Source organism: Littorina saxatilis, linkage group LG1, assembly GCF_037325665.1.
Source record: "Littorina saxatilis isolate snail1 linkage group LG1, US_GU_Lsax_2.0, whole genome shotgun sequence".
In the NCBI taxonomy this organism is placed as follows: domain Eukaryota; kingdom Metazoa; phylum Mollusca; class Gastropoda; order Littorinimorpha; family Littorinidae; genus Littorina; species Littorina saxatilis.
Genome location: NC_090245.1, coordinates 22,404,175 through 22,548,353, shown reverse-complemented (window position 1 = coordinate 22,548,353; position 144,179 = coordinate 22,404,175). Strand labels below are relative to the sequence as shown.

Below are 144,179 nucleotides of genomic sequence, written 5' to 3'. Positions count from 1 at the left end.
GAACAGGCAGATTGACGGACGGACGGACGGACAGGTAGACAGAAGGACGGACCGACAGACGGAGGGACGAAAAGAGAATAGACAGAGAGCACACGTTCTAACAGCTAGGTCCTAAAAGATGCTGACTAATCATTGAGCCTTTTATCTTATCGGTAATCGTGTGCATAATCATGTAGATATGTGACAACCACTGTGCTTTAACAGTCCGAAGCATAACTTTAAGTACACTGTGCATGTCTACAGGAGTGATAACTACTGTAGGCCGAGTATTGCTTATAAGTAGACCAAATAATCACCACAATCACATTGTTATGAAAGCACACAGAGCACGATTATTCAATGACCATTAGCAGTCCTAGTTGTCGCTTTTGCTGGGAATGGAACAAAATGGTATTCATGTGATTCACAAAGTGGTCTGAGTGGTAATGACCAGTCGGCTGGTCACTCACGACTGACAATCGGCTAAGTGCAGGCTGCAACAAAGTGGAGATGGCTATCGGTTTAGCTGCAGAGAGAGAGAGAGAGAGAGAGAGAGAGAGAGAGAGAGAGAGAGAGAGAGAGAGAGAGAGACATAGACAGACAGACAGAGACAGAGAGACAGAGACAGTGACAGTGACAGAGAGTGAGAGAGGCAGAGAGAGAGAGAGAGAGTGTGTGTGTCACAGTGTGTGTGTGCGCGCAGTGTGTGTGCCGTGTGTGTGTGTGTGTGTGTGAGTTTATCTGCCTGTGTGCCTGTCTGGCTTTATTCTGTCCGTCTGTAAACCAGTCAGTCACTCAGGCAGTCAGTGTTTGAAGTTAAAGATTCACATCTATGCGATCAATCCACAGACCGGCAACAAGCCTGCTTCTCCACACAATACACAATCCCTTGCTGATGTCTGTACCAAAACAGTCTGGTTTTCTCTTGTTTTCATCTTATGAACATTCTAAATGTTAGACTAACTTATTGTCTTGTACAGAATAACAACTGTGTGAATGGTGCTATACTGAATGAAAGAGTGTGACATGAAGTTCTTGTACATCATTGTAAAGAGTGTGAATGACGTTTTAGTTTAGATGTCAAGCGCTTAGAGCAAGCCTTTTTAACGAAAGTTTTTGATTTAGCGCTATATAAATGTTCTTATTCTTATTATTATTATTATTAAAACAGGTTGTCTTTAAAAAAAAATAATAATAAAAAAAAAATTAAAAAAGTACAAAAAAGCTTTCGTGGCAAACTCTCGTGACACTCGGAAACCCAAGCCATCAACTAAGCGTTTAGAAAACGGTGATAGAAATGTAATCGATCTTTTCTACTTTTTTGCAGAACTTAGCTTGATCCTCTGACTGATAGAGCCCGTGGGCAAACATCACACACTTTCAGGGCATAACAGGGCTCTCTGGAAGTTATCCGGTTTTGCTGGAGTTGATCTAGATTATTCTGATTATGCACGGCCTAGGGGGTACTTTGTTCGTGTGTGTTTGGGGGGAAGGGGAGGGGGGTATGTGATGTCTGAGACTGGCACATGACTTTTTCAAATGTTTGAATTGTTCTTTTTATGATTATTTTCCGTACACAATTCAAAGCAATGTTTTGGGTTGTAGGAATTAATTCATTCAGTGTCTTTTTGTGTTAGTTTTGGAAAGAAAAAAGAGAAGAATTTAGTGAATCCTTCAAGACAAATTTCATGTAAAATTGACACTTTTCGCAAATTTTTTTTATTGTTCTTTATGAAGCAAATCAATTTTCAGTTATGTGCATGTTCAACATACCAAACCAACTATATGACTTTTATATTGAACGTTACAGATTAACGACCAAGCAGCTGTCACTGCAGTATTCGTCAATGACGTCGTGTAGACCGCAATGTACACTACAGTGGAGCCCCTCTTTAAGACCACCGAATTAAGACTCCCTCCCTTTTAAGACCCCCGAATTAAGACTCCCTCCCTTTTAAGACCCCCAACTTAAGACTCCCTCCCTTTTAAGACCCCCGAATTAAAACTCCCTCCCTTTTAAGACCCCCGAATTAAGACTCACTCCCTTTTAAGACCCCAAATTAAGACTCCCTCCCTTTTAAGACCCCCGAATTAAGACTCCCTCCCTTTTAAGGCCCTATTTTCCCAGACTTTTTTCTGTTCAAAACCTCCGTAAATTAACCCCCATGTTCAAACCCCCTCCTTTTTTAGACGTAATTTTTCTCAAATTATGACTGAAAAGTCATATAAAGCACGGAGGTTCCACTACATATCTGAGGTAAAGATCGACCCAAAGCACCCTCAAGCCCACCTATGTCTAACCTAAATCGCTATCATTGATTCTGGCAGCGGCACTGATTGGTGCTCCTGACTGGGTCAGGTCAGCCAAGGTCACAACTTACGTGGACTGATGACGATGTCTTGTGCATTGAGAGTCCGGGCGCTGAGGGAAGCGCCATCTCTGTCTGGGTCATGGAATCAATGTAATCCTCCCACCCTTCCCCCTCCTCCGTTCCCCCTTTCCTCCTTCCTTTCCAACTTCTTCTTACTTCCTCTAGCATCCATAACACCACTTGCCTCACTATCCCCCTTATTCTGATCTCTCTCTCTTATTGCCGACCGCATCCCCCCCCCCTCCCCCCATTTCCCCTCCTCCGTTCCTCTTCTCTTTCCAGCTTCTTCTTACTCCCTCTGGTATCCATAAAGCACTTGCCTCACTTTCCCTTTTCTTCCGATCTTTCTCTTATTGCTGACCGCATCCACCGCAACCCCCCCCCCCCCCCCCCGCTCCCTCTTCCCTACCGTCATCTCATCCCTCACAACGACACCCCCCCCCCCTCCTTTTCACATTCCTCTTGCATCAAGCTATGTACACTTCTTGTCTCATTAACTCCCTTCTTCCGGGTTTTCTTTTCTTACTGCAAACCGTACCCCCATCGCCAACCCCTCCCCCCCCCCCCCAACCCATCCTTCACCCCCTTCCCTCCTTGTAACATTAATATTCCTCCTCCGACCAGCATCTTGCTTCCCTGTACTGACTATGACACCCTTCCTCGATCTGTCCCTTTCTGCCAATGCATTGCATCCACCAGAACATTCAACTCAAGTCCCCCTCCTCCTCTACCCTCCCCCCCCCCCCCCTGCCCATCCCCTCCCGTCTGTCATTTGTGCGTGTCTAGACAGCAAAACAAACCTTAGCACTCTCTGTATAGGAGTCCGCGACATCTTCCGGGTAGAAAGAAGAGGACGGAGGAGTGAGAACATTATTGATTATGGAGGGCTAGAGGTGAGGACAAACATGCAGAAATTCGCACGCACGTAAGCACTATAGCAAACACATACACGTAAAGACAGACGCACAGTCCACGCGAAGGCATATACACTCACGCACGCACTCACGCATGCACTCACGCAAGCAGACAGAAACAAACAAAGAAGTATCCCTGCTCGCGCGTGTGTGCGCACGTGCATACATACACACACACACACACACACACACACACACACAGATAGACTGGGGGAGGGAAACGCCGGACAGAGAGAGGGAGAGATAGAGAATACTACATGGCTTGCTGTGTCGTACCAGATTTACACGAGTTGGTTTTTTTAAATATTGAACTGCGAGCGAAAGCGAGCTGTTCACTATTTGAAAAAGCAACGAGTGTAAAAATTAATCTGCTACGACACAGCAAGCCATGTAGTATTCTGTTTATCCTACATACTGTACTTGCGTGTATTTTACTGAAAATGTCCTGCAGTCAAGGCAGCTAAATTGAAGACGCTTGTTTTGGAACCTCGATCTCTTCAAAAGCCTCGTGCAATCTATTACGTCAAAGCAAAGAAACGTCACTCTGAAAGTGTGGCGTGACGTGTTAGTTCTAAAGATTCATCGAGGGTAATTAGCGAGCGCAAGTTTTGTTTCTATAATGACGTTTGTCTCGGTTGACTTTGGCATCATCATAAGCAGTGGAAAAACAGGTCCCTGCCAGACTTGCTTGACATGACCTCATTTACATGATATACACACATGTGATTTGAACGATTATTATCTCACGGGTGTCTCTCTCACGTATGTAGGATAAAGGATGATACAACCTGGTTTGAACGATGCGGGGTCAACAAACGGGAAGAAAAACAATGGAAATCGCGTTGTAGTCAAGTTGATGGTGACGGTGGTGTCTTGTGTTATTCTATTACGCTAGCTCTTGTTGTTGTTGTTGTTGTTGTTGTGGTAGCGGTGGTCGTCGTTATGATTGTTTTTGTTTTGTCGTCGATGATGGTTATAATATAGGTATGGCGAGTTCATGTGATTGTGTGTGTGTGTGTGTGTGTGTGTGATATGTTTTGAAATGCCCCAATAGACGAATTGGGGAAATAACTGTGTCGGGATGTCATTGGTTGTAGAAGAGTTGCTTTCCATTGATTTTTCATAGAAACACGCTAAGGCAAACTACAAATAATATTGCAGGCTTTTGTTTTAGTCTTTCTATGGAAACATTGGGTGAAATCTACCCTTCAACAAACCTCAAGAACTTAAGAGAGGTATTTACGAACATCGTCTATTGATATTTCTAGGAAAGGAATGCACACTCAGCAACCAAGATAGAAATGTCCAGAAACTCGTCAAAACATATATCTTTTTGCTAGTTTTAGTCAGGTATTCCGATTACAACAGCAATTTCCTCAATTCCAATGAAAAATTGTTCGAAGCAAGGATCAGCTCTGATCAAATATTAAGATTACAACAGCTATTTCCTTCAGTGGCAGACTGGTGTAATAACTTGATATCGTATTGCAACGGCAGAGTCAGTTCAGCTGGAATCGAAGGACACATTGTGAACCCTAGCTGTTGTCTGCATTCAGTTTATGGAAGCAACAACAGGTAAGGATGGGAGCGTCTGCACTCAAGTCCATTCTATACAGTCTTGCCATTGTGTCTTACCTTATGTAGGGAGCGTGCAGACAGACAGGCTGACAGATAGACGACGACAACAACAACAACAACAGCAACAACAACAACAACAACAACAACCAACAACAACCAACAACAACAACAAACAACAACAAACAACAACAACAACAACAACAACAACAAAGCGCGCAGACAGACAGGCTGACAGACAGGCTGACAGACAGACGACGACTGACGACAACAAGAACAAGAACAACAAGAACAACAACAAAGCGCGCAGACAGACAGGCTGACAGACAGACGACGACAACAACAACAACAACAACAACAACAACAACAACAACAACAACAACAACAACAACAACAACAACAACAAGCTTTTGTGAAAGGCACTTGCTTTCAAGGCTGCGTTCGGGTACATGGTTGGTTAGACGTCAAGGGTTATGGCATCCTGAACTCAGGTCAAAATGAGTTCGGCGCAGAGAATGAGCCGAACTCATTTTGATTTGAGTTCAGGATGGGGTTATCGTGGAAAGTTCCGGTCGGCGCCGGAAAGAATGAATATAATCGAATTTAGACCCAAAGTGTGTGTGTGTGTGTGTGTGTGTGTGCCAGTCACATGCGTGTGTGTCTGCCTGTCTGTCTGCCATCTCACTCAGTGTCCGCTCCGTCCCGCGTGTGTATGTGTGTACGCCAGTGTGAGCGAGCGCGCACGCAGGCCGAGGGACACACAGCCGGTCAAACACACACCAAGAAGACAAACAAGATCGAACAAGGATGCGAATTCACAAGACTGATTGCTTAGAGAAGACCGTAATATTTACCATTCCTTAGGGACTTGACCTAATTCAACAACGCCAATGTCCACAATCAACACCTGTCACGCATAGTGTACTGTTATCTGCGATGGGCAGTGTACTCTGTAGACTGAGATTGGACCAGAGTACGTATAGGCTACAATGGAATATGGCACAGCTGTTCGCTCGCGTTCATGTCAGACAATGTTCTGAAGCAATTCCGACCGTTATCTCTGATGGTTGCTCCTGTTTCTTTCTTCTGCAGCAGGAATCTGATCTAAAAATAGACAAGAGATCGATATAGCTTTCCTTGCTAAAAAGCCCAGAATGTGTCTTTGTTTATGGTCTCCCTTCTGTTTTGTTCTTTTGTTCCCGGCAATTTCTCCCTTCTGTATTGTTTGTGCTTTTATTTCTTCTTATTCTTGTGCGCGGGCCTCTTTCAGCAGGTATTCATCTTCCCGCCGTGAGTGCGCTTCATGCAGAAGACGAAACAAGACGAACACACACGGCACACGGCATACACACACGGGCACACACACCACACACACACAAATCACACACACACACACATGCACACACACACACACACACACACACACACACACACACATTACTAGTACTTATTATTATTATTACACCAGTACTAGGAGAATTAGGAAGATTCCCAGTTGGCATTAAAATAATATGTAATATCATTGCGTACTGGTTACACATATTGGATCTTCCAAAAACATCTCATCTGAGCAAAGTATATAATCTTATGTACACCAAAGGCAGTGAAACATATCCAGTCATTGGATTAGATCATGTGTGGAAAAATCAGTCCACTTTTAATGTCAAAAGGTTAAAATATGTTATATGTCAAAAATTGAAACTCCAAACAAAAAGAGGGACAAAAAGAAACTGTAATAGTTTCTACAAATACAAGAATTTTCGCAAGATTTTTTTCACCAGATGTGGACAACATCTCAAATTTTTATTATACCAAAGCATTTCGAAATCGAAGAACATTTGGTTGCTCTTGTCAGTAATTGATGACATGTTCAATCCAGGCCCCGCGCCGCTGGATGACATGGGCCACAAAAAGAGGGACAAAATCAAACTCTCATATTTTCTAAGAAAATAATTGTTTCTTTCTGATTTTCAGGTGATATATCCAGAAAACCTGTAAGTTTTATCTGACAGAAGAATGGACCCCTACGATCACTTTTCCGTCGAAGAGAGGACCAAGATTGTGGAACTGTATTTCGCCTACTCTGGTTCAAAGACTGTTTCGACGCGAACACCCTGGAAAGAAAATACCACATCGTCATACTATCACACGCTTGGTTGATAAGTTCAGAAACACTGGTAGTGTGGTTAACAACAACAAAGGACATTCTGGTCAGAAAGAAACAATTATTTTCTTAGAAAATATGAGAGTTTGATTTTGTCCCTCTTTTTGTGGCCCACCCTGTATACAATTCTGGAAAGGTCAAATAAAAAGTTCACCAAAGTTAAATTTTTCATCAAAGAATAGTAACAAATTATAAAACGGAACCATATCTGTTATGCATAAAACAAAGAAAATATAAACAATTGTTGTGTAAACTAAGAATAAGTGCCCACGACCTGAAAATTGAAACTGAATAAGTGCCCACGGCCTGAAAATTGAAACTGGAAGATACAGCAATACACCTAGGGAAAATAGATTATGTGAAACATGTGGAGTAATAGAAGATGAAATACATTTTCTAGATAACTGCATAGAAAACAAACAATTACAAAAATCTTTCATGAGTGAAATTAATCGACCAAGTCAATTTTTGCAAGTAGAGAAAGTACAAACTAAATTGGGAGAATTTGTATATAATTGCTTAAAAAAAAGAAACAATGTAATCATTTGGTTATTTATCTTCCCGTGTCTTATAAACACTACGTTTCATGACAATAAAGTTTATTCGTATATATATTCGTATTGGTATTCACACACAAATACGTACTCACACAAATACTCTCACACACACACACACACACACACACACACACACACAAACACACACACACAAACACACCGGCACACACACACACACACACACACACACACACACACACACACACACACACACACACACACACACACACACAAACACACCGGCACACACACACACACACACACACTGACACACACACACACACTGACACACACACACACACACACACACACACACACACACACACACACACACACACACACACACACACACAACAATAGGTAAAGTGAAAAAAACAAGGAAGCTTCACCAAGTTAAGTTTCACTTCCTGATAAGCTTTTAGCAGATCAGTCTGGAAAGCTCCGGGCTAATGGGCTTCAGCCGCGGGCTTGTACTTCTAGTTTATACAACAACAGCACTTACTTATCCCGTGCATAGTTCGGACAAGAACCTTCAACTGAAGGTAACGATGCCCTACTTCTAGTATAAAGGATCCGATAACTCACTACAAGTCTGACCCGGATTTGACAAGAGATGAGAGCATCTTTTCACTTTGACACAATGTACAGTCTGGCTTCATTCTTTCTCTGAAATGCGGAAGGTTTTTGTTTTTGATTGGCGGTGGTGTTTTTTTTACATTTAGTCAAGTTTTGACTAAATTTTTTAACATAGAGGGGGAATCGAGACGAGGGTCGTGGTGTATGTGTGTCTGTGTGTGTGTGTGCGTGTGTGTGTGTAGAGCGATTCAAAGTAAACTACTGGACCGATCTTTATGAAATTTGACATGAGAGTTCCTGGGTATGATATCCCCGGACTTTTTTTTAAATTTTTTTCGATAAATGTCTTTGATGACGTCATATCCGGCTTTTTGTAAAAGTTGAGGCGGCACTGTCACACCCAATTTTTCAATCAAATTGATTGAAATTTTGGCCAAGCAATCTTCGACAAAGGCCGGACTTCGGTATTGCATTTCAGCTTGGTGGCTTAAAAATTAATTAATGACTTTGGTCATTAAAAATCTGAAAATTGTAAAAAAAATATTTTTTTTATAAAACGATCCAAATTTACGTTCATCTTATTTTTCATGATTTTCTGATTCAAAAAACATATAAATATGTTATATTTGGATTAAAAACAAGCTCTGAAAATTAAAAAAATTAAAAATCATGATCAAAATTAAATTTTCGAAATCAATTTAAAAACACTTTCATCTTATTCCTTGTCGGTTCCTGATTCCAAAAACATATAGAGATGATATGTTTGGATTAAAAACACGCTCAGAAAGTTAAAACGAAGAGAGGTACAGTAAAGCGTGCTATGAAGCACAGCGCAACCGCTACCGCGCCAAACAGGCTCGTCACTTTCACTGCCTTTTGCACTAGCGGCGGACTACGTTCAATTTCATTCTGTGAGTTCCACAGCTTGACTAAATGTAGTAATTTCGCCTTACGCGACTTGTTTAACGTTATCCTTGTATTGGCAAAAGGTGTGTGTGTGTGTGTGTGTGTGTGTGTGTGTGTGTGTGGTGTGTGTGTGTGTGTGTGTGTTTGTGTCAGTGTGTGTGTATGTGTGTGTGTGTGTGTGTCAGTGTGTGTGTGTGTGTGTGTGCGTGTGTATGTGAGAGAGAGAGAGAGACAGAGACAGAGACAGACAGACAGATACACACACACACACACACACACACACACACACACACACACACACACACACACACACACACACAGACAAACCCGACACACAGACACACACATGCACAGACAGACAGACCGAGTACTATTTGGTAAGATTTATTAGTTTTTCATTTTGCTTCCTGAATTATCTGCCTGTGAAACATGATTGCAGTTGCTATTTTTGTACTGAAACACTCCCTCATTGTTGAACGTTGGCTTCGTAATGAATAGGCTAGTACGTAAGCGCTTCATTCATGCCATTTTGTTTAATGTAAAGATGTAAAGACGTAACGTTGAATGCTTTTTGTTTCCAGGCTTGCTGTCTTCCTTTCATTTTCTTTAACGCTTGTCACGATCGGGTGACAGAGACCAAGAAAGTGTCACTCAGTGGAGTGCCTGTTCTTGGTCGATTATGATAGAAAGCGCCTGTACGTGATATTGGGCTACAGCAGAGTTTGCTGACAGTGCTCAATGAGCACGGATGTTTTGTAGCGCACGAGTTTCACAGTGGGTTTTTTCTGCTGTCATAGGGCTGACGGTTTTTCGCTGACAGCGCACACGGGATTTTCAGGGATTGAGTTTCTCGTGTCTTTTTTCTGCTTGGGGAGGCAGAATTGTGTATAGCTGGACTGGTTTTTTGACAAGGTCAGTCACGTGTTATTGGCTAGGTTGTCTGAGAGAGACACAAGGGCGGCGCACTTGACACCCAGCGGCAGAAGGGGAAGGATCTAATACACAGTTTCTAGAGTATGATGGTTTTTCACCGAGTATTATATTCGGCACTCTAAGGGAACTTCCACCAATTATTTCTTCTCTCTGCCACGTATTTTGCTGAGGACAAGTCGTCAACTTTCCTTCGTCGGCGATGGCTTTCGCATAAGGATTCGACAAGGGGTTCTGGAGGTTTTTGGTCACTGTTGACGAACAGAGGCTGTTCCAGGGAGGAGGCGGACTTTGCTTCCATTGAGAGTACAATCATAGGCTTTTGAGGTAATAAATCATTATTTAACGCTGTTGATGAGTCTGTGTTTGTGGAATGAAATACTCTCTGTTGTTCTTTCCAGGTTAGCGCATAATTTACTCTCTGTGACGCTAAAATACTAATCTGTATATGGTTTTTGCAGATAGGGAGAGAAGGACGGAAAATGACTGTTTTGTTGTTGTAAAAAGTCCGTTTTGTGCAGGCCCACGTGCTCGATGAGATATTTAAAGATGACATGTTTTAAGGTGGTGGGTGAGGGGTAGCTGACATGTTTAGTGCACCGATGCTTTCTGTTTGCAGCCTTCGTTCGTTTCTGTCGGTTTCCTGTAACCGCTGCACGGCTGCCTTTTGACGGGGCACTGCTAGCTGCAGACGTTGGAGCTGGGACCTGAGGAAGCTACGCTAACCGGCTAACCAGCAGACCGGCTAACCAGCAGACCGGCTAACCAGCGAACCGGCTAACCAGCGAACCGGCTAACCAGCAACCCGGCTAACCAGCAACCCGGCTAACCAGCATACCGGCTAACCAGCATACAGAAAGAAAGCTAAGTGCACCGTGTCTTACGCACCCCGTTGACCACCGTTGTCTTTTCTTATCTGTGATTTCATTGGAGTAGTGACAACGTGGGGTGTGTGACCCCTGCATGAACTAGAGCTTTTTGAACAGAACATTCTCATTTTGACTGTATTTACACGGGTTCAGCGTGTTACTATAATTTTCTATATACTACTGGCATTTTGTCAGTGATCACGGGTTTTTTACGTGTTGAGAACGTAAAAGGAACATATTTTGAGTGAAGGCTCGAGGGAGGTGGCGAGTTTATACATAAACAGGCGTCTGAAACTTATACTTTTGTTGACTCTATTTAATTGTATGACTGCGAGAGTGGATCGTGGTGTGGTTAGTTAATTAGTAGTAATTAACCGGTTCATAATCACCTTAAGTGATATATTGAAACGTGACACATGGGGGCCAAGCCGGGATTTACTCAGTTAATTTCCAACTGATAAAGACCCACCAATTAAGGATAACTAAGAGCAGATAATCTCGTCAGTGCTCGACTTATTTTCTGCTTGGTGCTACCCTTTTTTGTATAGTTTTGATCATATACCACACCTTAAGCGATTCACATCTTGCAGGAAATGTAAATTGTAATTTGTGAGTTATTGTATGCGCTAACTGTGATTACTTCCCTTTCCTTTGTTTGTGAATCTTTGTTGTTGTACGTTCAGAGTTTTCCGTTGCAGAGAGCTGAGCGGGGTTAGCGGATTTGTTATTCGTTTTACTCAGTTTTCTCTACATTGTTGTTTCGCATTCTGTAACAGGTTACATTTCTACCGTCTTGTTTTACTTGGATTTTTCTCCATATTTTGACTTTGTTGGAATTTTGGGGGGGAAGGGTCCGAGGACTTCTGTCCTAACCAAGGCTGTGGGAGACACTCTGTTTCACCGCAAAAAGCAGCCGATAAAGTAGGCCACGGCTGTGGGAAACACTTTGTTTCACCGCAAAAAGCAGCCATAAAGTAGGCTACGCGTTTTGTTCTACACCGTTTGGATTTTTCTTCTGCATTTTCCGGTTGCTGGATTTTTGTATCCATTTCATCACCGCGTGTTCTAGCTATAGCTGCGTTAGACTTACTTTGGTAATAAAGCTTTGCTAAAACTAACCATGGCCACAGGGGGATCTCCGACGAGGAGAATAACTTTCGAGACTCCTGGTAGTGAGCAACCGACTGAGCGAGACGCACGCGTTAGAGCCCGAAGCGTTCTAAAACGCTTAGAAGTGGAACGGAAGGAAGAATTTGAGCGACTGACAAGAAAAGAAGAACGTGACAGACAGGACAAGAAGGACGAACTTGACAGACAAGAAAGAGAACGACAGGCCGAACGACAGGCAGAACGAGACAGACAGGAAAGGAAAGACGAACGTGACAGACAGGACAAGAAAGAGAAAGACGAACTTGACAGACAAGAAAGAGAACGACAGGCCGAACGAGACAGACAGGAAAAGAAAGACGAACTTGACAGACAAGAAAGAGAACGACAGGCCGAACGTGACAGACAAGAAAAGAAAGACGAACGTGACAGACTAGACCGGAAGGAACAGGCGGATCGCGATCTCCAGCTAGAACTAGCTAGGCTACAGGCCGAGAAGGGTACGCTTACTCAGGCTAGCGCGCCGACGTTTGTTGCCGACCGTACGAGACTGCCGACGTTCGACGATGACAAGGACGAGCTCGACGATTTTTTACGCCGGTTTGAGCGCATTGCATCCGACCAGAAGTGGGACGAGGCCACGTGGGCTAGCCGCCTTAGCACCTGCTTAAAGGGACGCGCATTGCAGCTCTACAACGCTTTGGATGACGACGAGGCGAGAGACTATCAGGCACTAAAGAAGGCGTTACTCCAGCGCTTCAACCTGACTGCGGAAGCCTACAGACGACGTCTGCGTAACAGCAAGAGACTGAGCGGCGAGCTGAGCCATCAGTTTGTGGCACGCCTTAATCTCTACCTGCGGCGCTGGGTGGAGATGGCCGAAAAGGACTGGACCGTCAACGACCTTGCCGACCTCATTGTCATGGAGCAACTGATGTCCAGCCTGCGACCTGAGGTGGTGACCTTCGTGCAGGAACACCAGCCAAAGACTACTCAGGAGGCAGCCGACTGGATCAGAGTACACGAGGACGCCCAGGCGATCTCCGGCAAATCTTCAGGCTCACGGTCGGGAAAATCGGGAAATTCGGGTTCTTCAGGACCCAAGGACGGAAAGTTCCTCAGGGACAAGAAGTTGCTCTACCGGGAGTTCAGCAACCAAGAAGGTACATTCAAACAGGTTGTCGTGCCTCGCGAGTTTCGCGAGGGTGTCATGGCAACGGCACACGACTCGATTCTGGGAGGTCATCTTGGCACCAAGAAGACCACGGATCGTGTCTGGCGCCACTTTTACTGGCCAGGCATCTGCACGGATGTCCGACGTTTCTGCGCGTCCTGCGATAAGTGCCAGAAGGTGGTGGCCAAAGGAAGGGTGAGGAAGGTCCCCTTGGAGAAGATGCCGCTCATCGACGAACCCTTTCGTCGGGTGGCAGTGGACATCATCGGGCCCATCTTGCCTGCGTCTGAGGACGGAAACAGATACATTTTGACCATGGTGGACTACGCTACTCGATACCCAGAGGCGATCCCTCTGAAATCGATTGAAGCCACGCGAGTAGCTGAGGCTCTGGTTACTATGTGGTCCCGGCTGGGAATTCCATCAGAGGTACTCACCGACAGAGGCACGCAGTTCACGGGAGGAGTGATGGCGGAGGCAGCACGACTGCTATCACTGGAGCAGCACTTCACCACTCCTTACCATGCTCAGTGCAACGGACTGGTGGAAAGGTTCAATGGCACCTTGAAGACCATGCTGAGGAAACTAGCTCAGGAGAAACCACGCACGTGGGACAGGTACATCCCAGCATTGCTTTTTGCATACCGCGAGGTTCCTCAGGAGAGCTTGGGTTTTTCCCCATTTGAGTTGTTGTACGGCAGACAGGTACGCGGTCCCATGGCTATCCTGCGTCAGGCTTGGACGGACGAAGAAGCTGACGAGGAGGTGCAGACGACAGCGACCTACATCGTAGAACTCAGGAACAGGATTGAAGAGACCTGCAAACTGGCTCAAGAGAACCTGGGAAGAGCAGCACAGCGTTACGCGCGAGGATTCGACCGCAAGGCACGGCCGCGCAGCTTCAAGATTGGAGAACGGGTGTTGCTACTTCTACCTGTCAAACACAACAAGCTACAACTGCAGTGGCAAGGACCTTTTGAGGTGACAGCGAGGGTGGGCCAGAACGACTACAGGATCATGATGCACGGGAAAGCACGCCTGTACCACGCCAACCTGCTGCGCGCCTACATAGAGAGGACAGCCTACGGGGAGAAGAACAAAGACCAGAAGAACAAAGACAAGAAGACAGAGAAGGTTGCAGTCATCAGGGGTGAAACGAGGGGTTGCTCGTTCTTGAGGACGACCTTTCTGTCTGGAAACAGACCATCAACCTCTGCAATATCTTCAGGTTGCAAGGTTGGCAAACGCCAGACTTATGCGCTGGGCGTTGATTCTCCAACCGTACCAATTCACGGTACGCGTCATTCCGGGCGCCAACAATGTTGGAGCTGACTTTCTCTCTCGGGCTGGAGAGGAGAACATGACTGTGAGCGAAACCGAGGTTTCGTCTTGAAGAGGGGAGGTGTGTCACGATCGGGTGACAGAGACCAAGAAAGTGTCACTCAGTGGAGTGCCTGTTCTTGGTCGATTATGATAGAAAGCGCCTGTACGTGATATTGGGCTACAGCAGAGTTTGCTGACAGTGCTCAATGAACACGGATGTTTCGTAGCGCACGAGTTTCACAGTGGGTTTTTTCTGCTGTCATAGGGCTGACGGTTTTTCGCTGACAGCGCACACGGGATTTTCAGGGATTGAGTTTCTCGTGTCTTTTTTCTGCTTGGGGAGGCAGAATTGTGTATAGCTGGACTGGTTTTTTGACAAGGTCAGTCACGTGTTATTGGCTAGGTTGTCTGAGAGAGACACAAGGGCGGCGCACTTGACACCCAGCGGCAGAAGGGGAAGGATCTAATACACAGTTTCTAGAGTATGATGGTTTTTCACCGAGTATTATATTCGGCACTCTAAGGGAACTTCCACCAATTATTTCTTCTCTCTGCCACGTATTTTGCTGAGGACAAGTCGTCAACTTTCCTTCGTCGGCGATGGCTTTCGCATAAGGATTCGACAAGGGGTTCTGGAGGTTTTTGGTCACTGTTGACGAACAGAGGCTGTTCCAGGGAGGAGGCGGACTTTGCTTCCATTGAGAGTACAATCATAGGCTTTTGAGGTAATAAATCATTATTTAACGCTGTTGATGAGTCTGTGTTTGTGGAATGAAATACTCTCTGTTGTTCTTTCCAGGTTAGCGCATAATTTACTCTCTGTGACGCTAAAATACTAATCTGTATATGGTTTTTGCAGATAGGGAGAGAAGGACGGAAAATGACTGTTTTGTTGTTGTAAAAAGTCCGTTTTGTGCAGGCCCACGTGCTCGATGAGATATTTAAAGATGACATGTTTTAAGGTGGTGGGTGAGGGGTAGCTGACATGTTTAGTGCACCGATGCTTTCTGTTTGCAGCCTTCGTTCGTTTCTGTCGGTTTCCTGTAACCGCTGCACGGCTGCCTTTTGACGGGGCACTGCTAGCTGCAGACGTTGGAGCTGGGACCTGAGGAAGCTACGCTAACCGGCTAACCAGCAGACCGGCTAACCAGCAGACCGGCTAACCAGCGAACCGGCTAACCAGCAACCCGGCTAACCAGCAACCCGGCTAACCAGCATACCGGCTAACCAGCATACAGAAAGAAAGCTAAGTGCACCGTGTCTTACGCACCCCGTTGACCACCGTTGTCTTTTCTTATCTGTGATTTCATTGGAGTAGTGACAACGTGGGGTGTGTGACCCCTGCATGAACTAGAGCTTTTTGAACAGAACATTCTCATTTTGACTGTATTTACACGGGTTCAGCGTGTTACTATAATTTTCTATATACTACTGGCATTTTGTCAGTGATCACGGGTTTTTTACGTGTTGAGAACGTAAAAGGAACATATTTTGAGTGAAGGCTCGAGGGAGGTGGCGAGTTTATACATAAACAGGCGTCTGAAACTTATACTTTTGTTGACTCTATTTAATTGTATGACTGCGAGAGTGGATCGTGGTGTGGTTAGTTAATTAGTAGTAATTAACCGGTTCATAATCACCTTAAGTGATATATTGAAACGTGACAACGCTATATATTTAAACAAAACGTGAATCATGTTTTTTTCCCTTCCATAGTTTTTTTGGTTGAATTACAATTAACTATAATTAACTGACAATTTTGTCAATCTGCAAAACTGATTCAGCGAAAACAAATCCCACATCTGCTGCTGCTGATTTTCATTACGTGTCCAAGTCTCATCCACTGTTGACTTTGGTGTATCCAACTACCGCGCTTAGGCCCGGCGCTCACCTATGTAACTTCAGCAGGGCAGACGACGCACTACAGATGATCCAAGCCCGCTACACGTTGCGTGAAAGGAAAACAGGCCAAGTACTCGTCATAATCCCTATCGCAGCATCAACGATATGCAGTGCGTTGTCTGTGCCGCTGAAACTGCGCAGGTATATTCTGCCCTTTACGTGCCTTATTCCATTAAAATATACCTTGTGTGTGATAAGAAAACACCAGTAAATCACCTCATATTTATATTCTTTCAAGGGCAGAAACCGGTATCTACAGTGACCCTTTAAGTAAAAACCTGTATGCGAACATGCAAATAACAAGAAATTCCTCCGAGGTAGGAAAAACACCCCCGTCCTTACCATTCTCACTGCCACCAACTGAGAAGGTTATTTCCCTTTGACCATTAATATGTCCCTCTATAAGTCCTTGTAGAATCTTAATCCACCAATAACTCCCTAACTGTGTGTTTGACTGGTCCCAATTTTTGTAAGGACCGTCTCAGGAATGTATAGAACCTGTTCACCAAGTTTGGTGACGATCGGTCCGTTCATTCTTGAGATCTATATGCGAACACAAACAAACACATCGACCGAATCCTATACACACCCCTATACCGGGGGGGTAACTATACCGGGGGTGTAATAACTTTAAATTCTGAGCTATTTATTATTCTATGCATTAGGTTTAATCAGCCCTAAAGCTCCCTCCCGACCCCCACACATTCCCTCCCCCCCCCCTCTTCTCCCACCCCCTCTCCTTCCCCCCTCCCCCCCTCTCGATCTTTGCTTTCATTTTGCCAAAAGGTGATGTAAGGTGTAAGTTTGACACTAAATACTTGCCGACCCCACTCTGACCTTTTCTGTTCTATATGTTCGAATTCCAGCATCACTTTGCCACAATCATACAGGTGCGCAAATCTGTGTGTTGACATCACTTGAGAGCTTGTCTGTTTCACAGGAGCTTGTATCCAACCACCGGTCGATAATTATTTACTCCTGCATGCTTATTATTTACTGCTGCATGCTTACCCTTACTACTGCTATTTACTAAAAATGTAATAAATAGTAGTAGTAAGGCCGAGACTCTAGGGAATAAGGAGTAAATAATGATCGACCGGCGATTGGATACAAGCTCCTGTGGTCTGTTTCAAGGTTTCGGAGACTGATAAGCGAAAGTACCGAAGTAATTCGATGATGAGTATATTTACATTTCTTACCACTGGTCTTTGTACAAGGAGGGCAGTTGCGGCAGAAGTGATCAATGGTGTGATGCGTGTGCGTGTGTGTGTGTGTGTGTGTGTGTGTTCACAAAGATACACTGAGTCTGGTACACACACACACACGCACGCGCGCTCTCTCACTTTCTCTCTCTGCCCCCCCCCCCCCCCCCCCACACACACACACACACTTATCTCTCTCCCGAGGCTATCTCATAATTATATTCGTCAGTCGCCACCACACCAATTACACTGAGTAAAATGAACATCATGTCTGCCTTTCACCTCATCCAAATCACAAAGTATGATTAGATAGAAGCTTGGGCGGGTGTCACGACCAAAGAGAGCACAAGAAAAATGTTCATTCAAAATGAACAGCGTCGATGCAATGTCCACCAAAGATTTATTTTGGGAAGTGTTAAAGGTTAGGGTCAAAAGTTAATGAATTGCATGTTGTGCTGGATATATAAATTGTTTATTTCAGTCAATGCTTGATTCATAAGTACATTTTTCAGCATGGTGCATCTACAGGAGGGTGCTCCAACAATGATGCATAGTGCCAACATTTAGCGCAAACTTTTCACAACAGTGCATTATTACCACAAAGCGCATACAGCGATTATATAGTAGTAAGTTGCACTAAACATTTGAACAAAATGCATTTTGTTCAAATGTCAACAGCACAGCACCAAGTTTTGCATAAGTGCACAACAGCACTGACCATTTCACAAAAGTGCATTGACCATTTCAGGCAGATGGCAAACATGCAGATTTCGCTTTTGTCTGTCTTTCTTTGAAAAGTAGGCATGTTCAAGATCGATGAAGTCATGAGCAATTGGGTTAGATGACAGAAAAGATTCAAAAACGTCAGATTCAGTTAGATGACAGAAAAGATTCAAAAACGTCAGATTCAGTGTTTTGGGCACTGTTGAACAGGAACATTCTCTCCTGTTCAACAAATGTGGGTTCAATTCAAAAGCAACATTGTCACAGATAGGCTAGTGTTACATTTCTGTAAAGTTTCAAAAACATCTTCCATGTTTTGGTTACTGTTGATCAGAGGCATATTTTCCTGTTCAAAAAAGTCTGACACAAATTGTCGTAGTTGTGGGTTAAGGTTCGATCTATACTGTCCTTCAAACGAGTCGTAGAACCGTCATTGTCACAGATAGTGTTACATTTCTGTTTTACATTCAAACGAGTCGTAGAAGTAGTAGTACATTTGCGTTTGGTTGTTTTTGGCTCACGTAAGTGTAGCCTATGCGATCGTAACTTTGTCTGTCTGTGCGTGCGTGCGTGCGTGCGTGCGTCTGTGCGTGTGTATGTCTGTGGTAGAAACTCTAACATTTGAAGACGTCACATTACATTGACGTCACATTATGACGTAAGAGGGTTAGACGTCACGCGAAGGAAGTACTGACAGTCTCGGTCATTATTATTTTGAGCGCGCCGAGACTAGTTGGCAGTCGTGTCCTTGTAAGTAGGCTACATGCAGACAGACAGATCTAGATCTAGTGTCTCGCTTTCTTGCACAGTTTCACCTATGCTCTTTCTGTGTGTGTGTGTGTGTGTGTGTGTGTGTGTGTGTGTGTGTGTGTGTGTGTGTGTGTGTGTGTGTGTGTGTGTGTGTGTGTGTGTGACGGAGTGATTGAGTTTGTGTTACTGTTTGTCGATTTCTTACGTGAGCCTTGATGGCTTCGCCTCTTGTTTCTTTTAGATTCCTGTCACTCATACTAGCAGTATTGATTGAGGTACATAAATCTGTTGATGTACAGGGATGACTTGTTTGTAATGAATCCTTGTTTCCTCCACATTGAGTTTGCATTGCAGTTGGACAGAAATGAACAGGTGTTAATTGATAAACACATTGATAATGGCTTTTGAGAAAATCAATCAATTCTGCAAAGGAATTAACTTGATGACATCAAAACTGCAGCGCCATTTGAAGAATGGTTACCATTTCTGTTTCTTTGATGGGAATCAAACAAATAAAAACATTGACTATCCAAGTTACCATGAATGGCAATAGTTGACTCCTGAAAAGTAGCAAGGATATAATTTGAGACGATAAACGCCTGATGCAATCCCTCCTCAAGGTCAGTCAACTCAAAACCTTCATCATTCGCAACATCAGTAGGCAACACAGCGGGATTCATATGTCCAGAAATCATGTCGAAAAAATATTACATTTCAAAAGCATGTCCAACCACAGTTGTTGGCAAGTGTTCGTGTCCGAAGTAGCCTTCAGTGTGTGTATATGTATTCATGTGACAGAGAACGTGACCTCATTGTTCAATCCTCTCTCTCTCTTCTTTCTCATTCGAACGCACACACGCAAGAACGTAGCCTACGCACGCATGCACGCGCACGCACACACACACACACACACACACACACACCCCGCTGACGCACACGGCAAACCGGCCACGCACACACACACGGACTGTCGGCAAGCATCTCTTTTTGTTTTCTTTACCTTTGTTTATTGTGTTTTCGATATTTGTGTTTATTTTTTGCTTGACTTATCTGTTTTATTTTAATGTTTGCTATCCACATCGTGTGATAAATGTTTCTTCTCAGTCTCCGAGTCAGTTTAGTTCAGTTCTGCACGCCGCTTTGGTACTCCTTGTTTTTCTAACTGGTGTATTGTGCGCGACTGATTTGCGGATTTATTTTTATTCCTTTCATATGCAGTTGAAGTGTTGTGGGTGTTATTGTCTGTATATGCTATGTTGCGTCTGTGTATGCCTACAAGAATTTTGGGTGTAATGTGCCTGTGGTCTGCTCGCAGTCGAGCACAGAAAACATGGCGGCGCCCTGTGGCAAATTCGTGGAAAGTCTTCCCGACCGCAGATACCAGCGTCGTCCGCGACGCTGGAATTAAAACAGCCACCCTTGCTTTACTGGGTTTGCTGCGAGGGTCAATGACACTGGCAACAATTGTGCACACACGCAATTACGTGATATGCGCAGAATGTGATCGGCGAATGCCACATACATAATGAGAATGGGTGTACGTGCAGGTGTCGTGCTATTCCAGCAGGCGCAAGGTCGTCTTGTCACATCATGCTGTCAACAACACTTCATTTTATCTCCGTTGTTGCCGCTGAGTTGTATTTAAAGGACAAATCCGACGTAATTATGTCAGTCGATGAAATAGAGTCTCGTTTAAATGAGAGAAATGACGACGGTAGTCGTACACTAGTCGTTGAAATAGAAAAACAAATCCGCCCCAAATTTGTAAGTTGTTATAACAGAGTTTCATTTAAAATAGAGATTCGACCAAAAATAATGTGACTGCTGGTCGTCATAATTGCGTTTTATTTCATGGAAAGATTCGACATAATGTGGGTTGATTGTTGCGATTAGGTCTTATTCAATCGATGGATTTGGCGGGTTGTCTTCAACTGCAGTCTGATTCAAAGGAGAAATTCACCGTCGCGTTCACATGACAAAATTGCTGGTAAGATTAACCAGTTCGGATTCACCGCCAAAGAGCTGTTTTAACGTTTAGTAGAGTTTTGACTAAATGTTTACAGATAGACAAGAAATCAAGACGAGGACCTAATTTTGTAAGCAAACTGATTAATTGAAGCTTTGGGGGCATTCCTAGACTCAATACGGACTATGTGATCGCATTTCAGCTCGGAAGCTTAACAATTAATCAATTAATTTTTTTATTGGAGTTGTCATTGAAATCGAATTTTAACAAACAGGTTATAAAATGATTGTATTGTATTCCTGCATCACAAAAATAGATGGGATTTTTTTTACTCTGAAAGCGTATCGGTTTATGCAAATTAGGTCTTATGTGAGCATGGTTCACCGAGACCAGACGACTTGACGCGACTTATTTATTGTTGATGTTGTTGAAGTTGTGTGCTTGTTTTTTTAAACATAATTAATCATTAAAAAACATACTGTTGTCAGTACGGGATCTTACATGACCTTTTCGGCTATTAATGACAACGAGAAATTCAAGAACTTAATCATCGTCTGTCGGCAAAAGCAAACGTAATGGCTGTTGATTCCCTTGCGTATCAAAAACAAAACGTAACGTATTGCTGAAATGGTAAATGTGTTGAAATGTTTGAAATGAAACATTATATGTCATGCGATAAGAATAATTGCACAAAAATATGATGGTTTGTTCCAAGCAAAGTTTTTCCCCTGGGAGTAGCTTTAAATGGAAAAAAATACAATTTGAAAGAAAGAAAGAAAGAAGTATTAAATGAATGAATGAAGGAAGGAAGGACGGAAGAAAGGAAAGAAGGACGGAAGGAATAAAACAATTCATGAATTGTTTCTGTCACATTGTCGGCTGAAAGAATTAGTGCAGTATCAGCAAACGCAACAAAACCTATCCAAGCAGCTTCCGACCCCCCCCCCCCCCCCCCCCCCCCCAGACACAAACACCCACTCACTGGCCACTGAGATTCAAACAGGTATTGTGACCAAAAAATCTCTTTCTGACGGGTCTCATGTCCTTTCCTACCTACACAACCACCCACTCCACCCACTCCACCCACTCCACCCACACAACCACCCACTCCACCCACACAACCACCCACTCCACCCACACAACCACCCACACAACCACCCACTCCACCCACACAACCACCCACTCCACCCACACAACCACCCACTCCACCCACACAACCACCCACACAACCACCCACTCCACCCACACAACCACCCACACAACCACCCACTCCACCCACACAACCACCCACACAACCACCCACACAACCACCCACACAACCACCCACTCCACCCACACAACCACCCACACACTCCACCCACACAACCACCCACACAACCACCCACTCCACCCACACAACCACCCACACACTCCACCCACACAACCACCCACACAACCACCCACTCCACCCACACAACCACCCACACACTCCACCCACACAACCACCCACTCCACCCACACAACCACCCACACAACCACCCACTCCACCACCCACTCCACCCACACAACCACCCACTCCACCCACACAACTACCCACTCCACCCACTCCACCACCCACACAACCACCCACACAACCACCCACACAACCACCCACTCCACCCACACAACCACCCACTCCACCCACACAACCACCCACTCCACCCACACAACCACCCACTCCACCCACACAACCACCCACACAACCACCCACTCCACCCACACAACCACCCACTCCACCCACACAACCACCCACTCCACCCACACAACCACCCACACAACCACCCACTCCACCCACACAACCACCCACTCCACCCACACAACCACCCACTCCACCCACTCCACCCACACAACCACCCACTCCACCCACCCACTCCACCCACACAACCACCCACTCCACCCACACAACCACCCACTCCACCCACACAACCACCCACTCCACCCACACAACCACCCACACAACCACCCACACAACCACCCACTCCACCCACACAACCACCCACACAACCACCCACTCCACCACCCACTCCACCCACACAACCACCCACTCCACCCACACAACTACCCACTCCACCCACACAACCACCCACTCCACCCACACAACCACCCACACAACCACCCACTCCACCCACACAACCACCCACACAACCACCCACTCCACCCACACAACCACCCACACAACCACCCACTCCACCCACACAACCACCCACTCCACCCACGCGCATTGTCAATTCGAACAATTAGCATATTTTATTCAAGCTATTTATTTTAATGGATCCAATCGGAGCCAGTCAATTTAATGAAAGAAAACACGTCCAAGCTTATGTCGAATAGTAGTACCTCTCACTGCAGTGTTTTGTGAATATATTCGCAACACATAGGCCTATGTGCCTAAAACTGCCTTAGAATTACCATGTTATTTGGAAATGTGTACGATTACTCTTGACTAAAACGTGTGCGGGAATGTCTTCTCTCTTCGGTGCGAACTAAATCCACCTTCACTCACCTTTTATTTGTTCTCGAAACGGCACATACAATCCCGTTATTGCTTACCTACGATTTTGTATGGCAGTTTACTATGCTGAAATTTTACAGACAGAGACAATTTTGAAACAAATTAACGCATTCGTCTTCAGCGAAATCCATTTAACGCGTCGTTTAGGCTTGCATGACGTGGAGAGCTTAGCGGCAAACAGGGGAGGTAAAAGCTAGATTCGATTACGTCACACGTACAGGTTGCCGTACACGTTCTGAAGAAAAGCTGTTTCTAGACTTCTTTATTATGTACGTTATTGACGCGTCATGTCAGTCGCTTTTAATGCTAAGCCCCTAATTGTCTTCACGTTCTTTGTTTCCCAACTGAGCAAGCTGAGAACAACATCTAGTGTCTCACAGTGTTTTCTGACGTCGTAATCGAGTCAAGCAGACAGCAAACCAACGTAACACGCCAACGAGGCGTGAGTGATATATGATAGACTGTAGTTATGTTAGTTGCATTTCCTGTCAAAACGTCATGACTTTACTTGCGTGCATGAAATAGAAGATCATGTTGACTGCAACTGTCGAGAATGTCCGGAAGCCAGCAGAAAATTGCAGAGTTTAGCTGCATAAAGAGCAAGAGAAAAGAAGAGTATTCAGTTTTTGTTCATGCTGACGGATTGGAGATCTGGTTAAGAGCGTCTTTGCGCCATAAACAAGGTATTGCAACTTGATAATAGATAAGAATAATAAAAATAAACAGTCTGTGTGTGTGTGTGTGTGTGTGTGTGTGTGTGTGTGACAGTGTGTGTGTGTGTGTGCTTGCGTGCATGCGAGCGTTCATGTGTCCGTGTGTGTGTATGTGTGTGTGTGTGTGTGTGCGTGTGTGTGTGTGTGTGTGTGTGTTTGAGCGTGTCTGTCAGTGTGTTTGTGTCTGTTAGTCTTATGTGTGTCTGTATGTGTTCGTTTGTTTTGCTTAATTCATTTATGCCTTTTCTGTATAATCTATCGTCTTTTTCGGTATGCCAATCAGTTTTACAAATCCCAGTGAACACAATCCTATCTTATAATTCCTGGATTTTGGTCACGGTCCTTATCTGTGTCCAAAATGGTTTTGAGGATGATAACACAAAACGTTGAAACTATGATGTGCGTGCATGTCAATTTTGTTCTGTCTAGCAAGTCATTTAACATTCATAAAGATTTTTTTTCTCGAGTCTTTTTTAAATTATTATTTTTTTTCTTCTGCGTAATAAGAACATCTTCCTTCCATCCATCGCGCAAAAAAAGATCAATAACGTTCTTCACAAAAACTTGAAGAGGGCCAACAACCTCTGCTATTTCAGTTTGACAGCGTATGCATTAAAATCCACTTCTGGCGCTGTGCGCAGCTCTGTTTTGCTGTCAGTAAGCTAACATAAAGGTTGCGTAAAGTTGACGTCATTTTTCTCGTCTCGGACTGCTGGTGTAACACCCGTTTGACCCCCCGCAGACTGGCATCCAGGGTATGAATTGGTATATCACCAAACGGGATGTTACACCGGCAGTCTGACACGAGAAAAATAACATCATCTGTTGTCTCGATTCCGTACTTGGTAATCGGTCGTTCCCCTCACAACCTCTCTAATAATATTACATCGTGACAAGCGGCGACGCCGAGGGTGTGGTTTCAGGGGGCAAACCTTGTTCTGTTTGGTTTTGATAGTTAAGGCTTCTATTTTCAACGTGGTGTGTGTTTGTGCTGCCGGTAACACTGACGTAGATTGAAAGTAATTACATGCATGTACATATTAGTCGGGTGGCGGTGAATCAAGGGCGAGGTAGTTCGGTAACGTAACCATGAGAAAAATACCCACTGCAATAGCTTGAGGCTTGGCCTGTGCGTGTTTTTGTGTGAATCTGAAACTCCAGTCTTGCATGTCGTTTGGCGTCTCGGCAATAGATAGCAACAATAACTAGTCAAAATATCATATATATGTGTACGCTTTTTTCATGGACTGACTAGTGAAGATTTCTTCAGCGAAAAATTCTTAAAGCAAAATCTACGATATGAGGTTAGAAGCGTTCCTTGTTTGTTTTGGTTTTTAAAATGTACATCACTGACACTCTAAATGTTATTAATTGAATCGACTAGAAGAACAATTAAACCACACACACACACACATACACACACACACACACACACACCGCACACACACACACACACACACACACACACACACACACACACACACACACACACACCAAAAACATTTTCATGAACATATCGGTGAGTAGACATCTTACGGAGCGGTTCTAGAAAAATGAACCGAAGAAAACAAACTATACACACATATTCTCTTTTTTCTCTGTCATATGTACACACACACACACCGTGACATACTGGGACACACACACACACACATACTGGGACACACACACACACACACACACACACACACACACACACACACACACATACTGGGACACACACACACTGTGACACACACACATGCACGCACGCACGCACGCACGCACGCAGACAGACAGACAGGCAGACAGACATACACGTTGCATCTGCGTATACACTCTCGCGCTCTTTTTCAGTTTGTGGGCGGGGATATAGCTCAGTTGGTAGCGCGCTGGATTTGTGTTCAGCCGGTTGGCCGCTGTCAGCGTGAGTTCGATCCCAGGTTCGGCGGAAATTTATTTCACAGAGTCAACTTTGTGTGCAGACTCTCTTCGGTGTCCGAACCTCCCCCCGTGTACACTACATTGGGTGTGCACGTTAAAGATCCCACGATTGACAAAAGGGTCTTTCCTGGCAAAATTGCTAAGGCACAGTTAATAATTGTCTACCTATACCCGTGTGACTTGGAATAATGGGCCGTGAAAGGTAAATATGCGCCGAAATAGCTGCAATCTACTGGCCGTATAAAATTTCATCTCACACGGCATCACTGCAGAGCGCCTAGAACTGTACCCACGGAATATCAGTGCGCGATATAAGCCTCATTGATTGATTGATTGTGTAGCTTAGAATACCTCAATCCACACTCTCTTTACTGCCGAATTCCAACTTGACCCAAAGTTCAATTCTTGCCCTGCAACCTCAAACTACCCCGGTTCAATTTTTAACTTACCAGCCGATAGCAATAAAAAGTTAAGGCGGTACACACCTGCTGACACACACCGTCGTCGGCCTCAGTGAGGCCGGTCACGGACCTATGCTAATACCTGGTCAAATCAAGTAGTACCGATTATTTAAGGGAGAAAAGCATGTCAGTTTCTTGCAAGTGAAGGAAATTCCCAAAAAAACTCGCATGCTGATAAAACCTGGTCCAATAAAAGTAGTACAATTATGTAAGGAAGAAAAGCATGTCAGTTTCTTGCAAGTGAAGGAAATTCCCAAAAAAACTCGCATGCTGATAAAACCTGGTCCAATAAAAGTAGTACAATTATTTAAGGAAGAAAAGCATGTCAGTTTCTTGCAAGTGAAGGAAATTCACCCTAAATTCGATTTCTTCGTAAACATGCACCGAGTGGTTACGTCCCTTGAACGAGAAGGGAAGGAATGTTAGGAATGAAGCAAATTTCTAAGTTTAACAATTGGTTGAACGAATTTAAAGTACGTACGCTCGATCATCAGTACTATGGGAGGGAGGGGGGCTTTTCACGGGTGTGGAGTTCATGAAAATCAACGAGGCCGAATGATGAGAAAGCTGAATGCCTGAGAAATCTGAACGCCGCGTTCGTGACCGGCGGCCAAACTGAAAGACTGAACTGCGGCCGCTGCACTGACACCATAGTCAGTTATAGTTATACCATAGACCTGGTTATACACACAACGTGACCTGACTGAACTGACGACAACACTCACTGGGCCGCTTGACTGAACCGGCGTTGTGACTGCGACACTGATGCCGATTGACAAACAACTTTGAGCCACTGACATTCCGAGTGACCGTGAGTCAACCGGCGGCAAACACCGTGAAACGGCAAACACTGAAACACTAACTAACTAACCAACCAACAAACAAACACCGTGACCGGCGTGGCCACACTGACTGGCACATCAAAAAAAGTTGTTTGGCTAAACTTGACATTCATCATCTGGCTCCGTCACTGATTACCACAGAACTTAATATAATTTCTGTGGTCATTACCGCTGAAAAAAAAGACTTCATAACTCAGTGACTTGACTCAGTCACTGAGTCAGTGACTGACTTGAAGTGACTCCAGTGACGGGACTATACTGCCGCCATTTCTGACGTATTAAGTTGTTACTTATTCGAGTATGTCCCCAGTGATCAAAGTATCAGAATCAATAGTAATAACTGACGTCACAAATTTAAAACGGCAAGGATCTCTCTGAAACTAAATTACAGCTGTGACATACTTTTGACGTCACAGCCACACAGCGGAACAATCGATAACGGCACGAGGGGGGAGCATGTGCTCGTCGCTGCGCATGCGTGCCAACCTTTCACCCTGCGACTGAGGTTGCTTTAGCAGACGAGAATCCGTTTCAAACGTGGGAAGTGGAACGCCTCCACTCCTTGTGATCAAATGTATCTTGTCGCCTTCACAGATGGTCAAGGGTGGCAGTTGAGTATGGTCGGCCTCGTGGATTGCATACGTTGATGTTGTGGTGCCTAGGAATGGAGTATTTTAGCCTGAAAAGAGCCCCGGTGTCGACCGGTTCTCTCACAACTTTCCTCTGCCTTCTTTCCTTCTTCATTGCCACTCCCGTTCACAGTCACGGCGATGGAAGCAACGAGGCAAATAGCAACGAAACTGAACGTTATCAGCTAGTTGTGTGGGATTTTCAACATGTCGAAATACCATACGTTATCTGCTTGTGGATTCTGCTGGCCAGTGTGGCTAAAATAGGTGAGTGTGAGCATTTTCTCTCTCATCGAAACCGATATATGTAGCACTATGCGCTTAGCATTGGTAAACGGCTCCGACGCTGATCACAAAGACTGACTCGATCAACAGGGGGCCAAGGAAATAAGTGTTTCGTTTGTTTAATTTTCCGTTACAGTTTTGTTTTCAGTGTAAAAGTAGTAACACATTTTCCTGTTTATTTTTATGTTGTGATTTGGGGAGAATCGACTGGTTTTTACATAAACCATAGAGCTGGCTCGTTATCCGAACAAAGAGTTGACAAAGACTTCAGCAGTTCGCACTGTAACTTGACTAAGACCTCCACACAAAGCGCTCCAATGGGGGGAGTGCTGACTGGAGGTTCAAGTTCAATGCTCTGTATGCGTGAAGGGTCTCTCAACACCCACCCACTACTTGAACTTCTTTTATTTCCGTGTTTCATTTTACTGGTGTCGCAAGGCGGGACTAAGCTGTATGTTGTGAGAAACTGAATTGTATCAATTGGCAAGTGAAAAAGCGTTCAGGAATATATGTGTGTTATATATATTATATATTCAAACGTGGAAAGTGGTACATGCAAGTCCTTTAAAGTTTTTCTCAGAACTATTAGTAATTTGAGTCTTAGTTTTGTTGCTACTGTGAAAATGAACATGATGTGAAATGAATTGAAACTGAATGGATTTGGTCTACTCCAAGAATGGCTACCCTGTATAGTCCTTATTGCATGAATTGCCATTAATTGGCTTTCTCCCAAAATTTCTATCCACATCACAAATTGGGCAGAATATCTACTCTGTCTCACTACTGCTGAGTGTATTTTTCTCTGAATATATTTGTTTGCAAAAGTTTGTATGGACATTTGTGTGCATCTATATGTGGTTGTCTTTTCTTGTGTCTGTGTGTTGTACTGTATTCTTTGTTTCCATCACATTTCAGCAGGGATGTTGCCACAAATTCATACCTATAGGACAAATGTCCTGAGCTCTTCGGCATCAATAGGACAAATGTCCTGAGCTCTTCGGCATCAATAGGACAAATGTCCTGAGCTCTTCGGCATCAATAGGACAAATGTCCTGAGCTCTTCGGCATCAATAGGACAAATGTCCTGAGCTCTTCGGCATCAATAGGACATTTGACTGCTTTCAGACATTTTAATAGGACATTATATTTTTGTGCAAAACACAAAATCATGATCACACACACACACATATTAATATATATATATATATATGCACCAACATTGTGTGCGTATATTGTTTTATCACTTTTGTTTCAAACAGGACACACACACAAAAGAAACAAACAAACTAAAAAGCAACCAAAAACTTCAGCACTCTTACTTTGATTGGCTCACAGACTGCATGATTTCCTGATAGAGCTTTTTCTTGACATATTCGACAAAACAGTTTACCTATAGATGGTCTCTTTGCTGTCAAATTCTAACCAACTAGTACTAAACAGGGTCAACATGAATAGTTAACCTTATTAAAAGACCGTCTGTGCGAATGTCCTGTTGTTGTTGTACCGACACGTAGATCTTCAAGTCACAAAACTTTACTTTCCGTGATTGTGGAGGTTTCTGCGGCGACACTATCATTGGTGCTGTCATTTTCTTGAATTATGCTATATTGCTAGCCGTGTTTTCCCATGTTCTTCTTGGCCCTAATGTAGCACACGATGCCGTTGAAACGCCAAACGTGTTCAGCTCTTTTGTTTGTTTGGCAGGCTTTAGCTTTTTTCAGTGGCATAATTCAGTGCCGTGCGCTTCAACTCTAACCGAAAGCAAATTAAAGCATACGCGAGCCTTGGTCAGTTGAAGTTGTCTCCCGTACTCCTAACTTTAGTGTGCTGTCAGAAGACGGGTGTACGCAAACAGCTCATACCGCAAACGGTTCGGAAAACGCAAGATCTGCACTGCACAACTTCAGTGCACCTGTACGCAGGAGCGCTCGGTCACTTTTTGAAGATTTTTATTATGAAAGGAAAATTATCAAATAACGCGCTGTCCGAAGGAATGGAGTTCTTATCGGACAATGACCGCGCTCAGTTGAAAACGATAAGACATCTGACTGCTATGCGGCTAAGTGAATCGAACATTTGAGCCTTTTATTTTTAATCGGTCTATGTCCGATGTCCGACGCCTAACGACATCCCTGTTTCAGTTGCAGTTCATAGGTCGACAAAACATTAATTTAGACTGATATATTCGAATGCACAGAGAACATCCATCAGCACACCTGTGTGACGTGTGTCTATAAAATATAATATATAAATTAATAATATATGCAAGACATTACGTGGTTAAGATGAATATATATATATATATATATATATATATATATGTATAAAACTTCAAACTAAAATGTAACATTAACAATTATTGAAAATACAACAGAAAGTCCTCTTGGTTAATCAGATTCATAGCGTGCATTTCGGACTGTCGACATTACATTTTTGTGAATAACAAGAAGAATTAGATTCATCCCGCCACATCTGTGTGTGTGCGCAACAGCAAACATAACAATTAACATGGCCATGTATTCAAAGTATTATAAATTGATATGAACACTATCTTCCACAGGCAGATAAATCTTTTGGCACATTTCACAATATTGATAACAAATTTGCACCTAGACGACACATACTTTGCAAATGTAGGGAAAGACAGAGCCTGTTTGTGAGACTGAGACTGTGAGAGTCTCAGAGACCTACTAAGAGGGGGTCTGTGTTGTTTCCAGACAGTGAAGACAATAGGTCAGTTGGACCTGGATCCAAATTGAATACATATATATATATATATATATATATATATATATATAGAGAGAGAGAGAGAGGAAAAAAAATGAGATCTTAAAATTAAAATAAAAAAACCTACCAAAGCCATTTTGCTCAAACTGAACCATAGCAAATCCCTTCGTAACTTGGGATGAAGTGCAGCTAACTCGCCCCCCCCCCCCCCCCCCCGCCTCTGGCTGGCTCATTGTCCAGAAAGTCCAAAATCAGCTTATTTTTGTTTTATTTTGTAGAAAAATGTACCTTGAAACAATGATACTGAAAGATCATACTCAGGTAACACAACAAATAAGTAGTACACTTTCCAGATCAGATAAGAGGATTCTTAGAAACTGTGTTGTACTACCTAATTTAAATATCTTTTCACCACTGGTCACACACTCTTTCTGTACTGATTGACATAGGTGATCTGAGGGCAACACTTGCAAATTCCATCATCTTTCTTATCCCAAGCCCTGTGTCCCCCTTCTTCCTTTTGCCTCTTTTGTTTTCATCTTTTTACAGTTTGAACAGTACCTGAGTAAGTACCGTAAGTCTTAACTCAGTAAACTTTGAAGTTGAACATGTGTGAGGCGTGCATAAGTACTTTGGGTTGAACTTGACACAATAATGATTCCGTACTTACTTTGTTAACCTACTTCAGGTGCATCATGACGACATACAGACGGAAAGACTGTTTGTTATGGGGGCGAGGACGCCCCCATTCTATACGGATAGTTTCGAGGTTGACCATGGGCAGCGCCATTTTGTTGTGAAATACGTCATCAGTTTGTGTACACAGGAAGTTGTGACATCCGTCACCCTATGGGAGGGGTGACGTCAAAATTGTTCATCTGTAGAAAGTTGTGAAATCCGTCACCCTATGGGAGGGGTGACGTCAAAATTGGTCATCACAGAGTTTGTGTAACACAGGAAGTTGTGAAATACGTCACCCTATGGGAGGGGTGACGTCAAAATTGTTCAACAAAAACATGATATGTCGCATTGTGCAGGGTCAACTGCAACAAACTCAAACCGAGCCATTCATACCTAGCTGTATTTGAGTGACTTATATACCCGACATTTTTATTTCTTATTTTTAGCACAGGTGTAGGAAAAATCATGAACCAAAATGTTATTTATTTTCTAATTTAACATTTTTTTTACAAATATGACCATGGTCTTTTAAACATACAGTGACATTAAACATTGTTATGTTAAAAAAAAGAAAAAAGAAAAAAAGCTTTTGTGCACAAATCAGAAAATACATTGTACATTTTACCTACAGGCCAAACCGTGAGTGTCTGTGGCAAAGCCCGACCCAGGAAATTGCACTGATTTTATATTTAGATCAAAGGGAAATTGTCAAGAACAGGCGCTTGCATTTGGATGTGTCCAATGATAGTAGGTTTGGTTGTGATCAATCAGAATAATGTAGGAATAAAAATGTATGACAGTTTAGTATGATGACATGTAATTCACATATGCTGAAATATGATATTATACATCATGTAATATTATTATGGCTGTTGCCATGACCATGAAACCCAACAAAGGTTTAATGTAATGTAATTCAAAATACCAAAACCGAGCACCTATTAATCTCGTCTTTGCGCGTGAAGATTGAGGCCGTCTGCCAGTAGCGGTTAGGTCATACAGTGGAACCCCTCTCTAGCGACCTTTAAAATGTTGACAAAAATCGGTCCTTGTGGAGGGGGGTCCTTACAGAGGGAGGGGGGCGGAGTCAGGGGGCCACAAAGAAAGTCAGATTTATAAAAAAAAAGAAAACAGAGAAGTTTGAGTTGCTGACGACCGTTCCCTCTGAAAGCAAACTGCTTCGATTTCATGTTTGTCCTTGGTGTCCACCAGTTCTGGTGCATGTACTACCCTGGCCAAGTTTCCTCTCAAGACATCAAAGAGACCGCCCCAGTATACTCTACAGCCTCTGGGCGAACCACCTCTCATAGCTAAAACTGGGTCAATGACCCCTGGGAAGAAGGTCAGTGTCTATAAAATTTTACTCCTAGGCCTGCGGCCAGGGGGGGGGGGAGAGTATACCGGTACCATTTGAGAATCAGACCAAATGAGAATTGAACCATTTGAGAACATCCTTTTTTTTCAATCACTACATCGAAGGCCTGCGGCCCGGGGTTCACATGGGTTGGTTTGTTTGTTTGTTTCAAACCCACACCCATATACACACATTTCCCATTTAAACCATTTGTCGGCCCCCTGTCGATATTTATCGACTAAGTTCCTTGTCTCCCATACAGAGAGAAACGCTGAAGGCGCTAGTTTCCGGCCTATTTGACGACATGGGCAGTGGGTGATCTTGACCATACAACCCTTCCCCTTTTCCTCCACCACTCCCTTACAGCTCAGGTGTACGGACTGACACGGAAAGGTGTCCTGTGCAAAGGGATGCAAGTGTGACCGTGACATTTTCAAACACGCGACGACCTCCTTGTCACGGGCGGATGTGAAGGCCCCAGACAGTTTGTCCGGTAAATGCAACCCCCCCCCCCCCCCCCCCACTGAAAAAATAAGACAAAACTCAAGAAGCAGAAAGCCATCTGTCGCTGTCAGCATCAAAAGACTCAAGATCCAGATCCTGACAAGCTGTACTGTCTCCGGCCGCTGCCTTTGTTCACACATGTATGTACAATCTTTCAAAGCCTTTGTTTTGCAAACTAAAGGATTTTTAGTCGGCTGTCCTCGTCAAGTGTTAGCCACTCAGCTGCGTGGATTGTACCTTTCCGACAAACAAGACAAGAAAAGGAAAAGACTCTAAATCAACAGTATTTAAGCTATGAAAGCATCGTTTAAGTACCCTTTTTACGACGGTCAGAGCAAGAGTTCGACAGCAAACAACTGAACTGTAGACAAGGCCTAGCTTACAAACAGCCCAGCCCAGGGGGAAATCGGTTAAATGGTTTCTTTCAAACCCGTATGTGACGTACAGTTCACCTACGTGTGTGACTGACGTCGTTGTCAAGGCCCGTCGCTGGTAGGAGTTTGTTTGCCTTCCGTTTCACCGCTAAAACCAAGGACATGTATATATTTGGAGTCATTTGAAACTATTTGACTTTGATTTGTTTTTGACAGAAAATAAACTTGAAAGTTCAATTCGGTTTGAAGTCAGTAAAGTAATTTATTTCAACTAAACCAAGTTGAACCGCCACGTAAGTAAATAAGCATTGCAATATGCATATTACCAGTTGGCCTGCATTTGCATATTTTGAATCAGGAACGTTTTCTTCGTGATATTTTTTTTATAGAATGCCTAAGTAAGCATCGCAATACTGCCGCTTCGTTATCAGTCGATTTTGTGCCTGAAACGATGCAGTTGTGTGTGTCATTGTTATTGCTTTGACCGTTTTGCGCTGCGTAATTCATTGTTCAATGTCATCAATAGAGCCAGTTTTGCAATGGAGAAAAGATATTTTTTCCTGACTGACAATTGCGTGGTATGTCCTCTCCGGCCTCGAAACATATTAAGGTGATACGCTATCATATATATTTTCTTCGTTCATATCTTCGTTTAGAAGTTACTGTTTTATACCAGTTGTCCCTGGTGTGTAGTGTGTCACTACTTTGTTTTATTTTTATTTTATTCTTTTAATCAGTGAGGCGTTTTTGCCAGAGAATTTGACACAAGGTAGGTTCATGCACTTATAGTATTGCATTGTTGGGTTCGTTATAGTCTTTGAATTACTTTTGCAACATGGACCGTGATGGATTTACTCATGTACTCATCTCCTTTATCTTTTTTTCGTGATTAAAAATCACAAAGTCGACGTTTAACCGGCACGGTTGGCCTAGTGGTAAGGCGTCCGCCCCGTGATCGGGAGGTCGTGGGGGTTCGAACCCCGGCCGGGTCATATATAAGACCTTAAAAAATTGACAATCTAGTGGCTGCTCCGCCTGGCGTCTGGCATTATGGGGTTAGTGCTGAGACTGGTTGGTCCGGTGTCAGAATAATGTGACTGGGTGAGCCATGAAGCCTGTGCTGCGACTTCTGTCTTGTGTGTGGCGCACGTTATATGTCAAAGCAGCACCGCCCTGATGTTTACGTTCAACAGAAACAGGAAGGGTGTTTAAATTGGTTGGTCTGGCCCTGCTGGACTTCATGAAGTGAAGCCTGTTCTTGGCTGGGGGAAGTCGACTACAGCAAATTATACTTCGCGAAGCTGGCCACACGAAGCTTTTGCACTGAGTTTTCGGTTTGAAGACTTTGCGAAGTCGACTTTGTGCTCCATTAAGGACCGCCTTTAAAAGGAAGCACACTGCAGCGTGCAGTCTGCTCAAACATGACAGCATTTTCCCCGATGTGTCTTGTTTATATGCACGTTGTCAACCGTCATCGAGGTACCTGGAACCGTTTTTCGTTGTTTGCTCAGGACAAATAGACTTTGATTCCGCTCAATACGCCCTTCCTTCCAGACCTGACGGCAGAAGATGTAGCAGCGTTTAGCAGATCAATTTTTGCAATTGAGCACGGTACAGGGGCCCTATAATTTTCTTTCCCTGAAACATGCAGCCGTGTTGCTTGACCTTGCGAGTTCGGTGTGAGTCCCCTGAGGGCTCAGAACCTGAGTCTCAAACTCGCCACCAGCCTGCATCTATAGTGACGCACGCGGTGCCTAGTTCCAGTGAACTTCATAATGTCATTCGGATTAGGAGGAAGAGACATGCTGTTTTAGTTTACGCTCCAGACTGTTTTGTGCTGTCGCTGCACTGAGATTTTAAACTGGCGGGAAGAAAATTGTGTCTGTGGACGTCGGAAACAATATTTACAATGGCTGTTTATGTGTGTAAGTAACTGTATCAGTGTATGTAGTAATGTACGAATGTAAATGAAACTAATTATTGAATTCGGCTATTAAGTGTTCGAGTCCCGTGTTGGTAATTAATCATACGAGAACAGACAAGAACACGTCTGGTCACACAATTGGGTCAAACAGACAATCAGAAACCTTTCAGAAATAACGAGATGTTCTGGCAACCTCTGTGGCTTTGCGCTGTCTTTTCCTTGTTCTTTGTAATCGATATTATTCGATGATCTTTGTTCTTACTTTAACTTAGTGGTGCTAATGGATTATACACTGTCTGCAATCTTTGTCTTTCAGTCCACACACAACACCCCGCGTACAGGCGGTAAAGATAGAAAGCAAAACATCCTTTCACATATATATAATATGTGTATATTACCCATTACTTGCCCCTGGCCTACTGTGCCTTGTCTAAGAAAAGCACCCGTAGAATTCTTACTGTTGTGAAGCAAGGCAAGACAAGTTTCTTATCGATAGTCTCGGTTCGAGAACATAAACAAAACAAGTCGCGTAAGGCGAAATTACTACATTAGTCAAGCTGTGGAACTCACAGAATGAAACTGAACGCACTGCATTTTTTCACAATGACCGTAGTCCGCCCCTCGTGCAAAAGGCAGTGAAATTAACGAGCCTGTTTAGCGCGGAAGTGGTTGCGCTGTGCTGCATAGCACGCTTTTCTGTACCTCTCTTCGTTTTAACTTTCTGAGCGTGTTTTTAATCCAAACATATCATATCTATATGTTTTTGGAATCAGGAACCAACAAGGAATAAGATGAAATTGTTTTTAAATCGATTTCGGACATTTTATTTTAATCATAACTTTTATGTTTTTAATTTTGAGAGCTTGTTTTTAATCCGAATATAACATATTTATATGTTTTTGGAATCAGAAAATGGTGAAGAATAAGATGAACGTAATTTTAGATCGTTTTATAAAAAAAATAATTTTAATTACAATTTTCCGATTTTTAATGACCAAAGTCATTAATTAATTTTTAAGCCTCCAAGCTGAAATGCAATACCAAAGTCCGGCCTTCGTCGAAGATTGCTTAGCCAGGCGAGGCGAGGAGAAGGTGGATTACGAAACGCTGTCTTTGTTTTTGCGATCAGTGACATGATACACTTCTCAAGTCTTTTCCTCAGAAGACCCACTTTCGCGGTTGACATTGCCCGAGTTGCCAGTACAGAATAGCAACAAAGTCGGGAATTTGGTTTTTGGCTCAGACGCTTAGATCACAGAATGAGGTTGTTAAACTTTCCTCGCCTATCCCAGCCGGGTTTATTTTATTAATTTCTCTCTGGACGACTGGAGCAGCTGCTTCTTTCCGGATGAGATAACCCCAGAAACTGAGATTGTGATGCCAGCACTTTTTGTTGAATCTTTGAGTTTGCAAGCAAGGAAAGGATGGGGGGGGGGGGGGTAAATGGCACAAACCATCCTTTTTTCTTTACTTTCATTTTTCCCCCTCTCTTTCTCAAAGTTTTCCGTGGTCTACATCAGTACATGTTTATTTTTCATCCGTAAATGTACGGTGATATTTTCTTCCCAGTCATTCAAAACAGCATTTACTCACAACTATAGATATATTATGGGTGGCAGAACCCACGTTTGCAGCCTGGGTATTTATTTTATACCCGTATCTACATCCGGATGTATGCATTTAGTAAATTCTGCACCTTATCGCTCGATATTCCCGCTAATATATATATATGTCAGTTCACTACTTGTCGGTTCCTGCAGTGATTGTTCGCTGAGAAAGTAATAGAGACGAAATGTTTGCCATGCCACGTTGACGGGCCTGTGATTTGTCATCCGGTCTTTGCAGATAAGCTGGGTGCATTATTTGTCAGAAGTATAGCAAGAAATCACTGGAATAGAAATCGGAGAAGTTTTTTTTAATGTCACTACAGCTTGTAGGTTGAAGACGAATTTTAAAGATTTATAAATAAACTGAAAGAATAATAACGTGGGAGAGGAAAACTAAAAGAAAACGTGAAGCATTTTTACCGAGAAAGAAACTTGAGAAGCAAGTCTGTCTCTCTCTCTCTCTCTCTCTCTCTCTCTCTCTCTCTCTCTCTCTCTCTCTCACACACACACTCACACTCGCATATCTCACGCACGCACACACACACACACACACACACACACACACGAGAGAGGTTTTTATTTGATGTATCAACTTCTTTTTTTTCTTTTTTCTTTTTTTCCCCAAGCCTCGAACACTCGACGTGCAGAACAGCCAGGGTCATTGGTGTTTTCAAACATTGGGCACAGGGCCTTCTCAGGTGCCAAAACGTCACACAGGGTGAAAGCTAGAGGGTGGGGGGTGCAGGTATGACTGGTTGCCGTTTACGTCAGAGGCAGGTGTTGCCAATTTGCCACATGCCCGATCACTGGCTTAAATGTGGGTTTTTTATTATTCCCTTTCCCCCCTTTCTTTTAGTTACCTGCCAGGGACATTCTTGACTCCTACGATACCCGCGTGTCAATACCAAAGCTCATATTATTCGATCTCAATGTCACGGGAGTGGCTTGGTCCGGTCGTGCAATTCGGGAAGTATATATAGCAATATATATATATGCAAGCGTATGTGTGTTGAGTCGATTGAATTTGTGCAACCATTCCTCCTTCGTAAGGTAGACAGAGTAGTTGGTGTTGCCTTTTTTTTCTCTCACTCACACACACACACACACACACACACACACACACACACACACACACACACACACACACACATATATATATATATATATACACTTATGCATCTCTTTCTGTATCTGTCTGTCTCTCTTTATCCCAATGACACACACACACACACACACACACACACACACACACACACACACACACACACACACTAATACACGCTACCCCAGCCTAATTAATTAGCTAATGAGTGAAATGTTGGGACAGCGGGGGTCGCGTCGTGCGCGCTGTACCGTACGCCCTGTGCGGGGAGAGAGACACCGACCCCACACGGTTGATTCTATTTTGGCGACACACTGATAATTAATCAGGTCACGACACAGTGATATTTTCCCCGGCCGAGACACTTTATCAGCTGCTGCTGTTGAACTTCAAACAAAGTTAGTATCCGTTAATGATGACAGATTTGTCCCTGATAACCAATTTTTGAGCAGGCCACATAAACAATCGATCCATAAAGGTTTACTGTCGTGTCCTTGGTAGAAAATGTTTATTCTTGTTACAAGCACCATAATAAAGAATTGCAGTCAAACAAAATAACAAAATTATGTTGCATATAAATCGGTTTATGCGCCTGTGTTTGCTTTTGCCAAAATTACTGCTGTGAGCTGTACATTTTCTTTTTTCTTTTTTCGGGAATACCAAATTCGGATGAAGATCTGTGTGGCAGTTTTCGTTTGTTTGTCATCATCCTAGCTAGAATATTGTTTGAAGGTCGCCATTGTTACTACGGTAGACGTTTGGCTGGTCCATGATGCCAGAGCGTGAAAGTCAATGACAACATTACACTGGGTTGACTACAAACCGACGTAGGTTCTCTTCACAAAAGCCTTCAGCTTTTAAGGCTTGTGCAACAAACGTAATATATATATATGCTTTAACGTGAGGGTGGAGAAAGAGCGTGCGTCATTTCAGTCACCCAGGCAAAATGGCAATACCCGGTCGACGTACGTGGGTCTTCACTTTTTCAAGTGTAAATTAGATTTTTACCACGAAAAAAAAGGGTGGGAGGAAAAAAACCCGACCCCTTCTAACACTTGCAACTTTCAAACTTTCGAACTTTTTTCTCCGGTAAATTAAAATCGCGTAGAAAATAATGTCCATAGGTCTCGACATGACGTGGTTATTGAAAGTCGTAAAGTAATTATTCGGCTTGAGGGTATGATTGTTTGAAAGTAGATTATTTTCAGCCGCTGCGTCAAGTCAGCCTCAGCCCACGAACTGCGTGTCGGATTCTAATCTCATTTTCATTTTGTTTAAATAGTTTTCCAGATGTAAAACACGGCACACTTTTTTTTAAATTTTTTTATCGCGTATCCTGAGGGAAGAGGGATTGCGCGGCAGAGCTAAGAAACTGCACGTCTGTGGATGATACAGATCAGCATATAGGGCCTAGGGTTGTGTTATGTAAACTTAGGGGTAGAGTGTGAGAGGGAGGGAGAGACAGAGAGAGAGAGACAGAGAGAGATGTGTACTTGGTAGTGGTAATATTAGTGTTCTTTTTTCACCCGTCGAGCACTCGTACTATATACATGCATACGAACAAAGATGTGCACTGTACTTTTTCATTTTTGCCTCATTTCTGTACAGTTCTGGTAATTCAGTCACAGTCACCCATCCCCCCCCCCCCCCCCCCCACAACCTTCCATCGATGTACGGATACGTAGTACCTCATTATACCGTGTGAAACAGTGCTGATTTTCTTGCAGTAACAAATCCGCCTTCCAACCGTGCACAGATACGTAATACTTCATTGTGTGTACGCTCTCGTTACATTGTTGATTATTCTTGACAGCTTACGCTAAAGAGTTAAAGATATCTCATATTTGATCGTCTTTTTTTTCGTTTTGAATTGTTTTACCCCCCCCCCCCCCCCCCCCCCCCCCCCCCCCCACACACCCTTGAAATGAAGGCTTGCCGCACGTGTATGTGCTCGTGACACCCGGCGGCTGTTGTCGCTGACGTTAGTTCGCTGCCTACGCCAGTTTCAACCCCGCCGAGGCCTGCCTCGTACACTGACCTTCCTGACTGGCTAAAGATGCTGGCAAAATGTCACTCCTTATTTTGCTTTTGACGTAGGAAGAGTCCACTGCTGCTGCAGCGGCGATTTAGTTCCGAGGGTGCGGTGTTGTTAGTCAGTTGTTCTTTCCGCCAACGAAGGTGCGACCATCTAGGGAACTGGGTGTGTGTGCGTGCTTAAGTTTAACAGATAATTGTCTTAAAGGATTAAAGTGCCGTGTAAGCGGCGATGTCAGACTCTTTCTCTCGTCTCCTTTGGGTGCATGCACGCGCAAACACGTGGACATGCAAACATCAATGTTTTTCAAAACCGCAGCAACTGAAAAATTAAACTTAAGCCTTCATTCAATAATCATAAATCCTAATCGCCAGATGTTGAGCGATAGTGACAAGAATAATAATCATGCATTCAGAACAAGAGGTACAGACTTACTATCAATGAACATAACATGTATTGTAACAGAACAGCATTGAATTAAAGGGTTAAGTGTGGCTTTACATATATATCTCAAATAGTTAGAGGAACCTGAAAACCTGAGGCTGCCTTTGAACACAAGTCGCTGGTTCCTTGCTACTTTTTACACACGTTTTTTTTAGTACTAATGTGAGCCTCGGTAATGCCGCCAGATCGCCTTGAACTGCCTCTGAAGTGTGCTATTTTGGTACCTAAGTAGGGACTAAAATGTTGACGAACAGTATGACTCCATCACTGATGACGTCGAAACCTTGAAACGAGACAGATAGTATGGGAGGAAGCTTCATGAAGAGCAATCCACCCGGTAGGGAGTGCATTGTGTCTGCTGGGAAAATCGCGGTACGCTAACGACTCCATTCCGGCTCGCGGTGGGTATCATGTGAAGCTAATGCCAGGAATAACTGCAGCAGGGTGCCTTCTCGCTGCAAGAAAGCGTGCTATTCCGGTAGCCAAGTGTTGACAAAGAGCGAGCTATATCATGATATTGGTTACTTCACGTGCAACACGCTCGTCCCTTGAGTACCATACCCAGCTACGTCAGCCGTTTTCACGAGGTTATCCTTGCAATTGTCTGTTGATGCCACACAACGAGTGAATGGTAGGCCTGAGTGATAATGATGTCTGAGGACAGCAACGTCATTGTCACAGTCTGTTTCTTTGCCTTGGGCGTGACTGTACAAGAGTAGATTGACGTAAATCATAACGTCTGCAGGTCAGTTGAGGTCAGAAACGTGACCAGTGAAAGAGGACTAGATAAGGACACCTCTGTCCAATTCAGTACTGTGGTTCTAGGTACAGTAGAACCCCATTTTAAGACTTTTCAAAGTCTGATAAAATCAGGTCATAAAAAGGAGGGAGTCTTAAAATGAGGGTATTTGTACAGAGGTCACGGTTGTGAACCAAAAATGTGAGAAAACAGGGTCTTTAAAAGAGTCTTAAATCCGGGGTGGGGGGGGGGGGGGGGGGGGGTGGGGGTCTTGAAACGGGGGTCACACTGTGTATGTATCACATTTGATAGTAGGCCAAGGGAGAGAGGAAGGCAAACAAACAAACGAGAAAAAAGTTTCCGAAGTGACCAGCACTTGTGGATCCGGCATCCAGAACAGAAGACAGAAACCAGATTACGGCCTCGAGGCTGGCTGGCTGACGTAACTGCTCGCCTTTAGTTTACGTCTCTCTCTCTCTCTCTCTCTCTCTCTCTCTCTCTCTCTCTCTCTCTCTCTCTCTCCTCCCCCCTCTCTCTCCCCCCCCCCTCTCTCTCTCTCCCCTCCTCCCCTCCCCTCTCTCTCTCCCCTCCTCTCTCTCTCTCTCTCTCTCTCTCTCTCTCTCTCTCTCTCTCTCTCTCTCTCTCTCTTATACAATTGGATGGGCAGCAGTTTAAAAGGATTGAAACGATCAATTAAGGATAGTGCGATGGCATGAGGTCAATGATTGGAAAACAAGCTATATGACACCGAGGAAAAGTCGTGTTGTTTTGAAACTTTTGAAAGTCCTGAACTGAAGCAAAGCATGCACGGCTTACGTATTTGTCAAATCGTATGCATGCCGTTGGAAGTTGTGAGAAGTATTCCTCAGAACCTGACGCTACAGTTCGTTCATGATAAAAGTGTTGATATATCATATCTCTCTCTCTCTCTCTCTCTCTCTCTCTCTCTCTCTCTCTCTCTCTCTCTCTCTCTCTCTCTCTCTCTCTCATGCTCATCGCCCACGACCAACAGCCTGGCCCAGCTGCTATTATTGGTCTTGGTCCAGTAGCTTCTGGCATCGACTCACCTTGCTGAGATTTGGGTCGGGGCAAATGTCCAGAAGTAAGTCGTATTGGGAGTGACATTGATGCTCGCCTACTTAGGAAGTCCTGCAATGGTAGGTAATGTTACTCGTAAGCCTACTGTTTCAAGGTCAGACTGAGAGAGAGAGAGAGAGAGAGAGAGAGAGAGAGAGAGAGAGAGAGAGAGAGAGAGAGAGAGAGAGAGAGAGAGAGAGAGAGGTCAGTTTCGACCGAAGGATCTTAGCATAAGCACAACGTTTCTCTTTGCTTTTAAATCAAGACCCGCTCTCAAACAGGCACGAGAGAGAGAGAGAGAGAGAGAGAGAGAGAGAGAGAGAGAGAGAGAGAGAGAGTATTCTGACATTTTAAGCACCAGAGAAAGAGACTTTGCATTTAACTGCCAACCACTTTCTTTTACTGCTACCGGAGCTCCCAACAGACATAGGCAATTAGGCTCTGGAGGCAGTTTTTAAAACCAAATCCGTGACTGCTAGCAATTTGCTGGTAAAGCACCCAAGCTTTTGGCGTATCTCTCTGAATTGCCGGATGACGTCGTCTTCCTGTTTACGTACACTGATATTACAGCAAGATGTCACCCGGTGTTTGTGCATGCCAAGGAGGACACTAACCGGGCAACGTCAAGGCCTCTTGCCGCGCGTTGTGTGCCAGAGACAGTGCTGCAAAAGTGTGATTAGGGCAGTCACGTCATTACCTTGTTTCCCCAGGCCCCGAGTAGAGGAGGCGGCGGCACTTTGCAGCACTCAAGAGAGAAAGCTCGGTCCCTGCTTACATTCATCATCTCTCCGCCGCCAGTGACTGTGTGTGGGAGGGAGGCAGGTTCTACGGCCACGAGCCAATTAAGAGGATGTCTTATTTGATTCATGTCCTTAAATGCCCCCCCCACCCCCCTCAGTCTCATTGTCTATCAGTCACATGAAAGGAAGCGTAGGTCATACGTCGGCCTCAGATGTTTGTTATTTATTCTTGGCAGCGGATTGATTTGTTAGGTACCATATATATATATTCGTGGTTGCAGATGAGTCTTGGACAATTTACTCTTATGCTCAGAAGAGTTAGAGACAGACATTCGCATATGATGACAGTCTGACGGAAATAATAGTGGAAAGAACAAAGATGACTTCAATCAGTAAACAGTGAGAGCAACAATAACAAGAACATATTGATTAGAGAGAAAAAAGAAGAAATGTTTCAAAATGTATGTGTTGGAAAAAGGAGTAAAACTTTTTAATTCAAGTGAAGGCTGACCTTTCATCTTCAAGAGATAGTTGTGGAACTTTGAAGAAGTGGGTGGGTACCGTTTATTTGTCATTTAATGAATAGTACTACATGTATGTATGTATCAGGGGGCAGGGAGGGGTAACCTAAAAATGCTTTACAATTACAGAAACTCAAACTACAACAGCAGAATACAGCAACTAAAGACACTAAAACTACACTCGTGTGGCAGATTCACATAGTATCCACTGCAGTTTCGAGTGTTCTTGCACCTGATCGTCAAGCATTTAGATTCAGCAGTCACTGCGCTCTCATTGTTGTCACAAAGTATAGTGTTCGCCACAAGCACTCTGAAACATACACAACAGTTGAGCAGTGTGGCACTAAACATTTAATGATAGCAACACAATGATAAAATGGGTAGTTGAGTGTGGACCCAGCATCACAGCTGTGATTGTGACAGATGTCGGTCCAAGGTGGAGGATTGTTTGCATTCACCCACACGCTCCCAGTTTTGATGAGTGTGCAGTTTTGCATACAACTGATGTTCAGTTGGGCTGCTTTGCTGTGGATTCACATATCTGTGTGGGGCAAGGGGTGATTTGTGATTAGTGTGTTTTGCATCTGTTGTTGTGTTTAGCTTCATGCTTTTTCACGTTGTGTTTTTAATTTGTTTAAAATTGTTAGTTTCACTTTTAATATGTGTTTTTGTCTCTCCTCAAAAATCAAAACATTTTGCAGTGTGTGTGTGTGTGTGTGTAACAGATGGCATGCCAGACACTTTCGTTTGTTGTTGTTGTTGTTTTTGTTGTTGTTTTTTGTGGCTTTTTTTGTGGGAGGGGGGGGGGGGGGGGTAAAAAAAAAAAAGGACATTATTTTCAATTTTCAAACGCAAAGAAAACTCAAAGACAAGAAAAGAAAAAAAAACCATGCTGCACCAAATCCCGCAAGGAAGGCCTAAAGATGAAACTTTACAAAATGATATTTACGTTACCCCTTTTCTCTGTGTGTGTTTCAGGTTTTCATTTGTACGACCGCCTGTCTTCCATCCTGCCCGAGTCGTGCCTGCTGATTGTGATGGGGATTGTGGTGGGGGGTATCCTCCACTACACCCACACCGCCAACACCTCCCAGTATGTTCTGGACGCCAACACTTTCTTCCTTTTCCTCCTCCCCCCTATCATCTATGATGCAGGGTACCACATGCCGCTGCGTGCCTTCTTCAACAACCTCGGCACCATCCTGCTGCTGGCCGTTGTCAACACTCTGTGGAACACCGTGAGTAGCTTGCTTGCTTGCTTGTTTCATGGCTAGCAAGTCTGTGAGTTAGTTTGTGAGTTGGCCAAATAGCAAGTCTGTGAGTTAGTTAGTGAGTTGGCCTGATAGCAAGTCTGTGAGTTAGTTATAGTGAGTTGGCCTGATAGCAAGTCTGTGAGTTAGTTAGTAAGTTGGCCTGATAGCAAGTCTGTGAGTTAGTTTGTGAGTTGGCCTAATAGCAAGTCTGTGAGTTAGTTTGTGAGTTGGCCTAATTGCAAGTCTGTGAGTTAATTTGTGAGTTGGCCTGATAGCTTGTTCCCTGATTCTCCATATCATGATGGAGGAAGGGGTCAAAACCAAAAGAACGGCACTCAGATGGAGAGACAGACAGACATACAGATAGATACATGTAGATAGATAAACAGACAGACAGAGCGACAGATTGGATTGGATTGTTCAAATAGGCAAGAGACAAACAGACAGAGAGAGAGGGACAGAGTGTGTGTGTCTGTGTGTGCCGTGTGTGTGTGTGTACGTGCATGCGTGCATGTGTTTGTGTGTCCCTTCCATGTTAATTTAGAGTCTAAATCAATTAGGGACCTCTGTACCATCAAGCTGAGAGCTGTGGATATTTACACCCCCGGTATAGGGGTGTGTATAGGTTTCGCTCGATGTGTTTGTGTGTTTGTGTGTTTGTGTTCGCATATAGATCTCAAGAATGAACGGACCGATCGTCACCAAACTTGGTGAACAGGTTCTATACATTCCTGAGACGGTCCTTACAAAAATTGGGACCAGTCAAACACACGGTTAGGGAGTTATTGATGGATTAAGATTCTACAAGGACTTATAGAGAAACATATTCATGGTCAAAGGGAAATAACCTTCTCAGTTGGTGGCAGTGAGAATGGGTGCAGTGAGAATGGTTATTTCCCTTTGACCAACGGGGGTGTTTTTCCTACCTCGAAGGAATTTCTTGTTTTGTCAGTTTTCCACAACGTCCTTGGGAGAGGTGTTTTATTTTGAGAGGGTGCAATAATTAGTGCCTACTTGGACCGTTCTTTTTTTGTAGGCGTATGTTGAAAGGTAGTTTGTGGAATAGGCGAAACATAGTTAGCAGAGGGGTTGTCAGTTCAAAGGGCAGGGTCTAGATTAGAATCTGTGTTTGTTGGCACGTTTTGTGTGAGTGTTGATAGAAGCAGGTTTGCCTGTTTTGAGTTGGATTTTTTATGTTTACATGTTCATCGAAGTAGGATAGTTTTTTCGGTGTCACTGTGTGTGTGTCTGTGTGTGTGTGTGTGTGTGTGTGTGTGTGTGTGTGTGTGTGTGTGTGTGGATGCATGCGTGTGTGTGTTTGCATGCGCGCAAATGTCTTTCTGTCAAGTAAGAGAATGTGTATGTATTCCTGTGGAAGCATGTACATGTACACACATGCACTGCGCTCCCATGGTTTAGTAGTTAGCAGCAACTGCTCTTTGCTACTCTTCATATCACATCTCAATCCCAACTTCATCACCAAATATTTGTTCAGGTTGCAATCGGCCTGTCCCTTTGGGCTGTGAGCTACCTCGGGTGGATCTCCGCAAAGATTTCCATCCTGCACTGCCTCATGTTCAGTGCCCTCATCTCTGCAGTGGATCCTGTGGCTGTTCTTGCAGTGTTTGAAGACGTTCATGTCAATGAGATGCTCTACATCATCGTCTTTGGAGAGTCTTTGCTAAATGATGGAGTCACTGTGGTGAGTGCCTTTGACATTATTTTTCAAATTGTTTACGATTTGTAGAGAAAGAGTTAGGGACAAGGACAAGACAATGGTTTATTTCCTTATAGGCCATTGGCCCCTGGGAGAGAATAAGAATGGGACATGAGAGTTGCAACATTCCTTTTTTTATCAGTGAAAATATGGCTCTTTGCCTTGCACTTTTTGTGGATTCCATGGTCAAAAATCTGTTGTGTTCCTCGCAACAAGTGATACAATTTTCAAAATTTGTCAAGAGGGTAAAATCTGCATACATCATGCACCAACGAACTACAACTGCCCAACCTTTGTAATTTTATAAGCAGGACCATCGTGCATGTTTTTTTGGATTGATGAATACATTTCAGATCTTCCTACTTTCAGATGTTCAAACAGTAATGCATGTTTCATGTTTATTTTAGGTATTGTATCACATGATGGAGGGTTACACAGAAATCGGGGAGGCCAACATTCAAGCTGTGGACTATGCAGCCGGCATCGGCTCTTTCTTCATCATTGCTATGGGTGGCACGCTGATAGGTGTGATCTATGGGCTGATTGGCGGCTTCATCACCAAGTACACGGACCATGTCCGCATCATTGAGCCTCTCTTTGTCTTCACTCTGGGCTACCTGGCCTACCTGACTGCTGAGATGATGCATCTTTCTGGAATCTTGGCGTAAGTGCTTATTTTGGTTTTGCTTTGTTTGTGTTTTCTGTTTACTAGTTACTGCTTGACATTAAGGAAAGAAGTTTTACTTTAACTTTGACTCACTTCAACTTCTTTCTGAAAATATGTGCTGGTCATAGCATGCTTCAGATTTTCGACCCTTTTCAGTGTTGATGTAATCATCTGCTAGTTTCCATACAGAATGAACAAGAATGTGAACTTGACTGAATTTCAACGACTAAAATATTTTCTACTGGATCTGTACCGACGCGAAATTACAGAGTGAATCGAACTGGTAGGACAAATAACGCTATTGTGAAAGTCTATCAGAACTTCCAAAAGTCATAGTTTTTGGACCCTCTAAAGTTGCGCTGAGAGGGTCCAGGAAGTTCGATTAAATTGGAATTTTTACTGCATGAAGATGACAAATTACAGCAAAGATATGGGTTGATAGCTGGCAAAGTTAATGTATGAGAGGTTATTTTTAGAAACATTACAAGCATAAATGTGCAATTAAACTGCATTGCCTTTGGGTCTTAACACAAATTTTGGTAAGAGCCGACATAAATGTGTGATGACACTTCATAGCCTTATGGCAATTATTAACCCAGTTTTATATTAGAAATTGATGTGCAATATCTTCGGCTTTAATTAGTTTTAAACAGAAATAGAGAAAGAATTAAAGAATTATGTATTGTTTTTGTCAAGTGAGAGTATTTAGTGTTACAGTGGAACCACTTTTTTAAGACCCCCAATTTAAGACTCCCCTCTTTCAAGATGTTGTACGATTTTCTGTTCATAACAGCTGTAAATTAACCTCCATTTTGAAAAAAAAACAACTCCCCCTCCCCCTCCGCCTCACAAGACCTTATTTTCTCGGATTTTTCAGGTCTTAAAAGGGTGGTTCCACTTAACACTGTCTTACCAGAAACCCTCAAACTCCGGAACTCCCCTCAAACGTTAAGATGTGTGTCTCTTTCAGGCTGACCTTTGGTGGCATCACAATGCGGCACTATGTGGAGGCCAACATGAATGAGAAGTCGGTGACCACAACCAAATACACGCTCAAGATGATGGCCAACATCAGTGAGACGGTCATCTTCATGTTCCTGGGTCTCTCCACCATCACCGACACACTCGACTGGCAGTGGGACTTCATCTTTTTCTCCATCCTCTTCTGCATCGTTTATCGTGTTGTGGGTAAGTAGGCAGACCTGTGTGTTAGTGTGTGTGGGTGGGTGGGTAGGTCGGTGTGTATGTGTGTGTATTTCTGTGGCAAATATGCATGTGGTAAGTGCTGTGCTGCGATATGTGTGTGTGTGTGCTGTGATGCAGTGTGTGTGTGTGTGCTGTGCTGCAGTGTGTGTGTGTGTGTGTGTGTGTGTGTTTTATGGGGGATTTGTGTGTGTGTGTGTTTTATGGGGGATTTGTGTCTGTGTGTGTGTGTGTGTTTTATGGGGGATTTGTGTCTGTCTGTGTGTTAGGTCATTGCTGCTTCAAACAAGAAGAAGGAAATCTTATTTTCAAATCCGAAAATCTTTGACAGATGGTTTCAAATTATCATTTTTCTGCATTGCAGGAATCGTGTGCCTTTCTTTCCTGACCAATCGGAGACGAGTGATCCGGCTGAGCGGCATCGACCAGTTCATCATGTCTTATGGCGGTTTGCGTGGTGGCATTGCTTTCTGTCTCTCCCTGCTCATCGACGAAAAGCTGGTGCAGGAGAAAAACATGTTCGTCACCACTACCATCATTGTCGTCTTCTTCACAGTTTTTATTCAGGTAAGCTTTCAAGTTATCAAGTTTTGTTTGCTCATTTTGCTATGGGTTAATTCATACTTTGTTTTTGCATGCAAAAATAATCTGTATTCATGAGCAAAAGTACAAAATTTTCTATGATATATAGACCGATAGTTTCACTTCTTCATGATATTGTAAGGTATGATCTTAAAACATCACCAGCAGTAGCTGTAAACAGGATCCAGGATATAGGCAAAAAGAAGATTGCTTAGAAAAGTACAAATCCTCAGATAGTGCACATGCCGATCTTACTGTCTTTGTCCCAGAATTTGTTTTATCAAAATGAAATATTATGTGTGGTACATCTTTTTCCAAACAACACAATAGAGCACAAAGGCAAGACATGTGGATAAGAACAATTTCTTTGTTTTACAAATACTTCCTTAAGTTTACCAATAAAATTGTTCTTTCTTGAATCATGCATTGAAAACAAGTTTTGACTGTTGGCAGGGAATTACCATTAAGCCTGTTGTGAATGCACTGAAAGTGAAGAGAGCAGAGGAGAAGAATCCTACTATGAGTGAAATGCTGAACGAACGGGTGAGTCAGACGACTGTTCCACAGTGCTACAGCTTGCACCTTTACATGTAACAGAAAGTGCATTCACCTTATGCTTCTGACCTGGTTATTCTTGCTTGAACCGTTGTTGTTTTTCTTTAGTCTCTGGTACTTTTCTAGCTTACTTTGTTTTTGCCCTTCTTTTTGCCTTTCCTGTCTTCCTTCACCTCCCTCCTCCGAGATAGTGCATTCACCTTATGTTTTCTGACCTACTCATTCTTGCTTGAACCTTTGTTGTTGGCTCACGTAAGTGTAGCCTATGCGTTGGTAAACTTTGTCTGTCTGTGCGTGCGTGCGTGCGTATGTATGTATGTATGTATGTCTGTGGTAGAAACTTTAACATTTGAAGACGTCATATTACATTGACGTCACATTATGACGTACGAGGGTTAGACGTCACGCGATGGAATTACTGAAAGTCTCGGTGATTGTTATTTTGAGCGGGCCGAGACTATTTGGCAGTCGTGTCCATGTAAGTAGGCTACATGCAGACAGACAGATCTAGATCTAGTGTCTCGCTTTCTTGCACAGTTTCACCTATGCTCTTTCTGTGTGTGTGTGTGTGTGTGTGTGTGTGTGTGTGTACTGTGTGTGTGTATGTGTGATGGAGTGATTGAGTTTGTGTTACTGTTTGTCGATTTCTTACGTGAGCCTTGAAGGCTTCCGTTCGCCTCTTGTTTTTCTTTAGTCACTTTTCTAACATGCTTTGCTCTCTCCCTTCACCTCCCCCCTCCGCTTTCCCCCCTTCCTCTACTCTTCCTTTCTCTTCCCACTGCTGGCCTTGAGTTGACCTAGAGTTGTTTATTGTCTGTTCATCAGAGATTTACTGTCTTCTTCTCATACTTACAATGTTTCCTCTGCTTCTCCATTTCGATATGTCTCCTCCTCCGTCTGTCTCTAATATCTCTTGTATTTCTCTGTGTTGTAAGCCGTCTTCTTGAAGAAGGGCCTAGTTCCATTGAAGCTCATAAAGTCTTCCTTTAGCATGCTTGTGATGTTTGTACAGTGGAACCCCCCATTTAAGACCTCCACAAATCTGAAAAATCAGATCTTAAAAGGGAGTAAATTTACAGAGGTTACGAACAAGTCTGAAAAAACAGGGTCTTAAAAGGGGGGAAGTCTTAAATGTGGGGGTCTTATTAAAAGGGGGGTTCCACTGTATCTCTTGTGCTTCTCCGTGTTGTAAGCAGTCTTCTTGAGTAAGGGCCTAGTTCCATTGAAACCCATGAAGTCCTCCTTTAGCATGCTTCTTGTGATGTTAGTACTGTAAGGAGAAAGGCAGGTTCAGAGCATATCAAACCAGTAAGCTGTGTGTTGCTGCTTAGGTTCAAATGATGAAATATGCCCAAACTTTGGTTATATTTGGTGCTGTTTCTATGGAATAAGTAGAAAAGTGAACAACATTTTTTGTCAGATTCCTGCTATTCCTCGCATTCTTTTAGAGAATCGTGACAGAGATATCTGTGTCTGGTATCTGTCGTAACTGGTACGCAATCTTCCAACAGTAGCAGAAATGTTAAAACGGGGGCAGTATACTCACTGATCGTGCTATCCGTTCAGATAAGAGCACGATTTGCTGTTAAAGGCACAGACCTTCCTGTGTAAATCTCTACTGAATGATTCCACTCACCATCTTAAATCTGGCCACCCCCCCGCGGGTTAGGGGGAAGAATTTACCCGATGCTCCCCAGCATGTCGTAAGAGGCGACTAACGGATTCTGTTTCTCCTTTTACCCTTGTTAAGTGTTTCTTGTATAGAATATAGTCAATTTTTGTAAAGATTTTAGTCAAGCAGTATGTAAGAAATGTTAAGTCCTTTGTACTGGAAACTTGCATTCTTCCAGTAAGGTAATATATTGTACTACGTTGCAAGCCCCTGGAGCAAATTTTTGATTAGTGCTTTTGTGAACAAGAAACAATTGACAAGTGGCTCTATCCCATCTCCCCCCTTTCCCCGTCGCGATATAACCTTCGTGGTTGAAAATGACGTTAAACACCAAATAAAGAAAGAAATGTGTCCAGGCTGTGACATGGGATCAGACCATCGCTCCACTTGGACACATACCAAACACCAACAGCCTGACTGCTTCCTGTGCACAGTGGGAATTGGTTTTATGAACGAATTTCTTGAATGACACCAGTGTCAATCTGTGAAATTAATTCATACCAAAATCCTTTCACACAAGAAGTCATCAGGATGTTGATTTTTTTATATCTGTCCAAGTGGAGGGGTATTCTTACCCCATATAAAACCTGACTACACTTGAGAGATCGTGCCTTCAACTATTTGTCTCTGTTTCAAGGACATTTTTGAATAAATTGGATAACATGTGTACTTGTGTGACGGGGAGACTACCGTCGCCCTTCGCAGCAGACTCTGCAGAGTTGTTCGCCTTAGAAGTTGCGAGCTATTTATAGCTCGCAAGGCAACACCTGTGGACTGTAGAGTTCTGTTTGTGATGGGGTCTGGCGGCTTTTGTCTCTCTGTATGTTCATGGATTCCTTTGCGAATGCATAACAGTTTTTATAGGGCTTAGAAATACGCTCTAAAATTCTCAATCCTGTTTGATTGGACTTCACCTTCAAAGGTGATTGTGGTGTTTCGGCACTCGGTTACACTTGTATCATACTACAGTAAAACCTGCGAGCAAAGGACGCTCTTGGGGAGCCTTGCCACTGTCCTTTGTAGCAAGGTGTCCTTTCTTATGAATATGAATGCGCCAAAAAAAATTTTGCCACAGTGATGATTAAAACTGAAAGTTTTGAAGCCCGCAAGTTTTTTTGTTTTGTTTTTTTTGTTCAGAGAGAGAGAGAGAGAGAGAGAGAGAGAGAGAGAGAGAGAGAGAGAGAGAGAGAGAGAGAGAGAGAGAGAGAGAGAGAGAGAGAGAGAGAGAGAGAGAGAGAGAGAGAGAGAGAGAGAGAGAGAGAGAGAGAGAGAGAGAGAGAGAGAGAGAGAGAGAGAGAGAGAGAGAGAGAGAGAGAGAGAGAGAGAGAGAGAGAGAGAGAGAGAGAGAGAGAGAGAGAGAGAGAGAGAGAGAGAGAGAGAGAGAGAGAGAGAGAGAGAGAGAGAGAGAGAGAGAGAGAGAGAGAGAGAGAGAGAGAGAGAGAGAGAGAGAGAGAGAGAGAGAGAGAGAGAGAGAGAGAGAGAGAGAGAGAGAGAGATGCAATCGGTGTCGATCTGGCACCCACTGACTGAGAATTTGTGTTCGATCAGCTTTTATGTTGGAAATTTGATTTTTTCCGCAATTCAGCTCATCAGCATCTTTTCGAACGGTCTTTATGACATCGACTCTCTCTTCTAAAGTCAATTTTTTTCGTTTTGGCATGATGGGACGGAGACGAAGGATGAGACGAAGATGCATCACAGTACAGAAAGTAGAAACCCGAAATGTTTGTGAGTTCACGGCATCGACCAATGAGCGTGCACCATACAAAAATCAACTTCTTTCAAGTGCTGTCATTGGCTTACAAAATAAGCTTCTCGCGCGTTCACATCGCCAGCGAGATTGTATTTGCAGAACCAAGATGGCGGACCAGCGTCTGCTAAAAGCTGACTTAGCTGTCTGCTTCAAGGGTTTGTCCGTTGTTGACAAGTAACGAACCCAATCGGGACCAAAAAAGGGTGTCCGCGTCCGCGCCTTTGAGGTGTTCGCTCTTTTAAGGTGTTTTTGAGAGTAAAATACATCCGTCCTCACTTGAATTGTCCGTTATGCAAAGGTGTCCGCCGAAATAAGGGTCCGCTAGATGCAGGTTTTACTGTAAAGCATAATAACCATGAATTGGTCAGAAACTAGGACTCTTTGTACTGACTAACCAGGCTTTATCAGTGCTGTGTAAGATTACAAAGGTAATACAAAGGAATGCCCGGAATTGCATTCTTGAATAATCTTGTCTGTTAAACTTTGAGTTTGAACTTGGTGGACATATCTACTTACCTTTAAGTGTGAGTGCGTATGAGTGTGACTGAATCTATTATTTGTATGAACACATGATGCTGCCTTTTGCTGTCTGGTCTGTGCTTAATAACAGACAAAATATGACTTTAAATACAGCAATGTGTGTGTATACTTGTGATTCATTGTGTTTGCTTTGATTTATTTCAAAAGTTTTTTTCTGTGAACATATGTACAAGGATTCACAATGAAATGTGTTGCAAAGGAAAGCAAAGTACATTGTAGCATTATTGCAGTAAATGGAAAAGTGCAGCATTTGAACCTTTTTTATATGTTTTTTAAATTGTTCTTATGCTGATTGTCCATGAGAAAATTCCTAGAGGAAATTTTGCCTGTTGTCTCTGGGGAGAATGCGCAGCGACAGTCATGCCACCCAGTGAGTGTGTGTGTGTGTGTGTTCGTGTGTGTGTGTGTGTGTCTGTCTTTCTGTGTGTGTGTGTGTGTGTGTGTGTGTGTGTGTGTGTGTGTGTGTGTGTGTGTGTGTGTGTGTGTGTGTGTGTGTGTGTGTGAGAGAGAGAGAGTTTTCTTAGAGAGGGGGGGGGGGGGGAGGGAGAGAGAGAGAAAGTCATTTCACATTCACACGGAGGAAAACTATAACAATTCAGTCAACATTTATGGCAGTCATCATCAAGAGCTGTTACATTTTTATGATCCGGATGAAAAGGACACTGTTCCCTGCTTGACAGTGACAAGAACTCATCCTGTAAATCTGCAGTTCCCTGATCCTTGAGGTCACTAAACTATAAACAGGCCTTGTCTGTCCGTCTTGAAAGTAGGTCAACAAAAATAAGCCCAGTTGCACAAGCTCCTTGAGATTAAGACAATGCAAGACTGGAAAAAACAAGATGATGAGAGTTGACTACCTGAAAGGTGTCTGAGATATTAATGGTGAAGAATGGAAGATCCTTGTGGCAGGCAAGAGGACACGATTAGTCCTGTTTGGGTTGACTGCCTGAAGGGTGTATGTGAGATATGTGTGAAGCACACTGAAGGAGGTGAAGGCATAATGTTATTATGCTAGTCATGATTCATGACAAGAAGTTACACCACTTGACCTGACTGTGAAAGATATATATATAATTTATAACAGTGATGCCTGAAGTGTTATACATCATTCAGGCTCAAGTTCACTCAGCTAGCCCGAGGGAAAATAAAAGCTATCATATATTACTTTCACAGTCTAAATGTGGCTGAAACTGTAACACTTCACCGCACACCCAACACTAGCTCCTGTCTTGTTGTCGCCAGAATTAGAAACAGAGACTTATGGGAGATTCACAGCCGTGACCCGTAGGAGTGAATGACTAAATGGGTCTATATAAAGCCAGGCTGAGTTTCCCACACAGCTCAGTCACCCCCAGTAGAGCCAACATCAACAGTCAGCTGTTGGCTTGATAATGTAGGCAGCCTTATGTATCTTCACGTGGAACAAATTTGTCAGCTGTGTCGGACTTGAACGCATTAGTGTATCTTCGTGACATTTCTTTGATTTTGGGACTGTGAAAACTTCAGTGCTGTTGCCCTCAGCTTTTTAAGCTGTTGCTTTGTCAAATAAAAAGGTGTGTGACTTGTGTGAAGTGACAACTTGTATCAAGTGTGTGTGACATTTTGCTGTGCAGTTGATTGATCATTTGATGGCTGGTATGGAGGACATCATTGGAAGAACTAGTCACAACTCTATTAAAAACAGGTAAGCAGGACTGTTTATCATATAATCAGATACTTGCTAATTTGTTTCTCACTGTTGATAGAGTTTGATGAAATTACTGTCAGCTGTATTTTTCTGTCATCATATGTGTTTTATGGTCAGTTTTTGTGAATAATTTAATTGGTTTTAAATATCTTGGAAAACGATGTTCTTCTTAGTAGGCTGTTTAAGTAATTCTTTTAATGAACAATCAAGTGTTTGTTATTGTGTTTGTTATTTTTAAGGGGGGAAAATATGAAAGAAGGAATTGTACTTTTCTCAGTAATATTCTTTTTGCCATATCCTGGATCCTGTTTACAGCTAAAATGCTTTGGTGTGTTCTAAGTTCATATTTCACAATGTCAGGAGGAAGTGAAACTGTAGATCTATATATCATAGAACATTGTGTACTGTTCTCATGAATACAGATTAATTTTGGTATAATAAAATTTCAACTTCATATGTTGTCAGTGTCTTTTTTGGGGGTCTTTTTTTTTTTTAAAGAAAAGTTACCGTAATACCAATTTACCGATTTTACATAAAAAAACAACCTGAACAGCCAGTCTCGCAATCAACTAACCTACCTTCCAAACAGCGAACACCTCCTCCACCCTCAACCTCCATTTCAACCTCCACTCCAACCCCTACCCCCCATGCCCTGCCCCCCTCTAACCCCACAAAAAGATAAAAGGAAGGAACAAAGAAACTAAAAGTAGAAACATTTTTTAAAAAAACTTTGAAAAACGGACATTTCGTTGCTTTTTCAAATAGTGAACAGCTCGCTTTTGCTCGCAGTTCAATATTTAAAAAACAACTCGTGTAAATCTGGTACGACACAGCAAGCCATGTAGTATTCTCTATTTATTTGATTTGGCTTGAGACTTTACTGAAATCCTGCACAGAGATAATACAGTTTCTATGACTTGGCTTAAGACTTCACTGATTTTCTGCATGAGAGATAAGTGACTTTATTTGATTTGGCTTGAGACTTTACTGAAATACTGCATGAGAGGTAAGTGACTTTATTTGATTTGGCTTGAGACTTTACTGAAATTCTGCATGAAGATAATACAGTTTAGTTGACTTGGCTTGAGACTTTACTGATTTTCTTGATGCTGTGTTGCAGGTTTGAACACTTCAACACCAAGTTGGTCAAGCCTCTGTTGCTTAGGAACAAGCCCCAGACGCGTGAGACATCCATCCTGGCCGTGTTTTCCAGACTGAACGTGCGCGATGCCATGAACCATATCACCTCGCACGGCACATTCCTCGGTCCTCTTGTCGTCCCTGATTCCAAACTGCCCAATGGTCTGGGTGCTCGAAAATCATCTGCATCCCTCTCTGAGTAAGTTATACTTTGAGCGTGTGGCTAGGTTTTTGTGTGGTGTATGTGTGTGTTTGTAATTGAGTGTGAAAGTGTGTTTATCTGTTTGTCCGTCTGTCTATGCCTGCCTGTCTACTTATCTTTGACTCTCTGTCTTCTTGTTTGTACATCTGTGACTTTTTGTATGTCCAGCCATTTGTCTGTGTCTGTCTGTCTGTCTGCTTGTCTGTGACTTTCTGTCTTTCTGGTTGTACATCTGTGACTTTCTGTCTGTCTTTCTCTCTCTGCCTGTCTGTGACTTTCTGTCTGTTTATCTGTCTGTCTTTCTCTCTCTGCCTGTCTGTGACTTTCTGTCTGTTTATCTGTCTGTCTTTCTCTCTCTGCCTGTCTGTGACTTTCTGTCTGTTTATCTGTCTGTCTTTCTCTCTCTGCCTGTGTGATTTTCTGTCTGTTTATCTGCCTGTCTTTCTCTCTCTGCCTGTGTGATTTTCTGTCTGTTTATCTATCTGTCTTTCTCTCTCTGCCTGTCTGTGACTTTCTGTCTGTTTATCTGTCTGTCTTTCTCTGCCTGTGTGATGTTCTGTCTGTTTATCTGCCTGTCTTTCTCTCTCTGCCTGTGTGATTTTCTGTCTGTTTATCTGTCTGTCTTTCTCTCTCTGCCTGGGTGATTTTCTGTCTGTTTATCTGCCTGTCTTTCTCTCTCTGCCTGTGTGATTTTCTGTCTGTTTATCTGCCTGTCTTTCTCTCTCTGCCTGTGTGATTTTCTGTCTGTTTATCTGCCTGTCTTTCTCTCTCTGCCTGTGTGATTTTCTGTTTGTTTATCTGTCTTGTCTTTCTCTCTCTGCCTGTGTGATTTTCTGTCTGTTTATCTGTCTGTCTTTCTCTCTCTGCCTGTGTGATTTTCTGTTTGTTTATCTGCCTGTCTTTCTCTCTCTGCCTGTGTGATTTTCTGTCTGTTTATCTGTCTGTCTTTCTCTCTCTGCCTGTGTGATTTTCTGTTTGTTTATCTGTCTGTCTTTCTCTCTCTGCCTGTGTGATTTTCTGTCTGTTTATCTGTCTGTCTTTCTCTCTCTGCCTGTCTGTGACTTTCTGTCTGTTTATCTGTCTTGTCTTTCTCTCTCTGCCTGTCTGTGACGTAATGTCTGTCTGTCTTTAACTTTCTGTTAGCCTGTCTGTCTCTCTGTTTGTTGCTGTGCATGTAGAAGCAAGACAAGTGTGAAGCTTAAACACAGATCTATAATGGTATTAATGTTTCTGTCTTTTGCTTGTACATACATGTAAAATGGCTTTTGCCTGTATAGAAGACGGAGAAATACATGTCTTATACTGATACCTTTTTTCTATTTTTTTTTAACATTTTCAGCAGTACTGATGTGTACTACTCCCCTCCGCCCACTGTCACTGACATTCATTCCGTGGAGGCTGTATACTCAAAGAAAGATTACGATGACAGTCGTATGCATCACATGCTGGAAGATGCCATGTTCAGACCTCGCAGAACAGTAAGCACAACATTTATTCTTATTCCAGCGTGAGCGGCCACCTGACATGCACGGACAGAAAATCGGCACGGGGTGTTTTCCTTCTATATTTGCCCCCTCCCCCCCAAATAGTGGGTAGCATAGACTCAAACAGTTTGTTTGTGGATCTCTGTGTGAATGTATGGGGGAGGGGGGGTCACCCCTCCCGTGACCGGCCACCTGCAATGTACAGACAGGTTTGCTATGGCCCAAGGGCGCCCGTTCATGAGAAGGACTAAGCATACTTGAATTTTTGTGTGCAGTTTGTGGTTGAAAAGAAGCACACGCTGGATGAACATGAGAAGAGACCTGAGCTGTCTCACCATGAGATGCACCAGCACCTGAGACGTCTCATCGACATCTCAATGCAGGAGCAGTACGATCACTATGACGATGTGTCACCCACTAAGGTGCACGTCCTCACCTCCTCGGACACAGCTGTCACTGCCGATGAAACCAAAGTACCCCCTAAAGGTAGGTTTCACGCATGTCATTATTCAGAATGATTTTTCTCATTATTTTGGAATCAGAGAGAGAGAATGTGGTCGGGTCTGGAACATTGGCCGCAATACTGAAATATCTGCTGCAGGTATATCCTGCTGCTTGTTTTATTTTGTTGTTGAATGTTAGCTTGCTTTATTCTCAAATGCAGTGATAATTCAGTGGAGCTTGGTGTTGTGTTCAGTCAAGGTTATTCAGGATGCAGGTTTCTTGCAGTTGGTCCTGGTTATTGATTTTGATTACTATGCTTCAGCTAAGCGAAAGTGAATCCAGTACTCCGTGTTTAGTTTTGTGTTGTGGTGATGAGATGCCTTATCCAAGCTTAGTATACTGAATTCAAAAGAAGTTTAGGAAGGAGACACAGTTACTGTAAAAATCAAAATCTGTTGTGTGTATAAACGTGGCACTAGCTTTGAAACATCTACTAGTAACGAGAATGTGAATTTGCTTGTAATGAGAAACAAACACTTATTTTTGCAGAGGATCCATTATCCAAAGCAAAGGAAGAGAAGGAGGAGGAAGAGAATAAAGAGGAGGAGGGAGAGAATAAAGAGGAGGAGGGAGAGAAGAAAGAGGAGGAGGCAGAGGAGGAGAAAGTGAAGTTTACGCTGGGTGCAGGTGCTGTAGAGCGTCCGCACGGTTCACATGGTGCGTATTTGGCTTTGAACAGAATCACTGTCGTCAATGGTTTTACCTTTTTGAACACCTACAGACAAAATTTTGACAAATGATTTATTGGTGTAAAGTAGTTAGTGTGGATGACTGTACAGTGGAACCCCCCTTTTAAGACCTCCAAAAATCTGAGAAAATCGGGTCTTTAAAATGAGGGAGTCTTAAAATGGGGGTAATTTTACAGAGGTCATGAACAGAAAGTCTGAGAATACCAGGTCTTAAAAAGGATCTAGGAGTGAGTCTTAAATTTGGGGGTCTTAAAAGGGGGGTTCCGCTGTTGTTGTTTTCTTGTCATGATCCAATGCAGACACTATTTTCTCTTGTCAAAACACAGTTAAAATTCAGGAAGTTACTACTGGTAACACTAATTTGACAGACAACAGATTTTTATGTTCAAATGACTTGTACTAAGAATGAGCAAAGGAAACTTTCATGACTTTTAGGTTGTGCATAAGTTTGATGCATAATGTCCGTGGTGCAAAAGTCTTTTTCATTGAGACGGTTTAGTTTACCCAGAGCTGTAAATGACGAATTGATCCATAAAATGGAAAGAGAGAGACGGAGACAAACAGACGGACAGACCTAGAGACAGAGAGAGAGAGAGACAGACAGACAGACAGAGAAAGAGAGAGAGAAGGCCATGATGATAAAGGCTGACTGGATGTTGTTGTTTTCAGACTCGGGCATGTCGGACTCTGACGAGGGTGGAGCCACGTCTGTGCAGTCAGAGGAGACAGAGGCCCAGCGAGTGTTACCATGGAAGAGAACCACTCGGCTCCCCCCCATCAGGTCGTCGGTGTCACTGAGCATGCCGGACGATGACCACCCCCTCATGTCCCAGGCCCCGTCATGGGCAGACAACCTGGCCTACAACCACCTCACCGAGTCAGGGTCACCGTACGTGTCCCCGCAAAACACTATAGGAGCGCCCGCCCCTAGCTCCAGTCACAGGCCAGTGTTTGACATATTCCCCCCGTCCCCCGATCATGCCGCCCCTGCCGAGGATTCTAGTCCCACCACCAGCCAGGAAAAAGTGGACTCGGGCCATGACCCCCTGCCCCCTCCCTGGTCCTCCCCCCAGGGCAGTCTGCCTGCCCCCTGGGCTTCACAGAGCAGCGAGGATCCCCCCCTCACCTCCCCCGAGTCGCACGACATGCGGTGCGGGGAGAAGGCCTCAACGTACCTGCAGTCATCCTCTCACAACTACTTACCCCCGTCCCACCACAGCTGTCTGGCGGAGGTGGTGCAAGCCCCGCAGCCCTCCAGCGCGTCCGTGCGCCTGCGTCCCTCCAACTCCCCGAAACACTTCCAGCCCATTCAGATGGAGGAGATGTGCTCCCAGCGAGGCATTGAGGCCGAGGTCATCGCCGACGAGGCAGACTATCAGGAGAGGCTTGTGACCCGCGTCCAGAGCTGGCTGGACACCAGTGAGCCGTCAGATTGTGACGACATCCAGGACCCTGAGGAGATGACCTCTAACAAAGCTGACGATGATCATGTGCACCACAATGACACAGACGATGACCTTGATCTCGATGACTCGCACTTAGATACCTATTTATAATAGCTGAGGTACTTATCATCTGGTCAGTACGGTATAGCATAGAAACTGGGATGTTCTGTTCACACACGTGCCCAGTTTTGCCTTGGGCACACAGTCATTTGGCATGGAGGATATTGGGCGTCTGGTAGAATTGAACGAATGATTTTGGATGAAATGTACCCCTTTCCGGGTATAATTTCTTGGATGAAAGGGTGTGTGCGCCATCATCTAATGCAACATTGTTTTGTGCATGTGATGCACTTAGATTTTCCTTCTTTGTGCTGAGTGAAGATTACCCTGTTTGCTTAAAAACAGTGCTTGAAAAATGCAAGAATCACAGTGTCGAAATGTTCATTCAGCCAAAAGTATGCTGACTACATGAGGTGAACAGTGTTCTTGTTTTATGCAAAAACAAAAAATGATCAAAAGGGTTCCCTGCTAAAAGGTGTCAGCATGGGAGTCCAGTTCTCTCCCTTGATACACAAAAATGCTTGAATGTTGTGTTGTTGACAGTGTGCTTGCAGACGATTCCTGCATATTCCAAAGACTTTCATGCCAAAGTATGGCAGTGCCTTGCTTCATACTGCTCAGTGACTGTTGCGGATTTACAAGCACAAATGTTTCATTGTCATACCTGAATTGGATTTTGTGAAAGGAAGCGTTTCAGGTTGCAAGTGTGTGTGTGTATGTGAGAGAGAGAGAGAGAGGTGTGAGAGAGAGAGAGAGAGCGAGCGAGATGTTTTGATGTAATGGTTAATAGTAAATATTTCCAACAAAGTTTATGTTGTGCAACTACCTTGCTTTCAGACATTTCTTGCATATTGACAGGGATGTGGCTACTTGAACTTTAAGAAAACAATCAAAGTTGAATATAAATTATAACAGAGAGAAGTAATAAGCCATTCAGAATTTGGGTTTAAAAGATATAGGAGAGGAAGAAGGAGAGACAGTTGCTTTTGTCTTGAACAATAGTTCTACATCTATAAGCTGACCTTCCTTGGTGTTTTTTTTAATGGTTATACCAGTAGACACTGCCTGCTTAATTGCTGAGACTTTTACCCATCACTATCGAGTTTTTTATTTGTTCTGCCCAGCTGTCACAATGTTGTAGTTGTGAACTTCAACACATTGGCTGCTTCTTTCTTTCTATGAATAGTGTGAACAAGTTTACCTCAACAGACTGACTGCATGGTTACAACTATTGAATTTGGAGTTGTTGTTGTTTTTTGTCAGGCATATCTAGGTTCCATAAGAGCTTTCTCTTCTAATTTTTTTTCTTCTTCTGGTCAGATCCTTAATCCTAAATTCTCAGCAATTAAGCAGGCAGTGTCTACTTGTATAACCATACACAAATTAAAGGGGAAGGGAGTTACTGAAGGCTGATGTTCTGTTATTTGCATACACAGGTTTTTTTTAGTGTGTGTACATGAATTTATTTATTTATTTATTAAGGAGATTTCTATAGCGCATAACTAAAAGCACTATGCGCTTTACAATATCACTAGGTATTGTTGAATTCAGGTGTTAAAACACCTGTGTCCACAGGGACAAACACGTTCCTTTCTTCTGATGCATAAACTTCTGATATGTACACATACTGTGCACACTTTGCAACTCGATCATAGAGAGATAGAAATGGACACTAAAACATGCAACAACTGTAGGGCTACACCTCACCATAAAAGTCCTCTCTCTCTTTCTCATAGATAGACCGTTGACTTACCTCTAAATGGCTTTGAATGATTGATTTTGCTGCATTTTGTCTTTATTTGTCCATTACTAAAAATATTATTTTTATTATTTAAAATGAAATTGGCAATTCACAAGAACCCATTCCTTGCTTGATGAAGCAAACCAAAATATCTTTCCTTTGTGTCAAAGGATTCTCAATGATATTTGCATGAATATCATGCTATGTTGATGAAATGTTGTTCATATAGTCAAAAAACACTTTTGCCATAGGATAAGAGTGAAGACACTAGACATTATTGTGATTTGATGAGAATTTGATGAAGTTTTGTGTACTTGTGTGTAATGTGTAGAGTATTTGATCCAGTGTTGATATGTTTTGCAATCTGTTGATATTCAATGTTTGAGGAAAACAGATGTGTGAGAAAGAAGCACGTAGTTCTGTCCTAATATTTATCCCCAACTTGAGATAGTGGCATCATACACTTAATTATAGTTCACATGTATCGTGAACATGAACCGCAAGTCAGAATTCTGAAACAAAATAGTGAAGCACAAAGAGAACTACGCATATAGCACATGTATGTGAAAGGCAGTTCCATCTGTGATATACCGCAGAATAGTTTATTACCTCATTGTTCCAGAGCTAATGGATTCCTGTAACTCCGAGGCATGTACTGGTAAAACTATAGTGTACAGTGTGCCGGTACATGTATCGTACTGATAAAACGGTGTTCCTCGAACAAGAGTATTTTTCAACTGCTGTGATAAAGTTAAAAACCACATCCTATAACATCTCAGTTGACGGGAATTGCTGATATGACAACCCTTTATTACATACATGACTGACAAAAACACTTGCTGAACACAGGGAAGAAGTAACAAAATAAACTGATGCCTAATTGTTTTTTCTTTCTTTATTTGGTGTTTAACGTCGTTTTCAACTGTTCAAGGTTATATCGCGACGGAGAAAGGGGGGGGGGGGGGGGGGGGGGCATGGGATAGAGCCACTTGTTAATTGTTTCTTGTTAACAAAAGCACTAATCAAAAAATTGCTCCAGGGGCTTGCAACGTAGTACAATATATGACCTTACTGGGAAAATGCAAGTTTCCAGTACAAAGGACTTAACATTTCTTACATACTGCTTGACTAAAATCTTTACAAACATTGACTATATTCTATACAAGAAACACTTAACAAGGGTAAAAGGAGAAACAGAATCCGTTAGTCGCCTCTTACGACATGCTGGGGAGCATCGGGTAAATTCTTCTCCCTAACCCACGGGGGGTGCCTAATTGTTACCGTGTGACACATTTTGAGATCTCTGTGAAGCATGCACCATGATTAATCAATCGCTTGTGTTTTGCAAATAATGTTTAATGTGAGTTGTGCAATAACACTGCCAGACGTGATCAAAGATTCGGAAACGATGTTGTTTTAAGCAGAATGATAGTCATTATCATCAGTTTATTTTCAGCGCTGTCGTATTGATTGAGAGTAGGTGGATTGTGACATTAATTTGAACTGGCAGGAAAGTTTGGGTTTTTCAGTGCACACTTGTGGATTGGATACATTTACTATGTGTTTGTGATTTTAATCTTTTGAGGATGTGTTTTAGCAGTGGCAATTTTTAAGTGACAAGTAAGTGGACTATACAAGAACTCGCTGTGTTTACATTTTTCCTTCCGGTGTTTTTTTCCCCAGTGATTTTGAGGTGAAAACCATATACTATAGTACTTTATGTGGCTGCAGATTACCTCAACCTGATTATGGTATGACATTCAATATTTGGTCAAACATCCAATATTTGGTCAAAGTGATGCATTCTTAATCACGACTTTTTGTTTTGGGCTTTTTGTTGTTGTCTTTTGTTTGTCTCAAATGTTACTGAGGCAGTATGTAGAGGTAAAGACTTGGAACAACATTTATGGAACTGCTAAAAATTAGTTTACACTTTCTTCCCATTTTAGTTGATTGCATATTCATGTAATGCTGCATGACATTGTATTTGGCAATTTTTGCATTTATTTCTTAAATTCATTTTTGACTTTTATAATAAACAGAATGACGTTAACTTGCTTTCAGTTTTACAGAATTTTTTTGTTGAGAACTGGAGAACTAGGTGATAATACTTGATATAATTTGAATTCAGGCATTGTACTACAACTTTTTATAATACTGAGATACTGTATTGTGTATTCATTTATCACACAGATGTTTTATTTAGATTTGGTTGTACAGTTATGACAACACTAATTAATTTAGGATATTAGTACTGGCCTGTTTCCATCTGTGTGTTTAATACAGGTTTTTATCTGCCTTTGTGTTTACATTTACAGTAGATTAATTAAGGATGTTCTGCTGCAGCCCTGATTTGGATGATGTGTCTTTGTGCTGTAAGAAAAGTGTGTGTAAAAATATGTCAGGTTGAGGTAAATATGCTGAAGGCTTGCAGCTGTGTGAGAGAGAATCCTGAAGGATGTAGCTGATGTAGTAAGTTTTTGTGGATGCTGACGTCAAATGTGAGTCTTTTAGTAAAATAAACAAACAAATAAAACGACATTTGTTTACATTATTTTGTACATGCTTTTCTGGTTGGTATCTGCTCGTGTTATACTTAAGTGTTACTTACAGATTTCTTAAGTTTGAAGTCATCCCTCTCTCTCTTTCTTTATCTCTCTCTCTCCATGGGTGGGATTCTTCCGGTATATGCCGAAAATCCGTATTCGATTATTGCCTCTTTTTTTTTCTTCTCTTTTTTTTCTTTCTTTGGCGGCCTCCAGACCCCCCTTTTAGGATTCATGACATTTTTCAGTCCCACCCATCTCTCTCTCTCTCTCTCTCTCTCTCTCTCTCTCTCTCTCTCTCTCTCTCTCTCTCTCTCTCTCTCTCTCTCTCTCTCTCTCTCTCTCTCTCTCTCTCTCTCTCTCTCTCTCTCTCTCTCTCTCTCTCTCTCTCTCTCTCTCTCTCTCTCTCTCTCTCTCTCTCTCTCTCTCTCTCTCTCTCTCTCTCTCTCTCTCTCTCTCTCTCTCTCTCTCTCTCTCTCTCTCTCTCTCTCTCTCTCTCTCTCTCTCTCTCTCTCTCTCTCGTTCATTAGTATCAATACTGGAGGCAACCCTAGCCTGTGGTGCATGAAAATGATACACACACTCACACACACAAACACAAATTTGCAAGGCTTTGTTCACAATTTCTTATTCTTCAGTGTGAGACAAGTAATGCTGCTCTGAACGAACATGATCCAATGTAGTAACCGGTCAGTCAGCACAATTGGTAACACTCCATTCACAAATGACGGAGCCATTCAAATGCTTTATAAGGTGTCTGAAAAAACTTCTCCATTAAAACAAATAAAACATACAGATAGTAGATATCTCAGTGCTTTTCAAAAGGCACACTAGACATAATGTATGGATACATAGTAATGCTTCACATCCGATTAGTAGAGACTGCTGCAAAATGCTGATTTGGTTAAAAAAACAACATAATTTTGAAAAAGATTGTTCAAAAGGAGAGAGTAAATTGATGAATAAAAAGCCCTTGGAAAAGATAAGTTTACTGTACAAGATAGAGTAAAAAAACTATAAATGTACAGATATGTACACAAAACTGTATGTACAGTAAAAATTAAAATAGTTTTGTAAATTTTATGAAGAGATTATCATTCTCCTCAGTACAAATTTGAGACAAACTTATCCTTTTTATTGCGGTACTCCTATGGTCACTTAAACAATCATCTTGTTTTTACATTTAGTCAAGTTATGACTAAATGTTTTAACATAGAGGGGGGAATCGAGACGAGGGTCGTGGTGTATGTGTGTGTGTGTGTGTGTGTGCGTGCGTGCGTGTAGAGCGATTCAGACCAAACTACTGGACCGATCTTTATGAAATTTGACATGAGAGTTCCTGGGTATGATATCCCCATACATTTTTTTCATTTTTTTGATAAATGTCTTTGATGACGTCATATCCGGCTTTTCGTGAAAGTTGAGGCGGCACTGTCACGCCCTCATTTTTTAACCAAATTGGTTGAAATTTTGGTCAAGTAATGTTCGACGAAGCCCGGACTTCGGTATTGCATTTCAGCTTGGTGGCTTAAAAACTAATGAGTGAGTTTGGTCATTAAAAATCGGAAACTTGTAATTAAAATTATTTTTTTATTAAACGATCCAAAAACAATTTCATCTTATTCCTCGTCATTTTCTGATTCCAAAAACATATACATATGTTATATTTGGATTAAAAACAAGCTCTGAAAATTAAAAATATAAAAATTATGATCAAAATTAAATTTCCGAAATCGATTCAAAAACTATTTCATCTTATTCCTTGTCGGTTCCTGATTAAAAAAACATATAGATATGATATGTTTGGATTAAAAACATGCTCAGAAAGTTAAAACGAAGAGAGGTACAGTAACTTGAAGCGTGCTATGAAGCACAGCGCAACTGCTGCCGCGCCAAACAGGCTCGTCACTTTCACTGCCTTTTGCACTAGCGGCGGACTACGTTCAGTTTCATTCTGTGAGTTCCACAGCTTGACGAAATGTAGTAATTTCGCCTTACGCGACTTGTTCCATGATTCCAACAATCAAATTGATAAAGAAAAATTCTTACCAGTATTCAATTCAAACAAGATTTGACGTGGCACTGAACAGATTGCATGGCTTCTGGTTAAAAGTGAATTCAATCAGCACAGTGACAATACTTGTTGTATGCTCTATTGGGGTCACGTCAGAGGAAGTAAGCAATGAGGGATCTTGCTACAGACATGTTCATGTGACAAAACAACACACACACAAACAAGATAGAGAGAGCACAGGTTCACACGGGATGGGGGGGAGGGGGGGCAGGCAGGACACAGTAGCTTTGCCTGCAGGTACAAAAGCGACACTAACACACAAACAAGAAGGGCAAAGCCCATACGACTCACATGCTTGACCTTGACCTTTACATGACCTTGACCTTCAAATAACTAAACCTAGCAATGACATCATACACTAAGAACTGCTTTACACATTTTTCCTACCAAAATACATGTGACCTTGACCCAAGGTCAAGGTCATCCAAGGTCATGCAACACAAAGCTGTTAATTCAAGACATAGGAAGTACAATGGTGCTTATTGGCTCTTTCTACCATGAGATATGGTCACTTTTAGTGGTTCACTACCTTATTTTGGTCACATTTCATAAGGGTCAAAGTGACCTTGACCTTGATCATATGTGACCAAATGTGTCTCATGATGAAAGCATAACATGTGCCCCACATAATTTTTAAGTTTGAAACAGTTATCTTCCATAGTTCAGGGTCAAGGTCACTTCAAAATATGTATACAATCCAACTTTGAAGAGCTCCTGTGACCTTGACCTTAAAGCAAGGTAAACCAAACTGGTATCAAAAGATGGGGCTTACTTTGCCCTATATATCATATATAGGTGAGGTATTGAATCTCAAAAACTTCAGAGAAAATAGGAAAAATGTGAAAAATAGCTGTTTTTTAGACAACATTTATGGCCCCTGCGACCTTGACCTTGAAGCAAGGTCAAGATGCTATGTATGTTTTTTGGGGCCTTGTCATCATACACCATCTTGGCAAATTTGGTACTGATAGACTGAATAGTGTCCAAGAAATATCCAACGTTAAAGTTTTCCGGACGGACGGGGGGGACGGACGGACGGACAACTCGGGTGAGTACATAGACTCACTTTTGCTTCGCATGTGAGTCAAAAAACAGCCCGACGCCCTGTACATAAACTTTTTCACATCAAGTTCTAGTTCCAGTGGTGAGAATGTTGGATACCAAGTAACAACAAAATGACAGAACTTTTGGACCTGAGGCAAGGTAAGGCCGTGGGGATGGGGGCTGCTAACATGTATTAACAGCGACACCACACCCCACAGCATACAAAAAAAGTCTAATACACACAAAAACTCAAGAACTGATCAAGGTGTGGGAGCCCAATGGAAGCCTGGGCAAGACAAGTCTGTTGGGGATGGGGCTGCTATCAACAACGCGAGACAAGATATTAAGAAAACTGCCTAATACGCAAAGCCTCTGGAATCCAGACGGGGGAACCCAGTAGGGGCTGGGGCTCCGCCGTGGTTTCCCAACGAGGGGGCTCCCCCAGGGTAGTGGGATGGTCCAACTACTTTGGCAGGAAAGCCAACAGTGCCTGGGTAGCCGCGATCCTCAATGTAGGATTTATCGACAGGGTAGGCGTAAGAAGGGTGACCCGTGTAGATGGAAGGTACAACACTAGGTTTAGCGGTGGGGGGGACTTCGATCTTACCGTGGCCCTGTGTCAACAGTTGAAAACACAATCAGACATTTGAAAACACTATTGGTATCATTTAACCTGTTATGGTTCTCAAATAGCAACATATTACCTAACTTTTCTATAAATTAATGCATGTGTGACACAATCGCGCCCACACACACTTTACTTCCTTTGCACACATGTTCTTCTGACCCCCCCCCCCCCCCCCCCCACACGCACCTTAAAGCCATTAAAATGCATACATGTACTTCATGAGACGGCCGCTCACCCGTTCTTTTAATATTATAATGATCGATTATGTGACTGACATGCATATGTGACAACAAGTTTAACATACACGAATTTTGAGTCAACTGGCTAAAGGGAAGTAACCGTGCTTGACACAAAATAGAATGCATATGGATTGCGGTTAATGAAAACAGCCAGACTACCAAAGATGATGTGTGATATTGCAGGAAAGACACAGTCTTCCAAGACAAAATCTTCAATGCAGAATGTTAATTACTCCAGGCAAAAAATGACAAATGCAGTAAACACATCACCCATTTGCACTGGCTCTTTGTATTGTGTTGTGTTCTGATGAGTTGTGTTGTGCTGTGCTGTGCTGTGCTGTGTTGTGTTGTGTGTGTGTGTGTGTGTGTGCTTGCATGCGTGCGTACTTGTGTGCATGCATGTGTGTGTATGTGTGTGTTTGTGTGTGTGCATGTGTGTGTGTGTGCTTGCGTGCATGTGTGTGTGTGTGCTTGCGCGTGTGTGTGTGTGTGTGTGTGTGCTTGCGTGTGTGTGTGTGTGTGTGTGCATGTATGTGTATGTGAATGTGCGTGCGTGTGTGTGTGAGCATGTGTGTGTGCGTGTAGTATGTGTGTATGTGTGTATGCGTGTGAGCATGTGCGTGTGTGCGTGTGTGCTTGCATGTCTGTATGCATGCATGTGTGTGTGTGTTAGGTTGACTGACCGGCATGTGAAGAGCCTGTTCCTGCAGACTGCCGTACATGTGTGGGAGAAGGGGTCTGGCCTGTGAGAACAGTCCTCCCATTGCTGCGTAACCTTGGTGACCGCCAGCCCCAATCTTGTCTGCCACATCTGACCTCACCTGTCAAGAGAGTAAGTGTTATAAAGTATCTGTCAATGACACCCTACAGAAGATTTATGAGAAGAAAAAAAAGGCAATCTTCACTTTTTATTTTGCACTGAACTAATAATAAGTCTTCATAGCAACAAATTCAAAAGTCAAAACTAAAAAAAAAAAAAAAAAACCACTTGAGAATGGAGAAAACTTAGAATGAATGTAAAAAAAACACATGCACACAGAAAAAAATAACAAAGAATACATAAACGAACGACTTTTCTTACTGTTCGGATGATGTTGAGAGCAGCCCTCTTGTCGCACTCAAAAGGGAACGTCATGAGGAGGTACTCTTCTCCCACCACTGTTTGGTAATCAGTCAACACTCTGCCAATACAACATGAAACAAACCCTCTTCATGAGAAACCGCACCAAATACATAAGGCAAAAAAAAAAAATAGGTCTGTTTACGGTAACCCGACCGACCCTAGTTTTTTCGCGCGACCCTAGACGTTTTTTTGGCATTTGGGAAAAAAAAAAAAAAAAAAAAAAATCTTTGTTTTTTTTGGCAAAATAACGTAAAAATACGGTTTTTTGGGAAAAAAAAAAAAAAAAAAAAAAAAAAAAAAAATCCCGACCTACCGACCCTATTTTTTGGGCCTATGTTACCGTAAACAGACCTATTTTTTTTTGTGGCCTAAACCAAGATGTTTGTTCTTGGCCCTCTCTTCCAAAGTGACTTATCTGACGTAATAATATAAATAATGGCATCACATTAAAGTGTTGTCACTTCTGCTGATGGGGTCTATGTCGACCAAAAGAGTGGGATGCCCTGTAGGTGGATTTCCTGTAGGTGGATTTCCTGTATACAGAGAATACCACAGTGTGTATATAGTTCCTGTAGCGTTTCGCTGATATCGCTGAAAGTCACGTGATGCTTAGCGACATCGGTAGAATTTGATGTTTTTCGATCTTTTTTGATATTTCTTAGAAATTCGAGTATGGTTTGCAAGTTTTATTGAAAAACTCCACCCTGTGGGATTCCCTGTCTACAGGGAATCCCCCTACAGGAACTCCACCTACAGGGAATCCCACTCTTTTGGTCGACATAGACCCCATCAGCGTCACTTCTGCTGTATGTCTCCCAAGGAACAAAGACATTGAACATTCTTTTAAAATATTTTGCTTAAACTTTACATAAAAGCTCATCTTAGGTACATCTATTTACATTAGTATGCACAATTTCAAGAAGGTGAATTTATATATAACACCAGTGATAGTCAGCTTTGAAAAATGTACACAAATTTCCACAAAGTGCGCCTCCTTAATTAGTTCTTTCTCAATCTGTTCTTCTCCTAAACCTCTACTATTTCAGAACCTACAGTCGATCCTGTAATGATATGATGTATGTGTAGTATGACACTCACACACATAGACAACACTGTGAAGGCGTGTATAGTAATGATTACACTGTATTGAATATAAGACTAAAAGGTAAGGTAAACACAAGCACAAAGTAGAGAGTACTGAAGCAAGAGACTGTTCACTGTGATAGCTGAATGCAGACTGCTGCAGAAGGCAAGGATACAACTGAGGCTGGCTGTGTGGCCAGGCAGTATGGATAACCATGACTAGTGAGCATGCAGATATCACTACAGATCCCATCTGATTTTCCACTTTCCAACCCCAGCCTTTTTGACCCTTTCCTCAACTATTCTGCCCTGATTCATTGCCATATTTTGTTGTTGATCAGTGTCAAGACAGAGGTGTATGTGTGTGTGTAAAATTATGTGGGTGTGAAAGCATGCATGCATGTGTGTTTCAATATAAAGTTTACCTCTTTACACTGTCCAGAGCAACAAGGCGATCATTCTGGATATTGAAAGCGGTCAGTACGAGACGAGCATCTCTACAGTTCATCCGGCACAGGCGCTGTAAAGAGATATGTATATTTTGATGAAAAGCTGAATCTTACAACATTTACAAAAGAAGATGTACATCTGGTAGATAAATCACTTCTCAGACAAAAAATATATGAATTGCATAAAAATTTAGCTGAGTATACTTTAAACAGTTTCCAACATCAACATTCAAATGAGGTCAAACAAAATACAAACCCAACTAAGTTCTGCAAAGACATTAATGCCTTCTTTCAGTTATGTTCCAGTCACAATATCAGTCTACATAGACTTATTCACAGCCCCCCTCCCTCCTCCAAACACACACATGCACACACACACATGCACACACACACACACACACACACACACACACACACACACACACACACACACACACACACGCACATGCACATGCACACTGTTACATGTAACATGAACAGAAGCACAGATATATACGTAATCACAGCTTACCGCTTCCAGCATTTTGATGGCTTTTATCTTGTCTTCAGGTCGGCTCAGTGCGTGCAGGATTTCTGATGCCTGCAGAAACAAGTACACCTGTGATAAGTAGTCTAAACACATGCTAGATATGCTCTATTCAATTTCCGACTTGTTTAAGTATGACAGAGCATATAAAACCAAATAAACACAAGTAATATCTAAAAATGTATTTGACCCTCTTGTTATGCGGGTTGTTATGTAAGCAATTTTTTCAAATTCATTTACACATTTTTTCTACAGCTACATGCTTTTTTTTGTTCACGAGACTTTCTTTCAACATTGTAAGCTTTTAATCGCCCAAAGTACTTGCCTGTGGTGCATCAAAGTAGCCCCTAGATGAATACAGGAGCTGTAGCTTTTTGTCTGGTGAATCTGTCTCCTGTAGAGCAACAACATCTTTCATAAAATAATAAACTACGAGGGATTTATTTACAGAAAAAGTAATAAAGTCATCACATTTATGTAAAAAATAGATGCACATGCACAATGATTAAAATATAAATTAATGAAACAGAATTCTCAAATGCAGAAGGATGTGGGGTGGAGGTGTATGGTCAATCTGCAGAGTAAAACTGTATTTTAAGACACACTCCTTCTCAGACAGACAGACAGAGAGTAGGGGTAGAAACACTCACACACACAATCACACACACACACACACACACACACACACACACACACACACGCGCACATGCATACACACACTCACACACACACAGAAAGGCAAAAATGGGCCAGAGATTTTGTATTTATCTTTTATAAAGTGAGAGCTTGTGTAACACTAACACGTACTGTACTTGAAGAGAAAGCTGATGAGGGTATGACTAGAATTGTGCTTGAACCATCAATGCAAACACACCTCCTTTGCAGTTTTGAAATGTGTGGGGGAAAAATAACTGCCACAGCTGATACACCAATTTCAAAAACAAGTTTTGGTATTGATACCAGCAAAAAGGTCTACAAAATGCATTCAAATGTGAATTTGCTAAATGAGAGATAATGGAAAGAAAGAAACCATAGCCAGACGAGAGAGAGAGAGAGAGAGAGAGAGAGAGAGAGAGAGAGAGAGAGAGAGAGAGAGAGAGAGAGAGAGAGAGAGAGAGAGAGATAGATAGAGAGAGAGAGAGAGAGAGAGAGAGAGAGAGAGAGAGAGAGAGAGAGAGAGAGAGAGAGAGAGAGAGAGAGAGAGAGAATTGAATTAAAATTTATTTTACTAGGGTGACAGAATAAGCAATGTATACATGCTTTTTTTTTATCCGGCCCTCGCCCATTGAGGGGTAACAAACAAGAAGAAATAAAAGATAAGTTTAACTATAGTAGAAATGACATATTTACCATAATTAACATGTCAAGCAACCAATAAGACATTTTAAGATGCATGTGATTCTTTAGCAATGCTTGAAAATTATATAACAGAGAAATATGTGTTTGTGAGAGAGAGAGAGAGAGAGAGAGAGAGAGAGAGAGAGAGAGAGAGAGAGAGAGAGAGAGAGAGAGAGACAGACAGACAGAGACAAAGATAGACAGACAGAGACAAAGATAGACAGAGATGGAGACAGACAGACAGACAGGGGGTAGAAAGAGAAATACTGGGACAGGGAGAGGGGACAGGATAGGAGAGGCGAGAGAGAGAGAGAGAGAGAGAGAGAGAGAGAGAGATAGAGAGAGAGAGAGAGAGAGAGAGAGAGAGAGAGAGAGAGAGAGAGAGAGAGAGAGAGAGAGAGAGAGAGAGAGAGAGAGAGAGAGAGAGAGAGAGGGGCATGTGGTACTGGAGCATTGAACAAAAAAACTTAAAGCACTTTCTGCGACTTGGAAAATGACACGGACAAAGTAATAACAAAAAATACAGGCAGAAAGAAAGCAAAAGAAACCTATTACCATCGATCTACGGGCGAGGTGAATTCAGATGCCGACATGTTTAAATCGCCACCATAAACTCGTCACTCATTAATTACTAATTTTACCTGTTGTATCCTTGCCAGCAGGGGCTGGAATAGATCATCAGGCTGTGACTCCTTCGCCATGGTTAAGCTGCAACCTTACAAACTTGAGCTAAAACTTCAACAAAGCTAGACACAGCAGCAGCCCCCGATCTCAGCTGCCTGGCAACCGACAACTTCCTGAACGGAAGAATGGGCAGACTTACTCCCCTTGAATTGGGAAGTCTCATGCAGACGACATTTCTGTGAAGCTGTAAGAACGTTATACGTTTGAGAGCAGTTTCCTAATCTGGCTAACCAAGTCATTTCAGAGCAGATCCATTGACGTATGCGACTTTGTTCGTTCACAACAAGACAGAGCTCTTATAATTATGGTCACACCACGGGCGGTAGGTATCGTTCACTGCACCAACACTATCATAATAACAACTATTATTATGATAGTGTTGGTGCAGTGAACAATACCTGCCGCCTGTGGTCACGAACCGCAACTGATATACTGCCGACGCTCAGAAATTACAACTCCAACATAAGAAATATTAATTCATATTGCTTTTAAATCAAAGAACAGTACACTCCGTTTACAGATTGTTTGTTTCTGACGTTAGACAAAGCAGAAATTGTTTAGCATCATCCCAGACGCAGCCTAAAATAATTAAGTGATCACCAAAACTATAACTGCCCCTAAAGTATGAGGAGAGTAACTGCAATTGAGAGTGGACATATTTTATCCAATCAGCCTTAAATGTGTGTGTGTGTGCGTGTGCGTTTGTGTGTGTGTGTTTAACTGAAAGCTGAAAACCCACTGAACTGAATCTGTGATTTTTTTCTGTACTGACTGTTCACAGCAACAAAATCAAATGCTCATGAAGGTGTACTCACTCACTCACAGACACACGAAGCAATTGAAAAACAGCAATGCATGAATTATAAAATGTATTCAAAACACCCTTTTGAAGAGAAATAATGCATTCACACGAATCTCTTTACATAATCTTAACACTATTGTGACTAGCATTGCCACGGCGTTAACGTCCTGCCTGCCCAAGCTTGCCACCAAGAAACTTCCCAAAAAACAGTAACTGTAAAGAAATCTGTCTAGCAAGCTTGAATTAAGTCCAATCACCACCAAATTTTGTGTACAAATTAAAAAATGGATGCCCAGTTTAGTCGTGCTATTTATAAGTTTGTCACGCGATTTGTTTTAGCAAAGGGGGGGTGAAAGGGGGATAATTTGTGTTTTTTAAAGTTTTTTTTTGGTGTGTTTTCTTTTCCACTGCTTTTTTAAAAGTTAATTTTTAACAGAAAGTATTATAAATAATTTTATAACCAAACAAGGTGTAAAACCTATGAATTAGCTGAAATATTGTTAAAATTCTACACAGAAATAAGGAGACAGTACAAAGAAAAAAACAAGCAAATCCCGCATTCACTCACAGCATCCTGACTCAAATGAAACAAAACTGTGACACTGACACTCACCAAATGATGTCTAGGTAATCCATGTTGAATATAAGTCACATTTTCACAACAAAGTCCCAACTGTACACCTATGAACATTTCCAAAAGGATTAGGCTCCAGCCATCCATTGTTATCAGTGCTGCCACGCCCCCCTTGCAACTACACATTCGAAGATTCATGCAGTACCACCCTAACACGTGTAGTTTGCCGACTCATACTAGCAGCAACAACAGGACTGTTTCATCCTCAATATCACTGCTATTATCGCTTTCTTGAGGCGAAAACAACACGTCGGAATCATGATCTACAGGGTCCTCAAGATCCAACATCCGGAGAATCTCCTCCCGTGACAAGGCTCGCCTTCGATTCATTTTTTTTCTCGAAAAAACCGCACAAATCAGACTAATATTGCATATGGCTGAAGGGTACACCAAGTGTGTCAAGGGAAACAACTCAATTTACTGCAAGCTTCAAAAACCGGGAAGCAATCACGAGTCGTGTACCTTGTATGTCTAATACTAAAATAGTCACTTCCCGTCCGTGGACGTTGCAGCGCTATTACTAATATAGTCACCTCCCGTCGCGAAAGTGTTAACAACAAAATATTTTAAGTTGTAAACAGAAGCCTCAAAGAAATTGCAAATGCAAAACTCCTTTCAAACATACAAAAAGACTTGAATTTACACTAATGCTAAGATTGCACCTTGTTGGTTTTGTTTTGATAAAAGAAAATGGTGTTTTTATTTCAGACCATTACAGCTGCCTTTTGCCTGCTTTCAATCACCTATACTTGATGCCATCATTAAGTACATTTACTGTTCATAACGTAGAAGTATGAATGCATGCAGCTAGTTGATAGTGGGGGGGGGGGGGGGGGGGGGGGGGGGGAGATCCTATCTTATTCTGCGTACTTTTATTGTGGTTCCGATAGCTCTTAGAGTTTCATAGTTCTCACCATGTCTGTATAGTGTATGTATTAGTTACTGTGATACCAAATTGTCTTACCCATGTATGTATGATGCTATGCGCCAGTGATGTATGAATGCTATTTATTTTTGTTTTTATCACACAGCAAGCTGCTTTCCTCGTGTATTTTTTATGTTCATTCATGTATTGTACACTTGGCAATAAATTATCTATCTATCTATCTATCTATCTATCTATCTATCTATCTATCTATCTATCTATCTATCTATCTATCTATCTATCTATCTATCTATCTATAAAGAGCAAGAAATGGGACATTTACATAGCTACACATGTGGGCTCACTTGGACTGACCTATATTCTCTGGTTAGAAATATTTACACAAAGTTACAAAACATCTTTTTTAATATCAACAAAATAAAAGATGTGAAGTAGGCAAAGTAAAAACACTGCTGTACAATTATAAAGTACTGATATGTCAATTTAAATATTAACAAACACATTTTTCTCATTTACTGGTGACCTAATGAATTGCATAAATTGCAAACAAAAATAATGTACAGCAAAGGGTAAAACCTCATATTCTCTTCAGGAACTTTCTGATCCAATCTGGCTGGTACATGTAATGCTAATAAAAAAAATAATAAAAAATAAAATTAAAATAAGGCTCATGATACATGTACAAGCCCAGTCAAATTGTGAAGGCTTTCTGAATTAATGCATTTGAATGATCTTTTGTGGACATTTTGAATCAAGTATTAATCAAGCTTCACGTGTGAGACAGATCAATCTGACTTTGGGATTGCACGAAAGATGGAGGTGAATTAGGGGTCATGGGTGCAGTTGGGCATAAATACAAATGTCATGCTGCAGTTCCCAAATCTAATTGTTTATCGTGATTTATCTAAACAGTTTTCTATCTGCTATATAAGGCAGAGTTTCAGAGATGAGCAGGCTTGGGAATTTACTTGTATTACTCCATGCCAACCAGACAAGCATTAAACCTCATCTTTTAGATTATATGTATATCTAAGTTTTCATGTACTATCTTGTAGACGAATTCTTAAAATAACTCCTTCGGATTTGTATGGGTTGTGGGAGAGTGACCTTTTTTTTTTTTTTTTTACAAAATCTCGTACAAACATTGGAGGGGCCGGGCCAATCACTAGCAAGGGGTGATAACTGTGTTTTTATCTCCTTTTGATTCCATATGTATGTCTTTGCTTTTATCTTGACTCCTTGTATGTACTTTAAACTGCTGCTTGCTAAGCTGCTGAAATATTAAATTAAAATAAATTTCGGTTTCTCCACTTGTGTAGCACACAATTACAATCACATGTACTGTACATCTGATGTTCACAATTGCAATTAACTTGCTTTTCTTATGACAAATTGTCATACATAAAAAGATAAACAACACAGGAAGTTAGTGCATAAACAATACATTTGTGTACCATGTTGTGAACTGAGTCTTAAGGTAATGATATGTGATATCTGAGTGGGTACACAATTCTCAAATTATCCATAAGTACAATTGTTCAGGAACTTTTTGGAGGAGACATGAAACTGAAGTAAAGCATAAAGTAATGAAGTTATACATTAGCACATGCATGTATGATCTTAATAAAAACATAATTATCAAACATTCAACATGAGGACATTGATTGACATGGTTACGCTTGAAAATAGTTCTCACACACAAAGAAGACCTTGAAGACACCGTGTTTTACTTTAATGAAAAATATCAAACAGGTATGATATTTTGATTCCTCAACAAATGTGCAAAACCATGAACAAAGCCACAAAGTAAGAAAATGTGTTCACTTGCATGGGGTTTAAGTTCAGATAAGTTCATTCATGAACAAATGCACAAAGAATACACAGGCACAAGCCAAAGCAATAGAGATCTGCAACCAATATGACCTCAAACCTGGCCGTTGACCATCACATTTTCAACATCTCAAAGGAATTGACAAGCATCCTCTATTTGCCACTGTACCATTTTCTATCACACTTGGAAAAGCTCCCTGTTGGTTCCAGAAAACAAAAACAAAAAACAACAACAAAAACCGAGCAAAGAGCACATACTAAACACATCCAGTAGGTTCTCAAAGCTGAAACAGCATGCATAGGAAAAGGGTTACATATCACACTGTATAAAGTTCACTTTCCTCTTTTCCATGAAGCGATTAGCAATAAGTTGTCAATATAAACACAAAGTTATCTGTATGTATATACGCTTTTCTTCCTACATATCATGAAAACACCTGACCCTTATGGCAGTTAGTTTTCATTCCTGAAAGTGAAGCTGACACATGCTTTTTGGTATCTGGTGTGAATGAAGGAACAACAGAATTGCATGCTGCACGTGCTTAAAAGTTTATGAAAAATTTGCATTAGCATGTGTCCACAATATCTCACTCCCTACTGTGCGATTTTTCCTATGCTTTCCACTGTATACTGGCCATTTGTATTAGTTGGTAAAAAAATCATTACTGAAGAAGTACTCAACACAGATGTTTGAAACTTTCAGGGTTTACTGTTGATATGTTGATGCCCTTCAGTGCAAAGTTTCAAGTGTTTTACTTAGAAAATAGCTGATTTAGGTGGGGGGTATAAATAACCCTTTTTCTGGCATCAAAATTACGCTGAACGCAGGGCCATCACTTCAAATTCGCGTGGTTTACTCACTCACTACGAACCACTGCTATCGCAGTGGTCCCATGCACACCACTTCCCCACGAACCACTGCGATAGCAGTGTTTCAGCACGTGTCGTACTGGTAGACGCCATTGTTGTTTTGCAAATTTGCACAAAGCCAGCGAGTACGAAATCAAACCTCGCGTCATCGTTCTACAGCAGACAGAAGTGAAACTAGCTTGGTAATTTGCAGACGACTGGTTAAACTTGAGAGCCAGCCTCTCTATTTTCGTACAAAAATTGACGTCATTGAGCTAAAAAAATCCAAAGGTCAAACACTGCTATCGCAGTGGTTCGTGGGGAAGTGGTGTGCATGGGACCACTGCGATAGCAGTGGTTCGTAGTGAGTGAGATATTACATGTACAGCAAAAAATAACAACAACAACAAAAAGACCAGAATTAAGACTTTGATGTGATCACTCAGAAGAAAAAATGTTTCATACATGTATACATTAAAATCCAACACAGCTGTATGTGACAATATCAATGAGATACACAGACATATTTGACAATCAAAACAATAGAGGTCAATTGCAAAAAATATTCACTTCAGTGAATGGTTGAGCAAAATATATATTAGCATGCCATACAAGTATGCCATTAATCTGAGCATAGAAAATACAATAACACTTTTCAATGCTCATAAAAAATGTGTTGAAAATGGTACATACACCTAACTTTTTCCTTTAAATAGTTGTGACATCAAACTGGAATAAAAATACCCGTAGATATCAATATATTTTGTGTGTGATTTGGAAGGCAAGGTGGTGTAAGAAACGTGTTTGAAAAAATAAGAATAATGACATACAACACAGAAGAAAAAAGAAGGGTCATTAAGGACTGATATCACAGGAAAAACTCATAAAATGCACGCCAATAAAATGCAGCGCAACATTGCAAATTGCCATGGCACTGACCGAGATACAACATAGCACACACTAGCAATAAAAAGCTGGTCCTGACTTGAAAGGAAGAGCTCCACCTGCATCACCAACGACTTCTTCATACGGTGGTGGAGCAGCCATGTCGATACCTGGGGTCTGCGTTCCGCTGCTTTCAACAGGTGGAGCTGTGGGCCGTACACCTGTGAGCCGAGCACCTGTGGGCCGTGCACCTGTGGGCTGCGTACCTGTGGGCCGTGCACCACCTCCCCTGTCATTACCTGCACTATGCTGATAGGAGACGGCCCCTGCCTGCCTGTTGCTGCTTTGTGCCCCTCGAGGGTAATCGCTCTCTGTTTGCCTGTAGTTCGAGCCCTGTTTTTTTCGGCAGTATACTATCACCCCGACCAGGACAAGAATGACCAGAGCACCGATAGCAACTCCAATGCCTGCTACCAAGCCTACTGGCATCTTATTGTCTGCAAAGGAGAGAAACGGATAAGAATGACTTAAATGATTGATCTTTAACTTAACGGACATTAAAGAGCACTGTTTTAACTCTTACCAGTTCGGGGGTTTTAGGGCATATTTTACAGTGCTGTTGGTGCCTACTTGCCGAGTGGCTATCTGGGGTCATATTCTAAATGAAATATAGAAAGTTATATATCAAATGAAAGGAAAATGAATAAGCTTATCATATTTGCAAAGATAATTGTGCTATCTTTAAAGGTAAAAAAGGTTATGGGGGTGACAACATGATTTTTGTTGAAATTTGTACGCCCATTTTTTGGAACACAAGACAAACACAAAGATATTTTTTTTGTGTTCAGTTTATCTATCTATTTATACGACTTGTGTGTGTGTGTGTGTGTGTGTGTCCGCGATGCACGCCCAAGGTTCTCGATGGATCTGTTTCAAATTTGGTGGGCATATTCAGGTAGACCCCGGACAGAACCTGGTCGATGAGATATTTGAACACGTGCTCTCAGCGCGCAGCGCTGAACCGATTTTGGTTTTTCTCTGGATCCATTCCCAGTAACTCTTCCTTATCTTCTCCAGTGTTTTCAGCGTTTATCTCCCTTCCTTCGTGTGGCGTCAATCCATATTCCCGTTACTACGTTACTATATTTAGAATGTCACTGCACTGTCCAGAACGCTTTCATTGCACCCGTAAGTTGTCCTTACTGTAAAAGTGAAAAGGTCGAATCAATTTATAGCCATGCGAAAAATACACTGTCATCTATCTCTATATATTTATAGATATAGATATACATATATATATATACGGCTTCTGTATGTGTGTGTGTGTGTTTGTGTGTGTGTGTGGGCAACACCTGTGGATTGTAGAGTTCTGTTTGTGATGTGGTCTGGCGGCTTTGGTGTGTCTGTATGTTCAGGCCTTCCTTCGAGAAGCCATAACAGTTATTCTCAATCCCGTTTGCGTGGACTTCGCCTTCAAAGGTGATTGTGGTGTTTCGGCACTCGGTTACATTTGGCGTCGTCGACAGCGATGGGACTCGACATGAAATATTCAGGCCACTGAATCATTTTCGTGCTGTTCCCATTCCACCTGGGAGGGACCTAAGCTTGGCGGGTCCATGGTTCGGAACTTTGGGGACAAAGTTAATTCAAAGGGGGTCGAGTGTGACAGGGAGACTACCGTCGCCCTTCACAGCAGACTCTGCAGAGTTGTTCGCCTTGGAAGTTGTGTGCTTTCCTTGCATGTACCCGTAAGTTGTCCTCACTGTAAAAGTGCAAAGGTCGAATCTATTTATCGAAAAATCCACTGTCATCTATCTCTATATATTTATATATATATAGATAGATATATACGGGTTCTGTGTCTGTGTGTGTGTGTGTGTGTGTGGAGGCAACACCTGTGGATTGTAGAGTTCTGTTTGTGATGGGGTCTGGCGGCTTTTGTCTGTCTGTATGTTGTGGCATTTGAGAATAATAATAATAATAATAATAATAAAGATAGCTTATATAGCGCCGCTTCACAAATTTAACTATGCTCTTAGCGCTGTACATCGAGATATAACAATTTCAATAATATAAATACAAAGATGATATTATCATAATACACATTTACAAATATCACTCACGTGCATACATCCTCGTGCACACCACGCGCATACACACTCCCACTCATTAGCAAGTGCTTCCATCCCCCTGCCACTGAGATGTTCATATACCCCCCTGGACAAGCTCACACCATGTCCGTCACCTCTCTAGACTGTACATACACTCAGCAAGAAAAAGAAAGACTAAATGCAAATTTCATACACAACCCTATGGCTCAATCAAAGCTGAAGCAACTATACAAAAAAACAAAAAAAAAAAAAAAAAAAAAAGACACACTCAAACAACGAATCTAACATCACCTCTAACAGTCTATAAAGATGGCAAGGACAATTTACAAGGATTCGCGAAAAAGGTGCGTTTTAAGGGAACTGCGGAAAGAGTCCTTAGAAGCAGAATGGCGAACGGAGGAAGGGAGAGAATTCCAGACAATGGCAGCCGCAGAAGCAAACGAGCGATCTCCAAAAGAAGGCAAGCTTCGCTCGAGAGTTTCCAGTTTGCGACTGTCAGCGCGTGAGCGGAGGTTGTAGTCAGAGGGATTGTCATATGTGACGAGCAGTTCCTTGAGGTATTTAGGGCCATCTTCAAATTTGGCAGAGAAACAGATACAAGCAAGCTTGTATCTGATACGAGCGGACACGGGAAGCCAATGAAGGGAACGAAGAAGTGGTGTGACATGATCAAACTTCTTAGAACGGTATATCAATTTGGCGGCAGAGTTTTGTACCTTTTGGAGTGACTCGACAAGTTTTTGATCACAGCCATAGAACAGGCTGTTGCAATAGTCTATTCTGGATAGAACTAGAGAACAGGCTAGAGTTTGAGCGGCTTGGGGGGTAAGATAGTGGCGGATAGAGCTGATTTTCCTTAAGTTACTGTACGCAATTGTGCGGATGTTTTGGACGTGCTGGGAAAGGTTGAGGAAGTGGTCGAAGGTAACGCCAAGATTAGTCACAGAAGAGACAAAGTTGACGTCGCTATCGCCGACATGAATGCAAGAAGGCAAAGAATTTTCAGGGAAAGATCTGTACTGGGACCTGACAAGCATGGATTCAGTTTTCGAGTCGTTTAGCTGTAGTTTGTTAGCCGTCATCCACGCCTTTACAGCAACAACACAGTCTTCCATTTCACTCACAGTGGTATCAATTTGAGAAGCCATAACAGATAATATAGGGCTTAGAAATAAGCTCTAAAATTCTCAATCCCGTTTGACAGGACTTCGCCTTGATTGTGGTGAACCGCCACGCTGTCTGTCTCTGTCTCGCGATTCACCCCGGCAAAGCCGGGTATTCCTCTAGTTTTAGATACTGTATGCTGCTTACTAGTCTGTTTTGGCATTCATTTTACATAACATAGCAAAGTTTTATTGAGTTTTGCTGATAAACAAAAAAGTTATTGTCCCCCAAATTTCAAAGTTGGACATTTCATGACATACGCATGCCTAAGGACGGTATCCCGACCGACCCTATTTTTTCGCGCGACGCTAGACTTTTTTTGGCATTTGGGGGAAAAAAACAACAACAAAAAAACTTTGTTTTTTTGCAAAATAACTTTAAAAAAAAGTTTTTTTGGAGGGAAAAAAAAAAAAAAAAAAAAAGGTCTGTTTTTTGGCAAAATAACTTAAAAATATGTTTTTGTTGAAAAAAAAAAAAAAAAAAAAAAAAGTGCCGAACTACCGACCCTATTTTTTGGGCCTATGTTACCGTTAACAGACTATTTATTTTTTTTGGCCTAATAATGCATTCCTATAACTAACTTATAACAAAACCCCAGCTTGTTTCTGTCATAACGTGTGTCTAACATATGTCAGTTTATCCACTGTCCGACCCATCCAATGTAAAATAACCAATTTTTTTTGATAATTAGATAATTGGTCAGTAGAAAACTACAGGGGGGGGGGGGGGGGGGGGGCAAGCTTACGATGGGTAAGGGAGCGAACTGGTAAGAGTTAAAGCCAGATATTCTCACTTTGTGTCCACTTGGCTGCAAATGCTTTTACAGTTTTGTCAATAATGAAATCCCACTGTAAAGCTTGGACAATCTAGTTTAAAGGAACAAAATCATCAACTACTCCACTGTTAACTGGATTTTGAACTGCATGCATTGGCCCTTTATAAATATATATCTGGTTAACATGTCCTTGTTTGAAACAATGAAAGCAACCAACACAAGCTTCAAACATATTTGAATAATATGCCGATCTACCTATTTTTGCTGTGGATCCGAAGTGCTTCAGAAATCAAAACATAAAATCTCCACGTTCAGGTTCAAGATTATCTGCCATCTAACACTGATGAAAATATATGTACACGCGTATTACCTTCTTCCATCTCTTGTGGAATTGGAAACAATTTGGTTTTCTCTCCTGCAGAAACAAAAGAACAAAATCATCAAGACAAGATCTGGCAAGAATCATCTACATGTACTTTCTTTCTTTCTTTCTTTATTTGGTGTTTAACGTCGTTTTCAACCATTCAAGGTTATATCGCGACGGGGGAAGGGGGGAGATGGGATAGGGGAAAGGGGGGAGATGGGATAGAGCCACTTGTTAATTGTTTCTTGTTCACAAAAGCACTAATCAAAAAATTGCTCCAGGGGCTTGCAACGTAGTACAATATATGACCTTACTGGGAAAATGCAAGTTTCCAGTACAAAGGACGTAACATTTCTTACATACTGCTTGACTAAAATCTTTACAAACATTGACTATATTCTATACAAGAACTTAACAAGGGTAAAAGGAGAAACAGAACCTGTTAGTCGCCTCTTACGACATGCTGGTTAGCATCGGGTAAATTCTTTCTCGTCCCAACCAATATGGGACTCCCCCTAACCCGCGGGGGGTATCTACATGTACTGCCAAACATGCACTGGATTCATTCAACATTAGGTCACTATGGTGCAACATTCAGATGGTTATGTTAGGCCAACAAAAATTTTTAGTCTGTTTACGGTAACATAGGCAAAAAAAATAGGGTCGGTAGGTCGGGATTTTTTTTTCTCCCAAAAAACCATATTTTTAAGTTATTTTGCCAAAAAACAAAGACTTTTTATTTTTTTATTATTTTTATTTTTTATTTTTTATTTTTTTCTCTCCCCCAAATGCCAAAAAAAAGTCTAAGGTCGCGCGAAAAAATAGGGTCGGTCGGGATACCGTAAACTTACTTTTTGTTGTTGTTGCCTTATGTTGCTTACATCAGAGAAATATTTCTTTAAAAAAATATATGAATAACAATCTGTAGAAATTAAACAAACGCACGATTCTCCAGACAGTCTATTCAACAGTGTGGATTAATTCAGTTATTCCTGTCACTTCATCTAACCAAGTTTGAATTTAAGGCATGATGGCGACTCAGTTAAATCTACAACACCTTTTTTCTGGTAAGGGTACAAAAACGCCATCCAGTAACACCTAAACCAGACAGTAGTTTTCGATCTGTTAATCAATTATGAAACAACAGGGTCTCATTGAGTGTAAATCTGTTTTCTTTGCCTGCTTAGTTATGGTTTTCAAATGCTCTTTCTAAATTATAACAGAGCTGCAAAGATAAAATAAAAAAACCACCACCCTGGTGTTTTGCTTTGTTTTGAAATTTACTTTGTGCGTGTTATTTAAAAAAAGAAAATTCTTTGTTTTGTTCACTATCTGCACAGCACAGTTACCTTTTTTTGACTTGCAAAGAGGTTTTGCTGCAAAATCTTCACAGTCATGGAGTTTCCAAACCTCTTCTTTAAAGTTCAAGGACACACATCGCGAATATTGGTTAGCTGCGTGGCCTGAGGGAAACCTGCAAAAGAAAAATTAACAGCTATATATACCAGAACTATAGGATCCTTTTGCCTAGTTGTTCCGCACATAAAGTCACATTAAGGGAAGAGGTATACAGTCTGTATGATCAGGGAGATGCTTTTTTTTTCAAACGAAGTCATCTGCCAAGCTTCCCAGCACCTAAATGAACTGAGCTGTATTTAAAAAGAACATAATGCAGATATGAGAAGCAATCCAGTGACCATCTTCATGAAGCTATATCTCTCAAGCACACACACACACACACACAAACACACACTAGTGCAAGCATGCGCGTACGCATGCACGCACATGGATGACAAAACACTGACTTGTCAAAGGCAAAATCACTCAGGTCAATCCACTGATAGCCGCCTAAATCCATGATGTCATTCAGACCAATCCACGCTGTAAGGCCTCGCGGAGATTCACTGTATGCTGCAAACAAAGATCACAGGCTTCAGTGTTGTTGTTCTCATATGTTGGTTAGAAAATAACCATGGATATACGTACTGCGGAAGCTGCACTTTACAATCCTGATTTCAGACTCCCTCCGTTTAAGACCCTCATTTCTCATGTCTTCTATAGCATCTGTGCAACTCAAAATTGTCATATACATATAAATTTACACTTCAAATTTAGTTTTTATGGAGATCAAACAGGATAAGTCACACTTCCAACCCTTCAAAAACCAACATCTACAATCAAAATCAACGACATAATGTAAAAGTTCTCTGGACTTACTTTGCAGTACAAATTCATGCTCGCTCTCTGAGACGACAGAAGCAAGGTTAGCATGCTCGGCGTTGCATGCCCTTTGGGCTGAAGACCAGTCCGTTTCCTTCCCCAGTAACTTGAAGCAATAATCTGTTGGACTTGTATGCCATGAGGGGGCACAGTCTGTCAATGCTGTTGGAATAACAAAAAGATTCCACTGATTTTAATGTACACAGGAAGAATAACTATACTTACGCAGAGAATCAGCCATTTGTTGGCAAATACTTTCTGTTTCTATTTGTTATAAAAGCCTTCTTTTGAAAAGAGCATAAAATGTGAAGTGAAGTTCAGCATACAAGTGTGACTATTCATATATTTACATAAACGTTTAGCACAATATATACTTGGTTCTGTGATATTAATTGAGGATACGGTTTATATTTCATATAGTCATGTGAGGTTATCATCATGGAAATTTCGGCTACTTTCTCACTAAGAAAAGTAAGCATACAGTATGGCGCTACGGATTTTTTCCCCTTTTTTCTGCATGCGTTTATTAATGTTAACAAGCCCAGAGATTTTCGTGCATGCATGCACACTGGGGTGTTTTGGACACTGCAAGAAGAGAGTCTGCACAAAGATGACTGGGAAATAAATCCCTCATCGAATGTGAAAACTGGTTTTGAAGCCAGCGTTACTACAGACTGAGCTATCAATTCCCCGCCCCTGCGACAAGGGATATGATGATCCAGATCATATTTTAACTCACAATCAATCTGGTTACATTTCACTGAAACATATGAAACTTCAATCTCTTTTCGAGTCATTACGAAATTGTCTAAACCTTTCTCTTTTGTGAACAACACCCCCCGGCCCCCTCTCTCTCATATCATATCCCCCCCCCCTCCCCCCTTGTCATTTCTTGTCAGCTATGAGAGGTGAATATGAAGGGGAAAAAACTCATATTTATTTATCTTTGCATATCATCAACTTACAGAAAGTTTTAAACTGAAGGTGGACGCCAGTGTACTGGTAGGGGTTGTTTTTGTCGCTCATAAACTCCACCCTCAGATAGCGCCCACTGCTGACAGCTCCCAGCGGCTTCTGGCGTCCGCACCATTGCAGCACTATTGTCTCTTCCCTGCCCTCTTCCCCTGTGAGGAAAAACAATTCACAGCTTACAATTTTGCCCTTGCGAATGAGTTTGCAATGTCTTTGCACATCAAACACATGAACATGAGACAGGAAGCCAACCCCCCCCCCCTCCATCCTCTCTAAACAGAAACTTAACTGTCAAATACATCTAATAAAATACAGTCCAAAAATGCAGTTGAAATACACCAGAGAAAAATTATATGTGTGTACATATGTATTTATATTGCCTGCTTTAACATATTTGGAAGTGAATCTAGGATCTTAAATGCTTTGGTTTTTAGTTCCTGCTTGCAGTTTATATAGAACCAGCACAGGAGTGTGATGGACCTACTAGCTATAGAGGGAATGCCACAAAATTACCAACAACCTAATGTCACAGAAGTCTCTGCTTTAATAATATAAATGGTCAACTATGACAAAAATTGTTACAAAGTCATTCCACAAGTTCAGGCGTTAGCACATTCACAGTTATGTTAAACAAAAACCAGTTTCCAAAAAGTTAAATCAATGGCTCATTAACGTCATGCTGACACATATAGTGGGGGCAAACAGGCACACATTACAATGTAGTCAGATTTACTACTATAGGTACTAACATGCACCTTGTATATACATTGCCACTAAAACCTTGTATTAGATACATAAAGGAAACCAACTCTGGCTATAAAATGTATTTTGCACCATTATTATTGGTATTACATATATATCATCCTGTGAGGTTACCCTCCTGGAAATTCAGGCTGCTTTCTCACTGGGGAAAGCGAGATGCCATACAGTGTACGGCGCTACCCATTCTTTTCTTTTAGTGTATGCATGCATTCATGTTTCCCAGCCCTGAGATTTTTGGCTGAGAACTTGGGATCTTTGTGTGGGTGAATGGACAGACAGGAGAAAGAAATATAACAACAGACATTCTGATACACACAAATAATAATTCTTCCACACCAGAATGCCATTGTTCCACGTAAAGTGAAATTGTAATCTGATATCCGGAATACGGATATTCACAACTTTAATTATTTAAGTTTGTAATGCAACAGCAGTTGCATTCAAACTATGCAACGAGTCATTCAGCAAAATTCGTCTGCTACAGACCGAGGCCCATCCAACCACACAAACCCCCTTACACTTTCGTGTAAAAACTTTTATTGTGTGCATGCATGCATGCACATTGGGGTATTTGGACACCTGGGAGCATCGGCACAACGTTGACGATAGGAAATAAATCCCTCCCCGAAAGTGGGGGTCAAACCTACGCCGAAAGTACAAACATGCACTAGTCAATAGCAGGGAAGTAATAATACATCTGCAGTGTTTGTTCCTGTAGGTGTTAGTTGGAGTGCCTTAGAGAATGATGAGCATATATGAGCTTGCGGTGATCATCCTGTTTTGAGGATGAAAGTCGCTTGTTCATTTCAATGCTTGTTATTCTCTCATGTGCCAGGAGAAAAGCTAGGTTCCGTACAACTCTCGCTTACTCTATTACACATGTCATAGGCATTAAGAGCGATTACTTCCCTTTGGTTATTTGATATCTTAACATCGCTCTGCCTCATTCTGTTTGAGATTCTATACTCAGAGGTCAATAGGTTAGTTGAACCTAGATTGGAAATATGAATAGGTTCAAATGTCCTGGCTCCAAAAAAATTGTTTTGACAGAATAACTCCTGCATGTGAAAACTATCAGGCGGTCGACTGGTCAAGGGTCAGATAAAAAAAAAAGATACGTAAATGACCAAGGAAAGACGCCTAAGAACAGAACCGTATCCGTGGAAAATAAAATCCACTCAGAAATTATGTACTGGTCTACTATAAAAGTAAAATTGGAAACATGTACGTAAATTGTAACAAGTACACAATACACAAACCAACCATAAACACAAAGCAAGCAACAGGAGTGTAAGAAATTCAAGGGCTACAGCATGCCAGTACACTAATCACTGCACAAACCATGATGTTTCTTATGTTTCAGGTGCATTTAATTAAACGCACATGAATCATATATGCTGCTTATACATATTTTGTGAACAGCAAGGCATGACATATAGCACTGACAACAGTGTGCCTACCAGTACATGGACTCACAGGAAATTTGCCTGTACACTTACTAGACCAGGGATCAATGATTCAATCATTAAGGCCAAAAATGTTAAATGTTTATTTCTGATGACAAAGCCCCAAAAAGTAGTCTCCCTCACATGTTGGAGAAGAGTAGCTTTCCTTGTAATGTGTGCTAAATCACGTTTAGTCATTTTAGAATTTTGTTTTAAGTTCTAAGATTGGGAGAAAAAAAAATAGGGTTGTTCTGCGAACCGGAAACACCAATTTTTGTAAGCCTAAGCTTTTACATCTAACTTGTTATATTCCCCAAACTAACTGTTAACGATAACAGAATACTGATCGAATGGAAGTTTGCAACGTTCAAACCCAGAACCAAAGCAAGACACATACCTTAGTAATTAAAAAGCTAATAATTAAAGCATGCAATATAACATAAACATTGGTTAGGTTTGTTATGTTAAAAACTATATCTCTCAGCTACACAACATTTTGTGGTCTTTCCTAAGGGACCATAACACATCGAATTTGTCAGATTAACAAAACAAATAAAAAATGTGATGAAACAATGACTCCACAAAAACAGGACTTCCATGACCATTATATAGTACCTGAATCAGGTGAAAGGCTTGAAGTTGAATTTACTGCAAGCAATTGTAGGTCTGTGTCAAGTGTCATACACATGTGCATAATGTAATCACTGAAAAGCTACTCTGAACTTTGTTACTAAAATGAAATAAATGAGGTAAGTACAACAGCTGTGCTTTTTTTTCAATCTACAGTGGAACCTCCCGAAACTCTACCCTCAAATTCCCAATAAAAAAACCCTCCTTTTTACGACCGATTTTCCTGGACATTTTCAAGGTTGTCAGTGGGTGGTTTTACTGTACCTTGAGCACCATAAATTAAAAAACATGTTTGGATCTGAGCTGCTGATAAATCTGATTATAGTCTTGATGGAAGTGAGAAAATGACAATGATTGAACATTTGTACAGGCTTGTCTTGAAGTCGACGTCAAAACTACAACAGCAAATGCCTTGATAATTGTCCACACAGCTATTACACACAAAAAGTATTATATATATAAATGGAACTTTGACAGCACTCAATTAAAGTACACACATAAAAATCAGCGACGTGAAAAAGCAGAACACTTACCATCTTTGATCGCAACATGGTCGTATCCTGGACAGATGACAGTCTCTGGCGTCCACTGAAGATCAGACGAGACAACAGTTATCTCCACACGATTGTTTGGCCCAGCGTCGATCATCCACACACACTTCTGACTGTTGCGGTAGTAAGTGTCGCCATCATACAGTGTATAGATGCTGCCTTGTGTCTCTCCACTGATATTCTGCACTGTTGTAGCTGGGCCTTTGCTACAGTAATGAGCTGCTCCAGCAGACTGGCCTGTAAATGGCAAAATATTAATAAGCAATGAAATTATGCAGGGGGGGGGGGGGGGGGAGATGAAGAATTTAACTTTTCCAGAAAACACACACACACACACACACACACCCCCAGTATCCACAACACATATGCATTTTATATATGTCAGCAACATGAAATACATGGTTCTGCGCAATTCAAAACATACCGCAAATGGTAAACCATTGAAGAATCAGTGCATAAGATGCAAAAAGTGCGTGAGGTGAAGATAAAGCCTTCATGCCTTTAGTCCACAGCTTCTCTAACGTCATCGCACCTGAAAAACCTGAACATTTTAAAACTTCAATGGTGAGTTCTATTGATCAGTAAAACTAATGATGTCTAGTTTATTTTAAGAGCCTCTTCTTAATACTCTGAATATTAATAGTTTAAATCTCTCTCTATCTCCCTAGCCCTCCTATGCATCTTTCTCTTTTCCACACACACACACACATGCATGTACACACACACACACACACACACACACACACACACACACATACAGACTTACACACACACACACACATACACACACACACACACACACACACACACACACAGAAAAAGGAGAAAGAAAATAGAATTTTACAAAAATTAAACAGACAGAATAATTCATTTTGTAAACATGAGAGTGCGTACCAATAATTAACATGTTTAACTATAGACATTTATATGATGAAAATAGTATTACAAATGTAAAACGCATTAGCAACATAAGGTGCAATAATCATTATGTGTATAAATTATATAACCACTGTCAGCACAATGCAGTATGACTACCAACAGAAGTCCATTATACTAGAACTAAAAGTGCTCTACTATCATTACCATCAGTCGACACGCAGTGATACCTATGCCCTTTGACCTTTTCTTGTGCGGTAGCCCATACATAAAATAGAATACGGGATTCTGGGAAAGCTGTTCAACTTCAAGGGCACTTAATTGCGCACTATATTCGATTTTCAATACACGACTCAAAACCTTTGGAATAAATCAAATAGAATGAAATACAAGAATATAGAGTTCAGAAAAGAAAAGAAAAAAAAAGTAGAAAAACTGAGAAAAAAAAGTTACAAAAGTCTTGCCATTTACAGGACTCAAACTCGAGACCGCCGGCACTGGAGGCAAACGTACTACCACCTTTTCAATCAGGCACATACAGAGGCGTGAAAATTAAAACTTGAACTGCAAACATATCTCACACGTGCCCGAGTTCTCAAGCCAATTTGTCGACTCGTCGGTTTCCGAGTTTCCCCATTTGTATTTGTGTTTTGTAGGGCATTATAATACAAGAATTACAAGTTCAGATTTTTTTTTAATAAAAAAAAAAATTGCTGTCAAAGAGGATGGAACCCGTGACCACCAATGTTAGAAAAAGCAATAGGGCACTTTACCAACTGAGCTATTCAGAATAGCTCAGTTGGTAAAGATAATTCTGTCGAACGGTAGGCGAGGGAGATTTTAACTTCAAATATTACACTTGAGTTCTCGAGCGTGGCGATCAGTATTGACTCGACTCGAGTTTCCGAGTCTCTCCCTTCGTATTTGTGTACTGTTCTCTTATCTCACTGTTTGAGGCAAGTTAAGTTTATAACTGTCCCTATGCTCCCGTTCACTTAATATAAGTTTGGAAAGCAATATCAAGTAGCGATAATTTCAAGCGTGACCGACATTATGTTGTTGTCCGGCTACGAAATGCATTGACCAATCGCTGACGTGATTTCCCTACTCAGAATCCTCGATTTGTTTGTTTGTTTGTTCGTTCATAGGCTGAAACTCCCACGGCTTTTACGTGTATGACCGTTTTTACCCCGTCATTTAGGCAGCCATACGCCGCTTTCGGAGGAAGCATGCTGGGTATTTTCGTGTTTCTATAACCCACCGAACTCTGACATGGATTACAGGATCTTTTTCGTGTGCACTTGGTCTTGTGCTTGCGTGTACACACGAGGATGTTCGGACACCGAGGAGAGTCTGCACACAAAGTTGACTCTGAGAAATAAATCTCTCGCCGAACGTGGGGACGAACTCACGCTGACAGCAGCCAACTGGATACAAATCCAGCGCGCTACCGACTGAGCTACATCCCAGCCCCTCGATTCTCGATGACATACAAAGGATTTTTTTTGTTTTTTTGTTTTTGTTGGGAGGACGACATATATGTATGGTTTATTATATAAAGGGAAGCAAGCGCTTAAAAACGGGCGTCGATAGAGCCAATGAACAGTGATGTGAACTTGTAGTATTTATTCACTTGTGCTACCAATCATTATTACTGAAAATTATTTCAATTTTACAGAGTACCATGGTCTTCTTTTGTGAATAATATGAGGTGAGCAGAGAAAGCAAAAGAACATCTTTGGGTGTATACAAACCCTTATTTTCTGAAGGCACCATAGGCAGCGATATAATACATATCCATGTACAATAAAGAGGTAAATAATAGGATACATACTGGATATATGTACAACTCCACCACTACTTTCATAATTTATACCAACATTTAAAATAACAACAGAATCACACCAACGAAAATCACAGATGAAAGTGAATCACCATTTATCACTGTGCGCAGTTTTAAGTTTCGCTAGGATGTAGGTTGCTATTGTGAAACATCCGGCTTGTTCCGGAATGGAGAATCAGCCAGTGACAACTGACGTATACACATAGCCAGTGTTGCTGTTTTCTCTCAGACCCCAGTTGTATCCACGCAGTAACATGCACTAAGCAGTAGATACCTCTTTATGATACTGTAGTTTATTCGTTTGAGTATTTTCGTTTCAAGTCGATATAATTCATGTACGCCAAAAAGGTCTATGCTAAATATCCGCACTTGGTTTTCCCAGAGCGCAAATGCTTCTTGTGCAAGTTCTAACTACACTAGTGACTAGGAGTGGTTTCCCTTGAACTAAGCAACAAACGTAAACAAACCCGTGTTCTGCATGTTCTCATTGTGCTTGTGTCAAATTGTTTTTTTGGAAAAACTTTACATTGTTTTTGGGGTGGTTTTTTTTCGCTTGCTTGTGAGTTTGCGCGCGAGTGTGTGTGTTTCTGTGCTGTGCTGCAACTCTTTTGCCGGATTATCAGGGGAAGCTACCCATAGTTTCCTTCTAGATTCACACGAGTACCCTACCCTAAAGTGAGGTCATATCCGCAATCTGCCGTCTGCTAGCTGGTGGAAAATTTGAAGTTGAAGAAGCGTTTCTAACATTTCCTGGCAGATTTTATGTGAACTATGGGGCTCAGTGTCAAGAAGAGAAAAGTATAAGATAAAAGGTAAAGATTCTTGCAGTTCATAGTGTAAATTGTCCGTTCTTTTTGCGCCATTGTGTGCTGTAATATGTTTATCATACTAATGAGTTGTGCACGTACAACACGCATACGGGAGTAAATCACCATGTTACGTTGTATTAATAAGGAGAGCATTGTATCCACACACTATTAAATGATTGAATATGCGTTTAGAAGTGCTTTCACGTGGCCAAGTAAGAATTATGAAATAAGTAAAATCAATTGTTCACTAAACACTTCCACATGTATAGAATAACCACCGGAGGTCAATGCCAATAGTCATGTAGACCTACATGTTTTCAACAAATTTCAACATTAATTGAGATAGTTTTAGGACATACACAGAACACAAAACATGAACAATAATATTTTAAACAATATTTACACAACATAGCAGTCTAAAAAGGCTGACAAAGCCTAAGGCAAAAAAAAAAAAAAAAGTGTGGTTAAGGTAACATAGCCAAAAAAATAGGGTAGGAAGGTAGGCAATAAATTTTTTTTCAAAACTTTTTTTTCTTAATAGCAGAGCAACCAAGCGTCTAGCACTCGCAACCGAAGAAGATGCCGCCATTTTTGTCATGGCAAGCGTCTGTTGGGCCTTTTTAGTAGGAGTTATTTCCCTTGCATCGTCTGTCGTCTGTATGATGACTCGAGCGCATTCGCTTTCATTGAGTTTTCTGCACTCGTTTTCTTGTTTTCCTTCTTTTTTATGACAAATGTAATAAAAAGTTATAGGGTCGGCCCCTAAAAATAGGGTAGGTCGGGTTACCGTAACCACACCTATTTTTTTTTTAGGCCTAATAAACCACTTATGCTATGTTAATATTGTTTTATGTTTGTATCACTTTAACTTTACAACATATATATATACCTGAAGCTTTTATAAGCGAAAATTCGTATTATTGTGCTGTCCTTGTATCGGTGAGTACAGAACTCTTTTGTTTTTCAACTTTGTTCATCTTACCACAGTCAATTTGTTATTTAGATTGACATATATATATTTATCATTATATATATGCTCACAAGTCAAATATGATTGGCAGCAGTCTACTGACAAATTCACCTACCAGGACCATGTCTGTGGATGTGACTGCCCGTAGATTGTTCTGACAAATGACATCGCTTTACGCGACTTGTTAGTTGTTGTCATAGTTTTGGCCCTGTTTTCAATTTTTGAGTCACTTGAGAAAAAGTGACTCTATGTAATCGGTCAGTGTTAGTCTGTCCGGCCGGCCGTCCGTAGACACCACCTTAACGTTGGACTTTTCTCGGAAACTATCAAAGCGATCGGGCTCATATTTTGTTTAGTCGTGACCTCCAATGACCTCTACACTTTAACGATGGTTTCGTTGACCTTTGACCTTTTTCAAGGTCACAGGTCAGCGTCAAAGGAAAAATTAGACATTTTATATCTTTGACAAAGTTCATCGGATGTGATTGAAACTTTGTAGGATTATTCTTTACATCAAAGTATTTACATCTGTAGCCTTTTACGAACGTTATCAGAAAAACAAGGGAGATAACTAGCCTTTTCTGTTCGGCAACACACAACTTAACGTTGGGCTTTTCTCGGAAACTATAAAAGTGACCGGGCTCAAATTTTATGTGAACGTGACTCATTGTGTTGTGAATAGCAATTTCTTCCTGTCCATCTGATGCCTCATATAATATTCAGAACTGCGAAAGTGACTCGATCGAGCGTTTGCTCTTCTTGTTAACATGTTCTGTTTGCTCGTTTTTCATGGACAGTTAAGTTTCTTCAACTGTACGTGTGATGGTGTTATGTTACAGATGTAAAAATGACCAGTGCATACAAGCATAACAACGGCAAGGAGAGCTGAGATGACGATGATATCGGATGCAGACGCCACCTTCCTGCGTGCAGTGAGGTCGGGCGATCTGGAGGAAGTGCTTGCTGCTCTGGACAAAGGCCAGGATGTGGACACTGTCAACTTTGTGAGTTGGTTTCCGTCAACATTTGACATTTTTACACATCTCTTCTCCCAACTTACTTGTTTGCAGCGTTGTGGTGGCTGTATAAGGCTGCTATAGCATTGTCTCAAAATGAAAGTGATAAGAGTTGTCCGTCCCTACCATTGCCCGCGGCGCTGTCGGCGGGTAGTTCCGGTTGTTTTGTTTACGTCCAAAATGGCTGAACAAGAGAAGATTAGTGGTGGAGGGAAATGTTACTGTGTCTGCTGTTCAAACTATGTGGGTAAAGAAGTTCAAGGGCGGATTGTCATGCGGTTTCATTTTGCAAACACAAACCGGAACTACCTGCCGTTCCAGGGGCGCAACTCTGTCCGACTATCACGTTAGTTTTGAGACAGTGCTATAGCAGGAGATCTGGTGTTCGGTAATACAGTGGAACCCCCCTTTTAAGACCTCCAACATTCTGAGAAAATCGGGTCCTGAATAGGAGAGAGTCTTAAAATGAGGGTAAAGTTACAGAGGTTATGAACAGAAAGTCTGAGAAAACAGGGTCTTAAAAGGGAGGGAGTCTTAAATTGGGGGGTCCTAAAATGGGGGTTCCACTGTACATTTATTGCTGACACGGTGACATTGAGGTTGATTTATTTGTTGAGTTTTTCCTGGTGATTGAGCTTTGCTGTGACTTATGATTATGGAGGAATTAAGGGTCATGTTGACTGTTCTGTGCCAGATCTATTATATTGTTTCACAGCAGAAAACACAGCTGTTTGATGTTTTGTGAAGACTAAACTATTTTTGTTTCCCCAGCATGGTTTGAGTGGCCTTCACCTTGCCGCAAAAGAAGGTCATGCTGAGGTCATGGTAGAGCTGCTGAATAGGGGAGCCAGTCTGGAGGCCAGGACTCAGGTAAGTTTGTTGTAGTTTTGAATACGAACATTCAGTCTCTGTGATTTAGGTTGCTGTTATAGTTTTATTTTCAAATCTATCATACTATGAACATTATTTTTTTATTTTTATGACCTGATGTTTTTCACTTTATACATTGCTCATCAGGTACTGAAACAAAGAAAATATTATATATGCATCACAGAAATTTTATGTCTGTGGCTGAGCATGCATGAACCGGGATTACTCTTATCTCTTGAAACACCTCTAAGTGCTATAGATAATCCAAAGCTTGATAGCTGTCTTGTCCTTTTGTTTAATTTTGCCTGTCTTTTTTTCGTCACACTCAGTTGTCCTTAATGTTTTCAGGCATGGTACTCTTCCGCCAATCGGCGGAAATCCGCCGAAAACGAAAATCCGAAAAAAATCTGCTGATTGACTTGAGATTATTATTTTTTCTTACTCAAGCCTTGTTATCTTTCACTTATATCCCTCTCAGCTTCAAGGAGAGGGCACTAAACACATTTGAATTAGTAAAAAGTCGTCAGCTTCAGGGGGGCGTTGCCCCCTGACCCCCACAAGGGACGCTGCCCCTTGACCCCGCCAGGGGGCCTAAGCGGCCCCCTGGACCCCAGGCTTGATTTCAGCTGAAACTGCCATTCCTTCAGTAACATGCCTGGTTTGCTTGGGCGCTAAGGTTGTGAGATTTTTCAGAAAGATGTTCTTTCTAAGCTGAATGGACAGAGCTTTTGTGGAAACAAAATATCTAATAAACAAAGGGAAGTAAGCGCTCTGAATGACATGTGTAATGGAGTAATTAAGTGAGAGTTATTCGGAACCATTATCCTGGCACCTGAGAGAATAACAAGCATTGAAATGAACAAGTGACTTTCAGCCTCAAAAACAAAATAATTTTATGTTTGCTGTATATTCCAGAAGCAAAATAATTTTGAAATCAAGATCATTTTATGTTTGCTTTATATTCCAGAAGCAAAATAATTTTGAAAACAAATTTATGTTTGCTTTATATTCCAGAAGCAGAACACTGCTCTCCATGTGGCGGCTCTGGCAAGACAGGCTGGAGTTACACGACTGCTGCTGGACAGAGGGGCTGATGCTAATGCTGTTTCCGTATGTTCTGTGATGAGTGTATATCTGTCTTTTGTTGTTTTGATTGTTTTGATAGCGTGTGTGTTTGTGTGTGAGTGAGACAGAGAAGTATCAAAACAGAAACACAAGAGAGATTGAGTGAGCGAGAATGTGTGTATGCATGCAGGTGTGTGTGTGTGTTAACGTGCATGTGCGTGTGTGTGTGGACATGTGTGTTTGTGTGCACCTGTGTGTTTGTGTGCACATTTGTGTGAGTGAGAAAGACAGAGAGAGGGAGTGAGAGAGAGAGTGTGTGTGTGTGTGTGTGTGTGTGTAGATAAACATGGGTCTAAATGGGTCGGCCTGTGTGTATGGATCTACAATTATAATAACAGTTTGTTCTTTATTTCAACAGAAAATGGGCTTTACTCCTCTTTATCTCGCAGCGCAGGAGAATGGAGCGGATATCGTGGATATGTTGCTCCAAGCAGGTGCCGACCAACGAATACACACCGTAAGTTAACTTCACTTAATATTTAGATGATCAGCACACAGGGGCTGTCTGGAAGTCTAGGCATACCTCTTTAGCCATTGATGTGGTCCTCACATTGATGATAAGTAATGTTTAACGCCCTCACAGTAAAACCATTAGGAGCATGTTCTCCGATGTGACCCCAACTTTAGATCGGGAAAAAAAGAGACCGAAAAATAAAAAGGGCCACCGCATGGGGGGGGCACCCTAGCCGGAGGTGGTTTCAAGTAGCGTCATGGAGTTAGTTTGGAGATCCAGCTGGATCATTATGTATCAGTGCTGGCAGTCAGCGCTGCCGTTGTGGGTCTCTTTTCACTTTGAATGGAGTTGTGGTGTCACGGTACAGTACCCGGGGCAAGTGCCTTGCCGTCTGGTGGTTTGTTTTGAGACGGTTTGGTTTGCAAAGAGCCTTAGATGCCACAGCCTCGGCAGTCTAAGGTCCTATGCGTGTCTGGAGGCACATGGTGTCTGAAACGCTTGTGGAGCTGTAGCATCTGCTCCCTCACATTTTTGCCTCTTTGGCTTTATATACGCAGACTACAGCTCAGCTCAGCTCAGCTCAGTTCAAGGCAGCAGTAAAGTGAGCACCTGAAAAGCCCAACCCACTTCTCACTTGCTTTCCAGCCATCGTTCTAGAAATGGTTCATATGTAACCATACTGAATTTAGGAGTTATTTATCATTCAGTGGTCCAGTTATAAAAGAAGGGAGTCGTAGACGCAGTGGTATTTTCTTAACTTATATACTATTTAGCGAACAGTGGTATCCCCCTTTTAACCCCCCAATTTAAGACTTCTTCTATCTAACCAAGTGCCGAAACACAACAATCACCTTTGGAGGTGAAGTCCAATCAATCAGGATTGAGAATTTTAGAGCTAATTTCTGAGCCCTTGATAAATGATAAAATCGTTTATTTAACGTCACTCTGTAAAAACATTGGCGACATTTGTCTTAGATTAAAAACACACACAGGTGCGCACACAAACTTTCCCTTTATGTACAGTGGTTCACCACCCCGCACACTCTCGCTCATCTAATTAAAAGTGGTAATAAGAGATACTTGGATATAAAAGGGTATTCTTAAAGGTTCTGATAAAAATATAAAGTAGCTATGAGAAACAATGGCGTTAGTTGCAGTAATGTCTCTTCATATCCAGGGACCAAGTGGGTGCGTGTGCACAAGTCGAGCGATAAGTTTGGGACCTTGCCACCCAAGGTCTTTATTAAAACTTAAAAGATAGCTTAATTTTTCATTTGGGGTATTTGGCAGGATATTTCTGTTCGAGTTTATAAACTGAGTCAGGGGTTGAAAGTGGCATGGTCTGGGTGGCCGAGTGGTAAACGCACTTGCCTCGGAAGCGAGAGGTTGCGAGTTCGACCCTGGGTCAGGGCGTTAGCAATTTTCTCCCCCCTTTCCTAACCTAGGTGGTGGGTTCAAGTGCTAGTCTTTCGGATGAGACGAAAAACCGAGGTCCCTTCGTGTACACTACATTGGGGTGTGCACGTTAAAGATCCCACGATTGACAAAAGGGTCTTTCCTGGCAAAATTGTATAAGCATAGATAAAAATGTCCACCAAATACCCGTGAGACTTGGAATAATAGGCCGTGAAAGGTGAATGCTCGCCCTAATAGGCTTGAGGTTTGCTGGCCGATGTGAATGCGTGATATATTGTGTAAACAATTCCATCTCACACGGCATAAATAAATCCCTGCGCCTTGAATCCGTGGTTGAGATATGTGCGCGATATAAATTGCATAAAATAAATGAAAAAAATGAAAAAAAATGAGTTCAGATCACACTCCAAAGTCAAATGAGCAATGCTGAGGTCGGATTGACAGGTGCATTTAAGCTCTAGAAATTGGTAGTTCCCAGCTTCTGCCCTTAGGCGGTTAATCCTTTTTATTACACGTGGGCATGCATTATAGGTGTTCATCTGTTTTGATGGGGCTTCCCGAATGAACCAGCCAGAGCTTAAAGCCGTGTGCATGTATTTGTTCTTCCATTCTCTCCAGAGAAGAGAGTCTGTAAGGCAACTGATCTCAGAAGCAGACAATGGCAGGTCTACCTCTGAGGCGCCTATGCCTTGGGCAGCTTCTTTAGTGTCTTTGTCTGCTCTCTCGTTTCCAGGCACGTTCCCTTTAAAAACTGTCAAACCCCATCACAAACAGAAAAACAGAACTCTACAATCCACAGGTGTCTAGCCGGCGAGCTTTAAATAGCTCACACTCAAAGGCCAACAACTCTGCAGAGCCTGCTGTGAAGGGCGACGGTAGTCTCCCTGTCACATCTTTTTTAAGACCCTGTTTTTTCAGACTTTTTGTTCATAAGCTTTGTAAATTTACCCCCATTTTGAGACTCCTTCCTTTTTTAGACCTGATTTGTCAGATTTTTTGAGGTCTTAAAAGGGGGGTTCCACTGTACTAGATGAAGACATGGACACTGTACACTGCAAGCCAAAGTAAAGTGTGCATCATTTTTTGTCTCTCAGGTTGATGGGTTTTCACCGTTTGCCGTGGCAGTGCAACAGGAGAATGCGGAAGTGATCAGTGTTCTCTTGCCAAACTGGAGGAAAACAGCCGCTGACTTTGCACTGCGACTCCTCGCCGCACAAGGACAGGTTTGTTTTATATTATGCTTGTCTCACGCTGTGAATAGATGATACAATTAATAGGTCATAATAATGTTAACTGGATGCAAGTTTTTGTTGTGTGCATTGGAAGCGCAGCGGCAATCAGATTTTTATTTTTTCAAGCTTTATATGTGGAAAATAAACAAATCTACCAGTATCCTGCAGGAATCTATGACTGCAAAAAGCGTAGCCATAGTTGACCTTCTGTTCAAAAATCTTTCTTGCTAACATGAATGTTTAATTTCAAGTGGGAAAAAAACCCACATATCTTTATTAGCAGAGCTTGGCGAGCTTATCTAGTATGGGATTAAATTACATATTCTTACTCCGAATCACATATAGCAGTTGACACCGTCTGGTATGCTAAGGTACTGAAAGCGCTACCCATCTTTAAAGTAATTAAAGGGAAGCAACCCCACACCAAAAAAGCTGGAACTAGCATATGGTAGTGAGCTACCCCCTGGGAGTTACCTCCCATTAGCTACTTCCCATCCCACGCACGTGGCTACTTCATTCCGACTTCAGCTGTCCTGGTGAGAGGTCATTGAATTTTCTGTGCGCTACTGTGGCTGCCTTGTGCTGTTTCGTTCACCTGCTGGCCACGTAACTCATCTTGTCTCCCGTGCGGGCGCCTGTTTTGGTGAGCTCGTTCTGTATTTTTCTGTTTTCGAACTTGTGCGTTGGTTGCTGTCTGTTGTCCTTTGGACATTGTTCGTCAGTAACCTGTTGTGCTTTCGCCATTTTGTTTACAGTTAGCTTTGCTGGCTTGTATTTTGTGGTGTGTTCTCTGACGCTTGTGCATTGTGTGTTGCAAGCTTGGTTCGTTTTTATTTTGCTGTAGTTACTGCTTAGCTGTCCGTTAGGACTTTCGTTTTCAGTAACTTTTTCTGTGAAATTTTTTCGCTTGTTTCTTGTTTGTTGTTGGTCAGCATGGCAGACCAGGATAAACGTAAGGGTAAAGGAGACATTAAGGGCAAGATTAAGCCCAAGTCCTCTAGCTCTAAGCCTGTTGTATTGGTGTCAGACGCTGCACGCAACACAATTTTGTCAGTGCCTATTTCACCTCCGCTTTCTAGCACCCCCGTTTGTGCTAGTTCTACTGTTGTTTCTGCGCCCTCTGCTTTGTCGGCGTCGGACCAGGGGACGCTTGTGTCCTCTCTCTTGCAGACTCTTATCCCGGAGATTCGCTCTCTGGTACAGACAGAGATGCAGCGCTCGTCTACTCCAGTTAGCGCTGCCGTTCCGGTTTCGGGGGGGGACACTCAGTCCCTCGCTTCCGGGAAGGTTTCTTCTGTTTCCGCTCCTCAACTTCCTGTCTCGGGTGGAGACGTTTCAAGTAAGTTGAACCGGTCCTCTTGCTCTCGTGAAGCGCCTGGACAGCCCCGTGCGGGCAACGGTTCGTGTGCGCAGGGTCACTCCCTGCTTTCGGCTGGCGGCAGGCCTCCTCTTGTAGAGCAGGACTCTGTTAGCCAGCAGCGGCGACCGTTTACGGTTACTGCGCTTCCGGCTCCCGCCGGAAGCATAGGTCCCCCCACGCTTGCTCGCAATGCCAGCCGCGATGGGATGGATCATGAGCTGGCCTACGGGCTTCACGGCTTCCGGCCGCAGTTCGTGCATTCACCGCTTCCGCCCCCGGCGGTTATGGTGTCTGCATTTCCGGCTTCGGCCGGACACGCTGTCCCTCTACCGTCCACTTCCTCTTGGATGGCGGAGAGGGAACAACAGCGTGATGCTTTTGCACTTCCGGTGCTTCAGCACGGACGGTCGTCTCTTTCCTCTGCTGAGGTTTTGACTTCCGCCCAACCACATCCGGCGTTCTCGGACGGTGTTCCGGTTTACCCTCTCCCTACTGGGCAGGGTTTAAACCAGGACGATGTTCGTGGGTACAGGTTTCCGGTTTCCGGTCATCCAGAGTACCCTTCAGCCACTGTGGTTGATGACTACGGTCGTTCTTCGCTGATGGATCAGTCTGAACTGCAGTCAGTGGTCAGCGAAGACACCCGTACTGTGTTTTCCTCTCAGCTCAAGTCCATTCTTGACTCTGCAGCCGAGGTGACTTCGCGGTATTTTGCAGAAGGTGTAGCGACGTCCGCTACTTCCGTTTCGGCGGCGCCTTCAGCTATGGCAGACTTCCTGCCGGATAAGGATGACGCTTCCTCCTTCCGGTTTGTGGAATCTCCGTCTGTCTCATACCACCTGTCCCAAGTTCTGGTGCACCCGAACAAACGGAGCAGTGGTATTCCGGTTGAGCCGTTCCCTCTTCTGGCACCTTTTGGGCCGGTTCCGGAACGGGCTCGTGGTTGGCTTGCGGATGAAGGGCAGTCCTCTTCCTTTGTGCATTCTGCACAGAAGAGGATTGCTTTCCCTGTCCGTAGCCGCAACCTCACCACTTCCTTTGCTCTCCCGCGTGCCATCTTACCGGTGACGCAGGAGCTGCAGGCTTTGCTTGTCAAACCAGTCAAGTCTGACTCGGTTGTGCCAGTGCGGGAGGGTACTCTTATCTCCCTGGAGGAGATCGGTCGTCAGCTCTTGGAGCTGGCTTCCATCTCCGAGACGCTGGTGCGGGCACTGTCTCGGTCGTTGACCGACTCTCTTGTCCCTTTTTCCCTCAGTGAGGAGCAAAATGCGGATGATGTCTCCTCCCTGCTTACGGCCCTGGCGAAGGTCAATGAGGAACAGACTCGTCTCTCCTCTTTGCAATACGCGCATGCGGTCTTGACAAGGAGGGAGTTGTTTCTTGCCAACTCTCAGTTTGCCGATCAGGCTACCAGAGACACACTACGTGTGTCTCCGGTTGTAGAGGGATCGCTGCTCGGCCACATGGCGCTTGTCGCTCGGCAGGCAGAGATTCAGTCCAACAAGGACGCTCAGTTCCTGGACATGGCTCTACAGGGCGCGAAGCAGGCTAAGCCTTCCCAGCAGGGGAAGTCTCAGCCGAGTTCCAAGCCCAAGCCTGCTCAAAAGAGGCCTGCTCAGCAGAGCTCTCGAGGTGGCAAGAAGAAGACAGTGTCGGGAAGGGGGCGTGGCGGCTCTAGCAGCAAGCCTCACCCCCAATGAAGCGCCCCCGGTCTCACCCCCCCCCCCCCCCCGCCCTCCACTTTGGTGATGGCGGGGGGCCTCTCCCGGGCACTCACCCATTGGATGGTCTCAGTAGACAGCCAATGGATAGTGGGAGTTGTGAGATCGGGCTTCCGTCTCTTATGGCGGGAGGAGAAGGCTCCTCTTTCCCGACATCCGCCACGCTTCAAGCCCCCCTGCTCTCAGGAGGCAAGATCCGTTCTGCAAACGGAAGTTGCCTCTCTGGTGCAGAAGGGGGCAGTGGAGAGGGTCCTGGACCAAAGCTCCCTGGGATTTTACGGGCGCCTTTTCGCCGTGCCCAAAGCTTCAGGGGCGTGGCGTCCGGTCTTGGACTTATCTTTTCTCAATACTTTCTTGAGAGAGATAAAGTTCAAGATGGAGACGCCCGCCAAGGTCAGAGACTCTCTCCGCCCAGGAGATTGGGCGACCTCCATAGACCTGACAGATGCATACTTTCACATCCTGGTGCATCCGTCCGACCGGAAATGGCTTCGTTTCCGGTGGGACGAGCAGGTCTACCAGTTCCGCGCCCTCCCTTTCGGTTTGTCGCTCGCACCATGGATTTTTACCATGGTGGTCCGACAGCTGGGCGCTCTGGTGAGGTCTCAGGGTATCCGCCTGCGGGTTTACCTGGACGACTGGCTCGTTCTGAACCAGTCCCAGGCAGGCTGCACGCAGCATACCCAGACGGTTCTTCGGGAAGCCCACTCGTTGGGGTTCTCGATCAACGCGTCAAAGTCGGAGCTGACCCCGTCGCAGACGTTCACCTACTTGGGGATGTCCTTCGACACGGTCGCTTGGACTGTCCTCCCCTCTCAAAAGAGGGTGGACAAGCTCCAAGCTCAGATACGCTCGACTTTGCCCCTCCTGCAGGCGCCCCTTCGCTCTCTTGCCTCCATCTTGGGACAGATGGAATCCATGGCTCTGTTGGTCCCTCTGGGTCGGGTACACAAGCGTCCTTTTCAGGCAGCTCTGAAGCCGTTTGTGGGCTCGACTCGGGTGGATTGGAACGTCCTCGTCCCTCTCCAGGGATGGTTCCAGTCTACCACCCTCCCGTGGTTGGACACGGAGTGGGTGTGCAGAGGGGTTCCGATTGCCTTGCCTCCCCCGGACTTGGACCTGTTCACGGACGCGTCCTTGCTGGGGTGGGGGGCTCACACGGACCTACACACGGTGTCAGGTCTGTGGTCGGTGGAACAGAGCCAGTGGCATATCAACCGGCTGGAACTAGAAGCAGTAGCTCTAGCTCTCACCCGGTTTCTGCCCTCCCTGCAGGCCAAGCATGTTCGTCTGTTTACAGACAACACGACAGTGGCAGCTTATATCAACAAGCAGGGAGGCTCGCGGTCCCCGTCTCTCTCGGACAGGACCTGCGAGGTCTTGAGGTGGTGTTACCAACACCGCATCTCGATCTCCGCCAGGTACCTTCCAGGGAGGCTGAACACTCTGGCGGATGCTCTCAGTCGCTCCGGCAGGGTGCTCCAGTCCGAGTGGACAGTCACTCACGGGGCACTGCTTCGCCTTTGGACCCAAGTCCCAAAGCCTCTCGTCGACCTGTTTGCCACCAGGTTCTCGAAGAGGCTCCCGGTGTTCGTCTCGCCATTCCCGGACCCTCAGGCTTGGCGAGTGAACGCTCTGGACATTCCCTGGACGGGTCTGGAGGCGTACGCCTTTCCGCCTTTCCCATTACTCGGCCGAGTAATTCGAAAGGCGGAGCTGGAGGGGCCGGCCCTTCTACTTCTGGTCGCTCCCCTCTGGCCGTCGCAGGACTGGTTCCCAGACCTGCTTCGGCTCGCCCAAGGTCCTCCCATTCCTCTCTCTCTGCGAAGAGGGGAATTAGTGCAGCCCCGAACAGGCATTCCACACGAGGAGCCCAGTCTTCTGAAGCTTCACGTGTGGATGTTGTTCGGGACTCACTGAGGCGCTCTGGTGCGTCTTCTCCGACGCTGGACTTGGTGGGCAGCTCCCATAGGGCTTCCACCTCGTCCGTATACGCCTCGCACTGGAGGGCCTGGGCCTCCTGGTGTTCCGCTAAAGGGATGGTTGCAGTGGCTCCTCGCTCTATGCAGGTCGCCAACCACCTCTCGTTTATGTTTTCGCAGGGTGCCTCTGTCTCCTCTATGAGGGTCCGGCGCTCTGCGATCTCTGCTACTCTCAAGCAGATCGGCCGATCTGTTCAAGTGGGGGGGGGGTGATCGCTGCTGTCATTAAGGGCGCTGCTCTCAAGGAGGTCCGGTCTCGTTTGCCCGCTCCTAAGTGGGACCTGTTCCTTGTTTTAGCGTTCTTGCGGTCCGCGGAATTTGAGCCTTTGAGCGAGTCGAGTCTCTACAATCTCACTCGCAAGACTCTTTTTCTGGTTCTTTTGGCTACGGCCCGACGGGGTAGCGAGGTCCACGCTCTGTCGGGTCTGCCAGGTGACATTTTGTTCGAGTCGGACGGCTCAGTATCTCTTCGTTTCCGTCCCGACTTCCTGGCCAAGAATCAGGCTCCGGGGCAGGCCTCTCCGTTGGTTCGCGTCAAGGCCTTGACCAACGCGTTGGCTCCGGATGACCCTGATTCGGTCAACTGTCCAGTTAGGGCCTTACGTCTGTATTTGGCTCAGACTCAGCCGGTTCGTTCCTCCTCACAAAAGCTATTGTTTATCTCTCTTCTCACTTCAAGGGAGAAAGACGTTTCAAGAGTTACGTTGGCCCGGTGGGTGTCGTCCCTTATTCGGCAAGCCTACAGTTGGTGTCACACAAGTGGGGGGGGGGGGGGCTCAGCCTGCCTTTCCCCTGGTCTCGGCCAGAGCCCATGAGACTAGGGCGTGGTCTTCGTCTTTGGCCGTTCTTCGCTCGCAACGGCTTGACGAGGTGCTCTCGACGGCTTACTGGCGCTCAGAAGATATTTTCATTAATTACTATCTTCGAGACGTGGCTGCACTCAGACAGGATGGATCTCGCGGTCTACCTGCCCTTATAGCAGCCGGCCAGTTCCTGTCCAGAATGTGATGGTGAGTTTGATTTATTTCTTGCCCACCGCCATGTTGATGTTATCTGCTATATGTGATTCGGAGTAAGAATATGTAATTTAATGGAAAATTTCTAGAGTAAATTTTCATTTCATTAATATACTTACCCGAATCACATATCGAAGTCCCTCCCGCCTGCCCCGCTGTTTGTTTCGGTTTTTCTCTGAGCCGGAATGAAGTAGCCACGTGCGTGGGATGGGAAGTAGCTAATGGGAGGTAACTCCCAGGGGGTAGCTCACTACCATATGCTAGTTCCAGCTTTTTTGGTGTGGGGTTGCTTCCCTTTAATTACTTTAAAGATGGGTAGCGCTTTCAGTACCTTAGCATACCAGACGGTGTCAACTGCTATATGTGATTCGGGTAAGTATATTAATGAAATGAAAATTTACTTTAGAAATTTTCCATTTCTTCATTGCTGAAATAGTCTATAGATTGAATACATTTTCAGCTATGCATCAGTCACTGACAGAAATCAACAATTTTCTTGGGCAACTCAGGAATGCATGTTCAAAACCATTTCTCCTCTATTGTCCCTCTGCCAGGACTGCCCTGACACACAGAAGCATGCAGCAGACGGCAATGTGATAGGGTTACGCAAGGAAGTGCAGTTTGGTGCAGACGTCAATGAAACGCTGAAGGTGGGTACATATCGCACTTCATCAGGAGGTTCTAGCTCCCTCAAAAGTGGCGTATGGCTGCCTAAATGGCGGGGTAAAAACTGTCATAGATGTAAAATCCCACTCGTGCAAAAACATGAGTTTCAGACCATGAAAGAAGAAGAAGAAAAGGAGGTTCTACCTGGTTTGTTTCCTGGACTTATCAGCTTGGATGGGTTTTGGTAGTGAGTACTTGGCGTCTCAGTCATTTTAATGCCAGAGGCAGAGGTGACATAATTGCTACTTTTTACTTCAGACGGACAAAAAGTTTGTCACGACTTGTTGTGCCTTTGGAAGCACAACAGGGTGGACTTTCCTTCTGTCTGTAGTGTAGTTCATGTACCAGGTTAAGTGAATTATTGTCCCTGTAGATATGCAAAGACATAAGATCTTTAGGCATAGATGGAAGTCTGGTTGAAAGTTATTCCCCTTTAATCGTATCTGGTCTAAACTTTAATATATTGTTGGCCTCTGGACTAGCTGAGATAACAACAAGTCGCGTAAGGCGAAAATACAATATTTAGTCAAGTAGCTGTCGAACTCACAGAATGAAACTGAACGCAATGCCATTTTTCAGCAAGACCGTATACTCGTAGCATCGTCAGTCCACCGCTCATGGCAAAGGCAGTGAAATTGACAAGAAGAGCGGGGTAGTAGTTGCGCTAAGAAGGATAGCACGCTTTTCTGTACCTCTCTTTGTTTTAACTTTCTGAGCGTGTTTTTAATCCAAACATATCATATCTATATGTTTTTGGAATCAGGAACCGACAAGGAATAAGATGAAAGTGTTTTTAAATTGATTTGGACAATTTAATTTTGATAATAATTTTTATATATTTAATTTTCAGAGCTTGTTTTTAATCCGAATATAACATATTTATATGTTTTTGGAATCAGCAAATGATGGCGAATAAGATAAACGTAAATTTGAATCGTTTTATAAATTTTTAATTTTTTTTACAATTTTCAGATTTTTAATGACCAAAGTCATTAATTAATTTTTAAGCCACCAAGCTGAAATGCAATACCGAAGTCCGGGCTTCGTCGAAGATTACTTGACCAAAATTTCAACCAATTTGGTTGAAAAATGAGGGCGTGACAGTGCCGCCTCAACTTTCACGAAAAGCCGGATATGACGTCATCAAAGACATTTATCAAAAAAATGAAAAAAACGTATGGGGATTTCATACCCAGGAACTCTCATGTCAAATTTCATAAAGATCGGTCCAGTAGTTTAGTCTGAATCGCTCTACACACACACACAGACACACACACACACACACACACACACACACACACACACACGCACATACACCACGACCCTCGTTTCGATTCCCCCTCGATGTTAAAATATTTAGTCAAAACTTGACTAAATATAAAAACAGAACATTACAATTTACACTGCTTTGGTGTGTGTGACAATCTGAATGACTTAAATTATTCCACCTAAGCACCTTGTCTCCAAAATGCTGTCCCTATGACTTTGCCTTTGGTAACCGCCCTTCAAGCAGTGGAGAGTTTCATGATTCTCTTTGTAAATGGAAAGACTGAACATTGCACATGCAGTGGAGAGTTTCATGATTCTTTTTGTAAATGGAAAGACTGAACATTGCACATGCAGTGGAGAGTTTCATGATTCTTTTTGTAAATGGAAAGACTGAACATTGCACATGCTTTACTTTCAGGATGGGTTAAGCCCCCTTCACATGGCAGTGGTGCTTGGGAACCTACAGATGGTGCGAGAACTGATTACACATGGTGCCTTACCCAACACCACGTCTGAAGTATGTGCTATGTATAGTTCTGTTTGATCGTATTGGTGTGTTGTCTTTTGATCATGTGTATATTGTATTTTATATTATTTTATATTATATATGATTTGGTTGGGTTTGCTGGGTTTGCTGCATGTACACTAGAATTTTTATAAACGTGTCGAGCCTGCCCAACAGGCGTGCTCATGTGTGTTTGGTGTGTGTGTGTGTGTGTGTGAATGTGCGTGCATGTCTGAGTGTGCGTGCGTGTGTTTTCAACAATGGGTACATGCATGCGTGTGAATGTAGGTGTGCACACTTGTACCTTTATTTTTTTTCTTTGGCGTGAACTTACATGTTTGACTTTCTTTCCGAAAAAGTACATTTGACGCGTCAGCTATAATGTGCCGTGAGCATGGTGTGTAAAATGCCACCTTGTATGTTGTATCAAAATCTGGTAACTCTTACGATGTCCACAATTATTCCAATGACTGCAGAAGTTGTCCACTCCTTTGGGGACAGCGTGCCATATATGTCGGCGTGACATCATCCAGGCTTTGCTGGATGCGGGAGCCAATCCCAACGTTAAATCACGGGTAAGAATAATGTCATGGTAATGATTGTGTCAATTATGTTACAGCTTGCAACAAATTCCATACTCGCAGACTCCATTCCCACAATACCTATTCCCACTACCATCCCCCCCCCCCCCCCCCCCCCCCCCCCCCACTTAAACAAGGGAGATAAGTGTAAAAATTGTATGCTCGATCTTTTTTTTTTCACCCTCTTTTTACATTTAGTCAAGTTTTGATTCTTTTCTACCTTCCTTTTTTTCTTTCTTCCTTCCTTTCTTTCTTTCTTTCTTTCTTTACTGCCTTCCAAACGGTCATTGTATTGTGTGTGTGTGTGTGTGTGTGTGTGTGTGTGTGTGTGTGTGCAGCCTTGTGACCCACTGATGCCTCTACACATAACTTGTAACTATGGCGACACAGTGGCCACACTCATGTTGCTGGAGCATGGTGCTGACGTCACTGCTGCAGGGGTGAGTGATAACTATATGCATACCAACTCATGTGTTCAAACCAAAGTACTGTCCAAGACAAAGACAGCACAGGTACAACATCAATATTTTCGCCTATGGAGGCTTCTTCAGGTCATACAAACTTAATTATAGCGTTTAGTTTAGATACCAAACTCATAGTGTTTCACACTACAGTTGACCCCCACACCCCCACTTACTTTTAAGATCCACAATTTAAGACTTTTAAGGCCCTGCTTTTTTGGACATTCTGTTGACAACCTGTGTAAATGTACCTCCATTTTAGGACGCCCTCCAATCTTTTAGACATTTTCTTTGCAGAGTTTTAGGAGGTCTTAACACTTTCTACCCCACCTATGTTGACCAATTTTGTTTAGCCGAGACCGGCTGTGCTGCAGCAGGTCACTCAGAATTGTAGTAACTGTGTAGTAACTGTGTATCAACACGCTGGAATGCAGGCGTTAGATGGACGTTACAGGAAGCGACTGAAGCTAACAGTCTGAGCGGATATATCCATACCTGGTCAGATAGAACCATATGAGTGGGTACGGATATATCCGTACCTGGGAGACAATGAGTTAAAAGAGGGGTTCCCCTATACCTTGTTTTACATTGCAGAAATGGATGAGCATGAATTCCAGAGTTGCGTTTGACGCCCAGCACACAGAGGTGGTTTCACTGTGTCTGCGCTGGGCCCTGAAACTGTGTCCCGAACAGCAAGCCTGCAGCAAGTCGCACACAGACTCCACCGACACGCTGAGGTCACTCACACCCGAGGAGGTCAGTGCTGACTTCAAACTGTAGCTGTAATGATCAGCAAGAAACGTTGAACATCTGTTCAAAATTCTGTCATGAATTGTAGTTGTGAAGATGTGTTTTGGTGTGTCAGTGGTTTGTCAAAACCCACAATACTGTTTCAAAAGCATATAGAGGAATCGGAAAAGACTTGCTTGCACTTTTCTAACCACTGGGTTGTAAAAATTGCTATTCTCTAACTTCTAACATGATGGTAAAGCTGGTGAATCCACGCATACAATGTAACTTTGAGTCCAAGGGGGAATCATGGCTCCCTTTGTAGCTAAATGCCTTCTGGATTACAGAAATTCCAGTTTCATGTATTTTTTGTCAGGTTTATAATTCAAGCCCTGTGATGGTTAGCCTTTTCTGTTGGGTTTGAAGAAATGTTACTTCCTGCCAATACAGCAGAGGAACACATTTTAAGTGTAAAAACAACACCGGCACGGTTGGCCTAGTGGTAAGGCGTCCGCCCCGTGATCGGGAGGTCGTGGGTTCGAACCCCGGCCGGGTCATACCTAAGACTTTAAAATTGGCAATCTAGTGGCTGCTCCGCCTGGTGTCTGGCATTATGGGGTTAGTGCTAGGACTGGTTGGTCCGGTGTCAGAATAATGCGACTGGGTGAAACACGAAGCCTGTGCTGCGACTTCTGTCTTGTGTGTGGTGCACGTTATATGTCAAAGCAGCACCGCTCTGATATGGCCCTTCGTGGTCGGCTGGGCGCTCAGCAAACAAACAAACAAACAAACAAACAAGTGTAAAAACAGAGTGACCATTAGGAGAGGTCTCACACTGGCTTACACTGTATGACAAACATAAACACAAATGCAATGATAGAATTAAACTAGCTGAGAAATGTGAGAATCATTTCCTCAATGCTTACAATATGTTACTAGACTTTGAAGGATAGAATTCAACATAACATGTACAATTTTCTTTTCTTGGTTTGCTGATCAGCCTGATCGTGACCCAGCAGCAACGTGTCTGGTGATGATGTGTCCTGTGTTCAGATCCCGTCCCAAACAGGTAGACGACATCGTCTCTATCGCTATGGAAACCATCACTAAGGTCAGTTTGTTGGAGAGAGGGTGAGAGAATGGTGGCCTCTTCATTGAATATGTATCTAAAAATCCCCCCCTAAATGAAGTTAGTGACTTGCAATTTGTGACAGTTTGTTTCCCAGGCATCAAATTATATCCTGGTGGTTCCAAATTCCTCTAAAGTTGAACCACCTCCCCTCCCCCTCCCCCCGCCCCCCATAAACTCTTTTCGAAATGATCCACAGTGTACTCCCTCCATCTCTGTCTCTGTTAATGTCTTTTTTTCTCCCAGGCACACACACACACACACACATACACACACACACACACACACACACACACACATACATGCACACATGCACACATGCATACACATAACCACACACACACACATACACACACTCACATAACCACACACATACACACACACATACACACACATAACCACACACACACCCGCCCACTCATATTAAAATAATGGTCATACTTGCCAGCACATGTATATTTCAACCCATCCTGTTTTTTCAGTGCACTATGTTCAGGGCAGCAGGTGAGGGCAATGTTGACCTGGCTCAGGCCTGCCTTGACGAGAACTCGTCCTGTGTGGATACCAAAACATCAGTGAGAATCATTTTCACCAATGCTAACAATATGCAGGCAATTCAAATCTACGCAATTTTGCGGATTGCCACAAAAGCAAAAAATTTTTTTTTTTTTAAAAACGCAAAAAATAATAGTACGTACCCAGGTGAGAGGAAAAAAATAGTGTGCTGTTTGTGTGTGTGTGTGTGTGTGTGTGTGTGTGTGTGTGTGTGTGTGTGCGCGCGCGCGCCCAGTACATATGTCTTCCATGTGTATTGCATTAAGGTGCTGTTTGTTTATACGTAGTGTGGCATGACAGCTCTACACATTGCCAGTTGGGCTGGTCATGCAGGAGTTGTCTCCCTTCTACTGCAAAACAAGACCAACATCAACGCTGCGACGGATGTAAGTAAAATTAAACATACATTGAACACACATGCTGCCGTTGACTCATGCATAGGCGTTAACACACAGACACAATTAGTGTACATGTACGAAGAATTAGTATGCAGTAAATTAATGCGGTTTGTGCACAAAATAACACCTTAATCATACTCGTGACTCAAAACATATATTCATGTTTGGTTTAAACAGTGTGTTATTTAAATTCACATTTTACAAAGCCATGGAATCAAATATACAACAAAGGAACACTTATAAATTAGCAGTTAGAGACAACATAGCAACAACAATTTGTCACATTCTTGTTTCTGCTGATTTAACAGAAAGGACTGGCTGCAGCAACTTTAGCAGCGTACTCCAACCATCCGGAAGTACTGGAGACCTTGATAAAGGATGGGGCTGATCTGACTATCAGTATGCAGGTATGCAGACACAGACCTATGTGTGTGCTCACAAACATACATGCACTTGTGCAGACCAATGCGTAGACATGCACTCTCACTCTTGTGCTTGCACAAAGGCACACACACACACACACACGCACACACACACATGCAAATATACACACACACAAATATACACACATTGTGACACACACACACACAGTTTACACACACATGTATTCACACAATTACATGTACCTATACCCCAATGTTTACATACATTCACAGCTATAACGACCATTTATCAAAACTCATCCTGTTATCCTCAGAACGGCCTGACGCCGCTGGGAATGGCCATTGCCAAGCAGAATCTTGAAGCAGCAGAAACCATCCTGCGACTCCAGCCTCTGGCACCGCCCTGCAGCATTCTCAACATTCTCAGCACGCAGAATGAAGAGGTGCCAGCTCCGTCCAAAGTCTTGGGGATGGTGGAGTGGGCGTGTCAGTCCAACCCCCTCTCGCCCTCCAACCGTCGCAAGAAAGGGCGTCGGGCTTGCGTCTTGTCATGAAGCAGGGACGCAGCTTTTCAGGGCTGGCCACTTGTTGCATTTTTGTGTGATGTGGCAGGCGGGTTTTGCAACAAAGTGTCCCAGAAGGTTTTGCTAAGCTGAAACTGTGAGTGTGACAGACCATGCTAAAGCCTGTCCTTAAGGTGAAGTCGAATTCGCGAAGTATACTTTGCGAAGCTGGCCGCACGGAGCTTTAGCACTGAGTTTTTGGTTTAAAGACTTGGCAAAATCTTTGCGAAGTTGACTTTGGGCTCAATTAAGGACGGCCTTTATAGTTGCAGCAAGTGACTGTACATGGGACAAGCTATCTAGGATCTACAGCAGACTAATACTTTGTGCACACCAATGTTTTTATCACAACAGCAGCAACAAAAGCTGTTCGTACTTGTGTCTTCGCACAAAGCGTATGCCTTTAACTTAATATCAAGAAAGGCGCCATATTGAATTTTCGCTTTAGCGAGTCATCATTGAGTCCACAAGAAACAGGATCATGCATGCATGTTTCTGTTTTGAGCTTCATTCAGTCTTGGGTGATAATTGGGAGAAGAGTATGGGGGGATACCAGGAAAATTCCTCACCATTGTTGCAGCACTTTTCTCTTTTTAAAGGGTTGGTTCTATTATTAGTTGTTCAACCATTGGACATATTCAGTACAATTATTCACATTACATTTGCAAGAGCAGTACCAGTTCAAACTGGGTACATGTACTTGCTGGAAGAATCTGAAATGACTTGGGTTTTTTTTCTCTACCTGCAGATAGCTCACAGTTGATAGTTGCTGAACTGTTGTTGACAGTGCAGCAGTCTTGCTCAAAGTTAACAGCTGCATGTTTACAGTATTTTGTAAACAGGACACACTTTTATAGTAAGGTCACATGATCAACTTTACAAAAAGTTTTCATGGGTGGGATTCTTCAGGTATATGCCGGAAATCCAGATTCGATTATGGCCTTTTTTTTTTGTTTTTGTTTTTTTCTTTTCTCTTTTTTTGTTTTTTTGTTTTTGTTCGGTTTCAGGTTTCATGACATTTTTAAGTCCCACCCATGCGTTTTTTAGGGCTTTCTGTCTGGGAGTGGTGTTCAATATAATGGCTGTTATCATTGCAAAAAAGCAAAGTTCTAGATCTATTCAGGTTTTAGACCAGGGTAATGGTTATTATGCCTGGAGGAAGTGTTCTTCCTTTCTTCCCTCCATTTCCAGCAGTTGTCGCATAACATCTGTGTGAAACAAAATCAAAAACAGAAAATCAAAGAAAAACAGAAATGTGAAAAAAAGTCAAGGGAAAAAAACTAAAATATACAATAAAATATACACAACACACACACGTTAGAAATGGTCTTAATTCAGGCCGTTGTTTGTTTTTTCACTGAATGTTTGTTGTTTGAACACGATTACATACTGAAGAGTTGTTGCACAAGTTTGTTGTTTATTCAATGGGATGAGGTAGAACTCAACAACAACAGCATCCGGGTTAACATCTCATTGCATTTCTACCAAGTTTGAAAATCGTATCCATAAGTGTTGCTATTTCTTACAATCATGAGATGAATATTGTATGGTTGTTAATATTTATTACTATCATGAAGTGACTTTTGTTGTGTGGTTGTTAATATTTCTTACAATCATGAAGTGACTATTGTTGTGTGGTTGTTCATATTTCTTACAATCATGAAGTGACAATTATTTGTTTTGCACCCGTTTTCAAAGTGTTTCCTTACGGCCTTATATGAAGTATCGGCACCCTTGTTTTCTCTTTGCAGCTATTGTTGGCTTGTGGAGCTTCACTTGTCCAGCACTTTGAACTTTCTTTGTCTCGTCAATGATCGTAGAGCAGATACATTTTCTGCTGCGCTCATCTTGTCATGAATCGACAGGGGTACCTGCCATGTAAGGCACCTCCAATGAGAGGACGCCTTCTGAAAATGGACACTTTTTGTTTCCTTTTGTATGTGGAACCCCCCTTTTAAGAAATTGATATTTTAAAATGGAGGGAGTCTTAAAATGTTCAGAGGTTATAAACAGAATGTCTGAAAAAGGAAGGTCTTAACACTTTGTACCCCACCTATGTTGACCAAGTTTTTTTTAGCCAAGACCAGCTGTGCTGCAGCTGGACACTCAGAATTGTAGTAACTGTGTAGTAACTGTGTATCAACACGCTGGAATGCAGGCGTTAGATGGACGTTACAGGAAGTGACTGAAGCTAACAGTCTGACCGGATATATCCGTACCTGGTCAGATAGAGCCATATGAGTGGGTACGGATATATCCGTATCTGGGAGACAATGAGTTCAAATGGGGGAGATCCTAAATTGGGGGGTCTTTAAAAAAAAGGGGTGTTCCCCTGTACAAAGAAGAATACCTGTCATGAAAGGCTGCTTGCAATGTAGGGACACTTTTGGCTGGTATCTGGGGTGTGCTCGCATAGCAGGTATCACTGTGTATCTTTTGTTTGCAGTTTAATTGCCACACATTTTCATACAGATGTAGAGTGGACTAAAGCTTGAGAACAAATCAAGATTCTCTGCAATATGTGTCATTTTATTGTATGGAGACTAATGGTTTTTGAGTAGTAGTGTAGTTTGTTGTTATTGTTGCATCGGGTTGTGTGTGTGTGTGATGAACTACATAAGTAACTCTGACACTTATTCTTTTCCGCCCACTGTTTTTTTTTTTTTGGGGGGGGGGGGGGGGGGTGGTTTCCTATTAAGCAGAATGCTTGATCAAAGTTCTCATTGCAGCTAATTTTTGCATCGTATGCATGCAGCCCTGCAAGGGCATAACTTTGTGTGTCAATTTGTGTACAATGTACATATATTATTGTTGTCTTACTGCACAAACTATTTTTGTCTGCTTAGCAATATTTTCTTGTTTTACCCATTGCTATTTTTATCGACTTAGTGATTGAAGAAGTCTCAGAAAAAGTTACTTGAGACACAGGGTCACATCATTGGGTTGGTGCGCAGCATTCTTAGTATTCAGAGAAGTTACAATACATGTACTGTCAGTTATTTAGCCACTTTAAGCTAAGCTGTGTGAAATCCTTTAAAGAATGCAGCATCACAGGATTTCCTTTCATACAGGAATCAGGCTAGAGAACAAAATAAAATTTGGACCCCCCCCAAAAAAAAATGTTCTAATGACATTCTATGTGTTCTAGCTGTCAGGAGAGGCCATCACATTGCCTTTAGAATTGGTTTAGCCTTTAGTTTTACTTCTGACTTGCTTACCATTGGGGGCATTTTTTTCAATCAAGAAGAATTTGAGTACGATTTTTAAAAATTATTTACATTGAACCAACTGAAAATTCATTTATTGGGTATAATTGTAGTTTTTACAGCTGCCAGTACATTCCTATTTTGACACTGACAAAGAAGACCATCAATTTTATCAGAGCAACGCCATAATGTACGAGTGCATTTGACTGTCCTTTTCTACTCTTAATTATCACCGTGTGGCAATTTATGACACATCATGATAGCCTTTGTTATACACTAAATGAGGGTTTATTTACTTATTTGAGAGGCAGTTCTCCATCTTTGTGTTTACATGGGCAATACTTTTTTCATGTCGGATCTTATTTTATTCCATCCTCTTCTCAACTCTTTTTATTTATTGACCGCCTGGACCAGTTCACATTCCTGTATTATCAATGCATGTCATTCCTGTTGTGTTGTTATGACCATTTACAGTCATATACACTTTCTGTGCCATACTTCCATTGTGCAATGTCTCATTTTTTTAAATTGCCTGTTTAGACAAACACATTTTTACAGGTTTTAAATAAACATTTTGTATCCTCTCTTACATTCCCATTAAAGTGCAATCATTTACTAGTGCCAGAGACATTGATATTTTTAGTCAGTCTTTTATCGGTTGCCTAGCTTCCTTTCAGGCATCATTTGTCGTGATATGTTTGAATATATGTTGCCATGGAACTCCTTCAACTAAGTGCATTAGAACAGTTGGATCATTTCTTCTTGACAGTTTTTTTGTTTGTGAGTTTTGCAGAAGAGTTAAACATACACAGAGAATGAAGAAAAGCAAGATTGACATGTTTTTCTTTTAAAATCATTTCCCTCTTCATTATGTCCTTGTTGTGATTTGAATTTGTCAGCTGCAAGAGTTGAATTTTTTTGGTTTTTGTGTGTGCACTATGTGTCTTTTTGAGTAGCCAAGAAAATGTTTGTGTGTATAGGCATAGAACGCCTAACTCTTTGTTGTGTGTCAGTGTACCACTTATGTGAAGCAGAAGCGAAATGATCTGATCTGTTATAGTTTCAAGTTGATGCCTTTTTTGAAAAGTTGTGATGTATAAACATGACTTGCGGTTGTGCTTGTTGTTTTATGAATATTTTACATTTGTTGACGTCAGTGAGGCAATTCATGCATTCATAAGTATACCAGGAGTGTAATGCTTATTTGTATTTATTGTTGAAGAGATGTTTGGTATACTTATTGTACATCTTCAGCAGCTGTGGATGTTTGCTTTTAACTTCAGATAGAGTGGATAAGTTGAAAAAAGATAATGCAACTACAAAACAAATATCTGTTAAAATTCTGATCTGTGCAAAGAACACATAATTTGTTGATAAATTTTAACAATTTGAAGGTTGTGTTTTCACAACAAAGTAATATTGTGGATGACATTTATGTACATGTTTAAGTGTAGTTGAAGTAATGCAGTTAAATGAATACTTCATTCTTGTTGTATCTTTCTCTGTAATTCCAGATTTGTGTGTGCTTACATTTTTGTGATAATTACTATTTACTTATATTAATTTGTTTGATTTTACAATGTATTTGTGATTGAAGGTGCAATATTAAAATGGGTTTGATTTGTTAGTTGTTATGTGCTTCAGTCATTGTGATTTTGTTGTATTTTTGGCTCCCGCAGTGGGGCACTGCGGTTATGAAATTAAAGGCCCCTCCTGTTTTTGGAACCGCAGGAGCTTTCTAGTTTGCTGTTAGGTAGATTTTTGGTTCCTCTTTCCTGTCATGCTCTCTTTTTCTTCATGAATTCTTTTCTTTTTTCTGCCTTCTTGCTCATTCACCTGTATTTTTTCCAAAAATCTCTTCTCTTGCCGCTTGTCTCGCGATTCATGTATAGTTTAATCTGTTAGTGTTCTGATGTAAGTCCAGCAGTAGATAGGTTAAGCCTATTTTAACATACTGGAAACTGGTAATCTTCCAGTAGGTATTAATTTAGTTTTACTAAAGCCTGCTGGGACACAAGTAATGGGTTAGTGCATTTGTAAACAGGAATCGCTTGACAAGTGGCCCCCTTCATCCCCCCCTTCCTCGTCCTGATATGGCTCTGCGTAGTCGGCTGGACGTTAAGCAACAAATAAACAAACAAACAAAAATAGATATTGTTAAGGGATTTGCCTCTGTAAATTCCTTTTTATATTTAGTCAAGTTTTGACTAAATATTTTAACATCGAGGGGGAATCGAAACGAGGGTATGGTGTATGTGTGTCTGTCTGTGCGTGTGTGTGTGTGTGTGTGTGTGTGTGTAGAGCGATTCAGACTAAACTACTGGACCGATCTTTATGAAATTTGACATGAGAGTTCCTGGGTATGAAATCCCCGAACGTTTTTTTCATTTTTTTGATAAATGTCTTTGATGACGTCATATCCGGCTTTTCGTGAAAGTTGAGGCGGCACTGTCACGCCCTCATTTTTCAACCAAATTGGTTGAAATTTTGGTCAAGTAATGTTCGACGAAGCCCGGGGTTCGGTATTGCATTTCAGCTTGGTGGCTTAAAAATTAATTAATGACTTTGGTCATTAAAAATCGGAAAATTGTAAAAAAAAAATAAAAATTTATAAAACGATCCAAATTTACATTTATCTTATTCTCCATCATTTGCTGATTCCAAAAACATATAAATATGTTATATTCGGATTAAAAACAAGCTCTGAAAATTAAATATATAAAAATTATTATCAAATTTTTTTTTTCGAAATCGTTTTAAAAACACTTTCATCTTATTCCTTGTCGGTTCCTGATTCCAAAAACATATAGATATGATATGTTTGGATTAAAAACACGCTCAGAAAGTTAAAACGAAGAGAGGTACAGAAAAGCGTGCTATCCTTCTCAGCGCAACGAATATCCCGCTCTTCTTGTCAATTCCACGGGCACTGCCTTTGCCACGGGCGGTGGAGTGACGATGCTACGAGTATACGGTCTTGCTGCGTTGCGTTGCGTTCAGTTTCATTCTGTGAGTTCGACAGCTACTTGACTAAATATTGTATTTTCGCCTTACGCGACTTGTTTCTTTCTTCTTTTTACATTTAGTCAAGATGTTTTTCATTTTTTCGATAAATGTGTTTAATGACGTCATATCCGGCTTTTTGTGAAAGTTGAGGCGGCACTTTTTTGCCTTCATTTTTTAAGCAAATTGATTGAAATTTTGTTCAAGCAATCTTTGACGACGTCCGGACTATGGGATTGCATATCAGCTCGGAAGCCTAAAAATTAGTTAATTAGTTTGCTCATTAAAGTTGTTATTAAAACCGATGTTTCATTTACAGATTAAAAAATCATAGCATGGTATTCCTCATCTTCTCCTGAATTAAAAAATGTATAGATATGTTATGTTTTCTGTAAAAACGCGCTCAAAATTGAAGAAAATAGGTTGACAATAATGTTCAGATGCTTTGCGGAGGCTAGCGTGACCCGTCTCGGTCTTCGGGGAAGTTTAGCTGAGACTTTCTGAATGCAGTCACCGGGGATGACTAGTTTTTGGTGTTGATCTTTTAGTTTGATGCCTACAGATTGACTAAATGTTTTTATATCGCTTCGGGTGACTTGTTTGTTGTTGTAATTGAGATACTCAGATCACACTGATATTGTTTACAAGCTCAGGAACAGCTTATGCTCACAACTCAGCGCTTTATGCTTTCTGTCCCCCTTTATTTTATTTTAAATTGTTCCTTTGTTTGCTTGTTTTTGTGTTTTTTGTAGGTCGACTGGGAGCATATTAAATACTGTTACACAGTGTTGTAAAACATTTATCTTATTGATACTGTACAATAACAAAAAACACCTTAGAAGACCTCTAAAAATCTGAGAAAATCAGGTCTTAAAAAGGAGGGAGTCTGAAATGAGGGTAAATTTATAGATGTTATGAACAGAAAAACTGAAAAGCCAAGGTCTTAAATCGGGGGAGTCCTAAATTCGGGGTCTTAAAAGGGGGGGTTCCACTGTATTGCGTTTTTCAGGTGGCGGTCAAGGAAAATGAGATGTTGGTTTAAACATAAGTTTATTTTAACAAGGGTTACAATCATGACATGATGTTAACAGTAAAAAAAAGTATGGACTGTTTCCCAATGCTCGGCATGGTGGCCAGATTGCGGCAATATTGCGGCAATATATAGCAGCAATGTGCTGCATTGTGGGAAGATGGTTAGATGCATATCCCTCCAGGATGCAAAGAAAATTGCTGAAGTGTGTCAAAAGTGGGCATAGACTCAGTTCTTGCCACATTTTCTGAGGTCAACCACAACCAGGTAGTGGCAGAAACATGCATATCACAACAGAGGGATTGTTGTGTTTCTTTGTATAGCCATGTGGGTACATGTGTACTCCTCTGTGGGTACATGTGTACTCCTCTTTTGCCTTACATAAGGTGATATCAGTCAATAGGGCGCAGGGGTTCAAGTTGAGAAAAGAAGTTGATCCTTAATAAAGACTGTCCCCAAAGTACGGTATATAACCCATGTAGACTGTTTTATCGTTAGACGAACATATTCCCTTGGCTTCACATCCTCCAGCAACAGTTCCAAAGGTTGTGAAAGGCATTGTGCTTGTGCTGTTCTTTGCGGATTTTGTGTACATACAAGCAGTGTTTCGGTTTCATACCTCTTCTTTTCATCGCGTCACTATATGGAAACAATTATAGCTTAAGCCTGTATAAACCGACAAAGCACTTTTGGTCTGCATGTGCATATATGCATGTATCAGGTGTTTTGTAATCAATTCTTGAAAGGAGCGAACAGAAAAGCCTTGGTACCTAAAATAAAGACAATACAAGTATTTGATGATAATAATAATGATAATGACAGCTTATATAGCGCGAACCCCAGAAAACTATGCTCTCCGCGCTTTACATATTTAGGGAGTCTTTTTTTTATGTCTATATAACCTATACTGTTGATGACTTAGTTTGCTAAAATTTGTTTGGGAAAGAAGTAGTCAGTCCATATTGCTATCACACCATTGAGAATCCAGTTAAATATTAGAATGTTTTTTTAAGGAGTAAACCATATTTGGTTTGAAAGAATGTGCATGTGTGAACAGTACTTAATTCTGACTTGCACTTTGTTCAATACATGCAACAATAAAAACATTTAGTAAATGGACAGATTTTTAGCCGAAATTGGAATTGGTGTAATTACATGAACACAACAACATGCACACGCAGACACACGTTTCTAATATGCATAAATATTTACTCCGAATATGTACATGTATAACTACACTCTCTCTCTCTCTCTCTCTCTCTGTCTCCCCCCCCCCCCCCCCCCCCCCAAAGGCAGTACTGTATGCAGGTTGAATTACATTCTTCTGTTGTTTTCATAATTATTTTCTTGGTTGTAAATCAAGTATTGCCTATATATCGCCACTTGACATGGTTGCTTATGAAACGTTTTCCTGTAATGCAATCTGCTTTTATATGTTGTGTCGTTTTGACAGTAAACTTCAGGACAAATGAAATATTTTTTAACGTTTTTGTTTTGAATGATACGTAGCGTGCATACAGTTGAAGTTAACGTGTGTGTGTGTTTGTATGCATGTGTATGTGTGTGTGCGTGTGTGTGTGTTAAAAAGGGCTTACATATTGTAGAAAAGTTTGCAGACCAACTCTAGCGAAATTTCTGTTTGTGCTCTGTAACGGCTGTATTTCTTCTTCTTCTTCATTCTTTTATCTTGTTGTTAAATGTTTTGTCTTTGTTTTGTGTATTTGTTATTTTATATTTTCTTCATTCATTTTTGTTTGTTTGACGGGCGAAGTGGCGCAGTGGTAAGACGTCGGCCTCCTAATCGGGAGGTCGTGAGTTCGTGAGTTTGAATCCCGGTCGCTGCCGCCTGGTGGGTTAAGAGTGGAGATTTTTCCGATCTCCCAGGTCAACTTATGTGCAGACGTGCTAGTGACTTAACCCCCTTCGTGTGTACACGCAAGCACAAGACCAAGACCAAATGCGCACGGTGTAATCCATGTCGGAGTTCGGTGGGTTATGGAAACACGAAAATACCCAGCATGCCTACCCAACGAAAGCGGAGTGAAGCTGACTATGCTCTCAGAGTATAGTGTGGGGAACCCAAATGGGCAAACGAGCTCACACGTAACCAGAACATTCTGGAACGCTGAAGAAGAAGAAGAAGCTACCACACTTGCTCGTGATATTGTCTCTGTAGTAGCAAACATCAGATATAAGATAAAACAACATAAGATAAAACTGTCATTGGAGCCATTTTTCAGGAAATAATTAAACGAATAAAACGTTGCGCTGATTTGAACCCATTTCAGACTCGACGATGTCGCTGATCGGTATCCGCCGATTGTCATCATGCGATTTCAGCAGAACCTAGGGGAAGGGCTCCTACCGTAATATGGACCACTTTTTGTTTCATGCTGATAACTAGCTTGTTTTCTTGCGAAGAAGTTTTATTTTGTGTTTGGTAGTCCTTCTCTCTTAGGTTAACCGTTAGGCCTAATTAGAGTGAAATAGATTTGATAGACATTTAGCAAAAATTAAATACAGAAAAAATCACAAATGGTCCATATTAGGAGCCTGGGCGCCTAATATGGACCAGTGAAGCGGCCTTCACGAATCACTGTAAAAAGCACACTATACTTCAAAATAACATTATACAACTTAGTGCACAAGTCAGACTAATTAAAATATGCTTTAGATTGATCTGTTTTGGGTTGATCAGAGCATTATTTGAAGCACGCCAGGAAACTAAAGAAGCTTATCAAAAACAGAGTGAAAATAAGTGAAATTATCAACTTCCACGAAAAGAAGATTTTTTGTTATATTTTTTTTAAATCTCGAGGGCTAGTTATAGGTTATTTCCAGCAAGCTTCTTAATGAATTAATGAAAATAGCCTTTAGCTTTTATTTTCTTCGTGGTCCATATTAGGGGACTCGCACATACTTTAAAATGTTGCTATTATTGTTTGTTTGCAGTAGAAACTCGGGGTCAACACTGCTAAAATGTAACAAATACGGACTTAGCTGTCATATATAGCAATTTTTGTGTGATAAAAGCTTTGGCTGTGGACAGAAACGAGTCCGTTTTAGGCGGCAAATTTAGAGTGAACGCTGCCAAAAGTGAAAAAAAGAGAAAAAGCCTAACGGTTTTGAGGTTTGTGTTTCTGCAACTGTTTTGACATGTGCAAGTTATTCAGAGAGGGTGAATACAGCGAATAAAACTGTTTTGAGCGCTCTAGCGCCGTTAGTTTGTCAGAACAGGTGGTCCATATTAGGAGCCGGTCCATATTAGGAGCCCTTCCCCAACATTGTTTTTTAAATTGCCAACTAGACCTGTGCCAGGTATAGGACGCACAGACATGATCAAGAAACGACCAAAGAAAAACCCACAGGAAATATTTTGCTTCCCGCAGTGGGGCACTGCGGTTATGAAATTAAAGGCCCCTCCTGTTTTTGGAACCGCAGGAGCTTTCTAGTTTGCTGTTAGGTAGATTTTTGGTTCCTCTTTCCTGTCATGCTCTCTTTTTCTTCATGAATTCTTTTCTTTTTTCTGCCTTCTTGCTCATTCACCTGTATTTTTTCCAAAAATCTCTTCTCTTGCCGCTTGTCTCGCGATTCATGTATAGTTTAATCTGTTAGTGTTCTGATGTAAGTCCAGCAGTAGATAGGTTAAGCCTATTTTAACATACTGGAAACTGGTAATCTTCCAGTAGGTATTAATTTAGTTTTACTAAAGCCTGCTGGGACACAAGTAATGGGTTAGTGCATTTGTAAACAGGAATCGCTTGACAAGTGGCCCCCTTCATCCCCCCCTTCCTCGTCCTGATATGGCTCTGCGTAGTCGGCTGGACGTTAAGCAACAAATAAACAAACAAACAAAATATTTTGCTTCTGTCTGTCTTCGTTTGTCAAAAAAACACGAGAACACGATGGAAAATAGCATAGGGAAGCACCAACTGAGGCTTATCCCCGAGTACGCTAGTACTTGGGCTCAACAGACTTTAATTAATTGTGTGTGTGTCTGTCTCGACTTAACAGCTTATTGCTGGGAAACTACTGGGCGCAGTTCGTTCAAAAGTTGATACACTAACTTGATAATAGGTCCGATTGATCGTATTAAAACTTCATAATGTTACCTGGGACCTAAATGCGAAATAAATCACAACAAGAGGCGAAGCCTTCAAGGCTCCCGTAAGAAATCAACAAACAATAACATAACACAAACTCACTCACTCCGTAACACACACACACACAAACACACACACCCACACACACACACACATACGCACGCACACACGCACACACACACACACACACACACACAGTTAAAACTAACGCATCATATCAACTCCATGTATAATTTTCAAAAGAAGGCAAACAGATAAAATGACTAGGGTAATAGGTTAGGTACCTGCCATGTGGGCACTTTTTCCACTGCTGTCCTCAGTCCTATACTTTTCATCAAGACTTGTCACCATGCCGAGTAGATCTAAATTCGGAAGTCTTCATGTGGCTGAGGCATATATCTGACATAGCGTCGATCTTGTTGTAGGTTAACCTCCTTTCTGAAACAAATGGCAAAATGCGATTAGTTATGATGACTACAACCTACACAAATATAAACAGTGTTTTGAAACAGAATAGTCAGGTTATACAAGCCACTTTACCTATGCAGCATGGTGACCCTACAATATGCGAAACATGTCGACTGCAGCAGCCTGGTTCTTAAAATAATTCTGACGGTCAACACAGCCAGAAATGCCAACAAAGACAAGAAAGCTGTTGCAAGGTAAGCTTACCAAACGTTACATAGCGGCGAATCATATGATAGTGCGTAAACAGCAAACAGTAGATCTACAATCAAAGAGAGGATCGAGTCTGGAATGAAACGCGATACAGATCTAGCATTCAAAAACTGTCTTTCACGTTCAAGGAAGTTGTTGCAAAGTACTTAAGACTTACTAAATTGTACAGACAAAACCATGACAGTGCATGTTTTGAATCTGAGGAAAAAATCGTGATCATTTTGACTTTGAGAACAGATTCATTCTGTTTCCTTATATCTGCATGTTCAAGTAAATGGTGGACAGTTTTTTTCGGGCAGAGTAAACTTAACTTGAGACTCTACTGCAAGTCTTGAAATTCACATAAATCGAACCACGAGCAAAGACATCCAAACATTACAGGCACTTTAGATCAACTCATTTCACTAGAGGTGACTGCCTAGCACTGTGTTTGACATCCGTGTCTGCTGAAATTAAAAAAAAAATTAAAACAAAACGGATTAACAGTAGGTGACACGTTATCAGAGTGGGAGACACTAGATCTGTCTCTGAACTTACCGGGATACGGCTGCAAGATCGACACTGACTGCCGCGCTTTCGACAGCTCTTCCTCGCGTGGACATTGGAAACACGCTGTGCAGATCAAATTGTAGGAAATCTCCCTTTGGTATCTTCTTTATTTACTTTTCTGGAGCTTAGAAACCGAACAACATGAAATCGTCTTCCCCGGCGAATCGGCGAGGTGAGAACTGGACCACAATCCTTCGCGCGACCCCTGACCTGATCTTGACACCTGACCTGCCGTCTGCATGCCAAACACGACACAAACCAGTCAACTGCTTGTACCCCTTCAAAACCCCCCACCGCCCGTTTTCTTTGGATACACGCTTTAACTACACACATGCCGACACAATGTTGATCATTGCTTCAATAATTTGAAGATGGTGCTTGAAAATTAACCACGTGAAATGAGTATTTCGGTGTTTAGCCAAAAATGTTAAAGTTTCTACCACAGACATACATACATACATACATACGCACGCACAAACGCACAGACAAACAAAGTTACGATCGCATAGGCTACACTTCGTGAGCCAAAAATGACTTGGCGGTGGGAGGAATTCACACGGAGCAACAGGCAGCCTGATAGAACAGCCAGCCAGCGGATACTGTCGTCACAAAAAGACGTCATGACAAAGTTACACGCAAAGCGAAAGAGACTTTGACGTCATTTACTTTTGTTCGGAATTTTCCGTCTGTTCCTAGCTTGTCAGTGAAGACCTGACGTGAGTAAGCTTACCCAAAACGTCTTTGTTCTCTATTCACATTGCAGCTGTGAAATAATCAGTCTTGTGTCTCGGTCGTGTAGGTACAGAGTTTGCTTCTGCAATCATTGTGTTCGTGTTGATGACGGCTTCATAAGACAAATCAGCGAATCTATCGTGAGGAAGATGTTTATGTACAAATCACCGAACCCAACCCAAACCCATTTTTTTGTGGATTTTTCTGAAGAATAAACTGCATGTGGTTAATTTCATCCGTTTAATGCTTGTCGAAACGAGCCATAAGGCTTTAGAATAAAAGATTTCACGCATTGCTTGGCCATCTGATCACAGATGAGGTCGCAGTTTGTAGGTTGAATCTATGAATCGGCCAGAGATAGATCTGCATTTCTGGTCAGAAACCAACATTCACACCTCCGGCATTCCAAACATTTATATTGTTAAGTTATGAAGAGGGTCGGCAGTATATTTTTCACTGTGATCAAATAAAAGAGAAAGGCCAGTCACCACGCACATCCTCGGCTCGCATGCAATGTATTTATATAGCAAAGGGAATGCCTGTAACTCACACAGAGCAATCACTTTTTAAACGTGCACAAGACAAAAACTTTCATACTGGGGGAGCGAGCCAGTCTGAAGAGTACTCGGGTCCAGCGCGAGCGTTTTTTTATTTCAGTGCTATCATGCTGCGTGCATAGGGAAGTAAATCTCGTAAAATGTATGTAGGGATGTGCACTGATATTTTTTACAGCTGTATATATATATATATATATACAATAAACTATCCATCAACAAGTCTTGTTAGTGCTTTTGTTGACAGTTTTCTGAGGGTACCCACGTTTTCTTGATGACGTCACAGCATAGACACAGGGCCGCTGCTCGGTTGGCGTGCTTCGTTGGGTATCCGGTGTGATATTACGGTCTCTTTCCGACAGCAGTCCCAAATTGTCGACTTGTTTAGACCTTAGAACGATGTCTTTCTCATAACTGTGAAGAACAGAACGGAGATCACCGTGTCGAAGTCGGCCAATCTGCAATCATTTTCGTCTCGCGAACACTGATCTCAAATTTAGATCAGTGCTGGCGAAAACTTGAACACATGGAGATAACTCTGTATTCTTGTTTTGATATTAGCGTAGGACTTTAGCGTCCGGTCAGAGGGACAACTGGCGATAGCCGTGGAGCGATGCTTATCAGAATGCGTTTAACTGTAGTTTGACAGTAAACAGGGTCAGGGGTCACTGTGAGTGTTCACAGACTCTGGATGTCTTCTTTGGAGCGTTCAAGACTTGTCTCGGTCAGCGTGGCCGGAGGGGCGAGCTTTCAGAGACTTCGCATCTTCACTGTACAGTGTTGATCGCCGTGTAGGCTTGCTCGAGTCATTATGAGCTGAAGTACAGCCTTCTGCAGCACAAGTAGGCCGAGTGGCTTTTTAAGCAATTCATTGTTTGTTTGTTCGTTCATGGGCTGAAACTCCCACGCGGCTTTTACGTCAGTGTATGACCGTCACAAGTTTACCCCGCCATTTAGGCAGCCATATACATACGCCGCTTTCGGAGGAAGCATGCTGGGTATTTTCGTGTTTCTCTAACCCACCGAACTCTGACATGGATTACAGGATCTTTTTCGTGCGCACTTGATCTTGTGCTTGCGTGTACACACGGGGGTGTTCGGACACCGAGGAGAGTCTGCACACAAAGTTGACTCTGAGAAATAAATCTCTAGCCGAACGTGGGGACGAACCGGCTCACGCTGACAGCGGCCAACTGGATACAAATCCAGCGCGCTACCGACTGAGCTACATCCCCGCCCAAGCAATTCATTGTTGAAACTAATTCCCACTCTGCACAGAAAACCGTCAGTCATGGTGTTGATTTAAAAAAAAAAAGTTTGTCTAAGTGGAAATATGGTCTTATCCCATTTAAATCTGCAACGGTGAACCGAACTGTTTATACAAGAAGGACTGTACCTTTAAATCTAGAACGGTGAGACCTTTGTATTTTGAAATGTTTTCAAGAGATTGAACTACAAATCTAGATATGAAGATTTTGATCTTATGAACATGATGCTGGCCGGTCTAGACTTGTGTAACCTTTCTATAGAAAAAAAATCACCCATAAATGTTACAACATAACATTTTTTTATAATTTTGTTTATATAGTTCACTGCACTGAGGTCACCGTGTTTTGCTTATATATAAAGGTTACATCTTGACTGATGGCTCGTGTGCCATTTATCCATTATAAGGACAGTGCGTTCACAAGATTACGAATGACATCACCCTCGACAAAACCTCGACTTGCGACATTCATAGTTTTACTTATTGTCTCCACATAGTTAAACTGCGTGCGAACCACAAGCGATGTTGACATATTAATCTACGCATATCCGCATTTGGCTTTGAGGTATTGTTGAACTTTAGCGTTGTAAATTTATAGCTCAGAATCCACTGCAATTTAAGTATCCAATTTTTCAGAACCTGCTCTTGTAAGCATAACACGTTATCTTAAATACCTTTGAAGTAACGGAAGGAACTATACAAATGCCTTTCATTTAGATGAGTTTTAGAACGAAAACATCGGCACAGCCATGTTTTCGAAGGAAGGGAGGCAACTCTGTCGATACTACGTATGTATTTTCTTGTAATTTTTGTCGATCAAACGACCAAATTAATTAATTATGCTTAAGTTTGGGGCTCAATCCGTCAATCAAATTCACGATAAATATTCATTGGTAGAATTAAAAGTATATGTAGACACAAAATAAGTCAATAATGCCACTGGATTGTGAGCTATGAATTTAACGCTAAAGTTCAACTTTACCGGCTTAGATGTGTTTGAAGATAATGAAATGGTCGTCCGCTTTACCGCGTTTGACAGGTCCTGAAACCGTGACCTAAGTGGAAAGAAGCTTTGTGAGTAGTTTTGTGTGTTCGCCTGTCTGCCGTTGTATTTGCTTTGACTGAGACCATATTTTGTATTTGATAACCTGATTGTCACTGTCAGCCCATGTCTGACAAGTCGTACGTGTATGTCAATGCACGTGTTTGTAAGCATGGGTATTAACCCGTGACGTGTCAAAAGGTCTGACACGATAATGCGGCGTCACGAGGTATACACGCTAAGGCCCGACGCATGGACACGGACACACACACACACTTACTCACGCACACACACACACACACGGCACACACACACACACACACACACACACACAGCCAGCGGCGCACTTCAAACTGACACACACAGACACACACACGCACACACACACACACACACAAACACACACACATTCACACATGACTTACTCACACACACACACACACACACACACACACAAACACATTCACACATGACTTACTCACACACACACACTGCACACACACACACACACACCCCTCTCCACCTGTCTCTTTTGTTATGCCAGCCAATCCAATTCAGTACCATGCAGGTCAAACAACTTGGGTCAAACAGCTCACACCCACGCACCTATTACTGGCAAGCAATTGCGCTAATAGTCGGCAATCAGTGTCCTTTCTGTCCCTTCCTCCCCTACCCCCTATCCCTCCAATTTCCCCCCCCCCCCCCCCCCCCCCTGCCTTACTCCTAACTCACTATCCCTCTCTCGAGACTGCGAAGTGTGAGGTTAACTTGGAGAGTTAGACGGTAGGCGAGTGAAATTGGCGAGGCGCTGTTTTGAGAGCGTCTGGCGATAAATGATCGATGAAAATCACTGTCTAGACTAGTGTTAGGCAATAGGCATGCAGTCTCTCTAACCAACACGCTGTCCACCACTGTCTGGTGTTCACGACACTGCTGCTCGAGTAAGAGAGAGTGAGGAGAGAAAGGGTTTGGACAGCAAGGAGTTGGGGATTCGGGTGGATGGAGTCCGATAGACGAGGGCCCCAAAGGGGGGGTATCATCACGATCACGGGAAGGGAAATTTTAGCTTTCACGATCACAGTTACCTTGATTTTTGTTTTCACGATCACAAACACCTTGATGAATAGAGGATCATAGAGTGATACAGCTGTGAAAAATGTACGTTGAAAATAAAATGCTTTGCAATAATGCCCATCACGATCACGAAAACAAATGACGATCACGATCACCAGACTTGATTTTTTTGTCATCACGGATCACGGGCAAAGTCCCATCACGATCACAGAAATGGACATTTCGGCAATCACGGTCACAGAAAGGTCAAAAAACGCCAATCACGATCACGATTTTAAACCCTTTGGGGCCCTCATAGACAGACAGACAGACGGACACGCAAACAAATGCACGCACGCACGAAAGAACACACACACACACACACACACACACACACACACACACACACACACACACATACAAAATAATTTTCACTGAAGAAAAATTCTTGGCGTCGCAATATTCGCATGTGCCCTGTACTTGATGTAGGGGAGACCGGGGCTAGTCCGCCTACTTTTATGCTTTTGGTAGCATAACTGGCGAGTTTGATGAACTAGAAGACTGATTTTTTATTTTACATCAAGACAAATGTGTAGCTGATATCAATGTGCAGACAGTTTTTATGTGCGCATGAACATGTGTTGTACATACTGCTTTAAGTAGACCTACCCTAACGTAGGCGAACTTGCCCCAAGTCGGGGTAAGTCCGCCTACAGGGTGGGGCAAGTCCGCCGCTCTCATCCCATAGTAGGTACAAGACTAGTAGTGGGCAAGCTTTAGTGGGAAAGCTTTTTTAATTCCCTTCAATATTTAGGTTCAAAAATGCCAATGACAAAATACGAAAGAATGTAACACAAAATTACGTTAGAGGAGACCGGGGCTAGTCCGCCTACTTTTATGCTACTCTTCTGCTTTTGGTAGCATAACTGGCGAGTTTGATGAACTAGAAGACTGATTTTTTTATTTTACATCAAGACAAATGTGTAGCTGATATCAATGTGCAGACAGTTTTTATGTGCGCATGAACATTTGTTGTACATACTGCTTACGGCGAACATGCCCCATGACAAATAGGCTGACTTGCCCCTGCACGGGCAGGCAACTCTAGTGCCAGATAACGAGCACAACATGGGAAGGAAGAAGCAAAACTTTCGTCAGAACTCGACCTTAATTAACGCACTTTCACTCGACACCAAGACTAAGTATTTGTTCTCAGAGGTAATGCATCAAAACCTAAGTCAACTCCTATGCATGCATGTTACAAAAATGAAGAAAAACACTTTTTGTGATCTGTACTCACGATATATGGGCGCGCAACCTCTGAACTTCTGCAGGATATGGCGGGAAGAAGGGACACCACTCCCACATGGTGTGAATGACTAAAAGGTGGCAAACGTAAGAATAAACAGACAAAGACGGATGTGCCCCGGGGGCGGACTAGCCCCGGTCTCCCCTATACTGCATTCTGTAACCAGAATTAGTAACTAAGCACGTTTTTCAAACAGCATAATGTTTTTATAGCACAGAAATGTACGTTTGCCCAGTGTCATCTCCGTCCCTTCTTGCAGTATTTCTGGTGATCTAAGGGCCACAGTAAGTGTTGCAAGATTGCTTGTCATGCAGGGTGCCAGAAACATATGAGAATAAATCGTTGGTTCTCGGCCCTAAGTGTTTGTTTGCTTTCGTTGTAAAACGCTGTTCTTTCAGTGTTACACATAAACAACCAAAGTTGGATAAGTTTTAAGTTGTTTTATTTTTTTTTTTACCTCTGATATACCTCTGTGTGACCAGCAGCATAGAAGAACCCCAATGTCAAACGTACTTTTTTGGCAATCTCCGAATAAATTTTTTTTTAAGAAGCGTACTTTAAACTTAGTGAAGTTATCATCCAACATCTTAAGCTAATGTCCATCAAATATGAAGTAATTCGCTGAACAAATGTGGGAGTTATTTGCAATTTCGAGGGTTTTTGAGTCACTTGAGAAAAAGTGACTCTATGTAATCGGTCAGTGTTAGTCTGTCCGGCCGGCCGGCCGGCCGTCCGTCCGTAGACACCACCTTAACGTTGGACTTTTCTCGGAAACTATCAAAGCGATCGGGCTCATATTTTGTTTAGTCGTGACCTCCAATGACCTCTACACTTTAACGATGGTTTCGTTGACCTTTGACCTTTTTCAAGGTCACAGGTCAGCGTCAAAGGAAAAATTAGACATTTTATATCTTTTCTCGGAAACTATCAAAGCGATCGGGCTCATATTTTGTTTAGTCGTGACCTCCAATGACCTCTACACTTTAACGATGGTTTCGTTGACCTTTGACCTTTTTCAAGGTCACAGGTCAGCGTCAAAGGAAAAATTAGACATTTTATATCTTTTCTCGGAAACTATCAAAGCGATCGGGCTCATATTTTGTTTAGTCGTGACCTCCAATGACCTCTACACTTTAACGATGGTTTCGTTGACCTTTGACCTTTTTCAAGGTCACAGGTCAGCGTCAAAGGAAAAATTAGACATTTTATATCTTTGACAAAGTTCATCGGATGTGATTGAAACTTTGTAGGATTATTCTTTACATCAAAGTATTTACATCTGTAGCCTTTTACGAACGTTATCAGAAAAACAAGGGAGATAACTAGCCTTTTCTGTTCGGCAACACACAACTTAACGTTGGGCTTTTCTCGGAAACTATAAAAGTGACCGGGCTCAAATTTTATGTGAACGTGACTCATTGTGTTGTGAATAGCAATTTCTTCCTGTCCATCTGATGCCTCATATAATATTCAGAACTGCGAAAGTGACTCGATCGAGCGTTTGCTCTTCTTGTATTGTTTTTGTTTTGGTCAACCAATACAATAAACACCTGTGATGGGATATGATGACAGACCTTTATTATTTTAATCTCCAGCGCCGGCAACTTATTACAAAACATGAATGAAACTAAGGATGAAAAGTTAGTGATTAGTTTTGTTTGATGTGTTTCAGTGCGGCGCGCGCGCACGTGCGCGCGTGTGTGTGTGTGTGTGTGTGTGTGCGTGCGTGCGTGCGTGCGTGTGTGTGTGTGTGTGGATGTGGTATATATGTGCATACAATTTTGTTAGTTTTTAACCTGTCATTACGTAGATTGAATGACTTTTTTTAAGCACGCAGAGAGAGAGAGAGAGAGAGAGAGAGAGAGAGACAGACAGACAGACAGACAGACAGACAGACAGACAGACAGGCAGAGACAGAGAAACACAGACAGACAGACAGACAGACAGACAGACAGAGTCACAAATAGAGGTAGAGGATCAAAGTGATAAGTCGAAGAGGCGAGGTCAAAGCGACACAGACTATGTGTCTGGAATTATACCACCTTACTTTCTCAAGCACTCATTATAGCCAAGTCAGGCAGGCTGCTGTTTTCAGAATAGATCCCTGTGTATCTGTGTCAGCACGTCATAGCTTTGCAAGGTAGACTAATCACCATTACAGAGGACAGCGTATAATAGCTGCTTGTTTTGCAAAAGGGCATTGTCCCCAGAGAAATCCGTTTCATGTCAGATGTGGATGAAGGATTGTTGATCTACTGCGCAACTGCAGGCAGAGCTCGTAAAAGCAGTTAAATTAATTTTTGTTTTTTAACCTGTCATTCCGTAGATTGAATGACTTTTTTTCAGTCAACAAGGCAGGGAGTAAAAGGTAGCTGTGTGTGTGTGTGTGTGTGTGTGTGTGTGTGTGTGTGTGTGTGTGTGTGTGTGAGAGAGAGAGAGAGAGAGAGAGAGAGAGAGAGAGAGAGAGAGACTGAGAGAGAGAGAGAGAGGGCGAGAGAAAGAGAAGGAAGAAAAGAGAGAGAGAGAGAGAGACAGACAGACAGACAGACAGACAGACAGACAGACAGAGACAGACAGACAGACAGACAGACAGAGAGAGACAGACAGACAGAGAAAAGAGACAGAGAAAGACAGAGAGAATCCATTTAATCTCGTGTCATCCTTTTTTTCATGCCCTGATTTGTTGCCTTTGTCTCGTGTATTTTCCCGGTCGGAAGAACTCCCAAATGGATACTCATTTTTGTCCTGACATGCCTTGCAGGGCACTATAGAGTAGGAGTTAATACAATTATTTTAACAACAACAACAAGTTTTTTGTCAACAGAGTTATTCAGCAGACGAGGAATAATGATGCATGCATGACAGTTACAACAACAAAAACAACAACAACAACAGCGCTACCACGCAACAGAAAACTTCGAAACGAACAGTGCTGGGTCGAGATGACACAGACTATGTCTGGAATTAATAGCTTTACTGACCTAAGCACCAACCGTAGCAGAAACAAGAAGAAACAAGCTCCTATTTTCAGGTCTAATTCTTTCCTCTTTCCCTTATTGCATACTTCAGTCCCTTTGCATGATCCATTATAGGCATTAACAGAGAACAAGAAAATTGGTTGATTAAAATCAACATGGCCGAAGCAATGTTTTCATAAAAGAAGCGGTATTGTACGGGCACATGTTGAATTTGGGTTACATGTGTTGCAGAGTATTTCAAAATTCGTAGGCATAAAAACATGCAAAGAAGAGTGATAGGTCCCTGTTGTGAATATAGTCAAGTGGATAAATTGATTACTTATGTTTCACACTAGTTTTGCTGTTACAGCAGTCCCTCTCATGAACGGACACCCTTGGGCCAGTGCAAACCTGTCCGTACATTGCAGGTGGCCGGTCACGGGAGAGCCCCTCCCCCCTCCCCATCACACACACTCAGGCACACTGACGGACTGAGTGAGTCTTTGCAAACAATAAGGTCAAACTACTACAACTTATAACTGAAAGGAAAAAAAAACTGTCCTGTAAATATGACGTTAAATCAACAGTGTCAGAAAAAGAGAGATAAAAGAAATCCTCAAATTCCTGAGGATACAGGCACCCCATGAAAGCAGCCACGAACATACTCACAGATACTTTGCAAAAATATGAATTGAAAACCTGCACATGTGGTATTTAGTTTTTTGTGTGTGTGGCTTTATTGAATACTTCAGGCAGTGACTTTTCCCTGTCCAGTTTTCTCTTTCGTCTCTCTTACCCCTCGCTTACCCACCCCCACCCCCTTACCCTCCACTCCCTTTACCCAGCCCCGACAGCACAAATTTCTAATCTGCAAGGCAGAGTACACATTTTCTAAAAGGAAGACTACTCCTCTTCAATTATATCCAGAGATCTTCCATCTTTCTCCACCATAAGCCAAGTGGTCGAGTCTTATACCCCCTTTCCACACAGCCGTTCTAGGTCCCGTTCCCGTACCGACCAAGGAACGGTGCGGGCACGGGAGGGATCGGGAGAGAAACGCAATGAACGTAACTGATCGTTAACGGAACTGCTTTGAACGGTAGGGTCGGTAGGGACGGCTGAGTTTGGGCTGCATGTTCACATTTTTAGCCGTTCCCCTCCCGATCAAAATGAACGGTAATGGAACTTCAACCCATCGGTAACGGAACGCTTGGATCGTTAAAGGAACTTAAAACAACGGTAACGCAACGGTAGCGCTCTCACACACTGAGTTGTCATACCATTCATCCGTTCTAGGTCCCGTTCCCTTACCGACCAAGGACGGCTGCCACTATGGTCAGACTAACAGACGCTGCTAAAAGATGCCAAAAACGGCCGTTTGCGCAGCGTTCCATTGTTGTGGCAGCAGTCCTTGGTTGGTACGGAAACGGGACCTAGAACGGCTGTGTGGAATGGGGGTATAACTTTTGACACCGACAAACTGAAGAATGAACAGATCTATGAGGTAACCGTCTCAATGGTCCAGGCTCAGGAAACAAAGAGTATATTATGGCCTGAGGCGATTGTAGCTTCCCTTCTTCGATAGACAAGGACAATAAATAGTAGAGCATAGTGCAACTTCATGTTGGCATCTTCTCCACTGAAAGCTATAACCCAAAGACTGAAGACCAAAGTGCTTACCCGACTTCTAACCCGAATCACCCCCCTCCTGCTGGGTACACGTGCACTCAAATTAACCTCTGCTTTGACCTGTGTGCCAGGAGTCGGATGAGAGAGAGAGAGAGAGAGAGAGAGAGAGAGAGAGAGAGAGAGAGCGCGAGAGCGAGAGAGAGAGAGACAGAGACAGAGACAGAGAGAGAGAGAGAGAGACTCTCCGAATGCATTCCAATAGATGACCGCTCCTGCGGCCATCAATAAGCACGCGCGTCCAGTCAACATACTTGGCTTCACTCAAGAAAGAAAGGTCTCAATGACAAATTCATATCATGCATGGCCGTAGTGCATCTTTTACATACTGATTGGGCGCAATTAGAAATTCCTTTGTTTGTACAGTGGACCGCCTCCCCCCCCCCCCCCCCTTATTTGAGGATCTTAGCAAATCTGATAAAATCAGTTTTTAATAAGGTGGGGGTCTTAGCACTGAGGTCTTCTTCTTCTTCTTCTTCTTCTGCGTTCGTGGGCTGAAACTCCCACGTACACTCGTGGTGTTTTTTTGCACGAGTGGAATTTTACGTGTATGACCGTTTTTTACCCCGCCATTTAGGCAGCCATACGCCGTTTTCGGAGGAAGCATGCTGGGTATTTTCGTGTTTCTATAACCCACCGAACTCTGACATGGATTATAGGATCTTTTTCGTGCGCACGTGGTCTTGTGCTTGCGTGTACACACGGGGGTGTTCGGACACCGAGGAGAGTCTGCACACAAAGTTGACTCTGAGAAATAAATCTCTCGCCGAACGTGGGGACGAACTCACGCTGACAGCGGCCAACTGGATACAAATCCAACGCGCTACCGACTGAGCTACATCCCCGCCCACAGCACTGAGGTAAGTTCACAGAGATGAACACAGAATTGTTTTAAATAAGGTCCTGATTCCTCAAATACGCCTACTACCAATTTAAAGGTACATCATTCTCCTTTGATCAAATTACCTGGGGCGCCCCAAACTCAGCGTCTGTGCGTCCTGTACGCACCAGAAGCCGCAAATCACGCACCAGAAGCCGCAAATCACGCACCAGAAAAGAGCGGCTCTCACATTCTCTGTCTCTCTGTCTCTGTATCTCTCTGTCTCTGTCTGTTTCTCTGTCTCTGTCTGTTTCTCTGTTTCTGTCTCTGTCTCTCTGTCTGTCTCTCTCTCTCTCTCTCTCTCTCTCTCTCTCTCTCTTCTACCCTTTTCTGCTTTCCTTGTAATGATTTTGGTATACCTGTTTTTCATTTTGACTGTGTACTATAGTGTATCAGTATAAGTTGATATGACCATAATGTTTCTTGTGAAGGGCTCAGAGAAGTTCCAATAGTCAGCAATACATTGACATGATCGTTCCAGGAATCATGCATGTGTTGGCGAGGAATATGCCTTCCGAAAGCAAGAATATGAACCTCCTGGTATTCGGACGCCCTCTAAAGTTCCACCATTGTTCCAAAGTTCCAAAGTGATTGGGGGGTCCCGGAAACATAGGTTGAGCGTCTGTGGGGAGCCCAGTGATCTTAGGTGAGCTACATTTCGTCGTCGTCCCGCAATTTTGGCGTCACTCGATTCTTGGCGATTTTGATGTTTTTGCGCTTTAAAGTCTAGATACATCCTGCTTGCTGCCGCGCGAGCGGAGAAAATGTCCCCTCTTTATCTTCACTGCGCTGGCTGCAAAACCCCTCCGCGCGGAGGAGTTTTCAGACACATCAGACACAGGGTGTTTAGACAAAGTAAATCATTCTCAATGAGAAACATTCTCTAAAGTACGATGGACAATACATGATTTACTATTCTTTTATCTTTCTATCCAAATAAAATAATATCAACACTATTTCAAAATAAAAATAATCAGTAATGGCCTTCTGCTGAAAAGCCGTCTAAAATTAGTTACGCCAAAATTCCATGACGACTTGTACAGCATCCTTTGAAGCTAAAGTTGCAGATTTCCTTCGGAAAACAGAAAAGAAGATCTATGTCTGATTCAGAATTTAAAACATTACCAAAACAAAAGAAAATAGCTGGGAAAAAACGCTAAGAATAGATAAACAAGTCGCGTAAGGCGAAAATACAATATTTAGTCAAGTAGCTGTCGAACTCACAGAATGAAACTGAACGCAATGCAACGCAGCAAGACCGTATACTCGTAGTCCACCGCTCACGGCATAGGCAGTGAAATTGACAAGAAGAGCGGGGTAGTGGTTACGCTATGCTGCATAGCACGCTTTTCTGTACCTCTCTTCGTTTTAACTTTCTGAGCGTGTTTTTAATCCAAACATATCATATCTATATGTTTTTGGAATCAGGAACCGACAAGGAATAAGATGAAACTGTTTTTAAATTGATTTGGAAAATTTAATTTTGATAATAATTTTTATATATTTAATTTTCAGAGCTTGTTTTTAATCCGAATATAACATATTTATATGTTTTTGGAATCAGCAAATGATGGTGAATAAGATAAACGTAAATTTGGATCGTTTTATACATTTTTATTTTTTTTTACAATTTTCAGATTTTTAATGACCAAAGTCTTTAAATAATTTTTAAGCCACCAAGCTGAAATGCAATACCGAACCCCGGGCTTCGTCGAAGATTACTTGACCAAAATTTCAACCAATTTGGTTGAAAAATGAGGGCGTGACAGTGCCGCCTCAACTTTCACGAAAAGCCGGATATGACGTCATCAAAGACATTTATCAAAAAAAAGAAAAAAAACGTTCGGGGATTTCATACCCAGGAACTCTCATGTCAAATTTCATAAAGATCGGTCCAGTAGTTTAGTCTGAATCGCTCTACACACACACACACACGCACACACACACGCACACACACACACACACACACGCACATACACCACGACCCTCGTTTCGATTCCCCCTCGATGTTAAAATATTTAGTCAAAACTTGACTAAATATAAATAAATAAAAAAACTAGCAGGCGATCGATATGGGTTCAAAATAATTGAGACACAAATGAGCCAGTAACGATTTTTGATGCAAAAATCCCTGAAATGTGTCTTAAGGTCACAGTGACAAACATGAATTGCTTCTTCTGATTCTTCTTTTGCGTTCATGGGCCTAAACTCCCACGTACACTCTTTGTTTGTGTGTGTGTGTTTTTGTGTTTTGTTGTACGAGTTTATATACATATTTATTTTATTTTATTTTATTTTTATGTGTATGACTGTTTTGTCCCTCCGACGTTGAGGCAGCAATACCCCGATTTTGGGGAAGCATGTTTGATATTTTCGTGTTTCTATAACCCACCGAACTCTGACGTGGATAACATGATATTTTCCGTGCGTACTTGGTCTTGTGCTTGCGTGTACACAAGCAGCGGCATAAGGCGCTAGCAGGTCTGCACATAATCATAAGTTGACATGGGAGATGGGAAAAATCCCCACCCTTAACTTATTAGACGCAGCCGGGATTCGAACTCTCAACCTTCCGCATGTTGGACCAGCGTCTTATCCACAAAGCCATTGCGCCCGTCCATGTGCTTATATATATATATATATATATATATATATATATATATATATATATATATATATATATATATATATATATATATATGTCAACTTGCCGTCTGGAAGTTAAGTTAATTTTGTTTTGAATTTTGAAGAAGGCTCCCGTCATTATTTTCAGGCAGACAAAAGGTACTTCCAACAAATATGTTTCTCTGTGTCTGTTAAAAAATAACTCTCTTCTGAACAAGCTACGATCCTCTATCCTAATAGAACACCTTCTTCACGCCCTGCGTCGCTGCCAGTGTGTTCAGAAATTCCTCATGTGAGTAACTTTCCAACGGGAGAACTGGCAACATCTTGGAAAGAACTGGCAACATCTTGGACAGAACTGGCAACATCTTGGACAGAACTGGCAACATCTTGGACAGAACTGGCAACATCTTGGAAAGAATTGGCAACATATTGGACAGAACTGGCAACATCTTGGAAAGAATTGGCAACATATTGGACAGAACTGGCAACATCTTGGACAAAACTGACAACATCTTGGACAGAACTGGCAACATCTTGGACAGAACTGGCAACATCTTGGACAGAGCTGGCAACATCTTGCTAAGGGTATTGTCTAAAGACATGTAACTTGTTCAATTCCTTTTTCTCGAGTTCAATAGGGTGCAGTTAATTACCAATCAAGAAAACTTCCTTTCAGTTTCAAATCGAATACAGGGTCAGTGCCGCTGATGGGGTCTATGTCGACCAAAAGAGTGGGATTCCCTGTAGGTGGAGTTCCTGAAGGGGGATTCCCTGTATACAGGGAATCCCACAGGGTGGAGTTTTTCAATAAAACTTGCAAACCATACTCGAATTTCTAAGAAATATCAAAAAAGATTGAAAAACATCAAATTCTACCGATGTCGCCAAGCATCACGTGACTTTCAGCGATATCAGCGACACGCTACAGGAACTAAATCCTGTGGTATTCCCTGTATACAGGGAATCCCCCTTCAGGAACTCCACCTACAGGGAATCCCACTCTTTTGGTCGACATAGACCCCATCAGCGTCAGTGCCATTACAAATCACGTCCATATCCTCTCTCAGCCTGGCCGACCAGCCCGGACAGCGCAACCGTGAGTTCCAGAATTGCCCAGTGTATGACGTGCGCGTGTGTGGACGAAAGCAGCCGAATTCTACAGTAACCCAAATCATGTTCATTTCCTGCGGGGAGTTGGGTCAATCAATGGTCTGCTTGGTCAAGCTGGTTGTAAAACTGCCCGCTAAACTAGTCAGCCCCGCAACAGATAAACCGGGCCCTGTTCATTTCCTCCAATCAAAGTCCAGTCAGTCAGTGACCCCGGAAGACAACATCCGATCACGTGAGTCACAACCTAATTACATGGCGCGCAAAGCCTCTTTCTGACCCACGCGCGTAATCTCGTGGAATCTCGGAGGCTTGACGAGGCTGGTCGACAGTCTGAGACAGGAGATAATAACTGAGGCACCACGGTCATTACCGGTTGTCCAGCCCTGCACGTGGTGGTCACTGCCCCCCCCCCCCCCCCCCCGGGGGCTCTGATCGGAGGTCTTCCTCTAAGCTCGTCTGCGCGTCACTTCCCTAACTTGCCCTCCCTTCTGTCTGGGCTCCTGCGTGTTATGTCGTCAGGGCTTATAGGCTGGGTGTCTGGGGGCTTTTGTGTCTGCAGACAAGGCTATACTCTTCTTTTGTTGTTTTTATATTTAGTCATTTACATTGTTTTAACGTTGACTGGGAATCGAAACGAGGGTGTGGTGTGTGTGTATGTGTGTGTGTGTGTGTGTGTGTGTGTGTGTGTGTGTGTGTGTGTGTGTGTGTTTGTGTGTTTGTGTGTAGGGCGATTCCGAGAAAACTAATGGACCGA

General features: G+C 42.4%; 4 protein-coding genes across 6 annotated transcripts; 2 read left to right on the top strand and 2 right to left on the bottom strand.

The window, feature by feature from the left end:
- Positions 1-27,964: 27,964 nt before the first annotated feature.
- LOC138964841 (sodium/hydrogen exchanger 3-like) lies at positions 27,965-65,634 on the top strand. Its single transcript, XM_070336891.1, has 13 exons — positions 27,965-28,354; positions 45,180-45,439; positions 46,950-47,156; positions 47,579-47,835; positions 48,809-49,026; positions 49,406-49,608; positions 50,077-50,166; positions 55,757-55,827; positions 56,951-57,169; positions 58,512-58,650; positions 58,932-59,142; positions 59,650-59,817; positions 60,519-65,634. Exons 1-13 carry the CDS (start codon positions 28,105-28,107, stop codon positions 61,403-61,405), a joined length of 3,180 nt encoding a protein of 1,059 aa, XP_070192992.1. The 5' UTR covers positions 27,965-28,104; the 3' UTR covers positions 61,406-65,634.
- Positions 65,635-66,243: 609 nt separating this feature from the next.
- On the bottom strand, positions 66,244-74,952 carry LOC138964831 (uncharacterized). Its single transcript, XM_070336879.1, has 7 exons — positions 74,787-74,952; positions 73,133-73,201; positions 72,793-72,861; positions 72,258-72,352; positions 70,708-70,807; positions 70,310-70,447; positions 66,244-69,373 (listed from the first exon to the last, which is right to left on the bottom strand). Exons 1-7 carry the CDS (start codon positions 74,844-74,846, stop codon positions 69,116-69,118), a joined length of 789 nt encoding a protein of 262 aa, XP_070192980.1. The 5' UTR covers positions 74,847-74,952; the 3' UTR covers positions 66,244-69,115.
- Positions 74,953-78,349: 3,397 nt separating this feature from the next.
- LOC138964811 (uncharacterized) lies at positions 78,350-94,835 on the bottom strand. Of its 3 annotated transcripts, none has more exons than XM_070336853.1 (10): positions 94,521-94,835; positions 92,134-92,250; positions 91,692-91,946; positions 91,144-91,176; positions 88,315-88,473; positions 87,347-87,511; positions 86,935-87,040; positions 86,479-86,603; positions 85,136-85,180; positions 78,350-81,212 (listed from the first exon to the last, which is right to left on the bottom strand). In XM_070336853.1, exons 2-10 carry the CDS (start codon positions 92,234-92,236, stop codon positions 80,791-80,793), a joined length of 1,413 nt encoding a protein of 470 aa, XP_070192954.1. In that variant the 5' UTR covers positions 92,237-92,250; positions 94,521-94,835; the 3' UTR covers positions 78,350-80,790. The 3 variants fall into 3 exon arrangements, with proteins under 3 accessions (XP_070192954.1, XP_070192960.1, XP_070192968.1); XM_070336859.1 differs by having other exon boundaries at positions 92,134-92,241; XM_070336867.1 differs by lacking the exon at positions 91,144-91,176.
- Positions 94,836-96,413: 1,578 nt separating this feature from the next.
- Positions 96,414-99,281, top strand: LOC138968810 (ankyrin-3-like). Its single transcript, XM_070341494.1, has 3 exons — positions 96,414-97,211; positions 97,995-98,093; positions 99,108-99,281. Exons 1-3 carry the CDS (start codon positions 97,098-97,100, stop codon positions 99,279-99,281), a joined length of 387 nt encoding a protein of 128 aa, XP_070197595.1. The 5' UTR covers positions 96,414-97,097.
- The last annotated feature ends 44,898 nt before the right edge of the window (positions 99,282-144,179 follow it).

Coding starts and splice junctions, on each gene's coding strand:
- LOC138964811 (XM_070336853.1), bottom strand. CDS start 92,236: ATGACGTTAGAGAAGCTGTGGACTAAAGGCATGAAGGCTTTATCTTCA. Junction 87,512..88,314: donor CCTTCAGTTTAAAACTTTCT/GTAAGTTGATGA, acceptor TTATTCCAACAG/CATTGACAGACTGTGCCCCC. Junction 85,181..86,478: donor TCTTTGCAAGTCAAAAAAAG/GTAACTGTGCTG, acceptor TTGTTTCTGCAG/GAGAGAAAACCAAATTGTTT.
- LOC138964831 (XM_070336879.1), bottom strand. CDS start 74,846: ATGGCGAAGGAGTCACAGCCTGATGATCTATTCCAGCCCCTGCTGGCA. Junction 72,862..73,132: donor GCTACTTTGATGCACCACAG/GCAAGTACTTTG, acceptor TTGTTTCTGCAG/GCATCAGAAATCCTGCACGC. Junction 72,353..72,792: donor CCATCAAAATGCTGGAAGCG/GTAAGCTGTGAT, acceptor ATCTCTTTACAG/CGCCTGTGCCGGATGAACTG.
- LOC138964841 (XM_070336891.1), top strand. CDS start 28,105: ATGTTGTGGTGCCTAGGAATGGAGTATTTTAGCCTGAAAAGAGCCCCG. Junction 28,355..45,179: donor GGCCAGTGTGGCTAAAATAG/GTGAGTGTGAGC, acceptor TGTGTGTTTCAG/GTTTTCATTTGTACGACCGC. Junction 59,818..60,518: donor GCGTCCGCACGGTTCACATG/GTGCGTATTTGG, acceptor TGTTGTTTTCAG/ACTCGGGCATGTCGGACTCT.
- LOC138968810 (XM_070341494.1), top strand. CDS start 97,098: ATGACGATGATATCGGATGCAGACGCCACCTTCCTGCGTGCAGTGAGG. Junction 97,212..97,994: donor ATGTGGACACTGTCAACTTT/GTGAGTTGGTTT, acceptor TTGTTTCCCCAG/CATGGTTTGAGTGGCCTTCA. Junction 98,094..99,107: donor GTCTGGAGGCCAGGACTCAG/GTAAGTTTGTTG, acceptor TTTATATTCCAG/AAGCAGAACACTGCTCTCCA.